The sequence below is a fragment of the Mastigoproctus giganteus genome, chromosome 2 (genome assembly GCF_048544385.1).
Source record: "Mastigoproctus giganteus isolate SK-2022 chromosome 2, ASM4854438v1, whole genome shotgun sequence".
NCBI lineage: Eukaryota > Metazoa > Arthropoda > Arachnida > Uropygi > Thelyphonidae > Mastigoproctus > Mastigoproctus giganteus.
Window position 1 is genome coordinate 191,018,521 of NC_143576.1, and position 144,179 is coordinate 191,162,699.

Here is a 144,179-nt window from a genome sequence, read left to right on the forward strand (position 1 = left end):
AGTACTTTATAATGTCGTGGTGCATTTAGAAGAATTTTTGTATTTCTTACGAAATTCTGGTAGGAGAAATGCTGCGTTTCCATACAACACCGCCAACCTCCTCTTTTGGACATTTCCGCTTTGTTCTGAAGATTATCGTGCATGAGTAGGACAGCCGGCATGATCGACAGCAAAAAGAGAATGAAGAAATCATAGAGGTCGTTCACGATCAACAAGTCGGTGGCAGTGAAAACAGACCACCCCGAAGAGGACAACTCAAACCCCGTAATCAAGTGGTCGGAGGCTGGCAGGTATTATATACTCGGGCATAACTGCCGTCAGCGACCGCGACCCGGGGTGATTTTTGAAAGTTCCCTGGTCCAGTGGCGGATCCCAGCGTAGGAGAAATAGGCGGCTGCCTAGAGTCCCTTAAATTGGTACGGTTCTCAAAATCTGTTTTCAATGAAAATTCAGCGCATATTACTTCCCCTCATTGTAAATGCTAATAAAAAGCAAATAATTAATATACTCAATATTATTTTGCGTTGTAATCAAAGAAATGCTATGTCGATTAACCGCATTATTCGTATTTCTGCACTTGGTGTGATGGATTGAAGCCTGCTGATTCCATAACTTCTTTGTTCTGATTTCACCTTGAATAAATAGCGGGATGCGTTTTTCTACTACCACCTGATTTATTATTAATTATATTTTAATATTATTATTTGTTCAACTACCCATTTTCCTAAGTATCAGTTATATTTTAAATAACATATTTAATTTGATTGGATCAAATTAAATATGTAATCAAAGGAAAAAATTATCAATTCAAAATGGAACCGTGGATCGCGAAGTTGACTCCTCCCAAACTTAATCTGGATCCCAGCCAAAAAAAAAAATATTAAAAGCCTCTGGTTTAGGATTGAGATACTGCTATGCTTTTATTTTATTTTCATTGAGATACTTCTGTTTTGTTTTTATGTATATATATATATTTTTTTTTGTCATTAACTGAGTCTACTAGTTTTGCTAACTGTCATATTCCTTGTGAAATTAGAATGGAGAAGCTTTTTCCGTGTTCTGATGATAAAAGAATGTTTCATGGTAAGCCAGTATCTTAACAAGTTTTAATAGTAACTTTTCTAATGCATAACGAACATTATATAATTCTACTGTATTATTATTATATATTATTTTATGGTTATTACAGTCCATCCGATATTGTGACTGGAATTTGTGATCCATCTCTAATTCGGATTCTAACTAAGAATCTAGGAGTCAGCAAAGCATCGCAGCAATATATGGAATGTTCCCAGTAATATCACTTTTTGTAATTGCCAAGCTGTTATCTTGCCTATATCGATTTAGTTCAGATGCATCCAAACCTCTTTGAATGACACACATATTCCAATCACTCCTGGGGATAACAGATGCTTTGTTCTTCTAGAGACGTTGGATTTCAATTTATTCATCCCAATATTTCATGATTTTTTTCTTCAATCCTGGTGCCTCCTGGGATTGCCACATCGATCACTGTTTCTTTCTGGTTTTCAACCACAGTGGTGTCTGGTGTGTTATGTTGCAATTGCCTGTCAGTTTGTATTTTAAAATCGCACAATTAATCATAGTGTGCCTTTGAAATAAGTCAAAGGTAGGCTATGAATATTATTAATAATTTGTTAATTAATTTATATCGTGAAACCCTTTAAAACTTAGAAATCTTTTGCACTTTCATGGTTTAATGTATAAACCATAAAATACATCTTAATAACATAAATGAGTATTTGTTATTAAGATGTAGTTTGCGGTCGATACGTAATACAAAGTTGGTTAAAAAGCAGATTAAAATTAACAAATTTTAATCATATATAGTTTAAAGCTTGTGTTATTATTTATTTTTTTCCTTATGGCATTTTTCCACCCCTTGATGGGTACTGGTATATGAAGTACATGGAGTAATTGGTTGTGTCCGGTGTTCAGGATCACTGCTTTTTGGAGTTCCATGTAAGTTCTCTGGTAAGTCTATTGCTGCTGATACTAATTTGTATTTCAAAGAATACAAATTATTTATAGAAAGAACTTATAGTACTGATTATTTTCATCATTACGTTTTAGCAAAATTTGTTTTAATTTTTGCAAAAAAAAATTAGCTAAAAATTTTAACAAACTTTTTCAGGAATTTGATGTGGTAGAATGGAAAAATATATACAAAAGAAGACTTATTTTATTGAAAAATAAGATTTTACTACCTGATCAAATGTTAAGAATGAACTTATTTGTTAAAAATCTATCACATCACTGATTAAAGAAATTAATAAGTCAGTAACAGATCTTAGATATAACTTAAGAATCCTAAATACTGTTTCTTGGATCATCCTAAACCACTAAACAAACGTGGCCAGAGAGATAGAATTTTTATTTTATTATTATAAAGAAAATGTTGCTAAATTTGGACTTTAAAATCAGGTAAAATTATTTTGTGTCACAGTTGAAATTATTATTCGGAAAATAACGATGGTTGTATTTCTTTTCATTCTTCTTTATTGTTAGTGAAAAAAGTACTGTATGTAATTTTGTGTACTGATATAATAACAGTGTAATGTGATGTACTATAATTGAAAATAAAAAACAAACCAACTTGTTGACAAGTATAGATGTTCTTAAAAAGTTATAGTGATATAAAAGTGATGGGTAATTAAAATTAAAATCTGGACCTGGGATTATTACGAAACTTATTACCAAGATTAATTTCCAAATTACAATTTTCTTGGAAGATATCTTTTAATGCAAAAGTATTACGCCTTCCTGGTTTAAACAATAATGGATCATGTCTTATGCAATTAATCCATTACTTATTTGATATTTGATTATTTGTTTATGTACACATAGATAACCCAATTTGCAATAGAAATGGTACTTATAGGCTTTACCACAATATATTATGGGAAAGGCGAAATCGTTGATGAAACTCGATTGAACTGATCTCATATCCATTCAAGTAGGACTACATTACAGATGGTTTATTAAAGAGGACTTTGATGATATCCAGACTCAGTAAATTAAATCTCGATATGTCACTGATTTTATAATATTTATATATTATAAAATTATAAATTAAATTATATTATTTATGTCATAAGATAGAAACTGATACAGAAATTTCTTATAAAATAATAAGTCTGTGAAACTCTCTCTCTCTTGCACACATACACACATGCGTTTTTCCATCTGTGCATCATCTCGCTACCTGACAATCGAAAACTTACATCTGCCACTCAAGCTGATAAGATCACCATTAACCGCCAGTCTGTCCCAGGCGCGTGAACTCCGGTCTGTACATTAGTCTTCCCTAATAGCGCAACGTGTGTGGTCTGCGCACGTTCTGCAGTTAATGAAGAATCGCCCCCCTCCTCCCGCCAACCTCACGCCCAAACTCCAAAACAAACAGATCCGAACAGAATGAGGATTTAAGCTTCGCAGTGGGAGGAGCGATGCCACAGGAATATCTTCTAACTTCGGATTCATCAAACGGGCCTACTTGTATAAATAGTGATCTCGAGGCATCTCAATTACATCGATAGACATGCATTGTCATTAATACAGTGCTGTGCAGCGCTTTCTAAACTTTTTAGGTCACGGAACCCTTTTACGGATCTAAATCTTCTGCGGAACTCTCTTAATATTCTGAACGTTAATCCTCTGAGATCCCTTTGAGGAAACCAGGATTTCCCAGAAAATATTTTAAAACCAATGCTCTAGACAGTTCCGAATCTTGGAAATTTCTTAACCCATATTAAAATATTACGCATTAAGAAAGATTAAGGATATATACCTCAAAAATCGTCATCCTATATTATCTGCCCTCTCCTTCATTAAAAAATAAGAACAAACATTATGAATATCGTCAAATTATCTCTCTCTGTGATCTCACGAAACCCTGGAGTCCCGCGAAACTCAATTTTAAAATCTATGTCACACTGTACGCATAGAGATGACAATTATTAGGACCAATAATCTCCCGCCACCCAACAAATTTTAATTTTTATCTATTATGGTCTAATTTTTTTATATAAAAAATCGTATTTTAAAGTGTATGGTATTCATTTCAAACCTCTTGGCAACTACACTACTTAACACTCACATTGGAAATTGTATCATCACAAAAACGTTACGAAGAAAACATATCGATCACAATAATGCAATATTTTGATGTAAGATTAATAAATCACAAACATGCTCACTGTCTATGATGATGCAGTTTGTCCAGTGAATGTTAAGTTTATCAGAGAAATTTTTGTAGAATCTCAATATTCACTTGGCTTTAACGGATAATTTGTAACTATTGCAATTTTTGATATTTATCCGAAAATGTCTTACAGTTCCTGAAAGTAGTCGCCATTTTTATAACCTAATTCTACTTTAAACCGGTTACTGCACTGGGTGGAATGGTTCACAATTTGGCACGAATCCAAGATCGCAACAGCAATAATTGTTTCAATTCTTAATGAAATAACACTGGCTTATCACCAGATACCTAGTTTTTGACACAGCAAATAAAGACTACTAATGAATTAAAAAAAAAAATGTCTTCGTCTTTCTGCCGACGTAGCCTACTCACTTTAGTTCAAGCGGGCAGTTTATTGATGCACGTATAAAAGGGCTTGAAGATTGCAAAGTTTAACACCTAGAATTTAAAGGGAGATCTGATTGGTATCTTCTTATACAGGGAACCTCCTCTGGCCCATCAATTTTTGTTTCAGGCAGAACTTTACTAAAATGAATCTCAGTAATCATATCTGCATTCAGCCATATCATAGGAACGTTTAATAGGAATGATCACATCAACTATTGAGAGAGAGAGAGAGAGAGAGAGAGAGAGCCTTCATCGGTAGGACAAGAACTAGGGAACATAAATGTAAAGTCTCAGGGGAATAACGGAATGTTGGCTCTTATGAAGTTCGCTTTTTTTTGACAGCGAGTTGTCAAACGGTGGAATGTTGCCTCCCAACGTGGCAGAGGCAGTGAGTTTGGTTAAATACAAAGCCCTAGCTTCTCTAATCCCCTCCTAATTTGTTCAATCTTAAATAATGAACCCATTGTATTTGTCACTTGATCTAAGCGCAATGTACCGCAAACGTCAAACCTCATGCCAAATAAATTAACACCAATCAACTAGATATACACTAAGTGATCACTGAATTATGACCACTGCTATGAAAACTGAATGCGACCCGTTGACAACGTGAGGTACGAGAGTGCGGAGTTAGTCGACCTACGTAGCATAGATAAGGTGTCAGTGGTTCAGCTGGTAGTAAAATTCCGAGCGTGGTGGGTAAAAGGAAGGATTTATCGGACTTTGATAAAGGACAGATTGTGGGTGCTCGACGAGCTGGTGCCTCGATTTCCCAAACAGTTGAACTGGTGTGGTGTTCGAGAGCCGCCTTAGTTAAAGTGTACCAGGACTGGCGTCAAAATGGTCAAACAACGACCCGACGGCAAAACTGCAAAGGAAAGCGAAAGGTTGATGTTCGAGGTGAGCGCCGGGTCCGACGACTCGTACAGGCGAACAGGCGCAGCACTGTTGAAGAGCTGACTACCCAATACAACATGGACCAACCCAGAACAATATCAGGCATGACCATGCGTCGCACGCTCGCACGTATGGGCTATACCAGCAGATGACCTCTACGGCATCTTCTCCTAAGTAAGGTTCATCGGCGTAAAAGACTCGCCTGATGCAAAGGGCATGCAGGTTGGACGTTAGAAGACTGGAAGAAGGTGTGCTGGTCGGATGAGTCACGTTATTTACTCCACACCGTGGATGGTCGTGTAGGAATTTGGCGTCAACAACATGAGGCTCTTGATCCGTCATGCATGGTATCAAAAGTGCAGGCCAGTGTAGGCGTGGGGCTTGTTTCCCTGGCAGGAACTTGTACCCTGGTGCATGTGGAACAACGTATCAGTGGTCTCCGCTATCGTCAACTGCTTGCTGACTGTGTACATCCCGCTAGGTTACACTTTTTTCCGAATGGCGATGATGTCTTCCAAGGTGACAATGCGCCTAGCCATCGGGCACTTGTTGTGCAGGAATGGTTTGAGAAACGCAGTTCTGACTTCCAGCATATCAATTGGTCTCCGAACTCCGCCGATATCAATCCCAAAGAGCACTTGTGGGACACTATGGAAAGGCATATCAGGCGTCTGGATACACCATTCACCTCCATACCTGCATTGTATTGCTCACCGCATTACACACAGCTTGGTTAGCCATACCTCCCGAACGCTTCCGACATCTTGTTGAATCAATGCCATGTCGGATAGTTGCTGTACCTACGAAGTATTAGGTAGGTGGTCATAATTCAGTGATCACTCAGTGTATATTTCGTACTTTTTCAGTGAATTATGACACGACATTTATACTGATTTTTAAAAAGTATTTATTATTATTTTTGCTATACTTTTTAATTTTTCACAAATTTATTAGTTGCCCCTTTTGTTATTGGGGAAATCTAACAACTACACCTGTTATGAGTGTTCGATAGTTTTTTTACCGCAAGTAAATCTAAATCACTTGATTTTTCTGTGTTTATTATATTTTGCTTGTTATGCTTGGATTTTCTTATTAAAATTTATTTTTTTACAAGTTATTTTAACTGGTATTTTTGTTCAATTGATAGAATAAACCACAGATCATTCTTTGGTTATTGAAGACTATTTTGATGCCCCTGAGAGCTGTCACATGGATGAGGCTTCCATAATCACATCGGCCTATTAACTACTGTTGGAAACAACAATTTCTACCCCATGGGCAGAATGTGCAATTTAGCTAAATTGTATTTATATCTGATACAATCTTTTACTATACCCATGTATTAAGATTCTAATTCTGTAGAACATTTGCTCAAATAAAAATAAATAAATTTCTTGTGTTGTGATACACCGGAAAAGGGCTCTTCTAATACAAGGGACCACCTCTGGCTCGTCGAGTTTTGTTTTAGGCAGAACTTTATTAAACTGAATCGCATCTGGATCAGCCATATCATAGGCATAGCCACGTCTTTTACTTCTTGATGTCACTTGTTGATGATAGCTCACTAAGAAATAATGAACAGCTTCTAACATTAATAACTGCTTCACAGTGATCGCTACCTGTCTGTTGTATACTCTTTCAAAAATGGCCTTTACTTTCCGTTCCAATTTTCACCCGCTAAAATCCGTCGAAGACACCGCTCCCAGCGAGTAAAGGTCATGTGAAGAAAGTGAAGAGTATTGGAGTGGTGATTTATATAGAAATGGACGGCAAATAATGCATTGATAAAAAGGTCAAGATAAGTAGGAATGGTTATGTGAGAATCCTACTATTCTGTTAGCATTCATTGTAAAACTTAAATATTTATAGGCTGTACAGTGGTCGGTAAGAATAAAATGAAGTCAAGTGAAGTGATTCATGACTTCTACGGGTATGTTTGGGACAACGGAATAAGTAACATGATATGAAGTATAAATGGACAATGACCTTAGCCATGAGAGCGATTCTCCAGACCTCAGCTCAAATTAAAAATGTCCTACCACGTGTCAGGTACGTTGTCAGTTGAAGACGGAAAACGTTATTGAATTTGAAATACTTATTGCGTTACACCTGCATTCCCAAAATGCGTTGTCGAAACTGCTAGACGGCCTCCACCAATATTAAGAGTGCTTGTCCTCGAACAGTGCGCCCGCAACCCCTATAAAACTCTGCAGTCATCGACAGTCCTTTTGGATTGAGAGAAAAAGCAGCACGGCGCACTTTGCATCAGTTGGGCAACAGAGCGAAGGATGAATTATTATAGGTTGTTATTAGATGGTAAACAACAAACCATATTAGTGTGTGCTGGGCAAAACAGTAGTAATTTTGGTGGTCGGTAGTTTGAACTGAGGAGTGTTTTTAGCAGTAAGCCCACAAGTGGCACACGTGGATCTGGAGAAAGTCAAGAACTGGAACCTACTTAGTGACAGCCATTTTTTTTTTAATACAATAAAAGAGCATATTTTATTTGAAGACAGATTTGTTCTATGGTCTGTCAGCCACATCTAGCACTGAAAGCTGTAAGTGAAACTGATAAAACTGTGTAAGTGCATAATTTTGCATTAACTTTGTTACTGCAAAATTTTAAAATGTAATAATCAAAATAAAATTTTTAAATTTTCAGTTTAATAATAAAATTTTAATTTTCAAATTATAACTTTGTTACTGTATAATTTTGCAGTAGACAAGTAAAAGCTGCAATGGACATGTGTTGCATCCCAGCACATGTCCAAACCTGTCCATCCGAAATACTAAAATAAATATTGTTGTATTTTTCATAATTACTGGTATTAGTTTGCAGCATATTTGTAACAGAAAAGTTGTAATACTTATTTCATAAACAGAACAGACAGGTTTCGCCGTAGTTGAGTGGTCAATCAACCACAAGGGTATATTAGTACACGCATTTGAGCTAACCGTGGTTCAAACTCCCGTAACTGCAACATACGGTGATATTCTTGTGTTCTTTTTATTTCGTAAACTCCTATGTGGCCGTCGTGGAGCGCGAACAGACAATAAAATTTTATTTTTATATGATCCCCAGAGAGACATTTTCATTATCGGTTTCATATGAGATGCATGAAACGGAAAATATAAACTTTGTATCGAATACTATAATACTATAGAACTGGCAGTGATGATTCACAATATTTTGTTCGTAGTGAACTACAAAGTAGTATAATGGATGGTATCGATTTAACTGTATTTCATATTGTGACTACCGTCACAACGAGTTACCATGATATTGCACTACCTCGAATAAGTAACTCTTCAACTAATAGAGAAGACCATTGTTACTTATTCTCGGCGCAACACCAGGGTACCTACCCGCCCACCGATGGTAGGCCAATAAGCCTTGAAACGGCGCCGTCTGGGTGGTGGTATCCGCCGAGAATAAGTAACAATAGTCTTCTCTATTAGTGAAGAATTACTTATTCGAGGTAGTGCAATATCATGATAACTCGTTGTGAAGGTAGTCGCAATATGAGACACAATTAAATTGATGCCATCCGTTATATTACTTTGTAGTTCACTACGACAAAATATTGTGAATCATCACTGTCAGTTCTATAGTGAATTGCAACTGTAGTCATATATACCTTGCGCGATTATTTTCTGAATATTATAATATACAGGTTAAGAAAGTAAGCTCATACTCCGACCTGGGAGTGACATGGGACGAGGGCCTCACCTCTCAAAAGCACTTTCAGAAAGCCAGAACAAAAACTCTAGCTGCCATTTGGGCTGGAAGACAGGAGATAACTGGGATTCGAAACCAGCAACTAGTGACCCAATACATCCAAAGATATACCGTTCCTGTTTCCCTTTATGCTTCAGTAATTTGGTCCTCTGCCCAAACACCGGAGCACCCAGTGTTCCAGGCTGAGAAACTTCCTATATAAGGAAGTTTCTCAGCCTGGAACACTGGGTGCTCCGGTGGTTGAATAGGATTTATGGGAATCCCTTTACAATACCAAAAGCCATACTATATGCAAACTTGAACCTTGCTCCGTGGATTCAGATAGTCAATTTACGTAATATCTACACTCTAACACAACTTCTGACTGAGAATTTAGATACCTCTCAAATTGAAAGTTGAAAATCTTGTAGTCAGGTCCCTCCCGGAACCTCCGTTCCACTACCCTCATTGTCCCCATAGCACTCTCCATCACATGGAGGGATTAAGGCGCCTGTTTCCTGTTACTACTCTGGAGCTCTTTAGAGACTTCAAAGTCGACCCGAACTGGTACTGCCATGGCAAAATCTACAGGAAGCCCATTGCAGCAGAATTGTATACTAGACTACAAATTTAATGAAGGATGTAATCCAGGAAGGAAGAGTTTTCATAACAAAAGACTTTAAGCGCATATGAACTCTTAATAATTTGTAATGAACGCTGGATAATGTCTTCATAAGATTCTTCAAGGAATGAGGAAATAACCATTCTAATAAATAAAGTGATTTATTCTACGAGAATATTAATAGAACGAAGCATCAAACCCATTAATAAAATGGGCAATTTTCTAAAAAAAATCCATAATAGAAGACATGAAATTTATAAAAGGACATGCGATTGTGTGGGAAGTTATAAGTAAGGCAAATTCGAAACTGGAATCAAAGAACATCTCAAACAGGTAGAAGATTAATAAAAATCTCAAAATCTCGAGATCTCAAAGATTAAAAACAAGAACCTCGAAGCTTAAAATATAATCTCAAAAATATCTGAACATGCGTATTCGTGCGAAAGCTGTTTAGTCTAATAATTTCAATAAATAAGTTTCCATTTGTACTCTGGACGGCCAAAGCGAGAAGAGTTTACAACCCTGGATCGCAGTGATTTGCCGAAAATACATTGGCGTTACGTCTTTATTTTTTATTTTGAAATAAATTTTAAAATGTCTGTTTGTTTTTTTTGGTTTTTCTGTAATTTCTTTGAACTTGAGAGTAGAGTCGTGTTCTCGTATGTAATCACCTCCATTGATGATCTCTAAAATGGCCCTAATCATTAGCACCTATAAAATAACTGCTGTTCTTCAAAACGAAATATGTAAAATCAAAATTAAAATCAAGCTGTCAGACCATAATCTACAAAGTACCTTACGAATGATCCCAACAAAGCAATTCGCCAAATATTGAGCTTTTTACAAAAATTGTCCAGGTCTAAAAATCACATTAATGCGATAATAATAATAATAATTGAAAAAAAACGTGTATTTAAACGTGTAAAAAACGTGTACCTATACATTAACAGTCGGTGGCGTATCATCATGAGCTGGGATCATTTTTTAAAGTAATTTTCTCATTTTTCTCTTTCCTTTTGGACCTTTCTGTAATCAGGGATCCCCATAAAACAATACCATTTGCGCCATAGGATGATACGTCATTGATAACAAGGATACAGCTGCAGGAGCTACCGTTGTACTATAAATTCTTGGGACAGCTCAGCATCCTGGGAATTTTGCTAATAATTTGCAAAATTCTTTCAGGCATTTCAGAAATCAAGTAAGTTATATGTCATTAAAAGGTACTTAATAAACGTGAAGCCTGAGAAAGGACTGTAGTCATATCACTTTACCAGGTCTATTTGAATCCTCCATGGAAAAAAAAAAGTCTGAACAATCAATTTCTCCTGAGAAAAGGCAACCATAAGGATCAAGATTCTCAATTCGATACCTTTCAGTCATAACAGTTCCTCGCTGGAACATATGGAGATCTGTACAGTCAAACAGCGATTCCAGTCCACACCGAGTTGAACAACCACATCCAAATGAACTCTTTCTGTGATGTTAGGGAATCGAATCCAGTTCTCCATTTCTCTATATGAAAGTGCGTTGAGAATTCGACTGAAGGCCGTATCGCAACTCGTTAGTGAAGAACGGTGTGGTTCATGTTGCCGCCGCCGCGATTAAAACTGCTGGCTCTTGTTTACAGGGATAAGGGAAATAAATAGCTAGTCATGAATACAGATCCCCCGTCCCCATGAAGTCTTCTATGAAAAGTATGTCTGGGCACTCTGTAGATCCCACATGCTCTGAAGCACGTGGACATGTAGACATGTTTTTGTAAAAGGTGGCTCTTTAAATAGTAATTAATGCGTGTTGTTTTGTTGTGTTGTTCTGGCCGCTTGGCTACTCAGAAGCATCAATCACCTAGAGAGATGGTTCTGAGTACTCGTCCACACCACGGGAAGGTGGGCCAGTCCCAATAGAACACGTACTGTCTCAATTCGAGTCTCAGTCCCACCTGATGTTGCCAAAAGGTGAGGCAGATTCCTCCGCAGTTCACTCAAGCAAGATAGGGAAAAACAAAACAAAACTGGGAGCCCTCCCAGCGAAAAAAACAAACTGGGTGCCCTCCACAAGGGAAAAAATTGTTGATATGTAGATTTCTCTGTTACGCATCTGAAATAACCTCTAAAAAGACAAAGTTTTTAAGGACATTTTGCTGTGCGAACACATTCAAGGGCTCTCTCCCACCACCAAGTGTCGAATGCACTCTCAAAGTCAATAAATATAAATAACATATGTTTAGATGTATATAGGAAAAAGATATACAGTATAGGAAACTATATATAAGAAAGGAAAAAAAAACTCCGCCAGGGCATCCGAGTAGGATTTACCCACACTGATTAGGAGATATTGAGTTATTTTGTAACAAAATATCACTTAAATGCAGTGCCATTAACTTCTCCAACAACTTACCCAAATTTGATAAGAGGGTAATAGGCCTGTATGATCTTGATTCCGTTGCCGGTCTGTCGGGCTCTTTAATCAATTTTAGTAACTCAATTTTCCAGGTAGGAGGAAAAATTCCAACCCGCAACCATTTATTACATGAATTTAATAAAGGCAAAGGCCTTATTTTAATAAATCTCAAGAAGTGAACGTTTTCCACCAGACCAAACCCCGGACACTTCTTAATACTAATATTCTTTACCACAGAGTTAATTCTTCATAAGCAAAAAGAGAAGCCTGCAAATTAGTGTAGTATTCCTTATTAGCGGCTTGAGTATGTTCTGTTGTTATTGTTGTAGTAGTAGGATTTTAGGAGCATCAGCACTGATGAGACAATACCACTGTGCTACCCGCGCAGACCATGCTGTAAAGAAGTCTTTCTGATGCCTTAAAGTTAGAGTGAGATAATGGTCACCTTGTGTGGGCATGCATGGAAATCGCCTTGCAAGGGTCTTCGAAAGGCAGTTTGCTTATTTTGGAACTGGTTGCACAGTCTGCTTGCAAAAGACGCGAGTCGCATTCAGCCATCCGTCGATATCTGCTTAACTTTTATTATCTCCTTCATCCATTTTAACCTGAAGGAATCATCAAAACAGTGTTTTTGTGATATTTTCACGATGATAGTTGTCATAAAATCGAAAGCGCAGGAGATAAATGTACAATTTAGTGTTGTAGGATTTCGTTTTTTTAGGAGCATCGCGACTAAGGCCATATTGCTCTGTGTATGTTGTTTGTAAACAGCGTGTGTTCTGAGGCCGATTTTCTGTTTGCTGGATGAAAAACCCGAGTTTGCCGAAGGAAAAACCATGCTACCCCAGCCTGAGACCGACTAACTCAGCCACATTGTCAAAAAGGCCCATACGAATTCCTCCCTTCATCGACGGGACTCGAACCCAGGTCTTTTCCACCCGGTGTGGGGAGGCCGGCGATCCTACCAACTGTGCTTCTCGCGAGGGCTTAATAAATGCGAAATACACAGATAAAAATGCGAACTGTTTTAATGCGCTTATTGGATTTTCATGTAACTTTGTGTGCGACTTTGTTTAGTAGTCACACTACTATTTTTTTTTCACAAACGACGATTATTCTATTTTATATTTATTTGTGTTTAAAAATGTTGTTGTTGTAATAGGGTTTTAGGCGCATCAACAACCAAGGCCATAAAATTGAGTGTGCTCTCCTGGTCGACTTTTTTGTTTGCTGGACGAAAAACGCGAGTTTCCGATGGAAAAACTATGATACCCTCGCCTGATACCGGCTAACTCACCAACATTATGAAAAGGCCCATAAAACTGTTTACGTCATCGACGGGATTTGAACTCAGGTCTTTTCCACCCGGTGTGAGGAGACCGGCGATTCTATCAACTGTGCAACACACGAGGACTTTAAAAATGTAGTCGCATTTTTGTTTGGTTATTAGATGTTGGATATGAAGGTAGTTGTCTCTTCCCCTTTATATCTCATGATATAGAATCCATCTGACGCTGTTATTAGCAATTAAACGAGAATAATTAAGTGTGGACATTATGTAGTCTACGCTAAGCGCGAGATGGGAAACCACAGGTTGTTTCAAAGTATTTTATTCCTTGGTAAAACAATGAGTTTTTATTTTTAGCTTATCTTTTCAATCTGTCCAAATATCTGTTTTTGTCAGTTTTAGGGTAAGGTTGGGAAATTTGCCCGGATTCATTCCCAACTTACAACGTATATGTTGGTGAAACAGTTTTTTATGGATGATATCAGGACACATTAAAATGTTTCCAAGCAGTTCTGGGAGTAACTTCAACAAATAAAATGCGTATCAAAACGATTAACTGAGTGGCGAATGATTGCAAAAGTGGCCAATGAGCCACTATCAGAAAAGTGGTCGGGCGACAGAGCCAGGGAACAACATTTGGCCTAAAAGACTACAGAGTCTGAGCAAGTAGCACAGTGGTATCGTCACCGTCTTCCACACACCGGCCGGAAAAGGCCCTGGTTCAAATCCCATCGATAACGAGGAATTTTAATGGGCTTTTTTCACTCCTTGGCGGAGTCGGTCTCAGGCGTAGATAGCAAGGTTCTCTCCCCCGGCAACTCGGGTTTTTCGTTTATCAAAACAGGCAAATCGACCATAGAACACACGCAATTTACGGGCATAATACACAATGAATGGCAGATGAATTTAATTATTCGGGTGGCCTAAAAATAGTGGTTTGGTAAAGGGCTACAGAGCGCAATCTCCATATCTTGTGTACTGATAAAAGTTTTTGAAAAAACGATCCAGCCCATCTTAACCGAACACTGTTTCAGCGGACGATCACAGCATCTCCATACTGTTATTCCTAGAAGGTCTTCGTTGTCTAATCTATTAATGCCCAGGAATAATATTTCAACGCATACGAGCAGCATTTGACACACTTTGCACAACGGAGCTGGTTAAATTTTTGAAACATTATTTCAGAATCGAAGGAAAACGACTTGCCATTTTCAATAAACTTCTCAACAACAGGCAAATTTTTATCAAATATGAATGAAATGTGGTAGTCTCCAACCACAGATTGGAGAGCACCACAACGAACTCTGTCGGTATTCCACAAGGAGGAATTTTTACTTCGTCATTTTTTTCCACAGCTTTAGAGCCCTTCCTTGCGAAACACCAAACTTCCTCTCATACGCTGATAATCTCAACCTGCTCATCACATCGGATGACCCAGAAAAGTAGAAGCAGTCGCCTTTGAAACACAGAACGTCCTTGTTGAACTCCAGGATTATTATTATTATTATTATTATTATTATTATTATTATTATTATTATTATTAGCTGTATGGTGCAAGGAAGCCTGAAGTTTATGCTGTACCAGCCAAAAAAAAATATTCCCGAGTTACCCTGAGAGAGAGAGAGAGAGAGAGAGAGAGAGAGAGAGAGAGAGAGAGAGAGAGAGAGAGAGAGAGAGAGAGAGTCAAAAGTAGAAGGGAATCACTTTTCCTTCTACTTTTGAAGAAAGAGAAGAATGGTGGTATCCAGCTCAGAATCCTGGGTGTGATCTGGGCTAAAGTTGAATCCTCAGAAAGCAGCTCAGATGACCTTCACAAAAAGGAGGGCAAAGAATGAAATCACACTCAAAATCAACGGGACCGTCATTGAAAAAGTTCACTCACACTGATTTGGGATTGAAGTGGGATAACAGACTCACCTTCAAAGACCACCTCAACATCACCAGGCTTAAAACGCTCGCGGTTCTCTGGGCAATTCGACAGGAGCTGATCGGTCTTTGGCCTCGAGGTTCCTATTGGATTACGTCCAAAGAAATTTGACCCCGTACCACTCTAAGCTTCTCTGCTTTGGTCAGGAACGTCCTCTGCTCAACTCAAGAGATCTCTTAGGGTCGAGTAGTGGCTTTTGAGATGGCTAAACAGGGCGATGGACCACCCTTTTACCATTTTTCTGAGCGTGCTCTACGCAAACCTGGGCATGAAACCATGAGAAACCATCATCAAGGAGAAAAGAATCTGCACACTTGGCACAACTCCTTCGTGGCCAAATGGATTCACCTGACATATGGGAAGTGATGACAAACCTTCGGACCACCGAACCTGCAAGAACCTGCAATACCTAGGATCAGTGTTTCCGGCGAATACGTTCGTATCGTATAACTCCCTTGGAATTGATGCCTCAGCTTTCTGCAGCTCGAAGCGCTACACCCTGAAAGAAGCGTATAAACCAGAACTATTAGTCTACGCGGGTAGCATAGTGGTATCGTCACCGTCCTCCCCACACCGGGTTGAAAAGGCCCGGGTTCGAATCCCGTCGATGACGAGAGGAACTTTAGTGGGCTTTTTTCACTCCGTGGCTGAGTTAGTCGGTCTTAGGCGTAGACAGCAAGGTTTTTCTCCAAAAACTGGGATTTTTTCGTCCAGCAAAACAGGCAAATCGACCAGAGAATATACGCAATTTACAACCATAATACATATATGGGTATATGTAAGAGATTACGGGTGGCTCTAATATAATAATTTGAATTGAACTGAAACCAGAACTATTGACCGTTCCACTGTCACAGTTTTGAAACTTCAGTGTCTATTGTTAGCATACTTGTAAATGCTATGTGTTTTCCTATCTTTTAAATTCAATCAATGTAATTGCCTTGAATATTTATAATGTACACCCTTCTAGCTGAACTAGGCTGTTCTGGGGGGGGGGCTCATTGAGGTGGAAATAAAAAGACGTTTATAATAATAATAATAAACAAATTACCTGCGCACAAGGCTGAGTTTTCTAGTCTGTCATTTATTTATCTTATGACAGTTCATACTCCCTATAGAACTTATCTTGTGTATTGACATAGCTAATAATCAAAATTATCAAACATAATATCACCTGTCGTCTTATTATAGCGGTTTCCAAACTTTATGATGTGGCACCCCCTATAGTTATAAGAAAGCTTTATAGCCATCTTGCCCCCTAGTTTGACCACGCTTTGATTTCGTCCCCTTTCTTCACAGTATATAATCTTTCCGAACAATACAGCATGTTCATTACTTTATTTAATAATTTTAAATATCTGTTCATGGCCAAACGTACAAGCTACTAAATGTCGGAAAATATGAAAATAAAAATATGAAGAATATGAAGCCATATTTAAGTTTTAAAGAGTGTAATGTCTTATTTCGTTCAAAGATTGGTTGTTTAGTTCATTCCATTCAATTATTTAACCTTTAAAATAGATTTAGAAGTGATTTTTCTCAAAATATTCCCCGATCCCCAAAGGAGTTGTGCCACACAGTTCGGAAACCACTACCTCAGTAAATTAAAACTGTCACTAGTGCAGAATGATTTTTTTATTGATGCCATTTAATGAAAAGTGACATAATCAATGACGCCGGGACATCCAGAGAAAAAGATATCACATGATGTCCGACGGATATAAACAATTCGAATGGAATTAATGTTTCATATGTAGTTTACACCACGTTCCAGCTTCTGTCCGTAGTTTCTGAATACGATAACACAAACGTTCTCAGCGATTGGTAGACTTGGTCAATTTACAATTTACACTGACTATTTGTGCTCAGCACGAATATAATCGCAACAAGATCGTGATCACCACTACACAGTGTTGCTGTTTCTTTCAACTTAAACTCCTTTCGCCATTCCAATATTCTACGTCCTATTCTCGCCTAAGATGGAGTGGGTGGTGTGGTTGTAGAGTCCTTGTGCCATTAACTGCAGAGCTAACGGATTCCGCTGTCCGCTTGCCTTTTTCAACTTTGCCCGTTTGTTCTGGAACCAAATCTTGATTTGAGATTCGTTGAGTCCAAGTTCGTACGCCAATTCCTGTCGGCGTTGTTCTGTCAGATATCGGCTCATTTGGAATTCCTGCTTTAAACGACTCAGTTGCTCTCCTGTGAACGCAGTTCGGGGTCGCTTATCATCAACTGTCTTCTCCCTTTTCTTCGAGCGCCGTGATCTAGGACCTTAAAAGAAGAAACAACAAATAGTTTAGAATTTTAGCTCCTTGAACTTACGAAAGTTTCTTTTAATCTTCATATTAATGCTATGAATGAATGTTACAAATCTTTTAAAAGAAAAAAAAAAAAAAAAATAAGATAGTGTTGTTATAAAGTCCTTTACTTTCTATTTAATTTCAAAAAAAATAAATAATGCTATTTTGGCATTTTTAAAATAAAAAATAGGACTTTCTCGTCCTTCTTTGTGTTTCTGTGGCCACCAGGATTTAAGCCGCCTGGTTAATCTAATGGTCATAATACTCACAACAAAATTAACTAGGCCTTTACCACGAGTCGCCGTGGAATAGTACTACCTTTAAACAAATACGGAAGGTTAACCTGCCATTTAGTTTTGGCTGAGACACTGTTATTTATTTATTTATTGTACTGTGCGGTCCTAGCCAACTTTCCTGGTAACCCCGTAACCTATTTACAATGCTGTACTGCTGAACAATGTTGATGTAAAATTATCTCAGATTCCCTCATAGAGGGTCAGTTCGTTCTCAATGTAATGTCCATGTCACAATGCAGTACCATGACGGTATCTGACACTATTAAGTCCCAACATAAGGTTGTAATGAAATCCAAGGATCCAATTGACACCTGGAGGTCCACCATGCAGATTCAAAATCATGAGTGGAAGTCCAATCTAGGAAGTAGAAATCTAAACCAGGAATTGTGGTCACAATGAAGAAGTCAACTTTCCCTCAAACCTGAACAGTCCAAAACAGTACAGCAGTTAACAGTAGAGTAATACTTCAATCAGTCACCACGTATACAGTCCCTGAAACCATAATAACACCACAGAAACATTGTCATCCATCGAGGAAGCAACCACAACGCAATCTAACAGGCTCATCGTGGTGGTCTAACCGTCCACTGGAGACCCCAATTTCTCCGATACAAGCCCGCCCGAAAAGCGTCAGCGGTATGACAGCATGTTTTAGGTCTTACTGGTCCCTCATTAGATAGCTGATGGCTCCTAGTGACAATTCCCTGACAAAGATGTCTGACACGACAGAGTAGTCAGGAGTGAGAATGCAGTAGCACGCGGTCTTTGAGTGGACTGTGGTTCAAGTTCGCATGACTGTCAAATGCTTCTAACAATTATATTCAATTATTATTGTAAACTCCCAGTTTATTATAAAGTCCTGGTCATGCTGTAGTACAAAAAAGGAAAAACGAGGTAATGATGTCAATTATAAAGGTATGCTAATGATAAAATAACATTAGCTATTTATTCGCAATTATAATTTCGAATAGACTTTAAAATGAGCAGAATAACTTAAAATGAGGGAATTTTTGTCAAAAGATGTAAGGGAAAAGAAAGTAAAAGAAGAAGTGGAACGTTGCATAATTTGGTAAACAGCTGGTGGGTGTGGACTGAAGGAGAGGACTAGAGACAGGTTGAGATGGGGATGAGATTGAGTTTTGACTGTCATGGACCAGTCATGTGTCAGAGAGCGTATGAAAGGATGATAATGATTAGCAATATTATAATTTTGAAGTTCTAACTAGAATCACATGTCTCCTGATGAAAAACCAATAAATCTCAGAGCAGGCAGTAACAGCAATGGCTCAATCACTTAAATTAGAGCTTTCAGAAATGGGTATCACTACACCCTGGGACACAGTGCTACACCCTGCGAGTGTTGCGTTGTGTCCAAAAGAGTATGGCCAAACTTTGGAATTATTTCTCTCAAAACAAAGGAAGTTATGTACCGTTGCATTTACCATTAACTTAAAGATAAAAAAAACAAAACAAAATGGGTGGTGTATCGGATAATTACAAAATTCTGGGTGGGATGCCAAATTATTTTCAGCATGTATTTAACGTGTCGACGTCAAAAATGTCTGGTTTAAATAAATAGCAAACTAACTTTTCAGCGATTACTTTCAAACTAGTTCAACATCAAGGCAATTTGTGGTAAAGGCTACGTCTGTTCTGCTATGAGCAATAAGCCCGTTCCACTAACTTAGCAGTTTAAATTCTGGTCACAGAGACAAGAAAGGACGAGCAACTCCTTGTAATTTTTGTAATTCATCGTTGTTTTCCTTCTTCAAAATATTCCGTTCCTTGCATATAAAGAAAGAAATTTCGCTTTACAATATGTTCTTCGTTGCTAAAAAGAATTAATTATATCCGCAAATATATTTTAGAATTATTCCGAATAATCATTTATATATTCAAAGTTTGCCAAAGCGTGTGTAATGATTAAGAAAGCGGAGAACGTAATCGCACTTCCATTAATGTTAATGGATCTCGGCATGTATAAAATGCCTGGAAAAACTTACTAAAAACAGAATTGCTGTTGCTCTCCTGGTTACTTGATGTCTTATCTTTCTTTACCTTCATACAAATGTCACTATATTTTTATTTGATTGCTAGGCGCGTTCTGTAATCTTTAGTGATCAACGTGCTTATCATGAATTTGTTCGCAGGTATTCACTTTCAATTTAAATTCTTCAGTCCGTTCGAGGGTGGTTTTGTCTTTAACAATGGTTGTTCGAGGGGTCATAAATGCTGCTTATCTATAAATGACCTCACATGTACCTCATAAATAGAGGCCACTACCTTTCGCATACTAACAGTGTGTAAACATAACCGGTTTAAACTAAAGAATGATATCATACGGACATGATTTAAAATAACATGTGCGTAGAAGGTGACAAAGGGGAGGTTAAACTGTTAGGCACCTTAGGGTGCCAAGAGGATGACTATTAAGGTTTCACATTCAGTCTCGTGATAAAAGGAGAAAGCTTACTTTGACAACATCATTTCTATAGGGCATTGAAGTAACCAATCAAAAGCGGATTCTTTTTATGTGCTGATAATCCTAAAATTTATGACAAATTTCAGATTTATTTTAAATACCAGAATTTATTGGAGGAGTCAAGACCTTTCTCATAAGATTCGGGGAGGTATTAAAGCGCTTTTTCCCTAAACTGATTTGGGGGGGGGGGAATATTTTCATTCCTATGATGGATAAATCTTAAAACAGACAAATCACTACACCGAACAACAGAAATGCCAGTTTCTCTTTTTCTTATATTTCTCTCTATCTTAACAACTTATTTTGAGATTATTGACACTACGGGAGTTATTTCAAGGTAAGAACTAAGCTGTTCTTTTTGACGAGCCCATCCATAAAACTAAATAAGTAAAACTGGGAAAAGGTCAAATAAAACCGCGGTCTCGTTCATATTAATGAACTGCACCTCGCCCCAGCTATCTGATATCGAGCAGTAGCAGCAAGTGACGTATACAAATTTCCTGTGTAATTTTCCGTTGCAATGCTCGCACGCACCTAGACGAATGCACGCATGCACCCACATAAGACAGGACTATAGATGTATTGATGAGCGTGTGTGGTCTGAGAAACAGCAGGAAGAATAGCTGATGTGGAACCATCTGTCCGTCTCGAGCCGCTCTGTCTCCCCAGCAATAAGCATCAGAGACGTAATTGGCTGTTTCCTTAAGGGTTGGGTCAATTTAATGCGCAAGATTAATTGATGGAGAATTGAGAGATTTGGTTCAGAACAGCTTCAGGACTTCCATAATCGGGAGAATCAGAATAATCCTGGCAACCAAAATCTCCTTTCGCATTCACTTTCCTCCTCCACGAACGTTGATTAAGTGGGATATAAGAGGAATCAACTTGCATTAAATTAATGTTAATGACATCATTAATGTAAGGACATTAAAGATATCCTTAAATTATTAAGAAATCATCTTTTTCCCCTGGATTTTGAGCAGCTTTAATTTTCATACATTTTTATAATACTGTTAAACGGATAGACTCAAGGTTTCATTATGTACTTCTCCCACCCCATACACACGACAAACATTTCAATGATATGATATTAATTAGTATTTTAAATTTGTAATTTTCCATTCCTGCCAGAAAAATCTTAACCCATATAAGTATGAATCGATAATAAACTTTCTTCAAAATTAAATTCAGCGATATCTCCGAGGGATCACAAATAATTCTTTAGTAATTAAATAAAATCGTTTATTCTCAGGCAATAAATATAGGGTAAAGGGATCCAACAACACACAATTCTCATTTAGCAGTTATTTTTAAGGAGAACGAACACATTTTTTTAAAAATCTTTATATATATATATATAGTTAAACCCCTCATGTTTAACAAGTTCTGTTTACTTATTGAAAAGACTTCGTTTTTATTCTGTCGAAAGCATCAAAAAATAATGTACTGAAAAGTGTAAAATGGCGTTATTATGCCCATACGGATACAATGACGCCACTTTTCGAAAAGTATGCTGAAATAAAAAAAAGGAAGTAGAAAGTAATTAATTTTCATAAAATTATAAAGAATAATTTTATGAAAATTAAGAAAAGAAAAGAATATAAACAGATGCATCCTCTTGAGTCCGCATTCAGTATCGTAATCAGTGCAAATGGCACACATTATACTGTTTTAATGTTTTAGCACACACATTCAAGTTTGAATGCATATGTAAATCTCACATATTATGTTATTCAACCAATTTTCAGTCACATGAGAGGGAAAACCCGAGTTTAAAAGTTCTTTCATATTGTCCGTTACTGCTTCAACCGCATTTTTTTCCAGAGAAACATCTGTTGGTGATACCAACATCCTATGTATACACTAGCATCCATAGCAGTTCAGACACCTAGTGAATAAATATTGTGCTGTACCTCCCAGCACAAAAAATTTTCTGTATTGTAAATTCTCCATTCCCATGGTTATCCTAAATTCACTCGGATACCACAATTTTGGTCGCATTCCTCAAGATTTAATTAAATTGACAATTAACACACATATTAACCAGACTATTTCACGGCCTTGTCTTGCAATAGATTAAATAATCTATTATTCATACCCAAATACTCTCTAATAATGATCTATCGTATTATGAAGGGCACCTGAGGCGTGCGTATTATTCAAGGGCTCCAAGGAGTGAAGGGGCACATCAATAGAGGAAGCACTGAGAAGACCGTTCGTGGTGTGCCCACTGTCTGTACTCACGATACAACAGATGTAGCGACATTCATTTTTTCTTTTTCTTTTTTTGAAGTACCACCTTTTCCCCAGTGCCCATCTTGTATTGCTTTGTAGAGGACGCTCAACTTCCTCTTTGTGCTCTGCATACCATTCGGTTGCTACTACCTACCTACCTTGAATCATTCCACGCTGACTTATAAAAGTTTTTATACTTAGACGATACCTTCCGTTTTATTTTCCATTCATCACACTCCCCTCTGCTATGACTCAAAGTATAAGCAGAAAATCTGGCCTTAGAAAACACACAAACTGGAGACACAACACTGACGTTTCATGGCTTAAGTTGCTATGGTGCTAATAAACATACTGTACATCATGTTTATAACGTGGCTGTGATGTGAAGATACCTTTGGACCCTAGACCTGATCAGTCGCTATAGAAAAACTACAGTCATGAAGCATTCTGGAATGAATATCTACAGAGGACCTTTAGAGCTCCAAGTGTAACCTGAGATTACGTTCTTAGATCATCCTTGTCGAATTCAAAGTCAGCTCCTAGACTTATTAGTTCGAATAAGCAGTTTTTCGAAGTCGTTGAAGTGTCTATTCATATGGGCTAAGTTCTCTATAGCTATGGAACAGCTGGTCTTCATATGCAGAATTGTTTAAGCGGTAGGACCAACTGAATTGAAACTTTCATAATAACAGTATTGCGATAATCCAAAGAACCCCTTCAAATAAGAAATATAAACGGTATAGTGGGAGGAAGGACATAAAAAATTTTATCCGCTAACGCTGGACGCAAATGATACTAAACGTGGAGTAGGTGGAAAGTGTACCTAGCTTACAGACAGGGCCGTGAAAATGGGGTGTGCACAGGATGCCACGCACCCTGGACCGAACAAAGAAGGGAGATCCAAAAAACTTTTTTAATGGTCATAATATAGCTATAACAAAAGAAAGAGGGGCCCAAAACCAGCTACGCACCTGGGCCCCGGATACCATTGCACAGTCCCACCCTTAGGTAGAGAAAAATTAATGGATAAGTCAAAAAATTTAACATAATTAGCAAATGGCTCTGATAAGTCACTCATAAAAATTCTAGTTATAATGAATATTGGAGTTTGTGGGAAAACAGAACAGCACAAAAATATTATCATTCATCACCACAGGTTGTAAAAAAAAGTGGCTTATATAAGGAAACAAAAATTAAAGGGAAAAAAACATGATTAAGCAACCACCTTGATAGATCCCAACTGAAGAGATGAGATTTGATTACTAATAGCGAAGTATGTTAAGGAAAAACAAGCAGGTATATTTTCATCTGTACTTCAATGCATAGTGAATGTGAATAGCCTGTCTAGAAACATTTTCTGCGTACGAATATTAAATACGCACATATTTTACACTCAACAAAAGTGTTCACATACACTCAACAAAAGTGTTCTTGAAATAGCGAGTTGTTACTATCTCCACGAGTTATTTTAATTTAATATAACTCGTGGAGATAGTAACAACTCGCTATTTCAAGAACACTTTTGTTGAGTCTAACAAAAGTATTCTTCAACAATGTGAAGTTGAACTTCTCGTTGACTAATTTTTAAAATGAGACGTCAAAACTTTATTTGATAATGCTATTTTAAAAACAACAAAAATAAAGAAAAATTAAATCTGTGCTCCCAAAAGCAGAAAGAAAACTTGGTATTCTGTATGTTTCCATATATCAACAGGAACATATTTATAAAATACTTCAATTTTCTGTCAAGTGTTGGTGCTTTGAAATTGTTTATTGTTTCGGATGATCTTAAACAGGTACCCGTAGTGAATGAGAGTTCTGCAAAGCAAATGCTAATCCTTGAAAATTAACTAGACCTCGGGTTGGAACTAAACTAGCAAAAAAGTCTTTCAAAAATAAGGATTAAAAATGAAATCAAGATAACTCTCGAGAGGTCGCTGGTGCGAAATGTCAGATCATGCAATAGCCTGTACCTCACCAGATAGGACTTACAATTTTAGAGGGGGGGGGAACAAAAAATAAATTTTCACAGATATGTCGGCCATCCGACTGGAACTGGTGGAAATGCGTCAACCAAAGCTTACATTTCTTACATTGCAATATGCCCAAATGCGTCATATCCATCTATGTCTCAGTGCTGTGGTCAACAACCACATCTTCATTCACTTAAAGAAATTCCTGGCGTTGGAATAATGAATCTCGAGGTTGTTAAATAATCGCAGGAAAACTTCCCCTCATCGCCACCTCTAAAGGAATTATTTGCACCAACATTTTCTCAAACTTTTTTTTTTGCCGATACACTATACACGTGCCCAAAAATTATTCGACGTCCTCTCCAGAATTTTATAATTATTCAACATCCCACCTTTTTTGTTCGTTATCTTTAAAATGGTGGAGAACACAATGCAGTAGCGAAACTGCAAATTCTGGGCTCCCACCCCTCGATATTTACAAGCACAAGGGTTCTCTTCCCCGTGCTCATTGACCCCTCCACGGGGAAGTGGCGAAACCACAGTTGTATCAGTGGTTTCGCTATTGATGCAACGGTATACAACTTCCTTTTTTTCATTTCGGGCTATGAACATGTGATGAGCAAGAGAAAGAAAAGATTGCAATCTGTGTGCAGTACCAAGCACAAGTTTAACCAAGGCTTTCTGAAATCGATGCCAGCTATCAGTTTTCAAAGAAAAAAAAGTGTGTTCAGAACTCATCGGCCGCCGAGAAATCACGTAAAGAAATAAATGTCTTAAATGTTTATTGTAGTATCGATAAAGTGTATTTTGATTAATCAATAACATCAATAAATGCAGTGAAAGCAAATTAAGAGTGAAAACTGATGACATGATGCCAAAATTTGGCGACACCCTTTGGAATACGACGCGACACCCACTTTGAAGAGCTGTTCTAGGGCAGCACATCTCAAACTGTAGTGTGCGGACCCCTGTTGGTCGGTAAAGATGTTCAGGGGGTCCTCAAATAATGTCCGAAATTTCTTATTAACATTTTAAAACTGAAAACATTTATAGCATAGAAAGCATTTTGTTGAGTGTGGGGTTCGCGAAGAACTTTTCGAGCTAAAAGCGGTTTGAGAAATGTTTTCCATACTAAAAGGGGGAGGTCCTTATGTCACTAATGTTTTAGAAACACCGCTCTGAAGGGTCTGCAGAAAAAAACTGCACCTTTTTTAACTCCTTGTTTATCATTATTTTAGTTTATCAGTATTATCATTATTTTAGTATCCTTCCAACCTCTGGAGACTATATTCTTTCTTCTTTTCAACCGAACTTTAAAGTGCCATGTTCATCAAAAAGAAGCTTGGAAGTCTTGACACTTTTTATTTAAATTTTTTGTTATTTCAAGAATTACATTTTAACATCAATATGTATCCGACGACAATAGCAGAGATTCGGATTCCAATCAAAATACTATATGTTACAAAAGCGTTATTTTTACTTGCAAGGAGTTCTTTTATTTCAAAATGTTATTAACTTTTAAAGTGGGGTTCACTGCAAAAACTGGGCGCCTCCGTAGCCAGGTGGGAAGGAGCAGCAGTGCGTAGCACATGCTTCTTGATTAGACCGGGGTTCGAGCCCGTCACCACCAAATACGGAGTATGCGGAAAGGTCAAGGAATGACCACCGCATATCCCGGAGCAATATGGCCTTAGTTGCTAATGCTCCTAAAAACCAAAATAACGAACGAACTGCAAAAACTACTTAGGAGAATTTTTAACAATTATTAAATTTCAGTAATAATATTGTCGAATAATAATTATTAAACAATTATTACTCAAAGGGTTCACCAAGATAAGAAAGGGTAGGGCCATTGTTCTAACCACTAGGCACTAAACCCTAGACACAGCTTATTGCAGATAGGAACACGTGCACTTTCGCGCAACTCGCTATAGGGGCACGAATGGACGCACCCCAAATATAGATCATGATCCCAGAACCAAAGGTAACTGCATCTCCCGTTGGGCAAGAATCTAAGCAAGTTCGCCAGCTTCAGAAACATGTTCCCCATGAATACACTCATTCTCTTCAATACATCAGGAGTTATGCGAATAAATATCGCTTTAGGTTGCATCCGTTGATGCAATTTGAAAATTCACGTGCCTATTATGGAGTGGTGTGAGAAGCAACCAAGCGTAGTTACCCCTCGACCCCCAGGCTATTCCTCATCGGCCCAGAGATGATCTTCGGTATCCTGGCTTTCATTAGCTGGGCAGTGATCAGCAACTGCAGAAATCGCCATTAGCAGAAACAGGTCGATGTCGCCCGTAGTGCGAATTTCATCTCGAGAACTATTCCTGCTCCTACTGGAATTTATGGAGAACTCTGCAAATATCGGAAGCCTATGGAGATTACATCAGCCACCTGCCTGGAGATTCGCCAAATAAAAAGCCCTATGTTTGAACTTATTTTAAACGTGACTCTGATTTTCCCTTCAGTTTGTATTTTGACTTCAGAGGTATAAAGTGATTATGAGTCGTTTAAGTAATGGATTGTGATTGTCTTCTTCCTTCATTTTCTGCTTCATGGTTTTTGTTATACATTATTTTTCATGAAAAGAAAATAGTAATTAATGTACGTATGCATCCACACACACCATCCTAGTGGTCTGGCTTTATGATAACCAATGCTTAGAAAATATAAATTTGCGAGCTGTATATAAAATATTCGTATACAGTCATGCAAAAAGGAGGTAGTCGGGAGAAAAAAATTGAATAATATGCAGCTCTCAAACTTAGTTTTGATTATCCCATTGCCTAAATTAAACACAACCATTAACAATAAAAGATGCGCAATGTGTTAAGAAGCCTTTCATGCATTACATTCTGTCAGAGAATTATACAACTCCAGAAATTGCGAATTACAGAAAGCGTGCAAAAAAAAGGATAAAATGTAAAATTAAAGCATCATAAATCACGTGCAAGCTCGTGGCTGTAAAGCAGATCCTCCTATCCAAATATTCCCATCATTCCCGGACAACGTTATTTGTCTTTCAAGATTGTTTTACGGATTATCAGCATCTTGGCCACATTGCGCTGAGTGTATTATATCTGTACAGAGCGGATTTTCATGCTGTGAGGGCGAAAACCCCAGAATAACTCGCAGAAGGAACAGTTTTCTCCTTCTGCGTGAGATCAGCTAACTATAACCTTTCGACAGTCCTTTAAGGACTGCTCCAGTTTCCGATGTGATCCAGGTCACGCAAGAAATAATTACGCTACAAACGGAAAAAAGTCCGCCAGTCAGTTGAACAGCGCAACAGTGTGAAATCTGTAATTCATTTGGTATGCACTTCAGTAGCATTTCACGATCCCTCCTTAGAATTAAGTCCGTTGTTTCACTGCTTCTTGAACCTGTCACAGATATACTTTAAGATATGTGAAGCTGGGTTTGCTACCTGGGAATTCAAAACGCTGATGCAACTGATATTCGAGTGGCACACAAGTCAAGTGGACCTAATTTCGGCAGAGTCCGGTCTGTCTGTAACAGCCAAATCTTCTGCTTCACGATGGTGGGACTGTTAGTATGGGTATAAAATAGCAAGAATGTTCAAATCCCATGTTCAAATCCTGAAATACGTCACCTAGTATACTGAAGGTAAGCGCCATGGCGCGAACCAACGTAAGCAGGGGTCGAGGTGTGGAGCCTACACCACATGGAGGAATGTCACCCACCTTTGTTACCAGGCAATACTAGGTGCTACATGACTCTCATCAACCGGTGCAATACTACCATTTTGCTTATTGGAGGCTTGAAGTGGTGGAATCCATGTTTAGTCTCCAGAGAAAAGCTCTGGCAACCCCACCATCTCTTCCATATGCAGTATGATTGATGTCTTTTGAGGTTATGGTAGACATCGTGTCGAGATCCAATTTTCCTTCGAGGGTACAGCTCTAAAACGATGTTGTAAGCAGACAGCTAGATATTCTACCTATTGGTAACCCTCTAGATGGATTCCGGATTAGTTAGTGTATAATCTCGCTGCCTCTACTCTGCCAGATAGTCACTGGAGGGAATCATACTGTGTAAGTAGGGGGGCATTGTCGAGGCCACGGGATATCAAGGGGCTGAGTAAATTCTTGCCATGTGTATGCCATATTCAAAAATTTTATTACTTCATACAGTATGTCCCCCCACCTTTTCTTACTACTCAATACAGCACGATTTGTCACAATAATAGAACAAACTTATCTGCGAAAAGATCTAAACCTCCCAAACACTTCCTCCTTCATTTCACAAATATACCTGATCTCAGCTTGATATGCAAGAATTTCCTTGATCGCACTACTGTTTCAAATCTTCTGTCAACGTTTGCTCAGATCGTGTCAGTGAAATTATTCTTGTAGGGTTATTCCACACTGCACCTTAAAATCTCGTCCTTTATCTAAACCTCGTTTTTCTAATAAATGTGCTAAGGCTGTTCAAGAGAAGAATGTTGCATATCATAATTGGCTTGTTTCCAAATCTCCAGGTTCAATTTCTGCCTGCGCCAAAACTCTCAACAATTGTAAAGCAGTTATTAATCAATCCAAACTATATCTCGAACAGGCTAAGAGTAGAAAACTTGTTTCTTGTTCAAATGATAGTCGAGAATTCTGGTCTCTTGCCAAAGTTATTGGACGCAATTGCCCGTCTTTATTCCCACCTCTGTCAAAACCAGATGATTTTATTGCTACTTCAGCCAAAGATAAAGCTGATCTACTATCATCCTACTTTTTTTTTTTCTAACTTATGTATTGATTATCTTGGTAACTCACCTCCTACCATTCCCAATACACTCCATGCAATGCCTCCTGGGGTCTTCCGTCAAAAGGAAGTCAGAAGGATTTTGAACAGTCTTGATGCTAATAAAGCTCCCGGTCCTGATGGTATTTCTCCACTTGTTATCAAAACCTGTGCTACTAAACTTCCTCCTGTTCTGTGTCGCCTTTTTTTCACTTTCTTCCAATGTTGTTTCCCCTTCTGCTTGGAAATTTGCTCATGTCCAGCCAGTTCCTAAAAGGGGCGACAAATCCCTCCCACCCAACTATCGTTCCATTGCACCTACTTCTACTATTTCTAAAGTAATGGAGAAATCAATTAACCACCAATTCCTTAAACTATCTAGAAACCTTCCATCTAATCAATGATCGCCAATATGGATTCTGTCAGTGCCGATCGACTGGTAATATTATTCTAGCCTATGTTATCCATCTATGGACAAATTCAGTGGGAAAATTTGGGGCAATTCAAGCAGTTGCTCTGGACATTTCAAAGGCTTTTAAAAGGATCGTGTTTGGCATAAAGGACTTCTAAATAAGCGTCCATCTTATGATTTACCAATTGTTTTTTGTAATTTTGATACCCAGTTTTTTCTCTGACCGCTCGCCGTGGGCAATGGTAGACGCTCAGCTCTCTCTTTTCTAACTTCTCCACTAATGCTGGCATTCCTCAAGGTTCGATTATTTTTTTTCCACTCTTTTCCTTTTATATTAATGACCTTCTTCCAATAACAAGATCTTGTATATTAATGACCTGCGTCCACGAAAATCGTAGTGGATGATAAACTATAATATTCCATAATAATGGACTAAAGGCAATACAAAAACTTTATACTGGAAGCGAAAACAATAACTCTCTCGAGGTTTTAATTATATTCTCTTAATGCTTCCAAGTGCCATTTGAATACACATTCTTGTCAAAAAAAAAAAAGCGGCTTTAATTTCTCTGCGGTGCGCGAATCTTGCACACAGAGAAATTAGTGTTTGAATCGTTGATCTCAAATTTGGAAATAGTTTTTCATTTTATCTTCAAAATGTATTTAACTACTTCCTCAAACAATGAAGAAGTGTTTCACTTGTCTATCAATCATTAAATCCTGAAGTTCTTCAGCATAAAATGGGTTAGCCACTTTCTATTCATTCAGAGAGATCTTGATTCTAATCCCTTCTGGAAACTGGTGAAATCCTTGAATACCTCTTCAATAGGAGTCGAGATCAGACAGTCTTAGGTGGGGAGAGACTTATTCCCCGTGAATTATTCCGGGTTTTTCAACACTCAATACATTGCACCATTTTGTTTGTTTATTCAAAAATAAAGAAATAAATATGATATTTAGCGAAAATCTGTTTTTGGGGGGGGGGAAGGGAATTTATGTCATTTGTGAACTCGGTGCGCAAAAATTACTGTACTATACATGCAGTTAGCTAGATCTAAATTCGATGTACCTAGAAGTCACTGTAGGCCTGTGTAATCAGGAATCAAACCTCGTAAAAATAAGAACTGCGATCTTGAAAAAGATTCTTTTTTTAATACATCGGCCATGGGTGTCTCTAGCATAAACAGCAAACCTTTGCAACCACTCTGGTTGTAGATAAACACATCTGTGCGTGGAATACATTTGTTGCTCTTTTGATCCTGTGTAGCGATTCCCGAACATAAACAAAATTTTAGGCGTAAGCAGGAGAAAAAAGGGCAATAAATGCTAAATCCCCTCCAACCAGAGATATTTTTCCGGCAACTCTTGGCTTCTTTCTCTCTTAGTGTTATCACTTTCCATAATATTCGAATACCTTTTGTTTACCCCGTCTTCTCCACCAATACCAAAAATATCCTGTAACTGTTCTAACAAATGTTCCATTTTTCTATTATCGCCAGTTCACATTCAATTCATTACCAGTGGAAACAATATTGAGCGCAGAAACTATGCTTAGATTGATTTCATAAATTTTAATAAATCTAATAAGCTTTTTCCGCCCATTACCAATGATATAGTGAGATACCAATGATTATTAATCAACTAAAATAATTATTTATAATGATCTCTATTAGCATATCTGTAAATTACTGTTACATTTTCTCCCATTTTTACTGTCTGCCCTGTTATACACATATTGTACAATATTTGTAAAATAATAAGAGAAGTTTACCTCAATATAGTACATAGAACACTTCCATGTGATACTCTCCAGAAATTAAAACGAAAAAATCGAAAAACTTACATTAGAGTAACAAAACATTTTAAAAATAATTAAAAATCAATTTAACGCAATTAAAAATAAGAAAATTAATTAAAAGAATTTAACGAAAAAAATTGTAAAACGATTTTCCTTCCTGAAGCTGACAATGATTTTCGACTGTATGTTGTGATCACAGGAATGAAAATTACCGAATAGGGGATAGTATGAAACTTAAATAGGGATTATTTGTCTTCGCAGATGCCCGTAAAACCCCGCGAATCGGAGATGAGATATGGCCGGCGAACATTAATAGAATTTTCGTGTAATTTAATTTCCACGGTTTCTACAATTAATAGTCGCGTATAATTACGTTGGACATTAAGTATTTTGGCCTCGTTAAATAAAAAAGTATGTTTTTCGTTAAAGGCATGAAAGGCTAATTCTGACGCTGCTGAACGAGAAGCACGAACTGAGGCCGCATGTTGATTAACACGAATATTCGAAGGAAAACGCGTCGAACCCTGGTAAGACGAGTCGCAATCACCGCAATAAATATTGTATACCAGGTCATTAATTTGTGCTGCGAACGAGGAAAGGACTGAGCGATTGTTCAGTATAGTGTGTAACTTCCGTTTTGGCCAGGACACAATTTTAAATTTGGTATCTTTAAAGAATCTGTTTTTTTTTTTTTTTTTTTTTAATTTCTGTCCCAACATAAGGGACAGAAATAAAGTATTTTTTGATATTACTATTGTTGGTTGGTGTAGTATATCCTATCCTTAGCCTGTACCCTAATTCGGTTTATTGTAGCAAGGGGATAACCCTGTTTAAGAATCTGCTGGTTAATATTTGTATTTCTGAGCTAAAAGCAGATTCCGTTGTTCAATATTTGTAGGCATTTAGAAATTAATTAAAGATAATCGATCTTTTGTAGGTGAAAGCTGTTATAATGCAGAAGCCTCCCGGTGTTTGTAGGTTTTCGATAGATGCTAAATTGGATTTTATTCAAGTCCCGAGTAAGCGTGAAATTTAGAAAATTTAATGACTTTGTATCCGTATCCTCCCTTTCCAATGTAAATTTGAGTCTAGAATGAATATTATTAAACGAATGTAAAATGTCTTGGATAATACTACTATCAGTAATAACTAGAACATCGTCTAAATACCTCCCATAGTATGTGATACGGGGTCGAAAAGGCGACAAATGTATATGCTCAATCGCATTTATATTGCATTTACAATGTTTTTCTGTAAATGCAAATCAATGTACACCCTTCTAGCCATCTGGCTCCAGTGGTAACTACTAGTTGGCAATAAGGTGACATTATTATTTTAATTAAGATAGACACGAAGAATACCTTGCCCCTGTAGTGTAGCGACCAGCAGATCTTTCCACTTTTAGCAAAAAAGGTGAATTTAGTTCTGCTGGAGAGGGGCCAGTGTAACACGGTAAGCCTGATAAGCAGGGAATAGGGGGTAACGTCTGGGGGCACCAAACCCCTAGGGCCTCGTCTGGCTGTAGAAGAAGACCATCCCAACAGGTACGATTGTTACTTTCACCCTCCAGAGATTGAGTAAATTGGAGCATATACTGTGGGTTTTATGATATTAACTTAGAGTATCGTAATTGCTCATGTTGTATGTAAATGGACGATTAAAAATTTTAAACAAATTCAAGCTTAACTTTCAATTACTGTCAATCACATATCATCATTATCATAACGGCGTTCCCTAGAAATATATCATCATCGGTATATCATCTCCAATACCGCTAGTGTTTACCAGACAGTAACAAGTTCGGCTGGCCACCAAACATTAAACTGGAAAAAATAGCCCTCCCCTGACGTTGTGATAATTTTTAAGTCAAATAACGCAAGATTTAATATTTCGAAGCTGTAGCTAATTAAATTTTGTATATTTTCTACATTTGATGTCACAAATGCATACCCTCTTCACACATCGAAATTAGTGACCTTCAGCTTTTTTTTTTTTTTTAGCTATTCCCCCACCCCACACTTCCAAAATATGGGCTGACGATCCATTTGATTTAAAATCATTGAGACAGTTATTGTACTTATAATTTTAAGGCTGCCTTTCTATAAAATTTGATTTGAGAAATAATTTATGAATAATACCATACACAATCCCATATTCGAACCTTCTCAAAAATCAGGTGATCTTCCGGTACTCTTCGATACTGGTCGCGGGTTCCTTACCCAAATTATGATAACTGAGATTTGTTAGTTTCTATAAAGAGAAGCCAAAGAAATGAACTCTTTCTAAAGGATGTTCTGCTGCTGAGCCTTCTTCAGTACAACTTAACATAAACATATTCACAGAGAGTAAACCTTTTGATCTCTACCAAAACTTCCTTGAGGTGCGCGATCCAACAGGGGAGAACCACTAATGTGACCTGATTATTCAACCATTAATTCAAAGAGACCTTTCCCGGTTTATTGCACCACTGCGCACATAACATTTGGAATCACTCCCATGTGTTTAGATAACACATCCATCTTCCTCCAAGCCAACGACACATTTCATGTAGAACTGCTTCGATGTCGGAGGCTGGAATGATAGGAATTATCATGCAACACACACTCACCGATGGACAGTTTCAGGGCGAAGTTTCTGAAGGGCTACGTCGCTTGTTCGACCACGTTCAAGGAAGTCCAACAGTCGGAAACTACGCATGGCAAGGAATACCCTGAACATGACCTTGTCTGTGTGGACGTAATCTTAAAATGCTGCGGGTGTGGCAGCCAGTCGTCACCTCTGTCCCAGTGACGCTGCAAATGCTGTGCTCAAAATGCCATTCGTGGGGTGACTCTCTCTTTCTCTCTCTCGCTCTCCCTCTTAACTGGAGTTTAAGCTAACTAATACTGTGCATAAATTTAAATCCAGAACAAGGGATAGAATGGCCACTGAGACATCTATTTGGGGGTAATTTTATTTACTAATTTTTCATGTATAACTTATGATGAAAGCTATTTTCACTTAGAATTCTATCATATCTTATTTTCTTAGTAAACAGAATTTGGTTACACCCTGTATATGTATATCAATTGGATATCTACAAAAAGAATACCTGGAATGCATTTGGAAATTGAGATAATAAAACAATAACGTGAAGTTCATGCAGTTTTACAGACTACCGGAATTTGTTGTTGTAGTTTTCTTTCGATCATAAGAAGAGAAAGGATTTGCAGTTTTATTTTTCATGACATGAAAAGCTGTCCTCGTTAATAAAGAGTTTCTCTTGTAAATGCATTTGTCATTTCAAGATTATGAGGTTGGTGCGTAAATCTTTAGTTACTAATAATAAGAAGCGGCTGCATTGGTAGGGAACTTTTTTTTAGAATACGATGGTCTTAAAAATTATTTTACTTATTGGCAGCCTAATTATGCCATAACTACAATCATATTTGCATTCATACCTTGTTGAATGCAAAGCCTTAAAGCGATAAAAAGTTACATTTTAGAATATAAATGTTAAAAAGAAAGTTGTTAAAAAGAAAAATAAATGTTAAAAAGATAAAATAAAGCACACGTCTTTGATAGCGTGACATTCTCTCGCAATGAATTTTATATCAGTTATATTATGTGCAAGGAAATGCATAAAACATACCTTATAATCAACGTATAAGTTGATTATAAGGTATGTTTTACCAATTAACGATTTCCTATAGATTTATACCAGTTAGCGATTTCCCATAGATAAAGAATTTAATAGCATTTTGACTCCAAACAGGGACCAAAGAGCGTCCCTTAGAATCAGGATTGTGCTAAGCATTTTAAAGATGCAAATAGGGAAGTGCCCCTCCTTACTACATAAAAAAGTTCCAGTGATACTACTTTTTGCCGCTCCCTAAGAACTGGCGCCTGGATGGAGTGGCTTCCGGGCTTCCACATTAATATAGTCCTGCCTGTACATGCTCGACTAAGCCTTCAAATGCTTCAGATTTCTTCTCAACTTCTGAAGCATCGTATCCGCAGCAAACTGTCATAATCGATTCTATTGCAGCTGCGCACTTTCCTGTTTAGATGCACTGGCAACATCGCATACAGAATGCCAAGAGTCTCACTGATACTACTATTATTTTGCAGCTCTTTGATAACTGGAGCATGTATATTATCGTTGTGTCTAGAATGTAATTTTCCATTTTGAACACCGTTCATAAATATGCATGCGCACCTCATCCTCAAAAAAGATGAGAAATTATTCATTTCTTGAAATATCGATAATTACATTGCTTAACAAAATACAAAGGCAATCGCATTACGGGTATTCTTATCGGTGATTCTCCCTCCCAGTGAGTTATGATTTGATTTTTATTTTTCATTACGTAGTGTCATCCCCTTTATTCCCAGCCGGAGACCCAAGGGAGCCGCCATTTTTTATTTCGATTAAAGTGAACCATCTCTGGCAACGGTTAACTGAAGTTCCAAATGAACATTTGGTAGATTGACAAGCCGTGAACGGGGTGAAGACCTCAAAGAATATGAATTTCATTTGATAATACGTTGCTCTCTTCGTCTCTTGGACTGCTGAATAGCACTGTTTAGGTCACGAGACCCGGGGTAATTTCTAATTGTTACCGCTTCGAAGCCCTCAGTTGAGGTATGCTCTCTCCTTGACATCCATTTATAATTGACGGCCAGTCCTTGTTCGTTAGTTTTCCAATACTGGTGAAGGAAATAAGTCACGTTAGGTCATTGCGATTCGATACAGCAGCAGACGATTTCGTACCCAGCATTTCGGAATGCTCGGATCCAAGACGATGTTAGTGACCTTTAGAGACACCGAAGACACGTAAATGGTACTCTCAGAGACAGTCATGCGGCAGCAGTTCGGCCTACGAAATGACAGCCAGTTGTGCTCTTAGATAGAAGCGGTTACCTGACATACTCCATTTCGACTGCACCGACCTTGTGGGTGGTCTAACGGCCGCGAGACACATGGCTGGGAACTTCCTCTACCTATCGGACCGTTTCCTCACGCTACCGATAAGGTTTTATCTGCTCTTTCCTCAATATTCTATCTCGTTTTTAAACTTTTTTTTTTTATCGGAAGCGGCTCTTTTTGGGACTTTAATTACAAAAAATCTTCAGCGCTTCCCGCATTTTATCCGCATGTCTTCTTCCTTGAATTTCTTGCAGTTCACGTATCCTCCTCTACTTTTAGTACTTTTTTTACGTTCGGTTTGAAATTCTTGCTTGTGTTCTCTTTACATGCTGTATTTAATTTATTTCCCTCCATCTCCATTGTTTCTTTCATATTATTCTGTCTACATTGAATAGACCTTTCTGTCTACTCAATGTACACAGAAAGGAAGTTCAAGCAAACAGTGGACTACGTTATCAAATACAAGGCAGCCTAACTAGCCTTACTGCTGGGTGAGATTTAAGATACTAACTTCCATATGTTTTTTATTTAAGAATACTGAAATTATAATTGATCCAGAAACCCGTGGCGAATATTTCGGCAAAACTGTTTCTGAGAAGAATATCGCAGAAACCTGTCCTTCGACTCCCTTCGTCAGTGAGATGGACTCGGGTAATAAAATGGCTAAAATCGCAGTTTGATAATTTTTTACATGATAACTATATCGTCCTTTAAAAAATTACAAATATTGCAAAATTAACAGGACACCTGGAAACTGCGACATAAAGTTGTCCACGAACGAAAACGCCAACTTTGTTGAAAGTCTGACCTTGAGATTTGTTGATTGTGATGACAAAAGCTAAGAAATTATTTTCTCTTCCAAGTAAATGGCAAGTTAGTTTCACTGGGAACTAAATCAATTCTCGAGATTTGAAAATCGGCTCGGAAAATTTTTGGAATTTATTTGTAAAATTTTAATTTTGCTGTTAAATAAAACCTATTGCAAAATATTTCAATTTTATTGCTAGAAGCCTATTGCAAAAGGAATCAGATCAAAAGCTCGTTTAGTCTTTGAGTTAATCAAGTTCAAAGAGCGTCACGGACAGAGGGACACAAGCAAATTATGTACATAATTACTAAGGCCTAAAATTACCATTCCAGCACCCATTTTTAAATATCTTAAAATATTTTATTACCGTATAAATTAAATATATGAATAATACAATGGTTTAAAATAAGATTCTAATATTCAGTGATTACTTTATTTAATCAGTAAATCCCCTTCCTTTTATAAATGTTTATCTCTCTCTCTCTCTCTCTCTCTCTCTCTCTCTCTCTCTCTCTCTCTCATTTATATCACTTCGTTTGATTCTTCTGTCCAATAGTCAGGGTGGGGGAGAAAAAACAAACGCCTCCGTCTGGATTTGATCACGTAAACCCGAAATAATAAAGGGCCTCCGTAACCGAGTGGTCATGAGCGGGAGTGCAGTAGCACGCGCTCCTTGAGTAGACCGGGGTTCAAGTCCCTGACTGCTAAATACCGTCGATCTGCCAACCCGCACTGGACCAGCGTGGCAGATTATGGTCCATTTCTCTCAACACGAATTGTTGAGGAGGCTTCCATCCCGCAGTGGGTTGATAATGGCTGCACTTTACCTTTCTATTCACCCGAAATAATAAAAAGTCCTAAACTATTTCAACCTCTGTCATTGTGGTAACACCCTGATTTACAATGTGGGTTAGTCATTTGCACAAACGTATTGATTACAAATTAATTAATTAATAAATACTTAATTTCCTATTTAAAAATTAACTTATTAAATTCTGGTTAATGTCATAAATTCGATTCTTGGTTGAAGATTTTTCAAATAATATATAGTTTATCTTTGTAGATGCAAAACTCAAACCAATATCGTGAACAAGCATATATTCAAGAACGGTTTTGATAAAATACAATAGAAAATCAGCAGTTCAAGTGATCTTGTTTGGATTCTGCTCTGTCCACCTGACTTTTACAACGATAACGACCAGCAAAAACAATAGTTATAAGTGACTCGCGATTTTAACGATAATAAGATATAGTTATTTATTTCTTATAGTGAAAAGCAAGCCAGCGTGCTCCATTTGTTTGGAAATAGCTTCACTTAAAATTAAAACTAGAGTTCCAGTTCTCCACTAAGCATAAAAAACAACAACATGGATTAAGTACTATTAAGAAGCCAACCAGAGAACTTTGAGAACAAGCAGGCTATAAAGTGAATGTTTAAGCTTATTTGAACTTATGTAGCTGAGAGCTGGGTAAGAAATAAACGAATTAGAATCTTCAGAAGTGGGTGTTTTAAGAAAAATAAAAATGAGATAACAAATATCCAGCTAAAGGCAAGTTCGGCAAACTTAAGATGGTTTCGGTATGTAGAAAGTATGGGAGACAAGAGATTAGCTGAACAGATATTCAAAACAAACATGAATGAATGAAGGAAAAAGAGGAAAGTGTCAAATGGTGTCAAGCAAGCATTATAAGAAAGAGGGCTTGCTCCAGCTAGGGATGAATGACCAGGATGGTCGTAGCATAGACGAAAATAGTGAATGGAAGGTTATAGTCTGAAACACTGATTTTTCTACCATTATTACCTGTTTACGTACTGAGAGATTTGGATGGCGACGTAATTTTTAGGAAATACACAGGACGATGGAAAATTGTTGCAAATAACAGAAGTAGAAGGGATAATTGAAGAAGAAGAAACGCTGGCTCAGCGAGTTTGGAATCGATATGTGAATAGGTGTTGGCTATATAATGCGAACGTTCAGATTGGTTTCGGACACGTTCGGAAGAACTATAACCATATCTATAGAAGGGCATACGCAAGAAACTGAACGCGTGTGTGATATGGAGTGGAGTTTGAAAGAGAGGGATCGTCAATTAACCTGACCGTTATCTTTTGGATAGAGTATGAGTTTAAGAAAAACTTTGCATGTGAGAATAATGTTCCACAGTAGAGCGTTTTATCTTTTGTGCAGGGTGGGCAGCTGCTTAGAAGAAAAGTAATGACAGTAATCGGTTCCTTCATCGACTGACGATCCTATGATTTCGTCCACCAAGAAGAGCAATTTGCCGGATGTATTAGCCTCTTGGATTCCAACTATTCGACCAAGTTCAAACTATTTCAATTGGATATATGCTGCTTGCCCAAGTGGTCTGAGCACCTTAAAAGCCTTCCAACCAACTGGCTCATTCACCAATATTCGGTCTTCTTTTGTAACTGATAATAGCATAAATCACACTGACTGCTCCAACAGTTCTGTATCCTGGCCAGTTTCACTTCCAACTTATTTTCAAACAAACTATTACTCGGAAGCGAAATTTATTTACGTGAAAATTTTCAGATAAATACATTAAATCTTTTAGGACGAAGCATTTTTTCTAACACTGAATGTATAAAATCGTCCAACTATCAGATACCCTGTGTTACTACATGTATCTATATTGAATCTGTTCTGTTGGAATTTAACGCAGAGACAAAGGCCGGATTACCGCGGTGTGGTGACGCAGTTGATCTAGAACCCTCTCCCCTTACTTTATTTTTAGGAACTGTAAAAACAATCTTGGATATCAACGAACGTCGTAAGTGGACCTGCTTCAACCTGCATCTTTGTCAGAATGTCCTCTTATGTGATTCTATGATTCTGATTCCTCCATACTTTGGAGTATGCCCTTGCCATCTGCCCGCTTCATTATATTCCAATTATTTGCGTGAATCTTCATATAAAGTGGTCCCCTTTCTTCCCATCCAACGTAATCCTTCTGAATCCATTGTAATTATCGAATCTATTGTATTTTTCACCATTAAAATATACGGCAGTTACAGTACAATTTCTGTTCAAGAGGACAGAAAAGTAAAAAGAGGAAAGGGAGGAAATCATTTCGGGAGAGGGGACACTAAAGCTACAATTACATACTTCTTAATACCAGTGAGTACTGTCATACACCACGTTTTGTGTGAAGTATTTTCCGCAGTACCAAAATTGCCTGCTATGGTACTACAGAAGAATGGCAGTCTCGGAAAACGATAGAGATGTGTTCAGTTTAGAATTGTAAACTGTAAAGAATTGTCTATTTTGATTAAACTATTTTATTAGGTTCACCTGGAAAGTAGCTTTCAATTACCCGTGTGTATTGTGTCTGTAAATTGCGTATATTCTCTGGTCGATTTTCCTGCTTTGCTGAAAGAAAAACCTCAGTTTTATCATGGAGAAAACCTTGCTGTCTACGCCTGAGACCGACTTTCATGGAGTGGGAAAAAAAAGCCCATATGAATTCCTCGCGTCATCGACGAGATTCTATTTTGATTAGCAGTTAAAGTTGTGAGAATCTATAAATCATTATGATTGCCAATTTGGCCGCCGTACAGTATATTTAGTGCAAGATAATCTCACAACTGATGATTATAGTGGGAGGCATTGCAAATGAATCCGAAAATGTAGACGGCGTTTGTAATTCTTCCATCTGCTGATAGGTGGGTGCGATGAACACTACCTTCAGAAAATTCCTGATGGTAGTGTTCATCTTGATTAGTAATTCTGGCTGCAATATTCACAACCCCAAGATTAGATCGCCATCGCCAATTGACAATTAATGCTTACAAGGCAATCCACCTTAAATGCTGGTATTACTTGAACCATTCTATTTGATCAATGATCGCCAATAAGGATTCCATCAGTATCTATCCGCTAGCTATATCATGACTTATATTACTCCTTTTTGGAAAAAAAATCGATAGAAAAGTTCGGTGAAATTCAAGTTGCTATTGATATTTCCAAGACTTTTGAAAGTTTACCATAAATGTCTTCTAAACAAGCTGTCATGGTGTAGTTGGCCATTTGTTTTTTGAGAAAATGAGTAATTATTATTCTCTCCCACCGTTCGCTTTCCTCTGAATTTTCAACTAACGCTTCCGATCTGCGCGGCAGCACAGTAGTTACAATTTCCGTCTCCGCCACACTGAGGAGGAAAATACTCGAGTTCGAATCCCGTCAATCACGCGAGGAACCTTTATGGCCCTTTTTCACTACGTGGTTGAGTTAGTCGGTCTCGGGAGTGGATAGCAAGATTTTTTTCAAGGAAACTCGGGTTTTTCGACCAGCAAAACAGGCAAATCGACCAGAGAACACACGCAATTTACGAACATAATACACATGGGCAGATGAATTAGTTTCCGAATTGTCCTAATATGACACTTTACTTTTTTTTCGTTTTTTAATTTTGCTGGTGTTCCCCAATGTTCTGTTCTCTCTACCACTCTTTTCCTCTCAGAGGAAATAAAAATGAAATAGCTGCAAATCTTATCCATCATTTTTCTGATGACAGCACACATTACATTCCACCATTCAGTTTGAGACACTTTGCCCTTCAGCTTCTCGAATAGCCGCTACCAGGTCCTTAAATGCCAATCTCCAGGTAATTTTTCAATGGGACGAAGAAATCTTAGTTAATTTTAAACAGTTAATTTTTTAATTTTGAAACTCAGTCCTGTATTATTTCTCGCCAAAAAAAAAAAAAAAACTCTACCGCTCTTATGCTCATCTATGATGACATCAAGATTTCTAGACAAGATCTTGTATCGCGAATATTGTTAATTTTGCATAAAAAAATTGGTTAAACTGCTTAAGTGGTTAAAACTAAATAAATAAATAAATACTCACTCTGTAAAAATTTTAAATCCGCCCTATCCATGGATGTTGTTCTCACATCTGGAAAGGTGCCGCCAAGAACTCTCTCAGGCTTCTAGAATCCATTCAAAAGGGAGCAGTCAGGTTAATTAAATACCTGTCTTTTACAAAATCTTTATGTCTCATAAAACGTTCTGGTTCTGCTGCATGCCTTTTCTATAGATACTTCCATGGGCACTGAATTGGCATCTATATTTCCCCTCCCTCAAAATGCGTACCTCGGCCAGTCGACATTCATGCAGTGTCCAACTCCAAACTCACAGAACCAACTTTTCTTATCCACATTTGTCCCTTCTACTTCTATTTCTGGAAAAACCTTTAACCTTCCTTTGCATATATTCCCCGAAAATTACAATTTACAGAAATTCAAGTCTCATTTCATACTGACTTTGCATAAATTTCAAATCACAAGTATCTTCTGTCTTCTCGGCCTTCAACCCATGCACGGTACTAAGAACTATAGGTTCCAATTCTTTTCGTGTGTGTGTGTGTGTGTCGGGTTATCATAAAAAAAAAGAAATGAATACTACCAAGGCATTTTTAGGAAACTGGCGTCTATTAATTTAAGATATCAAATGAGACGGCGAAACTTAGAGCGTTGTTAATGATTTGTAATGAGACATGTGGCAGTCATAAATCTTTTAATATTATTTTGTTTCGTTCTTCTCATTTTTTAACTTGCCTTAAATCGGTTCCAGTACTTCTTGAGAATATGTATTGATGCTGTTTGTAAATTTGGCGTTAAATTTTAATACTCAAGAAATTAGTCTGAATTTTAAACGAAATATGGCAACAATATTTGCTGTTATAGTAGACCGACAGAGAGAGAGAGAGAGAGAGGGAGAGAGAATTTCCAAAGGCAGGTCAAGGTCATTCGCCAGCTATCCTGTGACATTCACGGTGCTATTCCACCCCTTGTCATCAAGAAACCTGTTGGTCTAAGAAACGCGCTGTTTACGTAAGCAGTCAATACTACGAATTATGCGGGTGAAAGGTATACTGAATGAGAGAGGAGAGTTCAAAGTAATTCGCAATTTTCGAAATTGAGGGAAAGCCACCTCGGTTTTATACCAACTTTGTTAAATCTCAAATCTAATCTAATCTAGCGAGGACTACTGTTTCCACGTCTAAATTTCGGTCCTCAAAAACTCTAAATATTCCTGAACTCTGTTCAGAAGAGTAATCAGGTTAATCAAAGGAGTTTCCTTTAGCAACTTCTTCGCACTAGCTGATAACACGGTGGATAGTATCGCTGTTCTGTCATACCTAGTGGAAAAGACTTGGATCCAATTCCCATTGCTCGCCAAAGTTGAGAAATATGGAACTCTGATGGGACTTTTAGAACTGTAACACAGTTGGTTTCTGGAGAGGATTTCATAGATTTTTCCTCCAGGAAACTTGAGCATTTCATCCCTCAAAACAGTCTCAGTCATATCTTTGACATAATGTTTCGCAACCCTTAATGTACTGGCTTCCCTGTATATTCTATCAGTTCCCCAGGCTTCCAATTTCTCTGTATGTTTTTTCTACAGATATTTCAACTTTTAGAATAAATAATTTCGTGTTTTCCATAAGAAAACTAATAATCTGCTCAAATGATTACCATTGTTTGTTAATTATCGTAGTTAGCTATTGTAAAAACGAGAAAGCAATGAAACCAGCGAGGAGGAAAGGGAGCTGACATAGAAAAAATTCTACAACAGAGCAAGTTTCTTCAACTGAGATGAATGTGAATTTTATTTTTCTTTTATGTAATTCTTTTCGCACAAAACCTATTGTTCTGCAGCTGAGTTGTCTACTTATGAGTTTGTTTTTACTTAGTTCAACTAATGTGCTTTTTATTAGCATACTGGCTGATATAAGTATTATTAAGCGCTGTCCCCTTTAGTTTTAAACATATTCCTGTCCAGAATGCGCTCCCATAGAAAAATTAATTGGGGAAAATCAAATCTTACGTTATTAGAGGAGGTTTTCTGATATGAAAATGCAATTGCAAAAATATTTTCTGTGCAACATGTATGGCAGCTATATGATCGAAATGGCCGCTGTGTTTCCAAAACATATTAATCTAATATGTATTGGAAACCTATTAAATTTTGAAGTAATGGTGGTTAAAAAAAAGAAGGTTACAGTTTTGCACTGTTTCTAATAGTCCTATTGGGACAGACTATAGACTAGTATACAGTTCAGAAATTCTCTAAGGCATCGAATGAAGCAGCTAATGAAGAGGCATCCAATATTTTGTCTAATCAGCGAATACTGGAACTGGCTTTTATGGCCATGGGACTGTGGGAACGTAATGGGCAACTATTCAGCAGTTGTACAAAGAGCGCTAAACTAACCTATTATCCGGTCCTCGGAGGTAGCACAGTGGCTATAATCACCATCCTTCCTACAGCTGGTGGAAAAGGTCCGGGTTGAATCCCATCAATGACGACAGGAACTTTCAAGGGATTTTTTCACTCCTTAGCTGAGTCGTTTCAGGCGAGGACACTAAGTGTTTTCTCCTGGAAACTCGGGCTTTTCGACCAATAAAAAAGGCAAACCAACCAGATAATCTAGGCAAACTCAAGTGATTTATGGACATAATACACATGAGTGAATGATGTTGTTCTCGGTTAACCTTAATATGACATTTTTTTTTTTAAACCTATTATCTAATTGTAAATCCTTGAAGAAAGCTGTGCTTTAAGAAACTTTGTGTTACAGTCGCAATGAACATAAAAAAAAAAAAAAAACATAGACCAGAACATGTTTAGATACTAATGCTATGATTGTAGTTAATGAGTTTGATGAATTCGAGGTAGGGGTTAAGTAAACAAATGAGAATTTGATGGGAATATTAGAAACATGGTATCATTCTGATATTGGAAATGCAGAATTTGAATTTGGAAAATACAATGCATACAGGAAGAAGAAACGTTGCAGAAGGAGAGGAGGGTATGCTTTTAATTGCCAGACTTATAGATTGAATATGATTAAATCCAACACATAACTATATTCATTAAATCTGGTATGATATAAACATTGGGAAAGCGAAATGAAAATAGGATTGTGACAGAACAGTCGACTGTGGTGAATATAATGAACACCTTTGCAGACAAAGAGAATGGGAACAAATCAGAATATATTATCACAGGGGATTTTAATTTTCCAGAGGCTTGTACTTATGGGTTGGTCACTCACCTAAAAAAAAAAAAAAAAAAAAAAAAGGTAAAGTGCAGCCATTATCAACCCACTGCAGAATGGAAGCCTCCTCAACAATTCATGCTGAGGGAAATGGACCATAATCTGCCACGCTGGTCGGCAGATCGACCGTATTCAGCAGTCAGGGGCTCCAACCCCGGTCTACTCAAAGAGCATGTGCTACTGCACTCCCGCTCCTGACCACTCGGCTACCTAGTAGTCGGGAATTTATGGATTTGTTGGGCGGCAGCTTTTTATACCAGCATATTGGAGATGCAAAAAGGAATTAAATATTCTCGATGTGGTTATCAGAAAGAATTCTTTTAGTATTAAGAATCTTCGAATAAAGAAGCCACAGACAAGAAGTTATCACAAAGCAGTATATTGTAGTGGAATCTATTTAAAAAAGAAACTACTGTCAAAGGAAATTAGTACAAGATCTTAGACGTCTCTTAAGTTCTTTTCAGTGAGACCAAGCGGTAACTGTATCAAATATGAATGCTAGATGTTCAAAGAACCAACTAAGATTTTAACACCAGTGTAAATATATTCTTCAAGGTATAAACGAAAATTGATCTGAAACGAATGCATGACCTTAGTAGCAGAAAAGAAGGATGAGTGAGATGAATGCAGATTATCAGGAAACCTTGAAACCTACAAGAAATATACCAATTAGTTTGTAATAAAGTTACTCAGGAGATGAGGTTTGCTATTTTCTAAGACATACTACGAGAACTTTTATGAGGAACTATTATGAAGAACGGAAGAAGAAGCAAGGGATTCTTTGCACATGCTAGCAATAAAACGAAAGGAACCGAGCATATTGGTTGACACATTTCCTTTCCTTACCGTCATGATATCTGTTGCAAAAGTATCGATGATCCTGAACTGATAAACTGAATAAAGAAATATTCTGCATCTGCAATGTGAGTGAAAAAATTTATTTATTCAGCTTATCATGAATTATTTATTCCTGAATGATTTTATGATAGCCGAAAAGGGACTAGAGGCAAAGTTAAAAGTGAACGAGGTACCAAAAGCTGACGGAATATATCCAATTATGTTGAAGAAAACCGCAAAAGAGGTCACCACACCTTTAGCTATGATAATGAGAGACTCCTTGGATTCTGAAGAAGTCCCTATAGATTGGAAATGCGCATACGTCCGTTCTACTCCCAAAATTGATTGAAAGGGTGAAATGGACAACAACAACAGACCTTTAGTTTGACTTTTGTGCCGGGGAAGAATTTGGAATCAATGGTCAAGAATGTATACAAGATCATTTGTACATAAATTTAATTATAAGAAAATCTAACTTTCTTAATGACAGTAATCTGTGCATGCTATTTCAACAAGATATAGATAAATTAATTTGGATGGATTGAGAAATGGCAGCTGAGATATAACATTCGAAAATGCAAGGTTCTTACAGCTAGGTAAGAACAACCCATGAATAATTTTCGTCGAGTAGCTTCAAATTCAAGATAATTGCGGCCAATAGCTTGAGTAAGAGAAGATGACAACGCTCTAAATGGATTTGAAAAGAACAGGGGTGAACTGGCCACGAAATACCGGTAAATTTCCTGGTGGACCACCCCTGTCCGGGACTCTTTGTAACTACTAGTCGGTTTCAAGACAAGAAGCAAGTTTTCTCACTTACCCCTTTCAGCATATAGTTTGAATTGATTAGTAATTTGTTCGCAAATGTTGCGAGCTTTATCATAGGCAGGAAAATGAAACAAAAGCACCGGTTAATGATTTCAAGCACACTGAAGGAAATCTAACATTAACTATGTACTTTGATGGGTTGTTTGTAGAAAAGGTCAAGTGTTTAAATGTAACGTAAAGATTGTCTGGTACTCTCTTAGGTAAATTAAAAAGATTGCAATGTAATTTCTCCAGGAAACAACGATTTTTGTTTTTCCACTTGAAACAGGCAACCCGACCAAGGAATACACCAGAACTTTCCAAAGCGGGTGTCGCTAAGTTTAACATAATATCAACATTGTTTTCATTTTAATTTCCTATCACTACATATGTTGATTGATCGATTAAAATACAATTATGTGTTAATATAATTAATAGTTTACGACATTTATTTCTTCAAGTGCTTCATATTCAGCGGCCGGTGTTCTTAATACTGTGCATGTCCGTTTTCTCTTATTCCAGTCTACATGTTACTTTTGGAGGGGGGGGGGGGTAATTCAGATAGCACAACATGGCCCGTAAACATGCACTTATACAGACATAAAACACAATGGAGCAATATTGTGTGTGCCTAAAATCCAACAACTACCATTTTGGTTTCATGGTTGCATTCCACGGCATCTGTGGTTTCATGCCGTGGAATGCACCATGGAACCAAACCATTTACCATCAATTCAATAAGTAAAAAAAAAAAAAAAGGATGGAGTGATGATTAATAACAAAATTCTGGATGGGCATCGAATTATTTTTCATACCTGCATAGTTTGTGGACATCAAACCTGTTTAGAAAGCACTGGAATACGCCAAATTTCTTTAACTTCTATCAATTGAAACGTTGCAAATTTTACAATGCATCATCCATACTTTTACAACTGGAATTTAACTAATTTAACCACCTACAGAGCAATTAGTTTTTCATATCGCTAAGTTTTCTAACTGTCTTTAAATTTCTTATTTGCGGGCAATTTGTCCTACCACGGCTCGAATCAAACAAATTCGCAAATTGAAAGGCAAGAAAAAGAAACTTTCAGAACTACCTCTAAAGCGAGACAGCGACCCCATTGGATTCTTCCAGCGAATGGCCCGTTCATTTGGCAACAACTTCGTTTGCAACGTGCGTCAACATCAACTCTACAAGAAACTGTCGATCCTTGGGCAGTAAATTTTCTCACCATTAACACGCCGCATTCAAAGCGAGTGGTCGCATCGCAAAATTTCAGAATTTTTATTGGGCAAGAAGAATCAGTGAGAATTTCTTTAATTCTTCTCGAGTCGTTCTTCCGAGGTAACCAACTCAAAATTTCACAACTTTGAGTTATGATCTCAGAAAAATTTATTTACTTTACAAATTAAAACAGAAAGATGTTCTTATAAAACTAAACCATGAAAAATCTGGCTAACAAATTGTTCTTTTTGTCAATAAAAGAGGCGAATAAAATGAATTGAATGCTGTGCATGTTACGGAGGACGAATTCATCGTTTGCTAATGTTAATGATAAATCTACAGCGATACAGACACAGTGAGGGCCTCTGTTCAAGTTTAATATTAAATAACAATGTGGACGACACAAAACAAAACAAACAGCTCAACATTTTGAAATACTCGTAAGTACAAAAATCTACCATAAATGAACAATTTATGAAAATAGCGTTTACTTCAAATTATCGACCTTTTTAACAGTAAAAGATCAGTCTTTCAACTCGATTCAATGTCTGACCTGAATCTTGTCAGTGTTGGTCATGGACACGCTGAACAGTTTCTTTAACGACTAAAATTGTACATATAAGGCTGTGGCAACTACGGTTGCCAACTGCCCTTAACTTTACGGACAATCCGCAATATAGAACTAAAACTGGTCAGGGCTGGAAAGTCCGTAAAATGTCTAGATCCATAAAAGCATAGCACTAAGAAATTTCCAGGGGAGCTTTAATGGATATATACACTGAGTGGAAAAAAAAATCATGGGATACCTACCTACCTAGTAACGGGTAGGCCCACCTTTTGCCCGGATAAGGGCAGTCACATGGAGAGGCATTGCGTCCACTAGTTCAGCAAGCACATTGGATGAAATTACTAAAAAAAAAAAAAGAAAAAAAAAAAAAAAGAAAAAAAAGAATTTTTATAGTATTTTCTCCATCATTCGCATTTTTCGATGCTTTTTTCATATGTGGAGATTGCCAACACGAAAGGTTGTTGAAACCATAATATTTTATTATGGTGAATGAGTTAAGAGGAAACTTGTTCACGCTGATTGATTTCTTAAAGTATTCTCTTTCTTTTTGGGACGTACGTTTGGGGTGAAAACAGATGAGGTGTGAATTTTTTTTATTTTGTTTTTGTTCGTGCTTCAATACAGCTCACGAGGAGTCAGTTTATTATATCTATAAGTTGAGTGTATTCTACAGTTGGGTTGTTTGTTTTGTTGGATGAAAAACGACATTTTTTGCAGGGCTGGAGTTGGACCGTTTAACTGGGGAATAACTCAGCCGCGGTGTGAAAAAGCCCATAAAAATTTCTCTTATCTTAACGGGATTCGAATCCGAGCCTTTTCGTGTGGAAGGATTACAATTAAAACCACTGTAGTAGTACCGTGGACTTGTGATCTCTAAGTGTCCTTCAAAGAAAGAAAAATTCTCATAAAAAATCTAGAATTAATAGAAATATCAGAAAGCTTCAAGAACACACTGTGACATATTATAATTGTTGATATCGCCATACCTGTTGGCTTGACAACGAAACGCCCATTGGCTGGACACGCGAACCGACATACTCTCCCTGTCTGATTTGGTTGATTAGCCCATTACACATATGACAACTCCATTTTTAGCTGGAAAAGCTCCATGACGACTTCTGTCACGGCACACTCTGGATGATGGCAAGCTAATTGCAACGACGGTATGTAAAGAACACAAGAGGTTTGGCTTTTTAAAAAAATATATATCCTGTCGATATATTCTTAGAATGATTGTGTAAGCAGGTTTTTCTCTGGGTGACACGTCTATGACCTCTATTCCAAATCAGCACAATCTGAGTGGTGAACGAATTGACGCTCACTGCATGTCCAGTGCTGCAGCTCCAATTCAGCCGCAATGTTCGATTTATATAGGTCAACCGTGTATAAAATTATATCGAAAAATAAGTTAAATATTTTATTTCTAAATGGACAATTTTCTTTTTTTTTAATAACATGCTCTGGAAAATATTGCATGACATGAGTCGTTACAAAAACTTCCATTTCTTGAGTTCCAAGCATGGTCGTTAATTTTTCTCCGAGATGATTGTATTAATAGTGAGAGTTTATGTTAAATACTTTTAAGTAATGGTATTTGACAAAAAAAACTCATTATCATAAGCTGAAAAGTACTTTTTTGAAATCGAGTTCTTTCCGAATACTGATAAGTCAGTAATGTCCTTTGGGAGTACTTTTGAACGAAAACTACGTTTTTTGAGCACATTCGACAAACTTAAAATCACGTCATTCCTACGCTGGGTGGAGACGAAAAAGTTTACGAACGTCTTTAATAAAATACCTTATTTGTAATAATTAAGTGTGGGCATGACATTACCGACCCGTATAACAAAAAAGGACCGGCGTTTCGGTCTATTCCGACTGCTCCTAGGATGCTATCTTTTTCATTGACGAAGGTTAAGAGTTGTCAGGAGAGAAAAGTCCTTTAATTTTATCAGCCCTTCTCAGAAGTCACTCAAGAAAATGTGACTCTATTATCAAAGAAGGGAAATATCTCAAAAACCTTTATCTGACACTAGGATTTCGTGGAACAACCCAGTTTTAAAACTATAATTTAGACTGCCGAAAATTGACTGTGTACCCACTTTCGGGTGCTTCGGCTAAAATTAACAAGAGAACTATCATCCAACTTTCTGAAATAATAATATTCACCAGTCTTCATACATTCTTTTAAACGTTAGGCAATTATAATCATCATATTTATCATCACCCCATAAGTAAAAGTGGTTTTTTATTGATTTTCTAACGAGCAGTTGCACAGGATGGTTTATCTCAACCACACTTTTGGCAGCTTAAAACACAACCGCAGCTTAAAACATAACCGCATATTTCCTCGCGTCATTGATGGGATTCGAACCCGAGCTTTTTCCACCAGGAAGGAAGATGATTATATCAACTGTCCTACCTACAAGGGCAATGTAAAGTAGTGTCAATTTTAATCAAGTAAATAATGCATATATGTAGATGAAGTCTCTATGTACGTGGTGTATGAAATGCTTGAAAATACTCGCTTTGTTATTTACAGCTGTGCGAAACCATCGAAATATTTAAGAACTTAAAATAAATTTAGAATCGTAAAAGATTGACCAAATATTTTTGATGAACTGTATTTGTGTTAAAGTAAGAATGTTATTCAAGCAGACATCTCTACAAGTTTCGAATGAGTTTTGCAAAAGGTCAGAGATTACTTTAAGAGATCGACCCGGTATTTTTGATGAAAATATAAGCAAATATAGTATATATATATATAACTTATAAGCATCAAATATTTGTAAATAAGCTCATTTTTGTAACTGACAATCGTCCATTACTTTTTAAACATTTTGAGCAGCTCTTGTGTTTAAAATTATTCTCTATGTTCCGGTGTCGTCACTGAGAAAAATTGACTTTTTCAAAATATTATCTATAAAAGTTAAGGTAACAATCGATATTATATTAAAAGGAGGCAGTTTCCCCCGACTTTTTTATGGCCAACTGAGAGAATTAACGATCCGTTCAGAGATGTCCCGCTTCAAAGACTAGATGCATTGAAAAGTAATGATTTCCACGATGTGCTGCTTCAGAATTAGAAAACAAACCATAAAAGCTTAATTGATTCAGTTAAAGCAATGAGTTCCACTTGGTGGCTGTGGATAGGACATCTAATAAATGTAGGGTCTACCCTAGCTTCGAGCACTTTTGAAGAAAAATTCAGGTATTATTTCACTTCCAACAGCGAAGCAGATGGCTTACGTTGGCATAAAATTTAATCAAGTTGTCCTTCGGTGTTATTTTGGCGTATGAGACCACAATTTTTATTCCTGTTGAAGCACATACAAACAATGAGGCAATAAAGCTTTCATGGTGTTGTTTTATGCAGCATCGTACGTGCTGTGTCTGAATAATGTGTGATAGTTTTTTCCTTTTTAAATAAAGGAAATACAAATGAAGAGACAAGCACGGTATCATTAATTTTGCGAGAAAGAGATAGGATCAAAAGGAAGAGGTGCACGCATGTAAGCTGCGGGTATCGCATTAGTCATGGTCCGCAAAACGTCAGACAACAGGAAAACAGGGATGAAATATTGACTCGAATCCAGGGGACTCGTATACAGTATCTTCCACACAGTGCGGAGCAAATATCAGGTTTTTTTTTAATCAAAGAGGGGAATAATAATCCTGCATATCTTAATTCCATTCGTGATTTGAAATTACAAATCCCGGCTGCTGCAGATGATAACGTTTGTTTTTCATTCTACCAAGCAGCAGATTATATCGTCAAGTAACCTTAATTGCGAGGTTTTCAGGAAACTTGCCGGCATACCGTTTTGGGCACTTCATTTTACTATCAACGAATTTCTCGTTAAATAACTGTGGACGAGGAACTGTTTTAGTTTGAAAGTATCAAGTGTATACTTAAATGAGAGAATTTTATCTTAATAGGCTTCCAGCTTGTAGATACACAATTGTATTGGAACCCTTCCCCGCTCTCTTCCGTTGAGGGTACAAATTTGATTTGTACTTCTTCAGACACAGAACAACAAAACAATGGAATGTTTTTATTTCCGTATGCAGTCAGGTGTCAAAAATCTTAATCACCTTAAAGAAAATTATAAAAGGTAAACTGACACTGATGTTTTAATATTCCAAGAATCTTTGCCTTATTATTTATAAGTTTTGATTGAAATGACCGGACTTTTATCCATTTGCAACTTTGAACTCGGCAGAGGAAGTTTGCAAAGGCAAATGTTTTTTTGCTGAAAAGGCATTGACCCCTCATGTGCAGTGTCATTAAATGACTAACTTAAGTTAAAAAAATAAATAAAATAAAAATAAAAATAAAAAATATTTCACCGCCAGAATAATATATGTTCCAAAAGTACGTATAAAACTTTGATATTTGAAACTTGGAGCTAAGAACAGTGACATTTAAGTTATCAATATTCTAAAAATCTGATATATAACTGGAAGGCAGATGACTATTCCAAAGCTCTAGGTGATAGATGATTCTCATCAACCGGTGCAATACCAGCACTTTGCTTATTGGAGACTTGAAGTGGTGGAACCCGTGTTTAGTAAACTTATAAAAAAGTTGAATCTCTATGAGGGAAACCGTCTATTTTGACAAAACATCTCCAAATATTTAGTAGTGTATTGTCCAGAAAAACTGGGCCAAAATTTCCAAAGAATTACCAAGAGGTGCAAGAACATAAATCAGTGCATATACTGGATGTGGATGAATCCCTGTACTCCTTATTGCATCAAAGGGTATAGGGGATTGGGGGTTCTGCAAGGCTTCTAGTCTTACAAGTGTTATTTTTTATATACGAGAGAAAAGGGAAGACATATTAATATCATTATTATTATTATATACAGTATATACACTTTTATATTGAATCATACAGGAAGGATTAGATTAAAGTAAAAGTAAACAATCAAATAAATAAAACGGGAAGCAGCGTGTTTAAACTTTAGAAATATATTGGATTAAATAGATAACAAATCAGAACTGTTAGAATCACTTTAAATAGCATTTAGGACAACGGTGGACGTCTCATACGTATAGTGGGGCAGCTGAGCTCGGCGATCAAGCAACCGGCTTTTCAGGAAAGATCAAAGAGTACTCAGCTTGGAAAGCTGGCCGACAAGGATGGACAATAGAGATGTAGTTTTGAAAATGCGCCGTAAACAAATAGATTTGGATTGTAAACGATTAGGTCCAGTAAGAACAGTCACTCAAAAGTAAGAACAGTGACAATGACTGTTCTTACTGGACAATTTTTAATCGATAAGGAGGAGCCAAAATATTCGAAAGAGATGTGCAGATTTTCCAGAAAAAAAATCGATATGGAACAGAGTTGGCAGTTTGATTTCGAAGAGCGACGAGAGAGGTGGTTTTAAAGTGTGCGTATTGTGCCTAGAGAGGATCCATCCTACCTTGTCAGGTAAAAATGAAAGAAAGCGAAAGGTTAACAGTGAAAAGCAAGTTTTTAACAGTTAATAAAAAAATTACTGTGTTGTGTGTGATACATTGAGAAAAAAAAGAAAACATTGAAGCGGAAGAGATTGGAAAAAGAAAAGATGGCAAGAGGTAATCGAGATTTAGCATTCCATTGGTGGACTGCGAACTATTGTTTATTATAGACCAAGTGTATTGAAACTGCCTGGTCGAGCTCAAAATTGAGAACTAGAAAGGCAAAGTCTGCGGAGTGAATGAAGTATTCTATGTCAAGGGAATGGCCTGGAAGATGCAAATAAAGGCGGCAAGTTAAAAACAAAAGTGGTCCAAAAGAACAAGAGAATTTTGAGAATAAAAATTGTGGTTGTATTAGATTAATCGAAGTTGCACTGTAGAGTTAATTAAGAGAATTTTAAATAAAAGAAAAAAAAGTGAAAATATAACAAATCGGAAAATTAAATGAAGAAGAAAGTAATCATTTATTAGTAATGGTTCCTTCTATGCTTGTGTGTCTATATACGTAAATAATTTAGTTATATCATAAATGTTTTTTTTAATTCTGTTTTGTGTGTCAGCTTCAATTGCTCATGAGATATATACAATTCTGCCCAACATACATATTTGAAATTAAAAAAAAAACACAAACTCTCAGCTCTTAAATCTTCCGGTCACAGTGAGAATTATAAAGCAGCAGTCGGGTTGCATTGTGGGTCTAATTTTTTGAGGGGGGGGCTGTTGTCACAAAGGATGACAATATTTGTCTGACAACAATAATAAAATAACGGATGTATGGAGAGAGAGAGAGAGATACTAAACGAAATGTAGAGAAAAAACTGTTTTTTTTTTCTGGAAGAATGGATTAATATTTCCATCACGAGTGTCATCAATTTAAGGAAAGTATTCCACTTTGTTTCAACCTTTGTTGTCTTTTCTCTTAATGTTACTGAAAGGAGCTAGTATCATTAAATATAACTGAATTTACCTGTCCTATCCTATTGCCCATCTTCCAGTTATTTTTAAGACTTTTATGCAGTGGTATTTGTACTTGCCAGTCATTAATCATAACGAATATAGTCTCTTATAACTTATAAATGGATTTAAATGGCATTTCTAGAAAATGCTTTTCAAGAAATTTCAACTCACGGTATGGTATATTTTCAGTTTTATTTCAATTATTATTATAAATATAATTATAATAGGGGTCACGATACGTTTTATTTCAATTATTATTACAGACATAGTTATAACAGATTGCAATAAATGTTTAAAGTGTCTTCTTTCCCGAATATAAGCACAGACCCTTTTCGCCATGTTTCATAAGACGTGACATAATATTTGGAAAACTACCTTTGAAATTTCTGAATCGATTTAATTCTTTCAATATCTGAAGGGTCGTATATAATACCACGCCTTATATACAGTAGTATTATATACCACATAAACGTACAAAAGATAAACATCCGAAGATCGTGGAAGATTGTTGCCTATTATAAATTATTGAAATAGTATAAATTACCTCTCAAAGTAAATAATGATAGAGGATATTATATTAGGACTTCTTTTTTGTAGAAAAAAGAGAACTTTTTAAAATAGAATTTTAAACTATATTTTTAAAAATGAAGGTTAGTTCACGTCCCCTATATCTTATGAACAGGAGAAGAAGGACCTGCATACTTCCTACAGTTTTTTTGAGGAATTTTGACAGCTACATATGCTGTCGAAAATAATCTTAAGGGTGCACAAATTTCATTTTAGAATACAAATATTTTCAACCTTACATTTTGGGTAGAACTACACAATATCAGCAAACGAGCTGACGCCAGCATTTTACCCAGTAGCTATTCCATGTATATTTAGCACAAATTCGCGAGTGAAATGTGCAGAATTCTCCAGCTGCATGCCATTGAGTACAGCAAATAACCCATAATGTATTTAATATGTAAAGACATAGCGCGACGGCTTTCATTTTCAAATCCGTTGCCTCCAAAACCAGGCTTATTTTAAAACACTTTCAATTTCTGCATAAATGCCAAATAATCCTCATTCATCATCTTTTCACGGAGTAGGCATTCTGTTCTGTTCTGACTTGATACGATCGCTTTGCTTGGCACGCCTCTGATTATTTTTCCTATTAAGCTCTAATTAATATTCGTTATGCTACTCTGTCATGAGTCATTCTTTCATAGTGTTGAAATCACTTACTTTAATATTTATAAACTTTTCCATTTTCTTTGATGTATCTGTTAGCTTTATATTTCGTTGTTATGCCAAAAAGTGAAAAAAATAAGCAAAATTAAGCTTTTTTGACTTTTTGCGATTAATTTGGTATATTATATAAAGTTTAAACGACAAATTTATCTAAAAACTCAGGATGGAATGAAGATTGCAATTACAGTTGGAAGTGTCTTGATAATAGCTTCTGCTCTGGAATTCAGAAATAACACGGAATATCAGAAATAAAACTTTTATTTACAAATATTAAATACATATTTAAAAAAATGGTTATGGAGTTTTGAATGTTAAAATATAATAATAATATATAGAATTACGTAAATACGTACATAGTATGAATAAACTGTTTATGACGTACGCGTCTCATTTATTTTTTTTCATTATTTTTTGCCGTTGAAACTCCATAATCATTTTTTATTTTTAAAATTCAAACAGCTGTATTCGTAACTGTTGAAAATAGACACACGTTAATATGAACTTTTTTCATTAACTTAAGTCCTGAATAAAACCCAAAAAGTACGGCCCACATGACATATTACTAAACACCCTATATACGCAAATCCTAAAATCCAAAATAAATATCGGTATCCATAGATATTGGATCAGGTATGAACTATTGAGTATAGTTGAAGCAATTTGGTTTAAATATGGCATTCCTTGTCAACACGAAAGAACATTCAGCAGCAGAATTGAGAAAAGGTCCAAAATCATAGTTTAAAACGTTTCACAATAGTATTTTAAATTATGCTTCGATTATTTTAAGCTATAAATCATTGAAAGTAAATGGAACTCGACAGAACAATTCAAAAGAAAAACTGCTGAAGAATTTATGCAAATGGCATAATCGCGTTTCCCATCATTGTAACTATAAGGTCATCTGCAAATCACACTTCATTTTAATGATGTTCAGTACAGGATTTTCTTTTCTTGTATAAATTAGTCAGTGGAAAAATAGATGCATCTGAGCTTGTCCGAAAAGGTTTCTGTGCCCTTTGTAGTCAAAATAAATTATATAAATCACACTAAAGTCAAATAAAAAAAACTGACTCGACTTAATACGGGGATTAAACTCGTTTGCGATTTGATCGTTTGATAAAAACAGAAAAACTCCTCGAAGTAGGAAGAAAAGAAACTGTGCGACATCTCATTTATATAAATTTTATATTCCACTCGATTTGGCGTGGATTTGTCATTTTCACTCACGGGCAGCACAATCCTCCCCACACCGGATGGAAAAGATCTGAGCTCGAATTCCATCAATGACGCGAAGAATTTTTATGGGTTTTTTTCGAAATGTGAATGAGTTAGTCTGTCTCATGGGAAGGTAGAATGGTTTTTCCTCCAGGAAACTCGGATTTTTTCGTCCACCAAACAGGTAAATCGACCACAAAACACATTTTCAATTTACAGACAATATATACGGCACAATTTGACTTAAATTGCTGATAAACATAAAATCCTACAAAAACAACACAACACAATTTCTCATTTTTCGATTTAAATTGCTACTGGGCTATCAGCTACTGAAATGAAGAGGTGCTGGGTCATCTACAAATTTCAGAGCGTGAAACTGTAATACAGGTATATTCTGTTTATACTTCAGCAAGATCACCTTAAGTCAGCAAAGTTTACAAGCAATAAACTCTGCAAATGATGTTAAATACAGTGATGTTAAAATGTAAACATCACTGTATTTAACAGTCACCTGAGTTTCAACCACAAACAACTGAAACGAGTCTTCTATTGCACGCTCGTACTGACCACTTGGCTTCATAAATTTCAATTTATATTCTTCACCTGATACACCTCGAATCGCAATAATAATTCTCAACTACTTTAATTATTAAAAATTGGCAATTTCTCAAATGAATATACACTTGTTTTTGTTGAGCCATTGACGCATGCGTGGTAATATCTCTAAAGAAGCAAACAGCTTCGAACAGGGTTAGAATATTAGGCCACTCTGAAGTTTGATTCGAAGGAGTTGCTAGAGAAGGGTAACTTCGTATTCGAATGGAAAACTGGAGCAATCATTCGAGCAATGGTAGACTTCATGATAAAAATAATTAGAAAAATTCCTTCGACAAAAACAAAAAAAAGTAAATTTATAGAAATAATAATTGCAACAATAAATGATTTTACTGTGACAATAATATAAAAAAGAGTTTAACTTAATATGAGTCTAATTAGGCATTTTCTGTTATTTACTGAAAGAGAATTTACAAAGTTATATTTCCCCAAGAAACCATGAATCTGTTGTACGATCGACTTAGTATTAATTGCCAAAGATTCTTTATAATTAAGTATATTATTACATTTATTGCCTACAAAATAATTTTTATCCGAAACAGAGAACCAATTGGTAGCTACAAACTTTCTTCGTATATGTTCCAAAGTCGAATTTTTTTAAATCCTTCATAAATCCTCTGGTTAAACCAGGACGGGGTCGAGGAATTTTAGTATTAATAACAGCGTATATTAACATCACATTCAATTATTATTAATACATGCAGTAGTATCATCAACAGATCCAGTTTACCTTAAGTGAACAAATTTTTCGCGCTGTCTTTCTTACATATTCGGTAACTTACGGTAGAGATCGTTTAAGAGTCAGTGCACCCATAATCACCATCGCAGCTTTTTCAAATACGAATTGCAAGCCTTGTCCCACCTATCAGGGGATACATGGAAATGAATTTTTCAATTTTCAAGTTAGTTCCAATGCCTGGTTCACACTACCATTGTTCGATAAAGACAATTACTCATGTATGAATCAAAAACGTTCGTAAGTTGGTGGCATGATCTGTTATAAAGCTACTTACAAACTTTTCGACAAAAGTACAATCATCACCTTATTAAGTAGCACCAAGCAGCAGAAGGACAAAAATGGGTTTGAATATCTGATATCTGGAAAGATTGGGACCGATACAAGACTCGAAAATACTTAAACAGAATTATGCGCAGTGGTATAAAATAATATCTGAAATACAGAGCGTTTTTGAATGATCGTTAGTCAATGTGGAAAAGCTTCCATCATAGATTGTTAGAAATCAAAGAGTTCTATTCCTTGTCCCTCTTGCCACTGGTGATCATCAATATCAGTCTCCAGGAAATTGTTCATGAAATCGGAATGAGTTAAAAAAAAAAAGAGGCAAACTTGAAACTATGAAACAATATCGTTCGCTGAGACTGATTTATCATCGTGGGGTTCGTAAAAATGAACGAAGCAGTATTTTGTTGCTCGGGAGTCTGCGTGTAAGATGTCGTCTTTATCTGAATTTTACAGTTGCTTCGAGCAAAAGGTTCAATACCTAGTATGCACCGCGGTCCATCGCAGTGAAAGATGATGCGTCTGCAGCAGCCTCCAGGTGACTTGCAGTCGCGCGTGTCGGCGGCTTCTCTAGTTGTGATGCCGTATAAAACGGAATATTTAGCGGTCTGTGGGTGGGCTTGTCACATCTCGCAGTCACGGGCGGACGTCCTGTGCGCTACATTCTTAATCTCGAGCTAGCCGGCCACCCACATTGTATGTCTTTAACAGGACCAAAGGGGCGTCCTGCACACCCTTCCCATATACTGGCAGTCGAAGGGTGGAGTGGAAAGGCGCGATGTTCTTGATGTGACAGTTTAAGGAGCACACATATCATTGCAGTCCTCAGATAATGTCTCCGATGTAAAGTAAGACAGCATACCAGACGCATGACTTGAGGAGATTACCACTGGAATGGTCGGGAATAGAAATTCATAGAGAGCATCAACAACCACCACGATTGTTCATATAGTTCAAAGCACGTTTGATGTTTTTTCCTCGCCCTCTTCCTGAAGATGCAACACCGAACATAAACTACCTTGTCCTTCCTAGAAGCACATTCTTGCTCCCAACTGTCGTTCTGCTGTTATTTAGTACACGCGTGAGTTCTTGCTTATCGCTGAATTTCTTTCACACTTTTTTTTTCAAGTCGATGAAGTTCTGACAATTGGAATTTTGATGTTTTGTCCTGGTGCAGGTGTGCCATGAAAGTGGTTGCAAAAAGTGATTTTGCATAGGGCAGGACAGCACGTTAGAAATGACTGCTCGGTTGGAATAAGAACGGTACTATTATATAAGTTCATGTCAGAATGTTCATACATCACTTAGTTAACATGAGGGGGGACACTATTACTCTACAAAATATTGCCACCAGTCAACGGCATAGTCCATTTGTTTCAACGCCAGCCTGCATTGCAGTGGGTGGTTGATGAACGGCTTGCAGTCCCCACTTTAAAAAAAAAATTACTTTTTTTAATGAAGGCTTCAAACCGTTGTGCTTTTGTTTGATAATATTTACCACTGCATAGCTTGTGGGAATTTAATGGCCGATCGGTTTGAATAGCTCTTCTAGTTCAAACACTTTTCTCCATATCAGACTGTTCCATTGAGGTCCCAAGCTCGGTTACGTAAGTTGAAGTCTATGCAGCTAACACAGTAGTACAATCGCTATCATTTCATACCATATAGTAAAGGCCAGGATTTGAACCTGTGGAAGGAACTTTCAAGCACTTTTTTCATATCGTGATCGGCTTACTTTGTTCTCTGAGAAGAACTGATTGCATGGCTGTTCTCCCGGAAACTTGGGATACTTTATTTAATGAAACTGGCAAACCGACCACACATTATATTAATAAACTACGCCACAAAAGCTCGTACACTACCTCACCAAATGTATTTGGACACCACCAAGTTTGGAAAAACATGAATTTTAATGAATAAACTAATAAAGTGCAGGCCTACCTTTCGTATCAATTACAAAAAAAAAAAAAAAAAGGTCATATTGGGTTACCCAAGAACAACCTCATCCATCTACGTTCCATAAATTGTGAGTTCTCTGGTCGGTTTGCCTGTTTTACTGTAGAAAAACCATGATGTCGAAAAAAAAAAAAAAAAAACGATTTCAGGGAGAGGAAAACCTTGCTATCCGCTCTTGAGACCCACCAACTTAACCATGGAGTAAAAAATTCGATAAAAATTTCTCGCGTCATTGATGGGATTCGAACCTGGACTTTTTCCACCCGATGTTAAAAGGAGTGTGATTATAATCGTTGTGCTGCTCGCGAAGACCTGCACCAATAATAGTATCGATCCCTTGTGGAACAATTTTGAACAGTTCCTTGCGGCAAGCAATATGAATTTGTGTCCATTCTTCTTTCAGTGCAGTCGCCAGTTTAACGGTAGAAGAGGAGAGTATTGGGTATCCTCATCAAGCGTTCCAATTCATCTGAAAGGTGTTCGAATGAATTCAGGTCTGCACTCTGGACTGGTAAAGACAGTTGCTTCATTTATTTACTTATTTATTTCGAAATTTATTTATTGCAGAATTTTTACACCACTCGCTGCATGGGGCGAACCTTTATGGTGCTGGAAAATGGCGGGCCCATTTCCATATAAATTCCAAATTGCAGGTACCATACATCCAAGATGTGTCAATTTTGGAATTACAACCAATGGTCCAGGGCAGAAACAAAAGATGCAGCCCTACTATCCCGCCTTCTTCTATCTTAATTTTTCCACAACCGCACTCGACAGTCTAATCTGAAAACTGTAGGTGTGGCGCAAAGAAGGATGGGCTGAGCATTCCCTGCAAACGATGTTTTCCATTCGTTAGTGTGATATAGCACTTATGAGCAGCAACTCTATCATGAAAATCCACGTCATGAATCTCTGTATGGAGCAGTGGACATTCTTAGCAACACTCCTGTGGAGTGTTGCTAAGTATGTCGACGTTTTCCAATTTGATAATTATTCCGAGCAGAAAAATTCTCAGACTCCAGTTTCTGGTCCGACGACAGAACTCAATGAGAAATTCAGAAATGTCGCTATTTTTATAAATAAAATAAATTTAATTTTCTGTTTATACTCAGGATGAACATACGGTCAGCGGAGTTATTTAGTTATTAGGACCAATTAGGTTAAAATTTGTAAAAATCTGATACCAATAAATATTATATAAAACTAATCACGTAGAAAGGTTTTTCTTCAAACTTTCTTAATAGTCTTACACGCAATGCCCTTCCAAAATCAAATTATTACATAAAAGAAAGGGATCAACTCGTTATATTATATTAAAAATCTAGATTGTGTTATGCACGAAAGAAACGCTGAAGACTACGTTGTGATTTTTTAAGACGCTGAATAAAATCAATTTGGTCAAAGTTTCGCATTATCGTTCGTCAGAACGGAATAATCAGATTTCTGGTAAACGGAATGAGTGCTACCCCACACTTACTGATCTTTGAGCCTGGGTCATGTACAGATGTTTGAATCGAAGCTCAAACATCTTTAAATTACAAACACCAAACAACATTGTGAGTCTCAAAATCGATTAAAACTTGATTGAACTAGTAATTTTCTAACAGAAAATTGCTAAATTATCCCTTTCTCACTCTGCCGACGCTGATGATCGAAAATAACTTAATTCGTACCTTCTGAAAAGCAACGGTTAAAACACGCAGAGAACTACACTCTCCTAGTCAAGATGGATGTGTGTATTTTTTTTATTACAAAACTCAAAACATTTTTTACTAAAAGTTATGCTTTAAAGATTTAGCTATTCATACAACAAGAAAAACGGAGAAAAAATCGTGACTCTTTTTCACTTTGATTTTTAACTTTTTGTGTATCTCGCGTGGATTACATGGTAATCGGCTAAGCATAGAGAGAGAGAGAGAAAGAGAACCAGTCCTGTGATACTTTCGTTCGTTCGTTCGCAAAAAAAACAAACAAACAAGTAAAAAAATTTGGATAATATCGCACTGTACACCAAGCCTCCGTAGCCGAGTGGTCAGGAGCGGGAGTGCAGTAGCACACGCTCTTTGAGTAGACCGGGGTTCAAGCCCCTAACTGCTGAATACGGTCGATCTGCCAACCCGCACTGGACCAGCGTGGCAGATTATGGTCCATTTCCCTCAGCATGAATTGTTGAGGAGGCTTCCATCCTGCAGTGGGTTGATAATGGCTGCACTTTATTTTTTTTTTTATTTACACCAAACCGTGATACTTTTTCCACTCCAGCTTTCAACATTGCACATCGAATTTCATCCACACCTGCCGCTTTACCATACTTGATATTTTCCAAGGTCTTTTCTACCTCAGTAATGGAAATAGTAATCAAAATTTCCTCTCAAATATTGAATACTATATACAGATTGCAAAAAGATCGCAGGATGCTCTCTTAATATTTCAAAATTGCAAAATGAGGTTGTTTTTTTTTTTTTTTTGCATTGCAAAATGTATCGGATTTTAAAGAATTGAAAAATATCAGATCTAACAGTTTCCTGAAAATAACATATATGCTTACTTTTGTTAAATATTTAATATTACTAAAGATCGGGAACTTATTATTTCATTTTTTGGGGTGCCTCCAACTTTTTAAAATATGAAAAAATTGTCCAGTTAGATAAAAAGATTGGATAGCGCTGGTGTGTCTATTTCTGTATTAGTTATTAGTTTAGTGTAGTAATTTTAAGTACTGCATATTGAATTTGAACGAAAATCATGCTTCAGACCAGGGCAGCAAAGCAAACGGCTCAAGGTAGTAGTGGGAGTGCCGTGGCTCGTGGGAGAACTGAGGGGGAGGGGGGGTCAGTTGTCCTCCAAATCACGGCCTTATGAAATATACTGCTTTCTTAACGTTTGCAAACTATCTCGAGCGAGACATGATATTGCCAAGGGGTACGTACGTCTTTGTGTATGTTCGATTTAAGGAGTGTGAGGTTATTAGGCGCCAACTCAGTATTGTTATGGGCCTTTATGGGAGTTTGAAGAATAGGAAGGATGCCCTCGAAAGATTTTAACTGTGGGGGCCACTAAGCACTCAGCTGTACACATCAACGCCAGAACTTGCACTTGATCATCAGACACCACAGCAGCAATCCCCAATGCCGAATGCGCTGGTCCCACAGGAGCTAGTTGTTGTCGGTGACATAGTTGTTAGCTATACAGAGCTAGTTGGTGTCGGGAAATATATTGTGTAAAAAGGATAGGTGGAATAGGACCAGGTCTCCCAGGGCAAAAGTTGATGATGTTGTAGAGCAGATATCATATTTTAACGGAGCAAAAAGATGAAAAGATGATAATATTGTTGTACACGTTGCCAATAATGATATTAAGAGTAGTAGATCTGCACACCTACTTAACAAATAGAGGACAATGTTGAATAAAAAGTCGCAATTTGGGATTAAATTTGAATATGGAGAGTACACTGTGTACAGAAAGGATACTACACTTTGATCTTAGCCAAAAGGCCGAGGACAGAGAGAATAGGAAAGAGGAAGAAGTTATTCTCTTAGTTCAAAAGCACATAAACGGTAAGACAGTGCATCCAGATGACATGGGTGGCCGGAGCAATGTTGGGTCAGTTTGGTGTGACATAAGCACTGAAAGTAAAAATGAGAGTAGGAGTGTGTTATAGGCCTAATAATCCTGATGGTAAAAGGAACTGTACAGAGAAATAGAATGGGCCAGCAAATCAGAGTATCTTATAATGGGGAAATTTAACTTTCTAGATATTGACTGAAACTTTTGAGTTCGAAGCGCGCGCACTAGCAAGTCTTTTGTGAATTTACTGCATGATTATTTTCTACATCAGCATGTTAGAGAAGCAACAAGAGGGAGTAATACTATTGATCTGATTATCAGCAGTGATTATTCATGCTTTAGGAATATGAAGAAGCAAAAACCATTAGGTGGCAGTGACCACAGTGTATCGATCTCGGATTTACTTAAATATGTAAATACCATCAATGAAAAAGGAAAGGGTTTTTGCTTTCGTAAAGATAACTACAGTGGTCTAAGACAGTTTTCAAAATCTATGCAGTGAGACCAAATGATGTTACCATCAGCAAATTCTAAATAGGAAGCATTCAAGGAATTAACCATAGAAGCTACTAGGCTTTTCGTAGCAACTAAGATATACTCTTCAAGGCATAGGGCTAAATGGATGCTCAGGTTGCTGACACTCTGAATGAGCATTTTGCATCTACATTCACAGATGAGGGATTCTTTAAGGAAGTGGATACAAGAAGTTAATCAAACTCTAACAGGGAGTTAAATGATTTTGTAATAACTTAGAGGAAAGTGGAAGAGAAATTGTTGAAGTTAAATATAAGAACTGCACCTGGGTAAATGGGACCTATCTATTTTTATTAAGGGAGGAAGCGAAGGAAGTAAATAAACCCTTAACCTTATGAGAGCATCCTTGGATTCAAGGAAGATCCTCAGCGACTGTAGAAGTGCAAATGTGTCCCCAATTTACAAAGGGGGATCAAAGGGTGACACGAATAATTACAGACCTGTTCGTTGAACTTCTGTTCCTGGATTACTTATTTAACCAATTCACTGGTTAAATAAGTAATCCAGGATCATCTAGACAAGGCTGCAATTGTACATCAGACAGAGCATGGATTTGCTAAGGGAAAATCTTGTTTGACTAATTTGATTCGATATTGCGATTTGGTCACAAAGGAAATGGATGCAAAAAATTATTTTGATATCATATACTTAAAGCTTTGATCTTTTGCACATAAAACACTGCTGTACTAACTGAAGCAGTGTGGCATGAAGGATAAGTTACTTCTATGGATAAAGGGATGGCTGAGTGGAAGAAAACAGAGAATGGTAATAATTGGACACTGCTCTTCGTGGTATAAATGTTATTAGTGGAATCCTCCAGGGTTCGGTGTTGTGCCCATTATTGTTATCTATATTTATCAATGATGTTTATGAAGGCATATCAGGCTTAATGTTAGTTTGCAGATGATACGAAGGTTGGCAGGATGATTAACGACAGTCATCTTTGCCGACCGGGCTAGCCGGGTGGATAAAGTGCCTGCCTGGCAACCCAAAGGTCGCGGGTTCGAATCCCGCCTCGGGCTTGGATCAAAGTACTGCAAAAACCTTGGGAGATGCATTATGGCCACAGAAGCCGATGCGCCAACAACTACGAAAAAAAAAAAAAAAAAAAAACAGTCATCAGAGTGAGCTACTGCAAAAATGTCTAGGAAAATTGGTTCGATGGGCTGAGAAGTGACAGTTCAAGTTTAACATTGGCAAATGCAAGGTACTGCACATGAGTAGCAGTAATCCAGCTGTGTGATACTACGCTCAGGATCGTGGAAAATGAAAAGGATCTGGGGGTAATTGTGGTCACATATGAAGTTCTCTGAGCTGTTGTTGTTGGGTTCTGGAGCATCGGCGACTAAGGCTGAGCAGTGCAGACAGCCTGCTAGGACAGCTCATGGGCTTTTATCAATGATATAGAGGGATTTTCTAGCAGATATAAGGAGCTGATTATCCCTTTGTGTAAGGCAACGATCAAGCCACATCTTGACTCGATACTACAGGTCTGGAGGCCTCATTTTAGGAGGGAGGTAGAACTGTTGGAACGAGTACAGAGAAGGGCAACAAGATTGGTGAATTAAACAAAGGGATCCTCTTACCAAGAAAGCTTCAGTTCTGTAAATCGCAGCGTCTCTGGGACTAGGCACCTGCGAAGTAATCTGATTGAGGTGTTTAAGGCTTTGAATAGATTGAGCAAGCTTAATACTGATGGGTTTCTTCCTCTTGCTCAGACTACTCATATAAGTGGACACAATTGCAAATTGAGAAGACGGTTGCTTCTGACTGATGCTGCATAAGCTTGCTTTCTTGCATCTATTGCCACTACTAATACTAATACTAATGCTAATAAAGCGATCACTCAGTGTATACTGTTAATATTATATTGTAAGAACATTTTTTATTATTATTACAGTTAATTTTAATTATAAATCGCCTGTTCCTATGTTGGTTGGTTGTCAGTAGCGCCGAGGAAGCTTAGGTCGTGTATAAGGCTTGTGGATATAATATTTGTAATTCGGGTTTCGGATAGGAAAAGGCCATGCATTCGTCGATAATTCCTAAAACGCAGAAAAGGAAAGTCTAAAGATTAATCATGTTCGTAAAGCAATGGGCATCCACAATGATAACGGAATGCAAAGGATACAAAAAGAAAGATAGTTAAGTAAAACAGAAAAGAAGGGGGAAAAAAGCTGCCACACTCACAGAAATAGAGAAAAAGTATCGGTGTCCTAAATTCTTTGTTTCCATAAACTTTGCATAAAAACAAATTTATTTTTGTCCCGTTGCAATACTTTATAATTATATTCAAAAAAAGTTCTGCGTCTGTTGCAGGATGTACTTCTTGATTATCGGTCCAATTTATAGCTAAAATCCGCTGTTACCATCTGTCAGTGTACGAGAAATATTGTGTAGATAACGTACTTTATACTCAGAAACGTTGATACATTTAATAGGAAAGATCAGTCGAACTGGCAATTAGGGGAGCACTTAGTGAGAGAGAAAAAGACATTAAAAAATCATTATTCAATATAATGATTTGGTCATGCTAAAAACGAGAATCTCGTGCCTGTAATTAGGTTCATGTAATTCGTTAGCACCCTTAGAAACCACAAAATATCTGGCAGAATAGCAGAGAGAGAGAGAGAGAGAGAGAGAGAGAGAGAGAGAGAGATATTTGGAAGAAATTAAAGTGATCTTCTGAAGAATGAAAAAGGAATTTAAACACCTTGGTTAAAGCAAAAAACAGAAGTTCCAGGAAACGAGATCGGATATAAGAAAATACTAAAAAGACATGGAATCAAAAAATATCGCATTTTTTGTTGTAATCCGTCAAGTGTTATCACGCCGGATCTTGCTGCTTCTGCTCTACTGCCATATAATCATTGCCCTACCCTCATTAGCAGTGCTACAGGCGATATTAAGACACGATGGCAATAGTAAGTCAATTCCGGGAAATAAAATCAAGACAGCCAACCTCGTTCTTTAATCACCAAGGGATGGAAAGGCCATCAGATTGAAGAAAATGTGACATAAATATGCCTTTAAGCGACATAAGTTTAGCTACACAATTAATATCTTTCCCTATTAATCGATAACCTTGAGCAGACTGTCATCAATGTGCACCTTAATGTGTCCTCTTTCCTCAGAGCAACAACGCCCAGAAAATTAGTAATTGCACTGCATACTAGTTTCCAAAATTGAGGAAACAGATAATTAAATCCGAATAATTTAAATAATAGACGGTATCGGCAAAAGAAAACGTTTTTATTATGTGTATTGTAAGTGAAAAACAACACGCAAAATTTAAAAAGAAAATTTTAATTTGAGTTAATGAGAGGGGTGAAATTTGATACAGCTTCAAGATGAGTTATTCCGGAAACACGGGAATACATTATTTTTAGTGCAATTATCTTCTTCTTGTATACATTTATTCTAACGACTGCTAAGTTTTTTGATTCCATCAGAGAAAAGAGTTTGGTAAAGAGTGGGTGATTATTATTCGTCATATTTTGAACTTCTGCATCGTTTTAGAACTGCGGCCCCCAAAGTGCATAATTGGCCAAACCAGAGGAACGTGAAAATCAGGTATTCCTTCCCATTTACCAGGAATAAGCCAACTTTGAAGCTTCATCGCAATTCATCTTAATTATTGACTTACCCTTGCCTTTTACTGACACGTGTGAAAAAAATAACAACAAAAAAGAAAAACCTTTAACGGATTGATCTAAATACAAGAAAAAGAAAATGTGGGGTTTGGTACCTCCTCATTGTTCTGCAAGGCCATTGCAACAAGAACCATTCTTGTAGTGCGGCACTCCCTTGTTTGTGGAGCAGCCTGAAGAGCTGCAAGCCTATAAAAATATGCAAACGATTCCTTGCTCTGACAAATGTTCTTCAACCAAGCCAAATCTGTGTAAACAAGCAACACCTCCGTCCAAGAAAAAAGAAAGCTATTTCTACAACATCTGCAAAGGAGGCATCATATAGGGTTCAAGCCTCATGTTTCCTGTACCTTAGTCTTTCAAGACCTCTCATTCGATACATTGAGCTTGGTGGAGCCTTCCACAGAAATTCCTATCCACACAGTGAGATTTTGGTTTATGAAAGTGGCCGTTCGACAAAATCTCGGAGAGAAGCTCCTATCACCACTCCAAAACATTATATCGTGTATAATATTATCCTGCGAAGAGTATTCGGTTCTAATACGAGGAGAATTTTTATGGCCTTTAGGCAACGTGGCAGAATTAGTCGGTCTCAGACGAGGGTGGAGAGTTTTTTTTTTTTTTTAATTTCTCCCAGAAACTCCGTTTTCACCCCAGCAAACAGGCAAATCGACCACAAAACACACGCAATTTACAGATATAATATATACGGTTCAATAAAGTCTAAGTCTCTGATGCGTTTAAAAATTCTATAACAACAACAACCCCCTTTGATCATCCAAACTCCTGAGTAAATAAAATAAATAAATTTTCTGTATATACTCCGGGACGACCAAACGGTAAGAGGAGTTCGCAAGATAGACAGAATACAAGAAACAGCACTATATTTAGCAGTCACGGGCTTGAACTCCAGTCACTCAAGGCACATGCACTTATGCACCCACGCAGCCTATCCACCAACGAATGATAGACTGTAGAGGGAATAGTTGCTGATATATCGGTTGTGGTTTCCTCTTGAAGAACAGTGACCACTTGAGCAACCAATGGAGAAAATATCGATCTGACCTTCACTCGGCGTTCCAGTTCTTCCCTAGGTATTCTAGGATTCAACTCGCCAACACACCCATCTTCTAGATCGACACTGGTGACTGCACTTAAGAAGAAATGGATAAAAATTCTTGCTACCTCCTACAAGGAACTACTTCGAGAGCGTTCCACGATGGGTCGATGACATGGTTGGGGCCGAAGGAAAATTCATTTTTCCCAAAACACGAATTTTAATTGATGCCGTCCGAATATTGAGGGTAGTAGTATATTGCTTATAAATTATAACATGCGCTTAAAATACACTTTCGTTTAAATTGTACAATATATTTAAAACTCAAATCTTTCCTAATCTTAGTGCAAAAAATTCGTGGGATATAAAACAATAGTATGGGTGAGTTGGCAAAAGCCTCAATTGCGTAAGTAGCAAAGAACGAAGTAAGGTCGATACATTTTGCAGCAACCCATGACAAAAACCATGGATTGCTGCAAAAGAAGCCGTATGATGGATTTTTTATCCACCATACTGCTTCTTTTCTTTGTAGTTTCGCAAGCTTTAAATTTATTGTACCAACAACATTATTACTCTACAGAGAAAGGTTTGGAGATTTGGTTGGCAACATTTGAATACGCTTCAGCTGACGTGAAGAAAATGGCGGCGTACAGCCTTGAGTGGAAAAGAAGGTTGTTGGGAAATACTGCAGAAGCGGAACTTTAATTATTTCTGCTCAAAAGAGATACTGACAAAGCTTCGGTGTGCGTGATGGACCAACAACCCAAACAATATTGAGGTTAGTGGATCAATTTGAGAGAAAAGGCAGCTTTCAAACGAAAGGAAAAGTCATGCAGGCCGACCGTCATTAAGAATGCCAGAGAAGATTAATGAAACTAGGGGAATTTTGATACGAAGCTCAAGGAAGGACTTGCATAAACTTTCACAACAGATGAGATGTCGTACAGCACACAATAAGGAAGGTTTATAAAGTGATTCGTAAGCGTATCCTTACAAAATTCAGCTCAGCCACCGAAAGAACGGCGTGTTCAATTTGTTAGGGAACTCAGTACACTCTTAGAGTGAGAACCAGACATTGTACACAAAGTTATTGTGGGTTTATTTTTGACGAAGCGCACTTTCATTTAGACAGGTACGTGAATAAGCAAATTCAAGATTTTGGGCTCTGAGGAACCTACACGTTATTGTTGACAATCCATTACATGCACCAAGGATCACTGTGTGGAGTGCATTCTTTGCATTTGGCATTTTTGAGCCAGTGTTTATCAATGGACACATCACAAATGACATCTACCTCAGTGTCATTAGGGACAATGTGTGCCTCTTTTGTGTGGCTATGCCAATGATGGATGACAAATAGTTTCAAGAGGACTGTGAGGCCTCACACTACAGGGGATGTCCTGGAGTTTCCGGATGAAATTTTTGACAACAGAGTAATTTTTAACCGCTAACCCTGAAGTGTATGGCAAAGGACTGGCGTGGCCTTCAATGTCTCTGATTTAAACCCATGTGATTTTTATCTCAAAACTTATCACAAAGACAAAGTGTTTTATGAAGAATGCATGAACTACTTCTGCTCTGAAAGAAAAAGATTGAAGATGAATTTTTGTCTGAGTCGGAGGAAACGTTCGAGCACGTTCTTCGCTGCTTCACAGTACTGATAAACGTGAGGGACACATTGAACGTTGTGCCATGAATTTCCCAAAATTGCTAAGTATAAATTAAAATGTTAATTTTTGTTTCTAAACAATATATGATGTTCTTCGGGTGAATAAAATGGCAACACGATAAAAAAGAACCAAGTACATAGGATTATTATACCAGATCTGCTAGGAATTATTACGTTCGAACTTGTACTCAAGAAATAAATCCGGTTTGGTATTCAACTTACGTGAAACTAAATACGTTAATTAAGAATAAAGAGTGTAAAACAATTTTGAAGCCTTAATTATTTTCGCTGTTGCAAGTTGAGCTAGAAGTTGCGCGCCTGAGGAAAGCTCGCCCTAAAATATCAAGTTTCAAAAATAGCGTGCATTAAGGGATTCGAGGGGGTTGAATTCAATCACCAAGAAAATAGAAATCATTCTCTAAGGTGGAGCCCGGCCAACGCGATCTCAGAAACGCCCTCCTCTCATCACTTAACTCTGGTGTGACGTGTTCATCCACTCGAGTGTTTCCGTGTTCAGCCGCTCGTATTCGATTACAGCGGTTTCTGATGTGCCATTCAAAACAAAAACAAAAAAACTATCGTTTCCATACTGAGCGTTCTCAGACTTTTCCCCCTTTGCTTTCGGATCTTTGACAAACCCTTCCTTTACCCACCTGCACGGAAGAGTGATGGAAATGTCATTCTACTCACGGAAACATTCATAACAATCGACTGTCCGACAGTGCCTTAATCTGCTTTAAAACATGGGTGTTCCATCCACTCGCTCCTGTCTGACTACGAGATTAGCCAAAAACTTTCGTTTAAGTTTATGAATCGTCAACGGTCCTCAGCGCAAAAAAATTAAATAAATAAAACGATCGCCGAGCCGCAAATATCATTAGTTTCGGACAAGCTACCGCATATGTTTATCCAGAGTCGTTGTCACCTGTCGTGGCTCCGTGGCGGAAAACAAGGTGATATCTTATTTGGAGTCCGAATCGAAATCTGGGCGTGACCAATATGCTAACGGCGTCTTTGTTCTCGCTGCCTATTGGATATCGGCTCCATTCGGGGTCGCGTACGGCGTCATTTTCAATGATGCGAACATCGAAGTTTAAGTGACAACCGTACCGCGTCGGGCTATTGTCACAATGCCGTCACGCACGAAGAGATTTGATGGGAAACTTATCCAATCTAAATGAAACATCGGCGAGGACATCTGCGAGCATTACGAGAGCACCAACGAGTCAGTTCGACTCGCGAAAAAAGAGTAATTTCAGGCTGTTGATCTGCTACCTATTTAAACAACTGTTTATTTTCAATGCGAATAACCGTATTAAAGTTAAGCACACTTTTACCATTCATTTTCATTTTTTAAAATAAGCAATTAAAAAAAAGCGCTGCCACCCGTCGGTAGCCAGTAGTACACATTTCAATTCTTAATGGATTGAAATAATTCAACGAATAAAAAACGAATCTCAACCTACGACTGTTTAAATTTTGTAAATAACTGTAAGCCTTTCTCACAAATCAGGCCACTTTCCCATGTCATCTATCCTTGGGTACTGTTCTGCAAGCACGGAATACTGGATCTTAATACGGTTGGATAGGGCAGTAACCACCCCTATCTTGTGATCTGACAATAATGCCATGGGCTACAAACATGGACTTCAAAGATGCGCATTAAACCTGGCTAAGCTAACGGCCAAAATAATTGACACGACACATATTAATAAGCCAATCGAACCCCCTCAAAGACTAACCCAAGCAGTATAACAGAAGAATACGTTCAGGTAAAAAAAGCAACACAAGAACGTGAAATGCCCAAGGGTTATATTTCCAGCATGTTTAACATACTAAAAAGTTGCTGAGAGCTATGCGGGTAACATTGAAAAGAGAGAGGATGAAAATTTTTTACAAAATAACGGGGTGACAACAGATCACCAATAAAAAACGAATTTCAATGATCATGCGACAAAACTAATTGGAAAGAAACGATAGATTAACAAAAAAAAAAACAATAACTTGAAAGTTACGTCTCTATTCAAAACGCCTGATTTAAGAAAATATATTAACTCAACTGTATACTCAACTCAACTCAATATATACACTCAACTGGTCTCCAATTCAGCAAACTAAATCAGCTCAAATTACATTTACGAAGAGAAAACAGAATAATGATGTAACTATTCAAATCAATAACGCTAAATTCAAAGATTTGAATCCCGTAAAGACAGCCTCATCTGGGATGAGAATCTTACATTTCTCAAACAAAAGCCAAAATATTAGCAGCACTATGGAAACAGGAACTACGCATTATCAACAACGCTAAAATGATCGTACAGTATACTCAGCCGCGCACTACCTCAGTATTCATATATGAATCTCTAATCTGGCCATCTGTCCCCATCTAGTCACCTGGCGAAATTCAGAGTTACTCGGAACCAACCAACCATCTCGAAGTCTGTGATGCTTGCTAACTTGAAGTACACACCACTTACCTCCTGACGGGTCACAGACCTTTCAATGAAAAACTCGCAGCCTTTGGGCTACTGGAGGATCCCCACTGTCCATGCGGGGAACGCGAGAGCTGAAAACATTTGATGCACCAATGCCCCCCTGTACGACGACCTACGTGGAATCCTAATCACCAGACTAACTTACTTACCTCAGAACCGGGAACACCATCTCCTGGACAGCTTCGACGAGTATAGTGCGCTCACCAAATTTGCACAAGTCTTATTTTCAAGAAGGAGAACACAAATTGCAATCAATGATGCGCGCCGTTAGCCCAGGGCTCCCTGCACATAACTGAGCCTCCAAACTGGGCCAGACTATGACCGTTATGGTGAGACCGCTCTCCCAGGATTGAACTTCAACCGCAAAGGATGGACAACCCATCACCATCTATGCGGACTCTACTAGACAACAATCTCTCTGGACGGGACTTTTTCGCCCATGTGCGACGCGACGACTGGACATGACCAGAGCAGCTCTACTGCAGCACGCCGCCTGACGTTCTGAAACCACGCCGCCTGACGTTCTGACACTTTTAAAACCCTATCCCTAGGCAGGGAGGGGGAGGATATAGACCTCTGTCTCCCCCCTGCCCCCTTCTTCCCCTGGTGGGGCTTGCCCCACTGACACTCCTGGGATCGCCTTCTCTTTCGTCCCCATGTTTCTACCTGTTCCCCCAATCTTCAGTCGCCCACTCCACTCTACCTTTACCGACCGTGAACGTCCCAACTGCAAGCTGCTAAACTCCAATGTCAAAAATTAACATAACCTTCATTTAAAACCCATCTCGGCCTTATCTAAACCTCTAGTGTCTACCTCATTTTTTTTTTTTTTTTAACATAGATCCTAGCCACTGAAATCTCAGGAAATTAGTCTGGCAGGCCCTGGCCTGCTAGAGTAAATAACTATAATACTGGTGTACCTGGTCTGCCTCCACGGGGCCAAGTGTAGGTAACGCTGGGCCCCCAATTGGGATCCAATGGCTAAATGACCAGATGAACAACGGTACACGACACTACACCCCACAATATCCATACACTTTTAAATCTCTGGCCCCAACAGTGTTCTGTTTCACATGGCAATGTATACTGCGCAGAAATGGGGGAAACCCCTGATGCCGTTTGACACGAATACACTTTACACTTAACTTGAAAGTCAGCCTGCGCGAGTAGCACAGTGGTATCGTCACCGTCCTTCCCACGCCGGGTGGAAAAGGCCAGGGTTCGAATCCTGTCGATGACGCGAGGAACTTTAATGGGCTTTTTTCACTCCCTGACTGAGTTAGTCGGTCTCAGGCGTAAATAGCAAGTTCCCCCTCCCCCAGAAACTGGGGTTTTTTGTCCAGCAAAACTGACAAATCGACCATAGAACACACGCAATTAACAGACATAAGACACAGATGAATTTAATTATTCGGGTGGCGTTGAAAGTCATCCCATCTAAAGAAATTATAACTGGAGAAAGAAACATTACTCTGTCGCAACTCATAACGATGGAGATTGACACCTCGACATCGTTAGAGCTCTGACAGACCCTCAAGCAGAAGGAACAAAACACTGCATTCGTAACACCCAATGGTGCTCTAAGTTCTATAACCTCAACTGCTTCAAGCACTTCTTCCCAGCCAATACAGTTCCTCTATGCAACATGCGCTGTCTGGATGTCAACAAGATGTGCAACTCCAAGAAATACAGAGCCTCAGCCTTGTCATAAACATTCCAGCTCATCAGTTCTAATTAAAACCTTCCATTGAGATTTTTTTCCTAACAGCTAACCGTAATGCCATTCTATGTGATCTAATGTACACAATCTATACAATTTAATTTATTAATTCTATATATTAATGTTAGTCAAAATAAATGACACCTGTAACCCTAGTAGCGAATTCCTGTACATGGGTTAATACTGAATAAATAATAATAATAATAATTTGGTATGGTGCCAAAGACCCCACATAACAGCCTAGCAGCAATAGGTCTCCCAGCGAATATATAAAAGGAACTCCAGAACACCTGTAGGATAATCAGAGAGTTCCTCGACCAACAGTTACACCAAACGTAACAAAAACCACCCTGTGTACTCGGTAGCAATACCCGTCGCGAAGTGGAACCCCCAATCAGGGAGAAATAATATAAGAGCTATAATAATAATAATAATTTGAACAAGGATTACTTCCAGGAAAACACAGCACCAATCTACCAAGCCATAAGAAAGATAGACCAACAGCACACAACATTCAACCTCAACAAAGGAATTACATTCACACAGACAGAAGAAACAAAGATAGAAAGATGGGCGAAGAAGACACTCCATGGCAGACACTACAACGACCTCCATCATGAGTACATAGATAAGATGGCGTCGAACGCCTGGCTCACAAAATGAAGGCTCTTCCTCGAGACCGAAGGATTCATATTCACCATCCAAGGCTAGGTAATCAACTACAGGAAATACGTGCATTGCCAAGAACCCCGAAGTAACAGATGACACATGTCGTCAATGCCATCTGGCCCCAGAAATAATCCATCACATCACCGCAGGTGGCAGGTGATCATCCAGACGGAGTACACTTACAGACACGACCAGGTGGCCAGGATAATACATCCGAAACAAGTGCAAAAATACCAGCTGATCCAAGAAAAAAATAAAGTGTACAGTATTACAAGTATGGTACACTTTCTGTTTCTCAGGCCATACCAGAGACCTCTATTTACAGACTATACTGAGAACGTGCCATAATAACGGACAAGACGATCCTGCACAATAGACCAGACATAACCCTCATCGACAAGATGTAAATAGCTACTTACCTGATCGACACAGCGGTGCCCAACCTCCAGAAAACATACGAGCAAAATTTCAGGAAGCACTCAGACCTAAGACAGGAAATCAAAGATATGTGGCATATGAAACAAGTAATGACCGTTTCAATCACCGCATGGTGCTGTTTTGTTCTCGAAGTAACCGCATGGTTACTTCGAGAACAAAACAGCACCACTCCACCAGGCCATAAGGAAGATAGATAACTGGTATACCTCCATAAGAACTTAGCAGCAACAGGCTTCCCAGAGAACACTTACATGGAACTCAAGAAAGCTGCGATCTTCAATATCCGTGGGATAATAAGAGAGTTCATTGATCAACAGTAATAATAATAGTAACCGTACGCAACCAAACACCTCATGACTTGGTACCAGTACCTGTCACGGGACAGGAAAAAAAACTCATAAAGGAGAAAAAGTTTTATAATAATAATAATAATAAGCCATACCACCTATGCAGCTCCAGTACTAATATACTCATTTAGGGTAAAAAATTGGACTAACACCGAGCTAGAAGATATCATGCGAAGGACAAGGACAACGACGACCAAGAGCCGCCAACACCACTCAAAGTCAGCAGTGGAGAGATTGACAATAGCTCGGAAAGAGGGAAGAAGTGGCCTGATAGAGCAACAGAAAACAGCGATAGTTAACCTGAAGGATTACTTCGAGAACAAAACAGCACCACTCCACCAGGCCATAAGGAAGATAGATAACTGGTATACCCCACTCAACCTAAGCGAGGAGCTCCCTCCCACACAGACGGCACAAGAAAAAAAGCTAGAAAGACGGGCAAAGAAGAAACTCCATGGCAGACACTACAATGACCTCCATCAAGATCACATCGATAATATTGCTTCCAATGCATGGCTCACAAACGGGATGCTCTTCCCCGAGACTGAAGGATTCATGCTGGCCATCCAAGCCCAGGTAATCAACACCAGAAACTATAGAAAATACATCGCAAAGTAGCCCGGAATGTCAGATGACACATGTCGAAGACGGCCTCAGAAACGATCCAACACATCACCGCGGGGTGCAAGGTGATCACCCAGACTGACTACGCTCGTAGACACGACTACGTAGCCAGGATAATACATCAGAAGCCTGCAAGGAAATACCAGTTGGTCGAAGAAAGTGTACCGTACTACATGTACGAACCCCAGGCAGAACTAGAGACCCCAACCCATAAGCTGTACTGGGATCGCGCCATAATAACGGATAAGACCATCCCGCACAACAGACAGGACATAACCCTTGTGGACAAGATGGAAAAGGCTACCTACTGATTGACATAGCGGTGCCGAACACTAGCAATGTCCAGAAAACCCATGAGGAAAAAATTAGGAAGTACACGAACCTGAGACATGAGATCAAGGAGATGTGGCATATGCAAGAAGTATCAACCATCCCAATCATCGTGTCAACCACTGGTATGATACCAAAGACCCTACATAGTAGCCTGGCAGCAATAAGTCTCCCAGAGAACACCTACAAGGAACTCCAGAAAGTCGCAATCCTGAACACCTGTAGTATAGTCAGAGATTTCCTCGACCAACAGTAACACAAGACATTACAACCACCCTGTGTACTTGGTAGCAGTACCCGTCACGGAGTGGAATCCCCCAATTAGGGAGAAATAATTTAAGAGCAACAATAATAATAATAATAATAATAATAATGTAATGGTTAAAAACTACAATCGTAAACAGAATAATAAACCTATGTCTAAAAAAAATAAATGTCAAAATAAACAAGTGTTATTAATTAATTAAACAGCTTCTATAAATAATAACCAAACAATAAAAACAGATATTAATAATAACCATCGTTCTGCCTAGCGTGCCGTTAAGGGGGAAAATTTATAACTTTAAACTAAATAATAAATAACAAACTAAAAAATGATTTTAGTGTTAAACATTTAATCGGAGGAATGGCAGCACCACAGTGCAACCATTCACGTTTCGGCGAAAACGTGTGGGTTTGTACGTACATTCTCCTGTCATCTAAGAGTCAGTTAGATGGCAGGAGAGTGTACGCTCCAGATCATGCGGACAGAGTTGCAAGCTGTGGAATATTGTTTGGTAGTTGCAAAATGGACCACACACGGTGTGAACTGCATAATGGAAGATGCAAAGAATAAGCAACGTTTTGTTATACGCTATTGTGTTTTATATCTTCCATTATGCAACCCACAAAGCAGTTCGCACTAACAGCTGTAACTTAGCATCACTTTGCAACTACCAGACAATATGTCAAAACTTGTATCAATATAATCTTGACGTACCCTGTCACACTATCTACTGGCATTTCTCCAAAACTAGAGTGGTTGCACGGTGACGCTGACATTCGACAGATAAAATTGTCACCCTGTATTTCTGTTGAAGCTTATTTTAGGCATGCAGGCTAAAAAAGGTACATCATTGTTGGTCGAGATTGCATAAGTAGGCATAAATAAACTTTCTGTTTTTACTGCAGGACGACCATGTATGGTCAGGTTGTGTTACAGATTACAAATTACACAAAAGCGGCATTAGTGAAAAAAAAAAATTATATCTCCTTATGAAAAATGTACATACGATCATATAAATTCTCTGAACACGTTAATTAATGTTACTAATTAATATCTTAATTAATTATATATAAATTTTTATGAAACTATTTAATGATTAAATAAATCAATTTCACTTATCTACTGAGGATACGTTAAGACGAAATACAAAGTATGGGTGGACACCTAAGTGATACTTTCATTAGGCCTGCATCTAATAAACCTAATACTTATTCAAGTAGTTAAGCAGGGCCAAAAATTCGAACTCCATCAAGGAAAACACTACAGGCCGATCTCAAACGCATCCTGCCTGCCTGTTGAAGCTACTAGAAAAAATACTGCTGCCAATCCTCACCAAGTAGATCCTACCAAATAACCCCACACAAATTCATTATGCACTTTCGCACAAATCAACTGTGACTAATCTTCTAGAAACTACCAACAGAATCATCACAACCTTTGAGAATAGAGAACTAGCAGCCACCTATGTAGACATCGAATCTGCATTCGATGCCGTGAGCTTCCCATCTCTTCTAAAACTACTAGAGAATCACCATCAAATAGGTGGTGACATCTTAGCTTTCCTCACATCTCTACTGCATAACCGTATAGTGAAACTGTCTGTAGATAACTTCCAATACTGCAAAGTAATCTCGGTTGGAGTCCCGGCCTCCTCTTCACCGCTCTCATTGCTCCGTTAGCCCAATACCCTAATATATGCCGACGACCTAAAAATACTCACACCATTTAAGGCAAACCAAAACCCTCACCAAATCTCAGATGAGCTAATATCCACTCTCTCAGTAATATCTACCTACCTCAAGCAATTTGGTATACACATCAATCCAGAGAAATCAGAAACCGTGGTTTTCTCGCTAAAACAAAACCCAGTAAAAAATCTATCCAGCCCTCAATAGAGCTTCCATCCCGCTTGTCGAAAATCAGATTGACGTAGGGATCAGATTCGACCCAAATCTTATGTTCAGTCAAAATGTAGACATGCTTCTCACAAAAGCCGCTAGACTGAGATGGCTATGCAAGCAGCATCTTCAACATGTAACAGAGAAATCCACCATTGTCAGATACATTTCAACAATTGTTTATACCCCACTTCTCTATGCTGCAGAGATCTGGGCATCTGCATCTCCCTCTACCACCAAACCAGTGTTCTCCTCCTAGTATTGGCTCCTCAAATAGGCTTGCCACAAGCTCAGCCTACCTCCGAACCACCGCTATGGCCAACGCACTCGACATCCCAATGCTTCCAATGCTTACGTGGCTCGTTGATGAAGGAAGAATCGTCATTACAGTCAAACTCATGACTGGTCTCATCTCCTCTCCCTCCTTCTGGGATAACTGTGCATGAAGGATCCCGGTGGGGCATCTCCGAGCAAATCCACAGCTATTCCCTTTTCAAACCCGCCTTCACCTGTCGGACTGGTTCCTTCCTCAGCAAATGTTATCATGCGTCCAAGATCTAGATGTCGACTTCAACAAGTTTAGTCAGGATCAACAATATAGGAAAAGAATACTCCGTAGTGGGTGGCCCAAAGCCATCACTATTATAACCTGAGTCCCAATCAATGTATTCTCTTACTCAATTCATTGTACAGTATATAATTATGCTATTCAATGTATAGTGTATTCTTATGTTATGTATTATGCAACTAATGTTCTGTACACTCACTTAAATGTATAGTACACCCAATTAATTTCTCCATTTTTCTAATAATGTATTTAACATATTCATCATTACTGTACTCTTATTTTTTTTTTTTTTTTTTTTTTTGATTCAGGCAATTTTGTCTGTACATTACATTGTTAAACCCTGGTCACTGTGCCGTGATGGGGCAGTTGCAACTGCACTACTATATACATCACTATCTCTGTGTTGCAATAAAGATCTCTCTCTCTCTCTCTCTCTCTCTAATAATAATAATAACCAGGGATAATGATGACTTAATTTACTACCATAGCCGCCAATTTCGATTGATTTCAAAGAAGTGAACTCAAAATTATTCGACGAGGATTGCATTTTTTTATTATTATTAGCGATTCCACGTGCTTGATGTTCTAAATTCAAAAATAACACAAGTGGGCCACGGTCGTAGCCAATAAATTTGAAGGTTGACTCCACCTCGAAACAAACAAACCATAGTCCGCTAGCAATACTAACTACCAGAAGGGTGTATCCGCATACCTCACTACCCTGTATTCTAAAATTCTTGATGCAGAGAATTTGAAAACATTTTACAGCAGCATGAAAAGTGACAGATATAAGGAAATGGAAAATGCATTGACAGAGCTCATTGGTTGATTGGTTTTGCTTGAACGCTATCTTTGTACATAACGGAATAAATGGCCAAATCAGAAATTTTGAACTGTTGACTGGATGAAAGACATTCAGTCATTGATATCACGACTTGTCGTGTGACAACCTGCACCTTGTGCGGTCCAAATAGCTGAAGAAGTGGACCGCGTATTTGTGGTGGAGCGTGGAAACGTGTACAAACGAAATTTGACATCACGAGAAAACAAAATTTAGTAATGTGCAGCGTTGTGTGTTGTGTCTTATGTATGGCGGCACCTATGTTAGTTATATAAATTTTTCCAGTTCCACGGTGTTTAGAAGGGAAAGGTAACAGTCTTGGGAGCACCTGCTCTCCACGACTGGAAACAGCACCCCCTGGGGAGTTGTGTATCGCATTGTTACGAACAAGCTCCCCAGGGGTGAGGTCATCTCCTCTACAGTCACCCCGCAGGGCGCCACAACACTCACATGGGAAGAGTCAGTAAATAACATCTTGGACACCCTGTTCCCGCTAAACACAGATCCTCAATCCAGCCAGCAACAAGAAATCTGTACTGAAAACGCATCCTACAGCACCACTTCTATAGAACAGCCTTTCAACATAGATGAATTAAAACTTGCCATTGGCAAAACAAAAAACAAAAAAAAGCCCAGGGTTAGACTACATTGAAGCAGAAGTAATTAAGAAGCTTGCAGAGACGCAATCAAATCTCCTTCTCAGCTTGTACAACCATTGTCTGGAAGTTGAACTCTTCCTGGTATGACTGGAAAGAGGCCAATCTATGCCTCATTTTGAAGATCCCAAGTAAACCACCAGAGCAGCCAAGGTCATACAGACCCATAGCACTCCTTCCCGTTTTAAGCAAAATATTTGAATGTCTTCTCTTATACAGATTGGGAAAACACTATAAAAATGCAAATCTCCAGTCCCCAAACCAGTTCGGCTTTCGGGCAGGCCGTTCAGCAGAAGATGCTCTACGACAGCTCATGGATTCTGTCAAAAATGCAGCCACCAAATACTTCTTAGTAGTAATATCAGTGGATTTCACCGGGCCTTTGACTTGCTCTGGTGGCCAAGTATACTACAAAGACTCAGAGAAGCTAGCGTTCCAGCAAATCTTTACAGCTGCATACAGGACTATCTTCACAACAGAAGTGTTACAGTCAGAAATGCCTATCGACAAGTCTCCAGAAATGTCTACAGATGATGCCCCCAGGGCTCTGTCCTTGGCCCTTTCCAATGGAATGTGGTCATGGACGAGTTCCTGAACCTAGACCTGGGGGATGTTTCCACCCAAGCCTTCGCAGACGACTTGATACTGACAGTCACTGGAAACTCCAGAGCTTCCCTGGAAACAACAGCCAACGGAGCCTTTACAAAGCTAGAAGAATGAGCCAGCCTCCATAAACTCCATATATCCCCTGAGAAAACTACTTCAATTCTACTCAGAGGAACCCTTCAAATAAGCAGGCCGCCGCAGATTAAAATTGCTGGTAGAACCATCAAACTGGAAACTGAGATGAAGTATCTTGGGGTAATTCTCGATCCCAAGCTCACGTTTTACCCGCATATAGACTACCTGACTTTGCGGTGCTGATCTGCTGACCTGCTGATCTTCACTACCGCAACGGTAGTGAGGATCAGCAGGTCTGACTAGGGCCTAAATCGCTGCTCACTGCAAATGCTATACAAAGCTGTATTTATTCCCACTATAACCTACTGTGCACGTGTCTGGTATCATCGTGCACTCATCGTTTGTAACCAAAGGAAGCTCACCTCCATCCAGCGTAATATCCTTCTCACTATCATCCGTACCTGCTGCACAATAAGCAATCTAGCGTTCCAAGTCTTGGCAGGAGTTCTCCTTCTGGACCTGCAGATAATTCGCAAAGGCGTGCACTACCGGCTCGCAAAGGGACTCCCTACCACCATCCTGAATTTCACTACAAATCCAGCAAACACCATCAAATAAGAAAAAAAGCGCCTTGCAGTCTACCTTCTTAACGCCTGGCAAAACAGATGGAACACCACCCCCAAAGGTTCCATCACTAAAAAATTCTTACCTGAAATAGCACAGATCTACCCTAAAGCTCCAACATGGTACAGCCCAGGGTTATATAACACTTTCCTGATTACAGGCCATGGCTCCATAAATCACAAACCTGCCTTTTTGAATATCGTGGATGACCCTCGCTGTCTTTGTGGTGAAAACAAAGACTGGGATCACCTATTCTATATTTGCCCTCTCTACGAGGACCTGCGAACGTTGCTCATATCAAAAATACATGCCTTGCCTCGTGGAAATGAACATTTTCTGATCAATGAGAAAGACCAGTACCACGCTTTCTCTGCCTTCGCCCATGATCTCTTCACCAGAAGAAGATCACTGGTGCAACATCCTGGAACTGATGCACATTGAGCAACACCCTTTTCTCATATATTGAACAACTTAACCTAGATTGTGATCACTTCTAGCTACTAAACTTGACACTCAGGTCGCTTGAATTGTTTCATCCGTGTCTCTCTTGATACGTGACTGTCTTCCCACATTTTCGAGGGCCCTCTTCTTCCACTTCCGCTTAGGTGGAAGAATTCCCACCCAACCTGCGGAGGATGCCTTCCCTTGCATCCTCCGTCGCTTTGTCTATACCTCCTTTCCTTTACCCTCTCCGGTACATCCTGTACTCCCTGTACCCTGTATCTCTATCTTTTTTTTTTTTTTTTTTACTTGGTCTCTTTCCAGGAAGTTCAGGCGACCTGGAGGAGGAGACTAGCCAGAGAATTATGGGCAACCTGGCTACCTCCTAGTGGTGTGTGCGGGCAACGTGGGGTCCCACCAGGGGTCCTGCGGCCAAAAGCCAGGACACCCAACAGAACCCAGCACAATACTTCATTTACAACACAAAAAAAAATTTCTGGCTTTCACAATGATACTGTTTGTCTCCACAGAGTTCATATGGCGTAGATGTGGGAAACCACCAGAGGCGCCTTTCCCCCAACACTATGCACACTACCGCGCCCTTAACGGGAAATTTGCCATAATAAGCAGGTTGAGTTACCTCGGTTAAGAGAAGTGTTATAAAAGTTTTTCTTACTTAAAAAAAATAATAATAATAGCTATTAGTAACTTATCCTTTCAAATTGACTGTTAATTGTTGCCCTGTTAAGTGAAGTACTAGAAGATACTGAGATGTCGAATGGAAACTATTTTTAATAGAAAATGAAAAGCCCAATAGCAAAAAACGTTTTCTTCACTCTCCCCCCCCAAAAAAAGAAAAGAAAATCTACGTCTCGAAATTTCTTTCTTCGCAACAACCAACGATAAATTGCTACTGAAATTTAGTGAATCCCTCATAGAAAACCTGGTGTTCTAAATAAACCTCTCTGTACACAGTTGATGCATGAAACCAAAATAAAAATGCTTTAGCTGAAGTTAAATTCCGAGTATATTTAATGCGAAACTGAAGGGACACCTGAGTAGTCGTAAAATGGGTGGCTTCTTGCACTTCAAACTATTTTAATACAAAATCTTAACAAAGGAGCATTCAGAGGAACGAATCGTGTGAATTCAAACAGACAGCGCGCTTATCGTTTAAATATACAGTCGATTACCCTCATCCATTCAACGTGTGTTATTTTAAAGTGAGCCATGATCCTACCAACTAATTAAGTCAAATGTGAGCCTTAGTTGGGCATCGTCCCTCAGGGTATCTTACAAGAAACTAATTTGAACGAAAATAATTTAATGGCCGTTGAAGTTCCACAAAAAGTCATCTCCGGAAGTCTAAATTTAGAAAATTTCTCAAAGAAATCGCACGTTGTGTGTGGCGATACGTCTCCAATTCTCCTGATAATGAAGAAGTTCGGTCTTGTTGCCTCCAAGTGGAGAATTACGATTTTCAATATGCTTCGGTAACACCGTTAAAACACTGAACCAGCCCGGATACAAGTTAAAATCAGAATCTCTTCGCAATAAGTAACATTCATTTCTTGTGAGCATTTGACAGTTATGGTGGTTTACTTTCCCTAATGAGAGAACACTGCGTTATAGGAGAAAAATTTTATAGAGCAACTATTACGCAAATTGGGAGGAAAAGTAAAATAGGTAGAAGCGGCAGCATTTAAATTTTACAAATGATATGTGCCATGATGCACCCACATTACCGGAATGTAAAATTATCAAAATGTTCTTTGTTAATGGTTGGCCGAATGCTTGGGAAATATTCCAAGAGGTTATCGTGTTTCAATGATAACTCTTCGAAATAAATAACAATTGTTTTTAATTTAAAGCACAACCAATCTTTGTCAATAAATTATCTGTGGCGATTTTCTCTTTTATAATTCCCAAGAAAGTATTCTTAACACAATAAACTCAGCAAACTTTTCATCGAAGTTGCAATCGATGGATATTCCATTTTAATTTAGTTTCTTAATTCAAGTTCTATCGATAAGCAGTTTTCAACATCTTCTGTAGCCACTGTGCTGAAGTTAAATCCTGAGTACTATCTGTCAACAATTTCAACACCCTGCGCTTCAAAAGTTGTCCATGATTAATTAAGCCATCTAGAAACAGACCTGGAAAACGCTATCCATATCAGATAACTCGACGGATCATTCTCAATTCATTTTCTACAATTTGTAGGCATGGAAAACAGTTAATCAAATAACAGGTGGTTAGCATTAAGGTGGCATAATGAAAGGGCGTATGCAGTCAATTCGCAGAGGTAGGCTTCAATAATATTGCTCTTTACTCCAAATCCAATCTATAACATTATAGATTGGATTTATAATTGGCTTAGCTGATAAATTTCTATCCTTGAGGCTGTTGGCGACTCACATTTTTCTGCCGTCATCAATTTGCCAACCTCTGCGCCGTAATGGCAATTCTCGGCATCACTCTTCTTACAACTCCACCCATGAAATTTCGGAAAATGAAGAACAAAATCGAAAAATGTTAATCTGTGAACAATTAAATTATTTTTATTGTAACTAAATAATGTTTAAATTCTTTCTTCTTCTCTTTCCCGTTCGTGTTTTTCTCCTTCATCACTACCTGCTTGAAGGGAGGTTTCTATTCTTCTTATATGCTCCATAATCTTATTTCGCTGATATCTCTCGTAGCCCATCTATTCCCGACGCAGCCCAGTCACGTAATCCCCGACTGGGTTTAATCAAGTAGCCAAAGAACAATGGCATAATTCAATTATTCGGGTCGTTTATGGAAATATTTCTCAACCACGTCCGAGCTGTTAGGAAGCCAGTCGTCTCTTTCACACAAACCAGTTAGAGAGTGTTGTAACACTTCTCTTGACCTTGCAAACGGCACCATCATTCACTTAACTTTTGGGTGTCCTCGTTCCATTGGTTATCTCTTAGTCTGCCTATGGGCAATGTTTTGTGCATAACTAAATCAGAAAAGGAACCTGTCTTCTCTTTTCCTATAAGAATACCGCAGGACCATTTTACGATATTTTTTGTTATCTGATTTAAAAAAATAAGGCATTGCTAAACACTGATGCGTGCACAAAATGAATTGTGTCAATAGTTTTGCTGTGGAAGTGAAAAGGCCTCATTTTATTTCTTCATTTTTTATTTAATTTCTTCACAAATAATAAAAGAAAATTCCAAGCTGCGATAGACTATTTTTCTCAAGATGTACGCAGTAAATCGCTGTAATTGTAATTTAGATTTAACCAGTTATTTTCTTTACATCTTCTTCCGTGGATTACTTCAAGCATAATTCATGTTTGCTTCTGGCAAACTGCCTCAGTTTCAAACTTAAATCTTTGCAGCTTATCGTAATGTTAATAGATTAAAAGTTCTCGGAAACATTGATCTCTTATTTTCAGTCTTAATAAATATGTGCAAAAGGAACTTAGCTTTATGGTAAAGTAATGTCCAGTAATCTGCATCTCATCAAGCTGCAAACACTATTTGATCAACGCAAATTCGAAACCGTATGTTAAAAATAAATTTAATTTAATTTCTATTTCCCTCATTTGTTTATCGATATTTTTAGATCCTACAGATCCTCGCGGACCACAGATTGGGTGCTGTTGGTTTGAGACCCACATCTTGACCTCAAAATTCGTTCAGTACGCGCACACTTTTGTGAGGATTTTAAAAAATATATAATTATTTTTACGATACCAAATGAAATATTTCTTCTATTCGAAATTTTAAACTGAAAAAAAAAAAAGTATTTCAACTTTATTTGTTATTTTTATTTTTTCGATATGTTTTAATAACTTTAAGTAATTTCCCACATTCATATTTACTAAATTACATACAATATAATAATCAATTAATGTTGCGCATTTTAAAATTATACGTGTACTTAATTCAAATATTATTTAATATGTGAATTAGACCATTTAGTAATAAGAAATACAGAAGTCATTATCATTATTTGGTCTTACAAATTCTAAGACAAAACTGAGACAAAAAATTTATGTAATCTTCATTTTTTCCCCCAGAGTGTGAGCAAAGACTTTTCCAGGATTGATTTATCATTTAAAAATTATTCTGGAGAGGAATTTCTAGCAGATGATTAGCACCTGTTTGTATAAATCTCTCCTATTTTATATGTCCCGATATATAGCATCAGGACAACTGAGAGTAGACATCTGTTCCCGTTTGCGATGAACTTTAGCAAAGAATTGTCCATTCTCAGGTGGTATCTGCAGTCTTTCTTGCAAAAAAATAAAAATAATTAAAATCCTCGCTTCTAATTATGCATGCTCCTCATGCGCAATAACCTGTTGACTTCGGTCTTCTTTCTTCGGGCACCGAAATGGTTCGCGCAAAGGAGGCAAACCCCTTTGGCTATCCATAAAGAAACAAGAATCATGACAGAATGAATTTCGTTTCTATTTTATTTTTATTTTTGCCAAGAGAGCAGGCTTTTTTTCTTTTAACGACAACCCTAATTTGGATTACCCTCAGGTATACTCGTACTTCCTGTTCGGATGCTTATGAATCAAGTCTTGTTGGACAAAGGCACACGTTTGCTGCACAGCTTCTTAGGAATTATTTATTCAATAAATCTACACCAATGTTTATCAATATTTCCTTTTTTTTACAACTGAAAATCCCTCGATGGAGTAAAATTTCTTGACTCCCCATCCCACCATAACAGATTATTTAATATGTATAATGCCGCGTGAAGTTTTTCCAACCCTCTGGATACATCTCACGATTTCCCTCAGGGTTTGCCACCCGCAATTTTGAAAATCATGATAAAGTAAGAAGTATAATGAACATCACTTTGGCAGAGTCCTGCGGTGTAAACGAGTATGTTGGCAGTCACAGGAATAATGATGTTACCTAACGTTTTTACAAAGTAATTTATATTGCTATACTTAGTTTTTACAGGGACCCCATTTTCTTCAAATGGATTCTTTAATAGGTGGCATAATAAAGCTCTAGCTGTATAAAAAATAAATAAAAGGCTTCCTCAACCCTTATACTCACGTTGTATTCTCAGAAAAACGGGCGTACAGTGAATCAGAGCAACGTGTTACAAGCTTGAAATACATTCCAATTGGAATTGAAGTTGAAAATTACTTTTCGAAATCAGTTATTTTTTAAATTCGCTTCCCACCTGGATAGAATTCAACTTCCACCGGTACAGAAGCATCGTTTTAAAGAACAAAGTCTCGCCTTCGCTACTTTCCATATTTTTCCACTCTGTTAAAGATGTTTAAAAACGTACCAAATAATAAAACAGTACCAAATCAACTTGTTCAAAATGCGAGTCAAATTTGGGCAAATAAATCGAAACAAAACAACAAATGGCTTTATCGCAGACTGATATTTCTTATGTTCGTATTAAATATAAAAGCATTAATTTTATTATTTTTTTTATGGAGATTTCAGCTCATTTTTAATTAGAGTACATTATAAATTGGCCAAACACAATTTAAAATAGTGAGGAATTTCTTGGTAATAAAATAACAACTCACTGAAACATAAAGAGCGTAATAGCGAAAATGTCATTGCTTGAATGAGCCTAATGTGGGAATTGTTATACTGTAATAGCAAAAGAGCATAACCACGGAAACAGTAATCCGAGTAAATTAATATACGTGTATTATTCAGAATAGTGGCGTTGTCTTGTCGTTCACTCACACACATACATCTGAAGAACACACACCACTTCACTCACACACACACACCTGGACCTTTAGGAAATACAGAAAACAGAATACTCTGATCTGATCTATTGAAAACTGCTATACTCCAATGTATGTTCCAGCGAGCATCTTTATAGCCATCAGCTGTCACCAGTTGACTTTGAAAATCAGCCGACTTTCTCATTTAATAGGAAACATAGCCCGAAGTGGTAGGGGACCCTCCTGATCTACTTTTGATGCGAAATATTTTAATTCGGTTTTCTAAAAAAGTGCAGGGTGCAGGTAGTTACGCCTGTCGGTATTATGTGTGCCCGGCATTCCATAAATTTAAAGCCGTTTCGTGTTGTCCTTCTTTTCGCACGTGACTAGAGAAGTGTATCCATGAAAGTTTCCACTAAGACAGAAGGGGACAGAAGAGTGGGGGGGGGAGATGGCTCTTACGTCCTTGTTCCAAGACATAGGGGCAGGGAAAAGGCTGCCGCAGCCGACAGTTGCCGGGGGCCACCGAACAGAATCTCAAATTAATGACCTCCTGGCCCAACGTGTGGGGCCTGACAAGTAACGGAGGTTAAATTACGTCACAAAAATCTGGGTTTCGAAGAAGAATTATTGTTTTATTTATTTTTTATTTATTTTTTTTTTCCATTTGTGCCGGAGTGTGTTGAAAAATTAATGGGACAACATCTTAGATGGTAGATTACTGTCAGCATCTACAGAATCTCCTATTCGATTCTTTAGCGCTTCGTTGAAATCAGATGAACAGTTGTGTAGCCTTAATAAAAATAGCACCAGGCACTCGTTGAGGGGAAGGTTGAAATTTAAATAAATAAATAAACATCAGTTTATTGGTCAATAATCAAAGAGCATGAATGAAACAGAATACGGTTGTTACATACACGTAATACCAAGGTTGGTGGAACTGCCCTGGAAGCAAATATGCAATAAGGGCTTCCGGAATGTCAAGAAGTAATGTACATGGATATTTGTTACAACTCAATCATATGGATAAACAGACAAATAACATTGGTATAAAATATAGCTTATTTACTTATTCAAATATTTATTAATTAAAATTTAAGATGAATATATCAAAGACAGAGAGAGGGACAACTCGGCCTTTCAAACATAGGATCAAAACCAGTTAGCAGTCAGCAGAGAGAAATTCATTAATTATATCTTTAAAATATTTAGGCTCATAATTTAGTAAACTGGGATCTTGTTTCTCATTTAGAAATTTTAAAACATGGTTAGGGAACCATATGTCAAGCCATTTTATCTGTTGTGAAGCGGTACAAACAGTTGTACCATCCCATGATGCAGGTGGTGATGACACCCACTGGCCACAAACATGAAATTTAACCAGGGCTTGGAATAGACCAGAGCATACCGGAACGGAGTTCCGGTTCTTTACTTTACACATATCGGTAATATCTTGTACACACTTAATTATTAAAAATAAGATATATCATCAACGAACTTTCCGTTTCAAAAAAAAAATTCTATTTTAATTCCTGATTTCTTATATCTTTTGGCTAAATTCTGATTCCAATGTTGTTGAAAAATTGAAGGAGTGGTAATGGTAGAATCATTTTATTAATTCAAATTTCTATACGATGTAGACCGATGTAGGAGAATTCAAAGTAAATTTTGGCGTTTGCCATTTTAAAATTTTGAATCTTACAAATTAAAATAATTTAAACAGCATACGCAATAGCAGCCATATTAATAAACCTATACATCATTACTAACAAAAGAAATTACCTAAGGTAACAATAACTCTTTGGTCAAAGAAATGAAATTAAGTTTTGTTTAAGGAACCAAAATATCTTTAAAGTTTTGGTTTTATAAGTCTACCGATGTTTAAATTGGAATTTGGAATCAAGTAAAACCCCAACATCCTTATGAATCAAACTTTTTAATAACAAAATTTTGAAGAAAAGAGAAAATGAAAAGCGATCTTTCTTCTAGAAAAGAAAGATAGATTTAGAAAGATATTAAACAATCCGAAATAAGTACTAGAAAACTGTATTTAAACCGATGTTAATCTTTAATGTGTATTTAAGGCCTTTCGGTCGACTTTCCATTCACTCGATGAAGCAACTGCAACAAAATGAAAACCAGAGGAGGTATCGGAGAAAGAAAACTATAGAACGAATAAAAAAAGAAAAAGAAAAGTACCTTCTTGAGGTATACCCGTATTCATACTGAAGGTCGCAAAATAAGTTTTTATATTTAGAATGTCGTTACTTTTGGTAACTATACTCTAAATAGTAGAACAGAATTTCTAAACTGCATGTTCCTGGCTGAAAGACTGTCAGAGATTGAATAAAAATTCTTAAGGAGCGAAAGAAGAAAATAAATATTAACAGAATCGTATACAGATGAAGAAAATAAATATTAACAGAATCGTATACAGATGAAACCTCAAGGTAAATCAAGTCCAACTGAGGATTCTGATCAACCGTTTGCATACTCAAGAAGGTGATGGAGCGAACATTTTAGATAGTAGACGCACTTGTTTTCATCAAAATCAAAATTCGAATTATTATTTCAGCAGCATAGGAACTTGTTGCTTATATCCATATCGCGTAGTTGTCTACAGAAGTGTGTGTTCACGGTAAGATCCAATCCAGACATTACCGTTCATCATTCCAGGTGCAGTTTTAGACTGTCAAAGCTACCTACGATGGATGCACAAGATGACCTTCACTATGAGGTAAGTTTTTCATCCGATTTATTAAAGTTGCATTAATCAAGTTCTGTTATTACAGTCATTATATACTGAGGTGTCAGTATATAATGACTGTAAATTGCGAGTATTTTATAGTACATTTGCCTGCTTTCTGGATGAAAAACCTGTTTCCGGGAGAAAAACCATACAACACTCTCTCCTGAGACCAACTAACTCAACCACGTCGTGAAAAAGGGCATAAAAAATTCCTCGCGCCTTTAACAGAATTCGAACCCCAGGCATTCTCCATCCAGTATCGGTGAACGGTGCTTATATCCACTTGCTATCCACGATTGCCTTTTACCGTTACTATACTTTATATAGAAACAGTAAATCCCGCGTATGTTGAACGTTTATCTCACTATTTACCTCCTTTATACTAACTGGACATGGTTTGCTTAATACGAAACTTTACCAGTTACGCTTTTTAGCAATGTCTCCTATCGATGCAGGCTACCTGAAGACTTTCTCATGTCCTTATTGAATGCCATCTTTATGAAACAGTTCCAAACTGACTTCTGGATGTGAAGAGCTACTCATTTCTATCAGTAATTTCCAGGCCTTTCAAACCTTCTGCAATGCTGTTTTCAATCGAAGGAAGACCTTCAACCCCAATGTTATGCAAGCAATCAAATTGAAATCACACATCACAAATGTAAATACAAATTGTTGCCTCGTCCGTCATATTGAACACCTCATGAACAAATTTTTTGCTGGTTTTTCAGATGTTAACAGATGTTGCATTTCTCTGGCTCTTCCTTCATTAAGCATCACCGCAATCTTTCTCTGTACAGTAATGCCACAGTAATACATATTTACATTTTGAACTTGTTCCTGTCTTCCTGGACGCATTTTTGTATAACTCTACTGCGGTTATTTAATTGAAGACTTTTACCATTTTTGGACTACTTTGTGCAGCATTGATAAAGACATTGTCGTGCAGTATCCTTTAACTTATTTCATTCCCCCCTTTATTCTATTTTCTTCTTCCTTTTTTCGTTTTCTGCTATCCTGTATCCTGAGTGAAAGGGAATTAGTGTGTGTGTGTGTGCGCGCGCTCTGGAGCCAGCTTGCCGGTACGGGATTCTTTTGAATGATTCCAAACTCCCTTTGAACATTCAGTACGTGATAGTCGAGGTTGGCTACAGTACATGCGTGGTTGTAGCCATCGGAAGTGGCCAAAAACAACTAAACGCGCGCATATACATCGCACAAACGTAATATTATATACATTACAGGCCTTTTACTGCGTTCTGTATTCAACATAGTGTACGAAAGCCGAATTGAACTGAAGTTCAGGCCGCCCTACATAAGATACTATACTGTACATGTTTCCTATTGAAGCGATTTGAATTTTTCATTCATTTTATTTAAGTTATATATATTAATTATTAATTATTTAACCAATTTCCTTTTACTATATCAGGAGCGAAATTTAACTTGCCTGTTTTGAAAGATTTATTTATTTTTGGGTATAAAACTGACCATTCCTGATGTATAAAGTAGTGCTGTTTAGGGTTTAATTTTGTTGATGCCTGGGTGGCGTGTGCAGTGTGCATGGGAAATGCTAGTATGTATATTTCCTGGCCACTTTATCAGTACCATAAACTAATAACTAATAAGTCAATGGCGGTCCACTAATAAGTGGACCGCCATTGACTCAAATCACAATGGGATGGAGCCAACAAGCGTTGTAAAATGACACGAGGAATACACGACCATTCAGTAACAGAACTGTCAGCAGTTTTTCGGCGTGCAACATTGCTACGTGTGTATAATCCACGGCGATATAAAAGCACGCTCTGGGCTTTTCTGGCGTGCTCCAGCGTAATGAATGGATATGCAGGGTACACCAAGAAAATATGACATCATTATATGCACTCCAGTAGCCTGTAGTTTTGGTACACAACAGTTACATTGCCTCATGTGGCTTCTTCCATAGGTACACTCTTCCATCGGTGCTAACAAGCGTGTAAATCGGACTCACCTGACCATAACTTATGCTTCCAGTCCGCCTGTGTACATACTTTGCACTCCTGATACCAAAGCAGCCGTATTTTATAGCTGGTGTCCGTCTGAGATGAGTTGCTTCCGTGAAGTCTCCTATTCCCATAGTGCATTTTTGTACGGTTTTTTTTTTTTTTTTTGCATGATTTGGCTACTGAATGTGGTGTTCCTGCATTAATATTTTTGCATATAGCACAAAACGGGATCTTCCACAACAATCTGCTTTTCGTAAATTAATGTAAATTTATATTCCCTAAATCATCATTCACTACTGTAAGGATAATTCGTACTCAGGAATGTTATTACAATAACCGTTCAACTTTTTCTATAGCGTGAACTTATTAAACTTATTCTGCAACTTATTAAACGTCTTTTTAAAATATTTTAATATTGCTATTGCTTTGTTCTATTGAATTAGAATTACAGTGCATTCACATATATTTTCTTCACTCCCTTTATAGCTACACAAATTAATCTAATCTCGTTAAGTGTCATAAGATCGAGGAACAAATTTCGATTTCTACCAGCTCAGAACCTCTGTATCTGTTTACCATGGTGGGTGGTTTTACGATAGTGGAAAACTGTCACATCATCTTCACTAGTCACCTTATTAAAATTAAGCAAAATACTAAATCAAATTTCAAAATCAAAATCAAATCAAAAAAATAAAAATTATTTTAGGAAATTTTAGAAAAAAGAAATGAAATGAATTAATTTTCTATTCATACTAGGGGGCGATCACAATTAAGGTCAGAATATTGTAGAAAGCAACAAATATATATATATATATATATATATATATATATATATATATATATATATATATATATATGTATATTTTAATTAATATGATAAATAAAAGTAAAGATGGCAGTTCGAAACTCCGGAAAGCTTAAAAAATTACATCAAAACGTCAAAAGAAAGTTACGATAGCCTACATCAGATAAAGGCGGGAAAAATTTACTAAATACAGAACTCCGAAACGGGGAATAAAATATGAAAAATTAATAAATAATGAAATCTGATGTCAGCAAAATAAATATTGATGCTAAATCAGGTATTTCATCGGGGGACTACACCTGACATAGCATCAACGGACTGCGTTTCCATACTTGCCCATAGTTATGCAAGAGAAAATTTATAAATGTAAATAAACAAATATATATAAAAAAAAAAAAAAAAAACGAAAAGGTATCTCTTACAAAGTATGGACAAGGTAGTCCCTACGCAGTATTATAATGAAAATATAATTAAGAGAAAAGGGTGAATATTATAAAAAGTAGAAGATTAAAAATATTATACCTGAAAATGGCGACGCGAAACTACATGAGGTCAAAACGATAGCTGCAAACAAAATAAATAAAACAGCTACTAACGAAAAAATAGATGACTAGTGACCTCTGTATCAGTTTTTAAGACAGTATTTTAAATATACAGAATAACTGATTACAGAATAACTGATTTCTGTAATCAGAAAAACTGATTACAGAGGTCACTAGTCATCTATTTTTTCGTTAGTAGCTGTTTTATTTATTTTGTTTGCAGCTATCGTTTTGACCTCATGTAGTTTCGCGTCGCCATTTTCAGGTATAATATTTTTAATCTTCTACTTTTTATAATATTCACCCTTTTCTCTTAATTATATTTTCATTATAATACTGCGTAGGGACTACCTTGTCCATACTTTGTAAGAGATACCTTTTCGTTTTTTTTTTTTTTTTTTATATATATTTGTTTATTTACATTTATAAATTTTCTCTTGCATAACTATGGGCAAGTATGGAAACGCAGTCCGTTGATGCTATGTCAGGTGTAGTCCCCCGATGAAATACCTGATTTAGCATCAATATTTATTTTGCTGACATCAGATTTCATTATTTATTAATTTTTCATATTTTATTCCCCGTTTCGGAGTTCTGTATTTAGTAAATTTTTTCCCGCCTTTATCTGATGTAGGCTATCGTAACTTTCTTTTGACGTTTTGATGTAATTTTTTAAGCTTTCCGGAGTTTCGAACTGCCATCTTTACTTTTATTTATCATATTAATTAAAATATACATATATTTACATTTGCATCCGTTGCTGCTGCTTTGCGCGCTTCGGTGCATTTGCCATATCCAGTTTATTTAACTCTCTGATGTTTTCTGCTTTTACTCTTTAATACTATCTTTTATATATTATATTATTATATATATATATATATATATATATATATATATATAGTTATAAATATAAATGTGCGAAATTTTACTAGAATGCTATTCTCCTTAATTTTTTTATACCCAAGTACCATCGACCATTAACTAATACCCTACCATGTGAAAGTGAACCGTGGAATGATATTAAGTACCAATTCTTGTCTATATACGATAGGCACTTTTTACTGACTGATGATACTTGGGTATACAAAATTAAGAACATAAATAGCATTCTAATAAAATTGAGAACCCGTATATACGGAGGAAAGGTAAAATGAAGATGGGGAGGAGACTTATGGACGAGGACGACGGATAGACAGAAAGCACCCAACGGCCATAATGAATATGTGTTATGTATTAATGAAAGTTGAAGAGAAAAGAAAAATGGGTATTATGAAATAAGCGAAAGGAGTTAGTATAGATATAGAAAAAGTAAAAAGTATAGATATTGAAAAAATAAAAAGCATAATCAAAAAATTACATTTTATGTATAAGATATATATAGATATATTAAAGATATATAATACATCTATATATATATAAGAATCAGTAAACAGCCCCTTTATAATCCAACAAAAAGGTTCAATAATGGGTAAAGCTGTCTATCTGGCTACCCTTGCTTCTTAAAAAGTAAATTTAGAGTGCGTCCTGGCGCGACTACCCCTCTGCAGACAGAATAATACAAGAACTGCAGCAGGAAGCTGGAAATAACCCAGTGTAAAACTTTCTTTGAGCTCTTTAAATACCAATAAAAAATTCAAGTACTGTGGACAGTTCAGCTTTCCTGTCGAAAATTATAAGTTTGGTACATAGATACGGTACTGGATGAATAGACGTTAAGCGACAAAAATCAAATTATATCAGTTTGATTCCTTCATAGAATGAAAGAGTAAAGAGAAGCAACAGATGGAGAAACTGTAGGATTATCTAATACTGGGAAAGAAGGATTCTACACTACACAAGCGGTACAAAGTTGCGGTTTACATCAGAGAAGAGATCAAATCTGGGTGCCTGCACATGGGCGTCCTTTGTTTTTTGGCAAGATGTCGAAATGGTATTTGGGCTTACTGACGAGGGTGGCACACGTTTGTGGGAGTCGAAAGAGACTCGCTTTGACAGGCGAGTCTCTTTCGGCGCAACCAGGAAGTGAGGCGTGCACCTGTCCTTGGCACAGTAACGACAGAAATTTGCCTAACTTCCGAAGAAATCACTGGCTTCAGTTCACCCCCTCCCTCTACCGGAAGAATGGAAATAAATTAAACTTCAATTTAAAAATGTATATCTTTATGGTCCTTTTTGGACTCGAGTCTCTTTCTTCGTATAAGAAAGTCGTCCAGGGGCGTTAAGCCAAATAAGCGAGGAGGCTCTGAAATAGGCCACCTTTCCTTCTCCCAGGCCAAAAACCATCTCGTCCAATACTCACGATAACGTAAGCAGTTTAATATTTATTTTAACACAAAGTGTATCAAGATTACACGATGTTCTAAACAAAATTTGTTTTTCGAGATAGTTGCTGAAATGACACCTAGTTTATTATTAATACAGCATTGAGATAAGGTGCGAATATACAGACGTACACCTACCAAAAGAGAAATATCCATTAGCAACATGATGTTTCGCTTATCTTAAGACCCCTGAAATAGCACTTTGTAGGAAAATGTGAAGCAAAATTGTTTTCCGTGGAACTCTGGTATCTGCAGCAAGAAATAAAAAGAAAATTTGAAGAAAGGCGACTCCGTAGTTGAGGGATAATTACCCTTCAGAAGAGAACTGAGAAAAAGGTGCTCACAATGAACCAGTGCCACGGAGATGTTATTTCGCTAAGTAATTAAGGATATGAATGCAGTACCATTTCCTAGGTACGCTAATTATCAATGTTTCCTGTTTAAACTCCCAGATTACAGGGTGTCTGAAACCGCTCTATTGGCAAATACACATTACGTATTTCCAACGGTTAGAAGACGCCTTTGAATTTTGGAAAAGGCGTCTTCTAACTCATTTCTTTTAGAAGGTAAAACACGCCCTAGAATTTTATCTCGAAATATACATTTATTTATTTAAAATAGATGTTGGAATACCATATTTAGTGAGCAGGAGCACTTATATCAATTTACGAGACGAAATATCCTCCCATATACGGTCCTCCGTAAACGAAATCGGGAAGAAAAATTTCTAATAATGACATTTGAAACACCAACTTGAGCTTATTTTGTTATTACGATATAAAGTCTTTCCCATAAACTATGAAATTAGAAACCATGAAACTATTACCATAAACGCGTATGAACCGTTCTTACTCACTGATAGTAAAAACTGTTCATACCCGTCCTTCGAATCAGCTTAAAGAAGTATAAATAAACTTGCAATTTTTCAGGAAATTTTAAACACGTTTGGAACAGATTAAACAAATTATGATTTGGGACGAGATTGGTTTCGTCACTGGAATAATTAAACAAAATCCCATTTTACTAAAGCCGCGCTCAAACTGGCAGTTAAGTCAAGTTTGGTAATTAATATTCGTACCAGGCAACCATACTCACTAAAACGATATAGAGGCAACTACTGGAGGACACGCACGTGCGAGCAGGCTGTAACATTATGTGAACATTTTCTTTGACGTTTTCATGGCATGAGTTGAAAATTTCAACTGCCATGCTAGAAATTTGCACATGTCGATTGTGGTCAGAAAAGAAAATGCTGCGTCTTTCCTCTCAGAGAGCAAGTCCCAAGCCATTGCATTTGGCTTATGCCTAAATCCGGTGTGGCTCCTCTCCACAGAAAAAGTGGAAACTTTTACTTCACGTGTCACGCCACATCTGAGACTTGTTTTCAGTGGTATTGGAGTCTCATTGGGAACAGTGGTGCATTTAGAGCAGCAACACCTGAGCTCAGGGGACCCCAAAAGGAAATGAGAAAATTACATAAAACGAATTACATTGCGTCATGACCAACTCGTGATGATGCACCAAGGATGGTGGGGTATGTAGTAAAAATCCTCCAAATCGTTCTTTTTTAATAACAAAATCCCAATTTGCATACGTTAAACCCCCAGTCTTGAGAAGGTTGAAGTTTACGAAAATGTTTAAACTATTTGTCATAAAATTTTATTAAAAACAATAAACTCGAAGAAATTGAGTATCAGCACAACCGCTCCTATAGAAAGTAACCAGTTAATCAAGACATTCACCTTCCACCTATGAGAATTAACTGTAAACATCGACAGTAGTCGGCAAAGAAAACTCGTAAGGTTTCTTATTTCGTAGTAATTGCAAAAACATATAATTGATAAAGTACTGTAAATTTAGGGAAAAGTAAATAAACATCGAAATCTCCTACAGTGTTATATGAGATGAGAAATAACAGTGCACTAATATTAGTCGCGAATGCCAACAAGCAAAAATATTTCATACGAAATCTCGCGTCATATTCAGTTTTCAGTGTACACGGCATAATATATCCATAACCCCGGGACAGACAAACATAAAGTACAATAAAGTACTTAAACTCACGTGTCATACTGTTTGCTCCTTCGATTTCAGGACAATCAGGAACTTTTCAAGAAGAACAAGTTCTATTGTCAAGGAACTTTTTGTAGACTATATCCGAAAGTTTATGACCGATAATCGTAAGGTAGAGGTAGTTGTTTAATGTTAATGTAATTTCGTATTGCAACGCCATCTAGCGAACCACTGATGCTCCAGATGCTTTAATTCTTTACTTTTAATTTTTTTTCTTGTTTAAATATGAATACCAAGCAAATTTCTTCAAACTTTATACAGGAACGAATGAATAGAATGCACAGTACTACCTAGGATTACAGCCCGCGGGCTTCTACTTTTTCAATGTGCTCATAATAGATAAATTTAGACAGCTTTATTATTAAAATAACTAAAATAATATATAATATCAAAGTTGTCATCTGAAAGGGGTTAAAATAAAAGAGAGGCAACAACCAAGAATGGTTGTGTGTTTTATTTTTAATCCCTTTCCTATATGCAGATTATAGAGGTGAGTCGTTTTAATAAATAAACTTTCTAAATATATATTTTATTAATATAAATATAACTATTAAAAGATGAGTAGTTTCCTTTTGTGCCTAAAGGTACAAAACCTGTTCAAGCAACTCTCGTTTCGGATGGGAGACAAAGCTCATATTTCTTCTAATGCTCATTAGTCAACCAGACGCCATATCTCTTCCGTCCGTGGTGCGCAACAGATACAGATAAACTCATTTTCGCTGCCTTTTTTTTTCTATTAATTTCGTTCTACTGCGTTTTTTTTTTTAATTCATTCATAAACATTCTACCACTCACTAGCTATTTATCAGAAATAGAAGAGCTCGTAATGAGCATTTATAAAATGGACAAAAGCAAAAAAAATCAATGAACATTTATTGTCTGTTGATTGCCTTAACGAGTTTTGCAAAGTATTTGCCTCACACCCCACAACAGTGGCTCTCTTCTCCCTTTCAATTCTTAACTTCTTGCATAATGGTTATATTTTATTTCCCCCGATGTCTTCGATGTGTCTCGTCCTCGCCCCTTCCCCATCCTCTGCTTCGTTTTCCTCGGGGGAAAAATTCTATCGCTTAGGAAACCGTGGGCTCATTATCGGTGCTTCACCCTCTTTGAGTCTGCCACCCAGTTATGAGATAAGTGAAGATATTTATCAATAGCGGAACCTATGACTGATATTTTGTCACTCGCCACCTAATTGAATATCATCGATGAAGCCAGAAACCAATTGAGGCCTTTTCAAGCGGAACTCAACGGTCTCACAGGTGAGATGGAGTTTCATTTCAGTGTCATTATGAAAGTGCGTGTTTCTTCCAATGCAAATTTCGGTTTGTAAGCTATTCTCACAAAAGGACACGGTGTAATATTCTTAACGTATTTGTAGCTATTCTAGGATAATCCCAACGATAGATTTGTATAGCATTGCGTAATAGTGGCTAAAGAAGCGGTTTCGATATGAGAACTATCACTCTATCTACCATCCACTCTCTGTTTCCTTTCTACAGTAGAAAAAATGCTTTCGGCAATATCTCAAACATCCCAAGTATTAGATAAATAGGACTTTACACTGAAGCACTTTAATGTGCAGTAATTACATTTTAAAGAATAAATTTTAGTATTAGTATTAATAATGGCAGGTTAATGCAAGGAAGCCAGGCTTATTTAACAATAACCTTAAAGAAAATCGCGCGGTTTCACCAAAATATCTGACCAGCAATTCCCTAAATTTATATAAGTCCTACAAGATTAGCTGATAATTTATTTCAGCAGTTAATAACATTTTCGCTAAGAGAGAATCCTACCTTATAAGTATGCTTCTTTACATCAATAACTGAACTTGTTAGTCTTTCTTTCATTTTTTTCCAGCAGATCCATATCCTTCCTGAAATGAGGATTCCAAACCTGTATTCAATAGTCCAGATGAATAGCTAACCAAACCTAAACGCTTCTTTTTCTCTACCAGCAAAACCTGTTATGCCTTCGTTAATAAATATTAGAAACAAGAGGGGAAACTCCTAAACCATTTATAACTCCACTAGAGATGCTGGTACAGTCAAAATAATAGCTATTTATAACCACCCTTTTTATGTTTATAGACAGTTAATGATCTCTGTATAAGAATTATAGTTTCTCCTATCAGGGGTAGGAGAAGTAGAAAGGTCAGGGAAAGTACAAACCTTTCTAAGTTCTCCCTCCCGTCCCATCCTGCGTTAATACGAATGCCTTGTTTAATTGAATAGTTCATCAGTATGCTGAGTTCATTCAAGGAGTTAGAAAAGAGAAATGAGAGGTTAATCTATGACGTGTTATTAAGTCAACATGTGAAGCATCACAGGTTAATGGAGCTTAGTTCTGATTACTGCGTATATTCATAAAATTAAGAAGTTGCTAGTTAGTATCATGCTCTCTTTAGTACAAAATAAAGACTCTTGCAGTCACATATAAGTTACGAAGCCAAAAAACAAGTGATGAACAAAGCTTAAATGATGTTAGGTTTAACGGAATTGAAATTGGATTGGCAAAATTCCAAATTATACATTACATTGAAATAATTACAAAGTTAATGATGGTTCTAATGATGTCGATAAATATATTCTCACAACGGTCCAAATTAATCGGGCTTTTATGTAAATAACAAGTTAGGCGTCACAAAAGAAAATGCCAAAGAAAGTTAAAAAATCCCCCTCATTGGGTAAACAACTATCCATGTGTACATTAAGACAAAATGTTCATCAATAGTGATGCGTGAGGCTGAAATAATTCTTTATAGATTCAAATCTCTGCTCAGTCTTTTTATTCGGAAAAATGAAATTCATTTCTCCTATGATAAAAATTTCTGAAAGCGTATGTGTGTGAAACTTGTTTCCCCTGGTGTGTGTGTGTATTATGAAAGAAAAATAAAAACAAAAGGAACTGTGTCCATATCCTTTTGTTCAGAACACCTTTCTCATATTAAATTCGAATTCTTTACAACGATTTAAACGATCAACGTCAGCGTACTTTTCCGGATGCCTTCTTATTGCATGTTCAGACTACCTTAAGTCAAGCGTATGCAATTAAACACGAATTATGATAACCTTTTTCAGAATACGTTGGCAAATCTTCAGCGTGGGCAGAAAGCAACATTTAAAACAACATTTTATTTTAAAAGAATGCTGCATTTAAAAAAAAAACAAAAAACATTTATTAATTTATGAAGTATAAAACAAAAGTGTCAATCGGTATCTGAAACAAGATCCGTTCTAGATCGAGTATTTTTCGATTTTAAATTCTCAATATAAATGCAGTAACTTTAAATGTCTGGAATTTTTAATGATAAAATCCTTGTGCAATAACCTTGAGAAATAGCGCTTGTAAACAGAGAGGACATTTTTTTTAAAGGTTAGGATGCGCGCTTGAATAGCCACGGATGCAAAAATATTTGCTGATGCCATACAGACAACGTTAGATGGTTCAGAAAACTGGATGTTTAATGCTGGGAGGATATAAGACAAAGATGAATGGTTTAATAATAACCATAAGCAGAGTGGAATTGATTCATGCAGTAGCTTGGAAAGCAGTAGGGATTACAAGGTTTTCGGCGGAGGGATCCTCATGGAACATGCAAATGCTGGTGTGATATAAGCAGTGGGAAAACAAAAATGAAAGTAGACAAATGTTACAAGCCAGATGACAAGGATGACTATAATGAACAGATACATAGAAACAGAGTTGGCTAGCAAACAAGAATGTTTTATTATGTAAAATTTAACTTTTCAGATATTGACTGAATTTGTGGGTTATCAGGAGATAATTTAACGCATATTAAGAATTTTAAAATAAAGGAACCACTAGGTGGCAGTGAATATAGTGAATTGATGTTGAATTTATTTAAAGATATTACCTACTACAAAATGCTTTCTCTTTACTAAGAGTAAAGGAAAAGGATTTGTTTTCGGAAAAAAAAAGGTGATTGGCTTTAGGCATTGCTTTAAATTCTTTAAGCGGAATCAACCAAGTGATGTTCTTAATTAATGCAGATACCAAAAATATTCAGGAAGTAATTCAAGAGGCTACTTAGTCTTTTTGTATACGAAGAGATATTTTTTTGAGGTTTAGATCAAAATGGATGTCAGATGGATTAATAAGCGGCAGAGAAGAAAAATGCATAGGAAGAATATAGAGTATCTGGGGAAACGAAAACATGCAGAAGGTATAAGTTAGTGTGCAATTAGTCATTCGTGAGATTAGGCTCGTTAAGCCACACTATGATATTCGTTCAGTTTGTCAGCGACATGGAATCATCAACAGGATGGTAAAAGTACTAATGATCTTCTACTGGTTGCTGACAAACTGAATAAATATTCGGCATTCTAATTCACGGTAACTCCGCGCAAGTAGCACAGTGGTTATTATCACCGTCCTCCCCGCACCGGGTGGAAAAGGCCCGGTTTCAAATCCCTTCAACGATGCGAGGATCGTTTATGGGCTTTTGTCACTCCATTGCTGAGCTAGTCGGTCTCGGGCAGATGAGTTAGTTCTCGGGAGGCCCTAATGTTGCTTTATTACTAATTCACATGGTAAGTTTTTAGAGACGGAGTTAGCAGACGTTGATTGGGAGTTAATGATTTCATGAAAACTGAATGGGAGAGGAATTGTTTCAGCTAAAACTGAACAAAGCCAAATTACATGCTTAAAGCTGAAAGCTTGAGTTATTCCTTTGTTGATTTCCTTTCAATATAATCCTCTTATGGGGAAACTAAACATTTCGCTACTCCTTTAGTTAGAATACTTTTTTTACTTACAATAAATTAATTAAATTATTGTATATCTTGTTATAACAAGATTTTCAATAATTTGATAACATCTGTTTCTGAGATCCTCCAAATTATGTCGTGGTATGAGCGTGATTTTATGAGATAGATAAAAATGCGCTCTTGGACGTGACTACCCTGCGGGTAGAACGTACAACCGCTTTACAGATAAGAGAAGAACATTCCGAAGAAAAGTAATTTGAAATGTCACTCGGTTAGTAATTTTAGTGTTCTGTTAGCATTCAGTTGTGTAACTCAGCGTTTAAACTCTAATAGATTATAATTAGTCTTAGTTCCAAAAGAAGGGGTGTCGTATTTTTTAGTAGGGAGGTAAATGTATTGGAACGTAGACTTATACCTTTCTCGTCCAGTACTGAATATAAACCTATTTTCATTGAGGAGGTTGGTAAATATTAATTTCGGAAGTGGAGACCGAATGCTCTTTCCCGGGTAGACCATTGAATTCAACGCTTTGGAATACAACTCAGTTTTGAAATATTTCATGTTAAATGAAGAAAGTAAGTCGAAAAAATTACCATCATCATTTTACAAGAAGGGTTTTGACAAATGTGTGTTGTTGGTTTTCACCTAGCCAGGTTATAAATAGTCTACGAGAGTTTAAGTTAAACAATCAGAAATAAACCGAAAACAAGAGACTGAGGAAAATTATCCTTAATTTGGCAAGAGTACAAACATGCCAAAATCAAGCTGGTTGTTTTGTATTTAACAAAAGCAAACTAATATTAGTATTAGTAGTGGCAAATAATGCAAAAAAGCAAGCTTGTACAACATTTGCCTTCAGCCTCCCCCAGAAAAACAACTCACCTGAGTTGTCCCTCCTTTCTAATAATATATCTAATTCTTCATTAAATTTGTTCTAACTACCCATTTCCACAACGCCAGATGGGAGTTTGTTCCAACAATCAACTAACTGCTGTAAATTTCCGCACATCTATCCTGCAATCATTCTTCCTTCATTTGAATTTATGCCCCCTCATGTGCATAGTCTGAGCAAGAAGAAGGATGCCATCAACAATGAACTTACTCAATCAATTTAAAGCCTTAAATACCTCAATCAGATCAACTCGCAGGTGTCTTCTCTCCAGACGCTGCAATTTTCAGAACTGAAGCCTTTCCTAGCAAGAGCATCCTTTTGTTTCCCTCACTAATCTCGTTGCTGTTCTCTGCACCCATTCCAACAGATCTATACTGAGCAAGTTAGCCTATGTGTTTCTGGATGTTTGACTCTAGAACAATATGAATGTGAAACTGGAAAAAGAATAGATACTGTTTATACTTAAAATCAGAGTTCGGTATATTTGCTGGTTCATCCCAAGAAAATGTCTTCATCGACTAAAAGCAACAAAAATCAAATTGGAAACTGCAATACCTTTATGCAGGCATTTATTCTTTCTTAAATCTAACAGCTACCGCAATTTTAGAGCAATAATATTGTTTCCCAGTTTTCACCAATGTCTTGTAATATATAAGGGATTACATAAAAATAATTGAATTTATTTATTTTTAATTTGTGCTTCAGAGTGACCATATTGAGTCAAAGAAGTTTACAAAAAGAAAAAGTGTAATATGCCGTATTTAGAAGCCACATGAGCTCGAATCATGGTCAACTCGATCACGTGCACTACTGCATACACGCTTTGGCCACTCGGCTGCGTTAGGCCAGATGAATCTGTGGTTCCCATACCATATGGAATCTTAAGTATTTTAAAGAATTGTTCTCGTAGTAAATATTTCAGTTTTAAAGTGATCAGGCTCTTGAGTCACGATCTAAAAGGCTATTTATAGGAATATAAGTAGTCCAGCCCATTGGCACTGCTCATAGCATTAATAAATCAACGTTGCTTGTAGTTATTGCACTAAATACTCCATCTCGTATTATAACCACACCACTAACAAATCTCTTCTGCCCATATTCGTAATTTATTATTCTTCTCCTTTCAAAGTGATTCGTAGTAGTGCCCATAGAGATTCGAAGTACTTTTTATGATTTTTCATTTATTGGTATCAAGATGCGTGTAAAAATGTAAAATACTTCTGCTCAGTTCTCCTATTATTGCAATGATTCTTTAAAACCAAAAATCTAGAAGAAAGCAAATAACAAGACATTTCTGCTGGCTACTTTTCTTTGTAGCTCAGCTGAAGGATAACAGAATTACTGATTGATCCATTCATATGGAGAGGCATTGCTCTAATGTAATTTTAATATTAACTGTACATAACATACTTCGTTACTGCAGTCCCATATAATCCTTTATAATTTTCAGTCCTTACATAATTTCTTATAACAATAATTTCATGTTTGCTGTTCCGGTAAATCCATGAAACCACATACCATTAAAGAATTAAATCACATAACATTAAAGTCCTGAAAAATATCCAGATTGACTTCAACACATCATAAACACATCTGTATCCGCAATGGATTCATTAAATGCTCGAAAGAATTGTCACCGTAAGCAGTATAATCATACAATTCCTAAAATGAAGGACAGCAAAATCTAATACTAGGATAGAAGTAGGAAGAATACAGTCCGTGAAGCAATTTAACCTGGCTGACGGTGATACTCAGATATCATTAATAATGATTCCATCAGAGTTCGAAACAATTTTAACTATAACATGACATTACCGATGTGTATGATGAAGGGAAAGTTTTTGTCCATTCCGAGCTCAGTCCATGTTCACGTTGACATCTTAGTATTAGTATTATTAGTGTCAAATGATGGAAGAAAGCAAGCTTATACAGCAGCACCCTCCTCCCCCCCAAAAAAACCTTCCCATTTTACCTATCCATCCTCTACTATAGTTTATTTAGTTCTTCCTTGAATTTATTTCAAACTACCCACTTCCACAACACCAAATGGAAGTTTGTTCCAGCAATAAAACCATCCACTGGCTAAAAAGACAAATTTCCGTACATCTATCCTGCAACATTTCTTCCTCAATTTGAATGTATGCTCCCTCATGAGCATAGTCTTACTCAATCCGTTCAATGCCTTAAACGCCTCAATCAGATTCACCTCGCAGGTGCCTAGTATCCGGACGCAGCGATTTGCAGAACGTTATGAAAAAGCCCGTAAGAATTCCTCTCATTATCGATGACTGGATACGAATTCAGCCCTTTTCCAGCCGGTGAAGGAACCGAAGTGTGAAAGTTCCCTTCGTGGAGAGTGTAGTAGCTCTACCACTGTTTTTTCTGATATTTAAGGCTGGCTCCAGAAGATAATATTGTGGTCTGATTTTTTCTGTTTTGAAACAAGCATATTCTGCGTTAGAAAGATAGCTAAAATTATAAAAAAATACTTCATTTCAATTACACTTTAAGCTTAATGAAGTGGTATTCTTTGATTTTTTTTTTAATTCTTAAAAGATGGAGATAATTTTGTTTATGTAATTATAACAAACATAAGGAGCAGGAACAGGTTCTTCGTTAACACGAATGATAGAGTAATATATTCAATAGAAAAACTGAATATTATATGGGATAAAAAAGAGGATTGCGTTGCTGGGTGCTATAGAAAAGCAATCGGTTATTAAGACAATTCGTTGAGTTGCCATTAAATATTCAAAATGCAATAAAGGGGAGAAATCAAGTAGGAACACCCAGAAGAAACATGTGGATACATTACATGGATCAAGAATACAACTGATGAACGTATTATAAACTCGGAAACCTGCAGCAAAAGCCTTCTTAACGCCATCTATTTACTGGGCTGTATTTTCCATGGTTTCTAAATGTCGTTCCAGATACATCAATTCTAAGACTAGATTTAATGCTAATGTAAATAAAAGTGTTCGAAAGGAATAAAGTGTTCGGTGCTGGAATTAGGAACAGCTAACTTCGAAAAATATAAATAAAAAAAGTAGAGCGGAGAGAGCGAGAGAGAGAAAGAGTAAAGGAAATGACGAGCCAAAGATGGGAGAATGTTTCAGATGTGAAAGTCTAATGGGAAGTACCGCTCATCTCCATAAAACTTGAGAAAAAATAGTCAAATTGTTGAAAACCAGTTGGGAAAATCTGAAGAAACGATAGAGATACAGTAAACGGTGGCAAGCAGAATCGTAAAGGACATATCGTGGACATATCCTACGAAAATTATGAGAACTTAATGATAAAAAGAAGGAACACAAATTTGATAAGGCAAAGAAGAAGATTACTTTCAAAATATCAAAAACTCCTGGAAATAAGAAGTACTGTTATTCTTAGTAGCCTAGGAATAGACTATTCTTAATCTATTCCTGGTTTTTGGGAGCGATCATGACAATCTGTTCTTAGAACAGTCTATAATCTAGAACAGGGTTTCCCAAACTGGGGGTCCGTAGACCAGTTCCAGAGGGTCCGCGAAACGTTCAGAAGGTGTATCAAGTAATATGTGTTTATATATATATATATAGGGGTCCGCAAACTTTTTTATTTTTTTATTTTTGAAGAGGTCCGTAGAACTCAGTAGTTGGGAGCAGCTGATCTAGAATATCCCATTTCCTATTCCTATCCCTTTTAGCTAAAAAATTGTTAATTACTGGAATAAGAACCTCTTGTTGAGGTTGACAACCTGGGGACAATTAAAAGTCAACCGGAGAGATATATCCATGAGGAGGAAAACACTTAGGTAGTTTATTATTATTTATTTTTATTTTTATTTATTATTTTTTTTGCTGGTGCAACAAAAGCCTGAGTTTCCTTGCATCACATGGCCAGTAGTAATAAGCAGCACTACAAGTTCATTGCTATTTTCAAAATGATGCGAAGAAACAAGCTCCTATGGCATTAACCAGAACAAAAATATATATATAATAATAACCTTTACCCACTTTATTTGCCCATCTCTTCTAGTAATTTATCCATTGTTTCTTTAATTTTTTCAAGCCTTTTACTTCCAAAATTCTGCGTGGAAGTTTATTCCCCCAAAAAATTCAATTATTCTGGCTTTCGGTAAACTTCCACACATAATTGTTTTTGTTTATAATCACGGATAGTCACATTGAGTCAGAGGAGTTACTGCAATCATTCTGTTTAAATTTATGTGGCAGTGTGTGTTCCTGTATATCAGTGGTTCCCAAACCTTTTCAGCCACCATAAACTTGGGTCCATAAACTCATCCCCAGTGCCCTTACCCTAAAAAAGCATTATCCAGACTAGCGGTTTGCACCAAGAAATATAACAACACAATAAAATTGAAAACAGTAACAATTAATTGCACAATTATTCAAAATCCAATTAAAACTTTTTAGTTTAATTAATTCAACAAAATTTACGAATTTATCCAATGATACCAGCTTTTTAAAGTCTGATAGTCATTTAGGAAGAGTCTTAGATACCATACTTAGTAACTACTTTGCTGTTCAATAATTTCTTAATGTGATGGATGTGCTCGATGAAGTGATGCCAGTTTTCAAAGTATGGTTTAAAGTCACTTTGCAGGAGTCTTAAATCACGTTTAGTAATCTAGAGTCGATTTCTTTGCTTGGAGAGAAATTGGATGACCACACCGAAACCAGCATAAAATATTTTCTACATAACTACTTACCAAACATGCACAATCCTTCACCTACCACAGATGTACTGTAACTAATTTATATTAAAATCAGTAGCTATTACCTATATCAGTTGCTATTACCTATAGTTGGCTATCTTGTGACAACTCTGAATCGTAAATGCAAACAAAGTGACCAAATGAAACAACTTTAAAAGAGATAAAGAGCAGTAAAACGTAAAATACTCAGCGAGGAAGGTGTTTCGCCCTAGGTTCTAGCCTGGTAAATCATAAATAAGCGATCAACGCGCATGGAGAAGTCTCATCTCCTCGAGAGCACCCCGGCCTTCCCCTTGCCTCTTAGCACCCTAGGTAATCCCACCGTCCCCGGGGGGTATCTCCCACTTTGGAAACTACTGCTGTATTACCCCAGGAGCTCACATCTGGTGAGTATGGGCTTGGCACACTCAGGGTCCTGAACTCAACTCGATGTCATCATTCTTTTTTTTCTTGGTGATTCCCTTCTACTTCACTTCAGACTCTTGTTTTCTCTCTCTCTCTCTCTCTCTCTCTCTCTCTCTCTCTCTCTCTCTCTCTCTCTCTCTCTCTCTCAGGGTAATTAAAAAACAAGTTTTTTTTTGGCTGACGCAGCATAAACCTCAAACTTCTTCACCATATAGCTAATAATAAATCATTGACAAAACTATCCTTATGAACTGTGCTATAAATTGATCTGCACTGCTCAAAGGATTTCATGGCAGACTGCAAAATTATCCTTTTTCATAATCCTGATACCCAAATGTAATACTGTACCTGCATTTATCAATATGAAATCTCAATTGCAATTTTTCAACCCATCAGAACATTTTATTTAGATCTTGTCGAAATATCAGACCCTGATTAATATCATTAAACTTGAAATACATCAATATCATTAATTAATATTAAACCCAGTAAGGAGCTCAACACCACCCAGTACAACCGCGCTCATCACATTAGCCCAGAAGAGAGGTAGATATTTATAACTTATCTTTGTCCCCTTCCACTTAACCTCATCCATAGTAGTAATTGTGCCCTGATGTTACACTACCCCAGTTTATACAAAAATCGTTCGTGTGTAACAGAATCAAAGCTTTTGCTGAAATCTAAGCATATGATGTTAAAACTGTTCTTTGCATTAATTATGTAGTGGTAAAATAATAGTAGCTAACTAGTATCAGTGATACATGATCTTCCCTTTAAAAAAAGTCATGCTGTGATTGCATTGTAGCTCCATTATTCAAATATTCTTGTATTATTATTTGTTTAAGTATGGAAGCTGTAATTTTCCTTAGCACAGAAGCCCAATTTATAGGTCTACTGTTACTCACTTTACTCTTCGAACCACCCTTACAAATAGGAGACATTTACACATCTCTAAACTGTGGACACCTCCTGAATCGAAAGCTGCTCTCATTATTATAGCTAGCTAAGGGTTTCGGTACCTCTTTTTGTTGTTATTTTACTATAACTGGATAAAATGCATCGGTTTCAGGTGCTTTGTTTACTTTTAGCTTCAACAATTGGTTTTCCAGCTTGCTTTCATTTATCATAAATTCATTTAACTCCAAATCTGTATTTAGATAAACATCTACTCTCCCCACCCCAAAAAACACCATGTGTGAATGCAGCTAATTAATATTTGTTCAACTTATCGGCAATACTTATATCAATCATATTCAATGGATCATGTGGTCCATCCCTTTGCTTCTAGCGTTAAACATAAGATATTAACTTTTATTTCCATCTCTTATCCAAGACGTCTCATAATCTGCCTTAGCATGTCCATCCCCACTGATTACACACTAATTTATACTTACTGTAGGTTTCTGTGTCCCCTGACAATTTACAATTATGCAAAAGTCTCAGCTTTGCAAGTCCGCAAGGAGTTTTACTCAGCTGTCTGTCTAATTTATAAGTGGTAGAGGTTAGAATTTTGCAGTGATGTTTGTTGTGAATAGGAGACAAATCTTGTGTTTTATTCCATTCACTACATAAAACAATAAAACCGTTCATTACAAATATAACTTCTTCGCAGATAGGTAGCGCAGTGGTTATAATCACCGTCCTTCCCCACATCGGGTAGAAAACGCTCTGGTTCTAATTCCATCAATGACGCGAGGAACTTTTATGGACTTTTTTCACCACGTGGCTGAATTAGTCGGTCTCAGGCAAGAACAGGAAAATTGTTTTTTTCCTGCAACCGGGTTTTGCGTCCAGAAACAGATAAACCGACCAGAGGACAGGTGCAATTCACAGACATAATACATATGGATGAAGCTGTTCTCGGTTTCTATAATATGACAATTCAATTTAATTAGAAATATAAGGATAATTATTTTCCCATGGACCTGTACATTTTCAAACGTGTCGTCACTGAATATGACAATATGTCATAGAGTTTCACAATATATGAGATAATTTGTGTGATTGATATGCTCGAAATTTTTGTAGTAATGGCTGACTTTTTCGAAGATTTAGGATGTATTTAATTTACATTTTGTAATGATAATACAAATTATTTAAACCTCGGAGTTTTTCTTTTTAGCATGTATGTGTTCATAAAGATTCTTTTAGCGAATAAGGATGCAATGGATCAGATTTTAGATATTTTTCAGCTAGAGTGTTTCCTCAGTTCTGCTCAAAAAAAAAAGTTAAAAGATTCAGGAATTTTCTACCTGGCACCTATCAGCAGAACTACATTTATTGAGTTGTGCATAAATTCTCATGTTCTTAACCTAATTTGGATTGGTCTGATAACCAGTATACGATTTCTAGTATCCATATCATCCCTTATTAACTCGCAAAGGTATCACGAATCCAAGTAATCGCCAAGAAAGGTTCATTCCGCGACTTTCATTCAATTCAATCTACCATTCCATTGTTCATTCAATCGACCAGTAGCTGACTTTGGACTTGATACTTCCTTTCAGAACTCAATGATCGTTGGTTGAATTTTATTCGATTCGGAACTGAGACTGCGTAATCCTTTTGTGATCTATTCAAGTGAATCGAGTTCAGTAGGAGTCCAATTCCCTACACTGATGATTACCCTGTTGGGACAGACCTTGCCGAATTGTTTCGTGGATGAAGTCAGAATAAAAATGGTGAAATATCAAATTGGTTAAACGCATCCACACTGTCTGAAATACTCTATTCTGCATAGCTTCATTTAGCTATTTATTTAAATAGTTATTTATGTAACTTTTTTCCCTTTTTGGGCCCCTTTCCGAACTGCATCACAAGTTACGCCACTGTACATATATATATACACACACACACACACACACACACACACGGTCGTTTACAGAAAATCAGGAGCGTACATTACAAGATTCTATCTTAATTATAAATTTGAACAGTTCTGAAAGGAGCTTGGGTATAATTCACCAATGCGTAAACAAATTGGCCAGTTATACCTACTTTTAGTAATAGTTGTTGAAGGGATAGATGTCCAGGTCAGAGCTGTTCAGGTTCTGCCGTGGTTTATTTAGCATCACTGATCAGAAAGAGAGCACGGGCCAGTGGCACTTGTCACCAATCAAATAGCCCATTTAGGTCTTTAATAGTGAGGTTTGCTGGTTGGGCCAGTAATTAAAATCCCGAGATGAATATTTATTGTAGAGCACACGCTGAAACCCACCATGTGTGGAATTTCGCTCTAAGAGGCTAAGACTGGCCCAATTTTATGAAAAAAAAAAAGCGAGTATAAAGTCTTGGCTCACTTCGTTCTTATGAATGCGCACTTTATAATTCTCTGATTGATTTGGATCAGCTCCTGGCTGTACAAATTGCTACAGTGCAATGTCTCGTGAACGACTGTATTCTTGTGAAGTGAAAAATTGGCTAAGCTCCCTCCCTCCTTTCGTATTACAGAAATAAGTTATTGCTAAAACAAGGACGGAGGCGTTTCGTCTCCTTTGTCCAGCTAGACGGCATGAATTTGTCTCCCGCCATGCTCCTAACGATACTCACCGGGTCGTCCGACACACCTGGTAAATTATTTATAGGCCACGGCGCGAAGCACGGGGACTACGCGAGTCGTCCCTTTAAAGTGATAGTTGCGGTGAGTTCGCGTGTGTCAGACCAGTCTCTTCCCCTCCCCCTTCCCCTCTCCCCTTCTCAAACGTACGAAACTGTTTTTACGAAGCGACGAATACTTTATTGCCCGTTTCGCGACACCGTACTAAGACATAATGGGGTGTATCTTACCTGAAGACGGCCGGTCCGAGTACCTGGTGCAGTATACCCAAGCGGGCCACAAAAACGAACCTTTCTCGTCCACACAACGATCAACCTCGGCAGTATCCTGACTTCCGTCCACGCCCTGCTCGCTGCCCTTCGCCGCCCGACCGAAGTCAGGCGACAAGATCCTCTCGATAGAGAACTTTAACCCAGATCCTGTCCTCCGTAAGGGAGACGTAAGTTCTGTGTTAGCTACGAGCGGGCCGTCGCGGGACGCACTGCCGTTTGGGCAGGTGATTGAGATGGGCCCCTGGCGCTTAGGCTGGCGTCTATTGGATGGCGGGAATTCCTCTGTACCCGGGGCCATGGCCGTGTACACCAATGTACAACGGGCGGGAACACTGAGGCTGGCTCACCGTTTTGATGGTGCTCTGCTCCCTCGGTGCCCACACAAAATCACGGTAACTGTGGAATATCGGCGCGTTGTTTACGGCACACCTCTTACGTGCCGCTTCTAATTCTGCGGGTGAGTGAGCTTTATAGATCCGCTCTGGTATCTGCAAAGTGCGAATCCCCGATTTTCAGTTGCGGCGGACAGCGGACTAGCCGTACGACAAAAGGTAACTTCCGTGGGCACATGCGTCGGCAAAGTACAAGGGAATTTTTGCGGTTTTTATTTACTGATTTCGGCGGTATCTAGGGAGTAAACCTCCACCATAACTACATTCGACAATCGTGCCATCCCCGCATTTAAAGGCCAAACACGACCCACCAATCAGAGAGCTGGAAACACGCCACCATAGCAACCACAGTCGCTATATTTCCGTTGGCGGGCAGGCGACAAGTGGACTTCGCGCAGGAGATAAACACGTTCTAGGATGGATTCCCCACATCACTTCGGAGCAAGGTATTGTTGGAATGTCCGCTGGGCGGTCTCCAGCCGTGGGAGGTCTTACATTAATACCATCCCATTTACGGCAGGCTGGTATAATATAGGGTTTAGGACACATACCGTACCGGGAGGTTGCATCGAAGCCGTAAGGCGGTGGGCACCCCTTACTTCCATTACGCGACACACACAGCATGAGAACGTATAATAATTTCGAAGCATTTTTCTCTTCTTTCCCCGGGCTGAAATTAGTGGGGGAGGGGAGAGGGAGAGCCCTAAATGAAGTCTGTCCAAGTCATTTTAGACACGGTTAATAAATACAAATTCGTCCCAATTGTAATGTTGGAAGAAGAAGAAGACAACGAAGATTTACAAATGTTTTACTGATGCTGGAACTTTTGTAAAATTCCTCCTTTGGAACAAAGATCAAGTTGCTCCCACGGAGGTAGAGTTTGATGGTCAAATTTATGTGTACATCGATTACCCATCGAGCTCGTAAAGTGTAGCATATCAGTTACATCAATTCCCTCTCTCATCTGTTTGGGATTTTTCCTCAACATTATTTCTTTAAATCATGGATAGATTTAAAGAAGGTGATGAAGTTCCATGAAACCCCTGGCATTGCTGCTGTGAAGGGTCTATTGTATATACCATGTTTGTATACAATAAAGATTATATATATAAATACTGTTAAATTTTGGCAGCGAATTGGCCAAAATTCGGGGATGAAAAATCGGAGTTTCCAAGAGTTTCTTCGTTTCTAAACTACAATAAAACACTATTAAGAGCACTCCTGATATCGAATTCGGTCACTATATAAAAAAAAAAAAAAAAAGTTCCTAAACGTTCCTCTGGTCAGTTCCGATTGACGATGGAAATCGAATCCAGACTTTACTGCACAGTGTTCGAAAGCAGAGACCACTGTCCATTTGCTACCCTCGAAGACAGTTGGTTTTTTATATATTTGTAGTCCTCGCGGATAGGACTAGTTATAATTATCAGATAAAAGGCCCGGTTCGAATCCTGTCAATGACGCGAGGACCTTTTATGGGCATTTTTTCACTCTGCAGCTGAGTTAGTCTCAGGCGACAATATCGGGGTTTTTTTTCTGCCAAAAACTGGGTTTTTCGCCTAGAAAAATAGACAACCTCTTTTTCATGCTGGATTAGAAAACACACGCACTTTATGGATACAATATACATTGGTGGATAATGAGGTTGTTCTCGGGTGGCCCTAATATGGCAGTTTCTTTTTATTATACAGTTGCAGCTACTGGAATTTACATAAGAGATCTGTGACAATTTTTTTTTTTTTTTTTTTTTGTTTATATTACAGGGCAGTTTAACAGCAAGGAAAGTGTTAACAATTTCATTATTATGGGAGCCGTGTACGATGCACAGTTAACCATAATAAATATACTCTATTAGTTATTAATCTTATAATCTTCTTCCATCTAAATAAGTTAAAAATCGCACCATTCAAACAAAGCACCGAAGAATTATAAACACTGAATCAAAATTATTATTATTTTAAAATTTTAGGATAACTCTATGAAAAAGATAGATAGGCTTTAAAATATATAGGTTCATGACGATATTTTGTTATTATATTACCTTAATTATAAAGAAATAACTAAACATACTCATCCAAGTGATCTGGTAATAGAGCGCACTAATAATGACAGCCGTTATCAGCCATAATTTTAAAAAATACAAGTATCTGGCGATAAAGCATATACTTAGCTGTATGACAGGGAGGACAACTTCAGTTTTAATGCTGTAAAACTCACTAATTGGGAGTCCAATACTGTTTATCTAAAACAAGTACATGGAAACGTGATTAAAACTTTTGAAGCAATCTTACAGGTTGACATTACAGTGCATAAAAATTCAAGAGGCGGTTGAAGGTCATTCATTAGCTGCCCTCTTCTCTCTCTCATTCCGTATACCAATAATTCTGACATAACTCGTAGTACTGAATGCTTGTGTAAACAGTTAGTTTCTTACATCAACAGTTTGTTAACGAGAACGGATGGAAATCGGCATCAATGAGTCTCAGAATAACTAGTAAACTTTCACCCGTCTATAGAAATTCTCTTTTTGTTTGCTTTGTTTTGTTTTGCACTGATGAAAATAGTCAGAGAGTGTGGCGACAACCTCAAGAAACGATGGATCCTGCTTGCCTTGTTAAGATAACCCAAGCATCTGGAGGTGGTATCGTAGTATAGGGAATGTTCTGTTGGCACGGACTGGCTCCATTGATATCGGTGGAAGGTCGAATATCATCCAGGGAGTGCCTGAATTTTGTATCAGATCTACTGCACTCTGCAATGTTGCACTTTTATCCAGAAGGTGACAGCAATACAACAGCGCATCGTGCAAGAATGGTTCGGAGAACATGACACGGATTTCCGTCATCTTCCCTGGCCCCCTCATTCATTTGATCTCAATCCTATTGATAATGTGTAGGGTATGCTGGAGAGAGAGAGAGAGAGAGAGAGAGAGAGAGAGAGAGAGAGAGAGAGAGAGAGAGAGAGAGAGAGAGAAAACTATCTGGCAACAAACTCCTCTTCCTTCAATTTTGTCGCAGCTACGCTTGCTATTATTCAAAACAAAGGTGGCCCGATTCGATGCTGAATAAAGGTTCGTATTTTTTGGTCACTGTATATATATAAGAAGTTCTTGCAAATACGGTTATAAAAAATAATCTTCTCCTACAAGAATGGATAGTTGAATAATAATCTTCATGAAAACATTCATGAAGATTATTATTCAACATTATTATCGATGCAAAGGTCTTCATGACAACATTCATGAAGATTATTATTGAACATTATTATCGATGCAAAGGTCTTCATGACATGACCTTTGCATCGATATTTACCATGTTAGCTTTATTAAAAAAGGTTGAAATCCAAAAAAAAAGGAAAAATTCCGTTACTTTTGTATGTTCACGTGTTATAAATAATTATTTAAATTCCACGAAATGAAATATCTGTACTACTGCAATACGCTTTTCGTATTTCAAAGTAAACCTACATTTTCCAACGCAATGCATCTTTTGAAACTGAATCTATAAGCACGCTATCTGAAAGTTCCCTCGAGTATTGCCGACGTTCTCGCGAGCATAATGATACTAATGACTTTTTGACTTAACCATTTAATTATTGTATTAACAACAAAATCTACTTAAGCTGGGTTATGCCTGTTATTTGCCAATTGTCAGTCGTTGATATTTTCTTTTATCTTTTTTTTTTGATATTGAACAATTTCAAACTCAGTTTGATATTCATCACACATTGACCAATTATGCACGAGAATTAGTCATAGCAAAAGATGTCAACTTTCGAGGTTCAATCGGCCTGTTACAAGTAGTTCGTGTGTCTGCTTGCGGCTACGTTGGATACTTTTCACACTTCATAAACACATCAGACGTTCTGACAAGCGGATGTGCAATTTCTTATGTTGTAGAAGAAAGATATTTATGAGTTGGCAGGATAAAAGGACAGGTCTGTTATACGTTATGTCATTTCAAAATTCTGCACGGAGTTCTTTGTTCATTGTAGGAAGATACGAGAGTGACATCATAGCTGGATGTAGTACTTATAGAATGACATTCTTAGAAAGATAACTGCGGATTAATTCTTATCCGCAGAAGAGGTAATAACGGTTATTTAAGAAAGTGGCATTACAATAGGAGAATTTAGATGAGAAGTTCATCATTACCTGTGTACATGGATTATCGTTTCAATCATCCCATTTACTGAACACGCGTAAATAATCATCGGATTGCTTAAGCAGACTTGTTGTCTGTTAAAGCCCTCAACTGTCTTCGCGCTACTAATGAAATGAGTGATAACTTCACACGGTAGATGAAATGTCATTTCATCGTGGCGCAATTACCATTCTTCTTCTTCACTGTATGGAAGAGCCCTGGATCGAATCCCGTTGAGACGAGATGAATTTTTAAGTGTTCTTTGGGAACCAGGTCTAGTTAATTGTTCTTAGGTCAGGGAGCATGCAAGGACCGACTCAAGATTTGAGTAGAGGAGGACATGCACGTGCGCACCTCTCAGGATGACCTACTGATTTTTCCTGAATATGTTTTTTTGTTTTTTCAGTGTTCAACTATTAGGTTTTTAAGCGTGAAAAATCAAACCTAAACAAACAATAAATTATTCAATTTATTGTTTTGCGCACTCAGTGTTTGGTGTATCGGAATGTACATATCACATTAATTAAAAACGTACAATAAAATCTTAGAACCTCACAAGCTCGGTAATCTGCTGTGTGGAAAATAAAACATGGATGGTTTGTAGAGTGGGTCACATGACACAAACAGATATAGTTGTTTGAAAAATAGATAAAAAACGTACATAGATAAATTTTTGGTTGGCAGAAAACAAAAGATTAATAATAAATAATTTAAAATAAATACGTCACACATTTAGTACTGCGTGATGAAAAAAAGAAAATGCTAAACCACATAACAAATACAGCAAATCCTTGCTGCACTTAAGAATGAATTTGGCAATGTGTGGTTCTACTCCTATGTACCAAGCTATCCCCTAAAAAAATAAAATAGTAATAAGGAATGAAAAGACAAAACAATGCACCTTCAGCAGAGAGTACATTTCGTCCAAAGAGACGCACGCCCACGTCCACCAAAGAATGAGGGCCACTTTGTAATAAATACAGAATAGGAACCGGAAACTCACAAGCACTACCTCTTCAAAGGGACATCTGAGCGTGTGAACTCCAAAGAGGATCGTATTTCAGTCACTGACCTCTATCCGGCAAAGTGTCAATGGATGTACCCATACGATCCGAATCAGACAGAAAATAACGAACAGAACCAAACTTAAAAAGCATTGTCATTACCATCATCCTCTCTATAAGTTAAATAACCGACTAAATGCAAATTTAAACGTTAACCCAACCAACTGACAAGTCTAAACCAAGTGTAAATATGCAAATCAGTACTGAACTAAATCATAATAAACGGACCTAATGTAAATAACTAAACACGATCCTTTTTGTAGTTCAGAATCGCTGATGTCTCTTTGAAAAGGTAGCACTTGTGAGTTCTCAGTTCCTATTTTCTATTTATGATAAAATGGCTCATTCTGTGGTGAGTGTCGACATGCGTCTCCTTGGGCGAAGGAGTCGAACGTCAGCATTTCTGAAGGTGAGTATTGCTTTGTCTTTTCTTTCCATAATTTTTAATTTATTTTATTTTTATAAGATGGTGTTGTACATAAGAGCAGAATCGCACTTTACAAGTTAACCCTTAAAGGCAGCAGGAATTTGTTGTTTTCTTTTTCATTTTCTTTTTTCATAAGTCTTAAATGATATTACCACGTTGGTCTCTAGGATAAAGATCAACTACTTTTTACTATTTCTTTCAAAATAACAAACTAAATTTCGGATTTCACAAAATACAAGAATGAAATGTAGAAGGTATGAATCAAAGGTGGTTAGTTTTAAAGTGAAGCCAGGGTATTCTAAATAAATGCTCTCGAGTAGCATGCGTCTATTAAAACAGATAAAAGATCAGAAAGACAAGACCAACACAAATTCAAATATTGAAACAGCAACTGTCCTGGTACATTTTAAACTGTCGTGATGAAACTTCCGAAGATTGCAATCAACTTTATTGCACGCTGCCTCTCATCCTCAAATAGGGGTATATACCTGGGAATAATGATCAGAGTGGGGATATGGCAATTGACAATTAACATATAACTGAAAATTTTAACTCACAAGCAACTTAGACTATAAGAATATGGATTCATTAGAACATATATTGACAAGATTTAGTGTGGTAAAACAGAATAATGCATCACGTTCATATCCTGACAGAACAGTATTAAACCTATAGTGCAAGTAAGCCACAGGCTTTTGCTACACCAATCAAAAGCAAAAGATAATACATAAATAAATGAAAAATAAAAATAATAATAACAATAAAATATATAAAAAATAAACTACCCTGTATTTGAATCCTCAGTAGGCGACTGTCCAGCTGACCTTCGAATTTATTCAAGCTATCAGCACCAACTGTACACAGGGGTAACGTGTTCCGATAATTAGAAACTCATTGGCTAAAAGAAACTTCTTACAATCCAGTAAGAAGTTTTGCGATAACAAAGTGGATATAAACACCGACCTGCCCACATCGGTTGGAAAACATCTGAGTTCGAATCCCATCAATGACGCGAAGAACTTTAATGGCTTTTTTACAACGTAGCTGAGTTACAGACACGATATCCTGATGCTTCGTCGTCTTAGTTTCTTTGGCGCTTAAGACACACGCACACACACACAACTAGCCTCTAGTCCTTGAATCATTTAAAACAGTAAAAAAAAATTTACTTTCTTTCAATTTATTATTCCCTCTCAGAGATTTATAGGCCCCAATTAGGTCCACTCTAAGGTGCCCTGTGGTTAAACTCTATAGCATACATATTTGAAATCTTTCCTCGTAGGGGTACCCTTTTGCAGATTTCGCCAAGTGGGTTGCCGTCTTTGGACAACGACTACCCAGAATCGAACTGCATAAAATCTAATCTTCTGTTATTCTCTGTGGTTTTATATTTATGCACCCTAGTTCTTGTTCTCACTTAACTAGGAAGAAGAGACCTTCCTCAATCATTTTACTGAACCCCTTCAGCTCCACATGCACCTAAATCAGATTTCCTCTTAAATGTCTGGTTGTTAAATTTTACACTCCATACCTTCTAAGCCGCTCTTCATATGTGCATCGATTTTGCAGTCATCACTAATCTGGTCGTCCTACTTTAAAGCCTCTCCAGAAGTTCTGTGTCTTTTTTTAAGATCCTGTCTCCAAACATGAATGCAAGATTTCAAAAGATACCGCTGCCTTCCTGGCCTCCCGTTTACACTGCATGGAAAATTTCACATCATGTAGAGTCGTAACAACTAAGTCTCCTCCGTCGTGAATCACTTTTAGATCCCTTCTCCCTCAGCTTATACATGTCTCCAGGATTTCTGTTCCCCAACTTTACATTTAGAAGCATTAAACTTCCGTTGCCATTATTGCCATGTATACAACCGATCGAAATCTTTTTTAAGTGGCCTGACCTGGTTCGGGTTGTAAAGCATCCTTCTTACCTTCAGATCAACTGCAAACTTTTAGAGCTTACGTTGGATACCCTGGTCAATATCATTTATGAAAATTAGAAATAGTAGGAGAACAAATACCGAATTCTAAGGGACCGCTGTTCCTAAAAATGTCCACCCTGGAGCTTGACTATTTATGACAACCCTTTATTTCCTCTCTTTCAGCCAGCCCACGATCCAGCTCAGGATCTTACTAGTAACTTCTGCTTCTTCCAGTTTATATAGCAGCCTTCCGTGAGAGACGGTATCTAAAACTTTACTAAAGTCATTTTTAGTACATTTAATAATTGACAAAATTAGTTAGGTGTGGCCTCTCCTTAAAGAAGGAATGCTGGGATCTATTCTAAGAGTTTCTAAGAGTGAAGTGGGAAATTACCGACCGGTCAATCTAACTTCAGTAGTAGGGAAAATCATGGAAACAATGATCAAGGGTCGAATTCAGGATATTTAGATAGAAATGGAATTCTGAAGGATACTCAGAATGGTTTTGTAAAGGGAAAACCATATTTAACTAATCCGGTTAGCTATTTTGATAGGGTCACTCAAGAGCTGGATTTAGGGAATTATTTCTACGTTGTTTATTTGGATTTCAGCAAAGCATTTGACTCAGTCCCACATGAGTGGTTACTTTATAAGCTGGAACAGGTTGGAATCACAGGGAAAATCCTTAGTTGGATAGCAGGATGGCATCAGGCAGAGGGTTGAGATAAATGGTTATTCCTCAGATTGGGTTAATGTAAGAAGTAGGGTTCCCCAAGGATCAGTATTGGGACCAGTGTTGTTTTTGATTTTCATAAATGACATCGATGAAGGGATAGAAGGCGTGATGTCTAAATTTGCAGATGATGTAAAGATTGGTAGAGTAGTTAATGATCACCGCCAAGCATAGCTTCTTCAGAATGATCTAAATAGCCGTCAGGAATGGTCAGAAAAATGGCAGCTATGATTTAATCGAGCAAAGTGTAAGGTATTACACCTGGGGAACAGTAACCCCTAAATAACTTATCCACTTGGTGGAGTTGAATTAAAGTGGATAGTGGAGGAAAGGGACTTGGGTGTTCCGATACGGTCAGACATGAAGTTCTGCGATCAGATTGTAGACTGGTTGCAAGAAAGATCCATGGTGTCCTATCGATGATTTATCTAATAATTGCTAGTAGAGATAAGGACGTCATAATACCATTATATAAGGCTATTGTTAGACCATACTTGGAATACTGTGTTCAAGTATGGAGACCTCACCTAAATAAAGATATCGTGCTTCTTGAAAGGGCAACTCGCCTGCTGAGATCGACAAAAGGGCGTCAGTATGAGGAAAGATTTCGAATGTGTGGGTTGCCCAGCTTGGAGACTAGGCACCCTAGAGGAGACTTGATAGAGGTGTTTAAGGCCCTGAGAGGCATAAATAAAATGAATGAGGATGAAATTTTCACGGTTATAAATGATTCTAGAACTAGGGGCCATTATTTCAATTTACAGGGGTAGTTGTTTAGACTGGATTTCAGGAAGTTTTATTTTAGGCAGTGAGTTTTAAATTACTGGAATAAAGTGTCTACCTGGGTGGTAGAGGCTGACAGTTTGGGGAAATTCAAAGATCAGATGGATAATTACCTACGGGAGGAGGGAACGTCTAGGTTGTTCTATTTCCTTTTCTCTTATTAATTTTTTTTTTAATTTTCTTCTTATTATTATTATTTTATTTTATTTTATTAATTATTTATTTTTTTTTTTTTGGCTGGTGCAGCATAAACACCAGGCTTCCTTGCACCATGTGGCCGTTGCTAATACTAATACTAATAATAATACTAATATTATTCAAGATACCACTCTTCTCGAGATGATTCTCAATCGGATTCTTAATCGTGGACTCCATGATTTCTCTACCTGAAGTCAAGCTCTTTTATATTTACCGAACTCCTCCTTAGCACCAATTTTGTGGAGTGGGAGTAGCTTTTTAGAACAAGGGGGACCTTCTCGGAACCTTATGACGCTCTCATTAAAATTCGAAATTATTGATACACTCATATGCTATCTTTTTAGTTATAACTGAATATATACTATCAACCCCTGCAGCCTTGCCCTCCTTTAATCTCAAAAGCTTTTCTAAAAAAACGGGTTAGAAAAGCTGCTCAGAGATCGGGTTTCCTGATCAGCTTTTCTAATTCATTATATAATGTTATAATGGCTTTTGTAATCCGTCATATAGTGATACAATGATCTCAGAAACCGGGTTTCCCGTTCTCTGAGTTCATTATATCACTTATTTTCCAGTAACCCGACTCTGTGACACTACTTAAACACCCGAGTTTGTTTGCTACTCTAAATATCGATGACAAATATCTTCAACTCATCTCTCTTTCAATCAATTTACTATCATCTTTCAATTTACTCTCTTCATTTTTTAATTCAAATTTGAGAACTCTTTATCCTCGTTCTTAGTTCTGTTTGCTAGCTCTGTCTCGTATTCCGTTTTACCCGTTTTATCCCATTAATGGCTTTTTTACACGTTCACTATAGCACTCATACAAATTCAGAATCCGATGGTCATCTGTAACTGCTCCATGCTTGTTTCTTTGGCTTAATCAAACTCTTAATTCCACCTGCCATCCATTTTAGAATCTTATGTTTAAGGAACTTGACTTTAAGGAAACTGTTTAAAGAAATTGATGCGCCTGTGGTTGCAAGGATAAATTTAATGAATGTTTATCGTAGCGTATTTGTAGTAGCCGGCACCATGCAATAGTCTCCTCAGTTAATTGACCCCAAAAATATGTCAACCCCTTATGGTCTCCTCGCTTGAAACTAGATCTCTACCTTTACCTTGAAAAACACTGCTCTTCAAAATTAACAGAACAAAATGTTTTTCATAAATATTTTATTGTAAATAGTGCCACTGAAGGCGAATATTTGATATAATAGGCATTCTGGCAAGTAAATTCCGAGTAGCCAATGAAATCGATCTACTATCTTACAGAGCCACACATTGTGCAAATTATTCATGCCTATAAAAACACGGGTTGCGACCACATCACTTCGTTCCCGTTTTTGGCTTGCTCAGTGGGATAGCCATATCTTCAGCACTCAGGATGGCAAGTCATTGTCGTTTAAATGATTCTTTGAGATGGCGGCCGTTGGACGACTTGAAGCTGGGCAGTCGCAGGCGGAGGTGGCACTTTGGCTTAATGTATCACGCAGTGTCGTCTCGGCCATACGGAAGCAGTTTCAGGAGACGGGAACCTTTACAAGAAAAGCTGGCCAGGGTCGCCTGAGGGTCCGTCAACAAGAACAGACCACTACCTGGCTCTAATAGCAAGACGGAGCCTATGATGTATTGTCATCAACTGTCTCTTGAGGTTGTTGCGGCCACAGGTGAAAACATTTCCAACCGAACTGTGTTAAAAAGACTCAATTGAAGTGGACGACTCTGCGCAAGGAATTCAGTGGCTTGTATCCCATTAACCTCGTCTGCGCGGGTAGCACAGTGATATCGTCATCGTCCTCCCCACACCGGTTGGAAAAGGCCCACGTTCGAATCCGTCGATGACGCGAGGAATTTTAATGGGCTTTTTTCACTCCGCGGCTGAGTTAGTCGGTCTCAGGCGTAGATAGCAAGGTTTTCCTCCCAGAAATTGGAGATTTTTCGTCCAGCAAAACAGGACGGAAACCGCGGAACTCGTTGAAACGTACCTCATTTGTCAATACTTGGAGTATTGACAAATGAGGTACATTTCTGTTCTCTGATGGGTCCCGTTTTAGTCTCCAAAAAGATTCTAGACATTATTTCATCTGGAGACAACAAGGAATGCTGTACCATCCCTCCATCAGAGAAAGGAACACGTACGGTGAAGGCGGTGTTCTCGTGTGGGGAATAATGATAAACGGCCACACCCCTTTCATGTTTTTGATAGGGGTACCATAACTGCGCAGAGTTACCGAAAACAGATCCTTGAACCCTGTGTGCGACTTTTTAGGGATGCGCTGCGCCCAGATTTTCTTTTCATGCATGACAACGCCACTACACAAAGGGCTCAAGTGGTGCAGGAATATCTTTAAACTGAAGTTATCCGACGACTGCCGTGGCCAACACGATGACAGACTTAAATCCAATCGAACATGTGTGGGACTCCCTTGGGCGTCGCATTTCACGCCGACTACTTGGTCACTTGGTGACCTAGGGTCTGCGCTTCTGGAACAATGGGATTTGTTGCCACAGAGTCTTATAGACACCCATATATCGAGCCTGCTTTACCGCTATCAGGCTTGTTTAGCCATTGGAGGGGATCATACGCCGTATGATCCTCTCCTAATTAGAGTAGCAATTTCAAATATTGCGCCAATTATTATCGGTTATCCAGGCTCATCCTTCTCGTTTGTATTTGTGTTTTGTTTTGTAATTGTTAATTTATTTTATTTTTTTTTAATCTTAGTTGAAGAATGAGAATATGATTTGTTGTTTTTTCTGGATTCAATTAAAATATTAAACAATTATTTTAATGTGTAAATTAAAAGGAAACAACTTTTTTATTCCTTTCTCAGCACTCGAATTAAATTTTCTACTACATAATTCATAAAATACATTTTGCTTCTCTAAAAATCTGGTCATACGACTTCGGGGTTTACATTAAGGGGTCGCGTCAATTTTGTATTTAATAAAGGGGGTTACCAGCGAAATAAGTTTGCGCGCCACTGCCTTATATTACTCCTACCTTTAAAATGAAGTTACGTCCTTATATTTTAGAAACGTAGAAAACACAACGCTTCACTAGAGGAATATAACTTGAATTATAATGTCCAAAAGCGCAATGTAAAATATGTTTAATGGATGTTCACACTAACAACCGAATGTAAATGTAACAATGTTAATGACAGGTTAAAATAATGAACATAGTTTATTGGAATGCAGGGGGATCTACGTGATTGTTCATCATTGTGAGATTATTAATTGATTTAAACTACTATTATATAATGTGCTAGATTTAAGTAACTCATTACTGAAATGCTAAAATTTGAACGATTTAAACATCTCACTCTCAAACACTTAAACAATGTTGGCGACATTTCGGGAACTCACAGTTTCCTGTCTTCGGGCCTGTAAGATTACACATTAATGCGAGGTGCAAATTTCTAGAAAGTTTTACAAAATTCTATTAATTTTAGATGACAGGTTAACCTTCTCCTCTCATATTAATCACCTCGCCTCGAAGATTAAGAAGTTCGCTGCAGCAATTATCCGGATTTCCAAATCGGACTGGGGACTAAATAAGAAGACTCTCTTACTATATTATACAGCAGTATTCGTACCAAAAACAACATATGCTTCGGGAGTCTGGTTTCACAGAGCCGTTGATGTTAAACTCCGTTCCAAGTTCATCTCCATTCAACGGATTATGCTGCTTGCCATGCTCCAAGCCTGCAGGACAGGGTCCTTTGCTGCTCTGCACGTCCTTGCTGGAGTCTTACCACTAGACCTGCATGTCATCTTCAAAGGACTATGTTATCGTCTAAAGCACAGAGTTCCGGCGAGATTCTCGGCATCTCATGCAACTTAACTGCTAACATCAAAGACGATTAACGGAGAATATGGAAAAACTTATCAGCGTGTGGCAATCACGATGGGATTCCAGTACTACTGGTCAAATTACCCGCTCTTTTGTTCTTGCAGTTACCTTCACTCTCAACAAGAACATCCGCCAATGGTTTTCTCCCAGCCTAACAACATCGTATATACTTACTGGGCACGGCTCCAAACTATTTCAATTTGGCTTGTCTGACACCAATCTCTGCTTGTGTGGTGCTGAGAAAACCTGGACGCACATTCTGTATCGCTGCAGCCTGTACCACGACGACAGATCTACACTACAAGCTGCTGTCAGCAACTTCACTGAAGGAAATGAAGTGGCACTGACTGAAAATTCTCAATCGTTCTCAGCTCTACAACAATTCTGCTCTGCTGTTTTCACAAAAAGAGAGCAACTCTTCTCAAGTCTATCAACGTATCAACAACAAGGAACCAACCCAACACCTGCAATGTCTATCGATATCTCTTAAAACTGATATCACCTGCCATCTACTTTTTTTGTTTAGCTGGTACCCCAGTTTGGACAGCTGTGGATACAGGATCAGCCAGCACTACCTCCAGTGGTTGCGGTTTTCGTCCTTCCTAGGACAGAAAAAGATGTGCCACAATTTATACTTCTGATTAATTGCGTGATGTGACGTAATGTGTGGATATGTTAATTTCACTTATGACATTGTAATTAACATGACTCTATGTATATCATTGTATATAATATGCATGAATGTACATAGCGGATTTACCAGTTTCTCGGATAGGGGCCGCTTTTTGTTTTGTTAATAAAGAATAAAGCAACTAAAAAAAAATTCTATTAATAATCAAATTATGTAAAATAATTAATTAGGTTGCGAAAGTTAGTGTTGGGGTTACAGTTGCTTGGTTTTACATTTGGATTACAGAATAATTCTTTATGGGTGATTTAATAACAATCTACATTAGTTTAAATATATGATACCAATTGATAATAATTATTATTACCCATAAAGAATTATTCTCTAATCCAAAGGTAAAACCAAGCAACTGTGACCCCCATCACTAACTTCTTCTACAACTTAATTAACTTCTTCTTCTTCAATTTGTTCAACCATCGTGATATCACCATTCACTGTCACTCTTGGGTCGTCTGTCTTGGAACTCCATATGTCTGAGTGTGCGGCGCATCGTTATATTGAATTTTGTTTTTGCATCTCCCCCCAAAAAACTCTCCTTCCTTCCTTCACATCCCAGGAGTGACAGAACCCACCAACACAGCTCAGCTGCTGCCATTAGGCCTCCCTAGCCACGCTCCCTTGCGTGGACCTTTGCCTCCACTCCCCGGCGGGAGGGGGAGATTACCCCTGGTGTCCCCCCCTCGCCACCCCTCTTTTTCACTCTGGTGGGGCATGGGCCTGCTGCACTGACTTGGGGTCATCTTCTCTATGGACCCCGTATCTCTATCTTTTTCCCCTAGTCTTCAGTCTCCCTCCCCTTCTCTAACTTACAACTAGCGTCCGAATCAACTGCAAATTACTTGGGCCTTACACCCAAAAACTTAATAACATCAAATCGCCCAACTAGTACTCCCTTTGTTTTGGCTGGCCACTATCTATAGCATTTTTTGTTTTTTTTTAGGTCCTTGTCACTGAAATCTCAGGAAATTAGGTGGCAGGACCTGCCAGAGTAAATAACTATAATAGGAGTGTACCTGGTCTACCTCCACGGGGCGGAGTGGGGCAACGTTGGGTCCCATTAAGGGCCCAGCGGCTAAATGACCAGATGAACAACGGTACACGACACTACACAAATACAAAATCCATATACTTTTAAACCTCTGGCATTGACAGTGTTCTGTTTCACACCCACAATGTATAGCACGCGGAGATGGGGGGGAATCCCTGGTGCCGTTTGACATTAAACATACTCTACACTCTACACTCTGCACACTCTTTGCATCCCCCATATTGCACTGCGATGTCAGCTGTCGCATAGTGATCTGTCATCGAGCCGTACAACGTGCTGCATCCTTCGCTCACCACGAACATCCATCTTGCATAATCCTTTACAGTTCTGCTGTTGGATAGCGGTTTGAACCGTTCAACACCATTCTCTGTGCGCCTTAACCACAGTAGGACATGAGAAACAAACAAGACACGCCATTTCTGATGAAAGCACCCAACGCACGAGCCCCTGCAATTATGCCCTTTTGAAACTCAATGATATCTTTACTACCCGACAACTGCTACTTCATTACTTTGACTTGCACGACCAGGTTCAAATTACCGCTGCTTTGGGGTACGAATTATGCAGCATAGTGCATTCCTAAAGGGGTCGTCATAATTCAGTAATCACTGAGCGTATATATATTTTTTTTTCAATATTTATTTCTTATTTTCAGAAGGATGATGTTTCTTTGAAGAACAGTATTGCTGCTGCTGTATATTCTTTTTACAACGTTGTTACGTTACCTAAAACAGAACTGTTTTAATTTTTCAATATTTTTTTCAGTATGCTGGAATTTAGATATTTTAATTTAAATTTTCATAAATTTAATTTAAAAAGTATTAATTTTTTTCTAAATAAAGAACGTTACTTGTGGACCTCCGTCAAGGGCTTTGCGATCCCGTATGGGTTCGAGGACCTCAAGTTAAGAAACGCTGTTCTACGGAATAAAGATGGGAAAAAAAGTCCCCTCCCAATCCCCTATTATTTCCACGAATTGTCTCTTTTCCATCTATAGTTTCTGTTAGCTTTGTGTCAGAGTGCGGGCCCTACATATTTTTTGTACGCTCACTTCGACTGAAAGATTTATTTGAATCGAATAAATATCTGCATAAATGTGAACAAATAATTTATTGCCAGAGATATGGGCAACTACAATAAAACTAATAATAAGAATAATTTTTCACGGTTTAGATTAATAACAATATTTTCTATGCTTTTCTCTTTGTTGAATTAATTTTTGGGACATCACCACAAGAAACTTGGGAGGTGTTTTCCCCGGAACAACCCTCTTATTTGTTGTCCCAACTGGAAATCTTCAGCCTTTGTTGTGCGACGGTTTGCATTCAACCTGAGCGTGTTGGCCATTTCCAATAGCTCTACAGAGGAACTTTCTACTATTTCCTGTAGGGCTATCATTGCAGAACGTTGGAAACGAGGTGCTTCGCCATATTTTCTTGTGTAAATGGTACGCGCCAATCGTTGGAAAGTCGCTTTCGGGATGAGTGGATCCCCAGACATCACGTATCGACGTATTTCTTGAAGTGCAACATTGCCTGGCCTCCATCGGCGTCTACGATGGACACGATGGGGTCTCTGCCTGGCTTCGATTTTTCCTTTCTGTTTTTGAATTAGCTTTGCTCGAGGCATGGTAAGATGGTAAGATCTGCAAATACAGAAATGTAATGACAGTTAGAAAACTCAGTGACACCAGAATGCGAAAAGGTAATTCCACCTTTGACAGATTGGTTAAACACCAGTTGTAAAAGCTACAGCGAAAGGTGTAATGTAAAATGTTTCAAAATAGACGTAGGGCATTGCATTCTGGAAAGAAAAATCTTTCAACGTGAGGAGACAGCGTTAATAATACTAATAGACCCATATTAAGATATAAATTAGTTCAAGCAAGTAAAAGTCAGCCCATTAAAAAAAGACTTTTAATAAAATCTGATTGGTTACATTTGAGAAAACTTACCTGGTTCAAGCAATGTTCTCTCTTCGTAGAAAATTCTTCCCAATTCAGGGAGGCTTCTAAAGGCGAATGACACTGGCTTCATTGTGAACGATTGGCCTAATGAGGAATGTTAACCAACAATAAATTAATTGTTAAATGGCTGGAATTATTTTATTGTTTGTCTGACGTCAAGCTACCAGTGTTGCATTAGTGACATGAACTTGAAGCAAAGTGACGTAGGTGTGCCTCGTTTATAGACGAAATCAATTTTTTTCAACTCCAGAAAGGCAAAAGATTTTGTCTTGCGATACTTTTATTAGGCAATGACCTGAGTATTGATTCAAACCACTAAAGAAAATATAAATGAGTTGAGTTTCCGCCGGTTGCGGTAATTTGCATAGATTTCGAAATGCAGTAGTATTCACAGCCGTTATGTCCAGTAGCCCTCTGATAAGAATTGATATAACGGCGTTTTTATTAGTTCCTTGGGGTTCGTCTTATTTATTTTATCTTTAGTGGAAAGTTCATTAAGTTTCTTTTGTAATATTTCGCATTGTTTTGGCCTCGGCGTTACCGAGTGGTCGCCTGTCTAAATTTACTGTTCATTGGCGTACTAAATGGTTTTATTTGCCCTATATTTAATATTTCAAAATGTTTATACGTACATGGCCACAGCAAACCATAACAAATCACAAATCAAATAACGGTGAGTAAGGAAATCCTCACGACCTCAAGGAACTCTTCAAGAATCCACATCTCGGAGTCTGCAGGAACCAGGTACTTCGCTGAGAAAAGCCAGCCCACAAGTAGCAGGGTAAGACAGAACTGCCAGCACAAGGAGCTGGAGCTCTGTAGCATCATGAACCAGAACAAGGAGCTGCCCGTAACAATCACGACAATGCTGATATACCATGAACTGCCAGGGAATATCAAAAGAAAACCGAAGACGTGTATTATGTGGATGCGGAAGTGGAAGTGAGCTCCCACCCATATTCGGGAACAGAATACTACATCCTTCCCACTCCCACCGAAACGAATTTATTCATTTTGTTCCTTCGTACAGCACAATCCTTCACATGAAAACTATGGGCTGCGTAAGCTAGCCTTGTGACTACAATATTGCGTACATCTTCCATACCTGCATTTCCAGCTGAGTTCCAAAGCATTTCAAGATCCTCACTTGGAATATGACCAAGGTATATCTGCCAGGGGCAAAGAAGATTACGTTGTAGTGCAGATATCTTTTAAGATCACAAAAGTTGCTAACAAAAAAAAATATATATATATATTAGAGCCACACATAATTTCTTATATATGCCCATATATGTATTATGTCTGTAAATTGCGTGTTCTCTGATCGATTTGCCTGTTTTGCTGGAAGAAAAAACTCCAGTTTCTGGGGGAAAAACCTTGCTATCTACGCCTGAGACCGACTATCTCAGCCACGGAGTGACAAAAGCCCACTAAAGTTCCTCGCGTTGTAAAAGGTGATACTGTTGCACTCGTTGGCACTAATGATATTAAGAGCTTGAGATCTGAGCACTTAACAAGTTCAGGGCAGCAATGGCAAAAAGTCGCGAGTTAGAAATGAGTTAGCAATTCTGCCCAGACACGATAGGAGGGAGTAGATGTTGAGAGCCTTGTCAATCAATTCAGCCCTAGAGAGATTGTGCAGGGCTCGTGGTGTAGAATTTTTCGCAGCGTGGCTTGTACTTATTAACAGAAGTTGAATAGAAGGGGGACGAGTTATTTGCTGATGCCATCGGGGCAGTGACGGGCGGGTCGAAGAACTGTTAGCTTGGGGAATACACAGAATAATAGTTTAGCTAGAGCTGTAGGCAAAAGTGAAAGATTCTTGAATTGCTACTATTGGTACATGTGGCATCCTGGAAAGCAAGGTGTCTGGGATTTCTGGCCTTGCTGTGAGTCATCATGGAACAAATGAATACATGGGCTGTGTTATTATTACTAAGAATAAGAGCATATGCACTAAAGCTAGGTGCATTGTAAGTAAATTTGATGAATTTTAAGTACTGATTAAGCCACCAAATGCAGACATTGTAGGAATAGCGGAGTTATGGGGTCACTCAGACATAAGCGATGCTGAATTTGAATATGAGGATTACATCTTATAAGGGAAGGGCAGACAGACAGGAAAGGTGCATGGGTTATTCTTTTAGCTAAGAAGAATATTAAATCTAAGGCAGTGCATCCAGTTGACTTGGGTGACGTGTGTAATGTTGAGTGAATCTGGTGTGATATAAGGGAACTGGGGAAAACAAAATTGAGAGCAGGATTGTATTATAGGCCTAATGACTGTGACAGTACATGAACCAGTTATATAGGAAAATATATTGGGCGAACAAATCTGAATGTCTCATAATGGAGCTTTTAACTTTCCAGATGTTTGGAATTTGTAGGTTGGTCACTCACACGCTAGCAAGACTTTTCTGGATTTCTTAGATGATTGTTTTCTACAGCAGCGTGTTACAGAAGCAACAAGAGGAAGCAATACTCTTGATCCGATTATCAGCAGTGATTCTTCATGCATTAAGAATCTGCAGGTAAAAGAAGACCCACTGGATGGCAGCGACCACAGTGTACTGATGTGGAATTTAATTAATGACATAACTACTGCCAAGGGTAAAGGGAAAGGCTTTAAATTCGTAAGAGTGACTACAGAGGTCTCAGACAGTGTTTAAATTGTGTGCATTGGGACCAACTGATGATGTTACCAACAGCAAATTCTAAATGGGAAGTAATCAAAGAAGTAACTAAGCTTTTCATACCAACAAGGAAATACTGTTCAAAGTTTAGACCTAAATGGATGTCAGATGAACTAGTGAGACACGTGGCAGAGAAGAAAAGTGCATGGGATATATATAAATTATCAGATGATACAGAAGCCTGAGGTAGATGTAAATTAGTCTGTAATGAAGTCACAAAGGAGATTAAGCAAGTTAATGGCAGATTATGAAAAGTCTCTGGCAAAGAATGAGAAGAAAAACAGCAAAGACTTCTATGCTTATATTAACAGTAGAAGGAAGGGCGTTGAATCACATTGAGCTGCTTGATGTTTATGGGTTAATTGTTGATGATCCTGCTCAGGTTGCGAAAAAATTGAATAGACATTTTGCATCTACATTCACACATGAGGATTCTTTAGGGAAGGGGATTCCAGAAGTTTATCAAACGGTAACCAGCAGCTAAATGACATTGTGATAACTGAAAGGAAAGTGGAGAAGAAATTTTTGAGGATGGATATAAAAAGGGCAGCTGGGTCGGAAGGAATCTATCCAATTATATTAAGCGAGGCAGCAAAGGAGGTAAAGAAACCCTTTGCCATGATTATGACAGCATCCTTGGATTCAGGGGAGGTCCCTATGGACTGAAAATATGCGAATATATCCCCAATTCATAAAGCGACATGAGTAATTACAGACCTGTGAGCTTAGCATCTGTTCCAGGGAAAATAATGGAAAACAGATTAAAGAAGTATGGCAGGACCATTTTGATAAGCATGCACTTATACTGCAATCACAGCATGGATTTGTTAAGGAGTGGTCTTCTCTAACCAGTATAGCAGGTTACTATGATGCAATGACCAAGGATTGCAAAAAAATAATTCTGACACTGCACATAAAACGCTGCTGTGAAAACTGGAGTTATGTGGCATTATAACTAGTTACAACGTAGCATTGTAACTTGCAAATGGCAAGTTACTGCTATAAATAAAGTGATGGTTAAGTAGAAGACAGAGAGTAGTTATCACTGGGCACTACTCTTCTTGGACTAATGTTATTAGTGGAGTTCCCCATGGTTCAGTGCTGGGTCCATTGTTGTTTTCAATCTTTATCGTTGATATTGATGAAGGTATATCAGGTGTAATGTCTATGTGAGCAGATGATACAAAGGTTGACACAGTGGTCACAGACAATCATCAGGGTGAGCTACTGCAACAAGATCTAGAAAAATTCCGTCGATGAGCTGAGAAATGGCAATTGAAGTTTTAACATTCACAAATGCAAGATACTTTACATGGGTATCACTAACCCCAGGGTAGCTTATCAATTTTTTCATTCTTCACTACACTCAGGGTAGTGGAGAATGAAAAAGACCACGGGGCATTTGTGCAGTCAGACATAAAATTCTCTGAGCAGTGCAACTCATGGGATTTTGTCAATGACAAAATATAGAAACTCTACTAGCAGGGATAAGGAGTTGATTATCCCTTAGTATAAGGCCATGGTTAGACTGCATCTTGAGTACTGTTTACAGATTTGAAGGCCTCACTTTTGGAAGGATGTAGATCTGCTGGAACTGGTGCAGAGAACGGCAATTAGATTGGTGAAGGGAACAAAAGGATGCTCTTACATAGAAAGGCTTCGGTTCTGAAAATTGCAGTGTTTCGAGACTAGGGCACCTGTGGGTAGATCTGACTGAGGTGTTTAAAGCTTTAATAAATGGTAACAATAGCTTAATTTTTAGTACTCACCTTAATATAAACTGCTGTTGGATTTAGAATAAGTGGAGTAGGAATTGGCTAAAATTGAGGTTAATATGGGTGAGCTTAATTGTTTTGAACAGAATTAAAATGCGCTTAAGGAAATAGAAGTGCACGTCTTCATCCTTGGTTGTAATGAAATAAATTGAAAAAAATGGAACTTGAGAATGTAATCACAGAGACCAATAGCCGTAACGACTGGCTTTCGTATTAACGTCTTCAGTTGGTAATAGTGAAGGAGAGAGAGAGAGAAAAAGCACGTGAATATAAAGAACTCTAAGTTCCCGTGATGCTCTTTGATGCATGCAGGAATCTCAGGTGCGTGAGATTCCAGGCCGGGGAGAGATTATATGGTAGTTTTGCGTTTAATACATTAACTTTAGAATGATGTCGGAACCATTCTATGATTAGGGCTTCATACTGGTAAATTCTGAAACTGGATTTTAATTTAATAATGGGAACTACTGAATCTACTAGAGGGGTGTGGTTATGGGATTGTGCATGTAACGTGAGTTCTGTATTTGATTGTCTGGTTCTAAAACTATTATAATGGTAGTATGCTCGTGTGTTTGATGTTTTTGTAGAGCCGTATTTTGAAGCGGTGCTTCCGATATAACATGCATTACATTTTTTTTTGGCATTTTATTAAATATACTATATTGTTCATATCACTGATTTGGTATTTGTAGGTTTTTTTATAAGAGTTGAACATGGATCCTAATTTATTGTATGTAGAAAATGTGAGTGTAATATCAGTATTTTTTAAAAAATACTGATATTACACTCTTTTTCACTATTACCAACTGAAGACGTTAATACGAAAGCCAATCGTTACGGCTATTGGTCTCTGTGATTACATTCTCAAGTTCCAATTTTTTCAATTTATTTCGTGACAACCAAGGATGAAGACGTGCACTTCTATTACCTTTTTTAATTCCATTCAAAACAATTACGCTCACCCATATTAACCACAATTTTAGCTAATTCCCACTCCACTTATTCTAAATCCAACTGCAGTTTATATTAAGTGAGTACTAAAAAATTAAGCTATTGCTGCCATTTATTAAGTCAATTAAATTGGTACCTTAAGGAATCCTACAATTCATCTAATTGTCAGGTGTTTAAAGCCTTGACTGGATTGAGTAAGCTGAATGTTAATGGAAATCTTCCATTTTTTGAGACTATACACATGAGGAGGGGGGGGGGGAATTCAAGTTGAGGATAGATGCGGAAGTTTCTCTTTAGCCAACGAATGGTTGATTAGCCAACAGATGGAATAGGCTTCCATCTGTTGTTGTGGTTGAATAAATTCAAGGGAGAGCTAAACAAATTCTTGGAGAATACGAATGAGTGAGCTGTGTTATTTATTTTTTTATTTTTTGCTGATGCTATTGTTGTTCTTTTGGGTTTTTTGGCACAAGTGCCTCCTGGGCCATATTGTGCCTTTTCGTTATTAACTTATGACCGTGTTATTAATATAATTGTTGTCAGAGGCCATTATATACATTTATGCTCTTCAAGTATCTAAACAGTGGTTCAAAATTAGCATTATTTTCAAGTATGTGTAGTAAATTTAAAGGTTCCAGCAGATTGGATGCAGAATAAAAACTGGATTTCCGGTTACTTGAATATTTAGGGAAATCTATTAGAATATGTTTGATTGTTAGCTGTGTCTCACAGAATGGACACTGAGATGGGTTTTCTCCCATAAGCAAGAACAAATGAGTTGTATATGAGTGTCCAATTCGGAGTCTTGCCAAAATCACGCTGATGCTATATAAGCTTGCTTTCTTGCATCATTTGTCATTACTACTACTACGCCCTCGTGGGTAGCACAGTTGATAGGACCGCCGTCCTCCCCACATCGGGTGGAAAAGATCTGAGTTCGAATCCCGTCGATGACGGGAGGAATTTTTATGAGTCTTTTCCACAACGTGGCTGAGTTAGTCGGTCTCAGGCGAAGGTAGCATGGTTTTTTCTCCCAGATACTCTGGTTCTTCGTCCAGAACACAGAAAATCGACCTCGGAACACCCGCAATTTACAGACAGTATACACGGAGTAATCTGGTCTTAGTAGCCGATCCTTCTAAAATACTACGACAACAGTAAGTGCTTTTCATCAGGTGATTCTGATGAGTGAAACCAAAAAACGAAGTGAGGGTACCTCTGTAACCAGTGGGCTGAAAAAGAAAGGCCTTTGGACCAAGGGCTCATTTTCACATTTATGCAATGTTATTTGAGAAGAACGAACCATGGCTCAGACAACTGCTGCGACCGACGGGAAGGAAGCAACAAATCTCATGCAGGAGATATAATATCCTTATGACAATGAGAAATATTTTAAAAGCTGGAACCATATCAAATAATCAACTGTTGAAGAAAGCTTAGTCCGTGATTTGTCCATGACTGTGAAGATTTCCAAGAAACGGAAGGAAATGTCGCAAAGGAAATTTTAGAAATGGCGAAACACTAAACTGAAGGTAGATGGTGAAAGTTAAATGAGTTTTTGGAATCTTATGGAGAAGAACTTACGAGCAGCGATTTTATTGGGTTGCTGACACAAACGCAAATTGAAGAAAGGGCTTATAGTGATGATAAATCTCCAGTACTCTTTCAAAGAACCTGAACCTCAAAAGGGTTAATGAAGGTGGAAGAGACAATAGGAGTCATAAAGGATTTCGATCCCAAATTTCGAAAGAAATAGTACCTCTGTAGCCAGAGAAGTCAGAGGTCTTCCTGATGTCATCATTTGCTATAGGATTCTTTATGGTGAAAAGAAGAAGGCAACTTGTCAACTTTCTTTGAACGAATTTTTCAAGCAGGATTAGTTTATCGGGCATGTACAATAATTGTATTTGTTCATATTTATTTTTTAAAAAAATCAAATTATTCTCAAGTTGTCAGGAACGTATCTTGGTTTTTTAAACAGAATAAAGAAAAATATGTAAAAACAGAAGGTTTAAAAACTGATTAGGAATGCGTCACATACGTGTGTTACTTGTGGATTAAAAAAAAAAAAAGTTGTCTTAATTTCCACTCTCCCTCCGTGTTATGTTCATAGTTTCCTTTAATCTGTTTAACTATCTCAAGCATTGCAGGCTTCTAAAGTACCGGTTTGGACCGTTCACGCCAGGAGGAGGTTACACCCACTGATGGAAGAGGGCGATCTGTTAACAATACTCTCGAGATTGATCTCCAAATTATGCGTCAACGACGCTATTATAGTAGTGAGCGGAGAGGTCATCGATCACGTTACAGATCTCGCACGTGCTCTTCGAAAGCGGGACAAGCACGTGAAGAATTTAACTACCCACGTGGGCCAGTTGGTATAATTAAATCTTCTGTCCCGATCGGAAAGATGAATTACAAGTTTTTTAGGGAGACAGCAATAAGGCTTAATAGCTGTCGCTTGGAAAGTGTGGCAACGCGAACGCGGTCTCGGCCTATTGGCAGTGAATAGTGATTGACAAGCTCAACACTTTTAATCTAAACAGCGTGCAAGTATGCGCACATCGAACTAACACGGGAATTATCGGCTTTCTTTTTCCCTCCCGAAAACTGGAAAATCTGATTACTATAACTTTTTGAAATCATTCGTTATTAGCTGATGCACGTGACATTTATGAGCCGATTGTTCCGCATACTCATATTCGCATTCGTGTCCTTGACCACATTGCTGCATGACAATGTGGCACATTGGGCAGAAGTGTTCCCATTTCAGAATAATGGCTGCCCTTACTACTTTAACTGGCCAACATCGCCTGATGATGTTAACCAATAGTCAATGTTAATGAACCATCTGCACACAGTTTGTTGAATAATTAAAGATCATTTATTAATAACAAAACGTGTGCAGATGGTTTATTAACAATGATTCTACAAATTATTATTAGCAACACACATGCATACCACAGTCATACCACAGGAACGTCGAATCCAGACCAAGAGGATATCGACAAATGTTGAGGGTGAGCAAGAAGCTTTTCTTCTAGTTTATGTGGACAAAATTTACCTCCCCATCCCCCAAAAATTCAATATTATGCGCAATAAATTCCAAAACATCACGGCTACTGGTGATTTCAACTGGTAGTGCCAAAATAATTTTCTTTTTTCTTTATTTAGAACATTGCTTTCCACGATATTTAAATCCGAGAGAGGCTGCCCAATTGTTTAATTCAAGTTTGTTATCGCAAGAGCGACCAGAAGTATTCTTTTTAAAAAAATTACTTATCTTATTCATTGCGAAGAAACATAAAAAAAGAAAAGAAAAACACGCAGAACTAGAAACTGGATCCACTGGAAAAGAGCTCCAAAGAGTGTCTTTGTGCATGCGTGGGTCATTTGCTATACATTTAAAATTGCAATGGAGGAACCACATTTAAAATAAGATAGCTTCTTCCTTGTGCTAAGAATACGACAATATAATATTTAATCATTTATAACACCGGTTATAAATACAAAATAAATATAAATCATTAATAAATATATTAATCGTTAAAAAAGTTTTTCCTTTTATATTTTTAATTTACTGTAGAAGTGGCATGGCTAAATTACGCATTATAGCCAGTCGCCATCGATACCAAGTAAGCCTCCCACCACCCAAGACGTAGCTTGTGTGTGGAGTCGCCATCGATAGCCGAATAACAAAAAAATAAATAACAATAAATAAATAAATAAAATTCTGTACCAGGGACATAATGTGTCCTGACGCTAGCATATTTAACGTGTTTTCCATTTAAGAGTCATCGGTAGGCATTAAAAACGTTTTAATTTTCAGATATTAATAAAATTCATGGATAATAATATAACGATGTTTTTATTTTATTTATAATAATTACATATCGGTTACTGAAAGTATTGGTCTGTGATCACTAAAGTGGGATATATAATTTTTAAATTGAAGAGTTCACGACTGAATACACTATCTGTAGTTGTTTCATTACGTGTAGTATTTATCGTAAGATCTGATGACATGTCCAAGTTGAAGAATGTTTTCATAATTGTGCAGAACTAAGTCCAGCCTCACAGTTTAATTGTAAAGAAAAAAATTACATTCAATCTGAAAACACCAGGTCACTTGAAACCAGATGCGTTTTCGAATTAACGCATTTCCGAATGGTTTTTTGTATCTTAAAACCTTAATATTTCTATTTCTAAAATTCCTTAGCTTTCCAACGATATGCCCACATCATCCCGTTTATTAAGTGAGAAAATTTCCTTGATCACATGTTCATATTTTCTACTATCCTGGAAAAAGTACTCCAATTTTCAGAGGTATGAAAGTTTTTCCTCAAGTATAGAGCTAAGATGAAGCTCCGTGCAAAATTTCATTAAATTTGGTCCAGTAGAAGATAAATTATTGTTGCCATCATACAAGGATGATTCCAAGTTACAATAATTAGCTTCTGGCGGAAACTGAATATGACGTCACTTCCGTAACGCTTTTCGCATGACGGTTTGTCGTTACAAATTTTTTGTAATAACGTCAATAAAAACGTTTTTAACATAAAAAAAAAATTAAAATGAGCACAAAAGTTAATGATTCTTGAGTTTTGCTGTGCTTATTAATTGGGTAGTTCGTACTTTGATTCAGTGAAGTGATTCTTGAAATAATGAAGGGAATGACAAAAGTAACATCTGCCCGCACTTGAAGAAGTCAAATGAATATTTAATCATATTAAATAATCTAATTACAGCATAAGACACGGCAAAGTTATTCCATTTTAGCTGATTGGTAAAAAAACTGTACTCGTGCTGTTTCTTTCCCTTAATTTACCTTGAACAAGTACTTTAGTTTAATATTAAACACACTTAAGTGGCAATTTTATCCTCTCTCTCTCTCTCTGATACCCACATCCTAATTTTCTTAACACAGCTGATGATTTTTTTGCACATCCACTTGAAGAAATACAAATGTATATGAGGTCAGAACTTCTTGTTGCCAACTGGACCATCTTATCTATTAACGTTTATGTTGATGATTTATTGTGAGCTCCACTGACCTGGTGGTCGTGAACATTTATTTATTATTTAGTTATTTTCTTTGGATACCACACATTTAAAACTTCAAAAACATGGATATTGAAATAAGGAGTGCCATCACTCCATAGAACAATTGGAGTTGCACTTTCTCTTTCAGTGTTATAGGTTTGCAAAAAAACAGTTTCCATCATATCTAGATAAACATCTTTTTTATCTAATTTTTTTCTTTAAAAATGTCAATCGAGAAATATACGCAGAACAACAAGGATGTAGAGTTCGTTTAGTTAAACAACATTTTTCAAAAAACCACATTACCGTAAGTCTTTTTTTTCATAAGATGTCCTCAACTAACTATATCATATGAACTTAGACCATCATTAAATGCTTTGCCACTCGCGTAACTTTCAGCCTGAGTCAGATGCCTTGGTTCAACTAAGAAGGAAAGAAAAAACCTATTCATCCACTTTCTTAAAGAAAATGCGCACTTACTAGAACAAATTTTGCATTTTATATGCTAAGAAATATATGCAAAACATATACACTGAGTGGACAGAAATCATGAGATATTTACCTACCTAATCACGGTTAGTTCCATCTTTCGCCCGGATAAAGGAGAGGCACCAGTTCACGAAAGCGTTCCACAGGTATTTCCATCCATGGTTGCTGCACCGCTGTCCATAATTCCGTCGCATTCCTGGGTGGAGGATCCAACACTCGAACGGACCTTGCCACAGCATTCCAAAGATGCTCCACAGGGTTCACGTTCAGTAAACGGGGAGACATTCCATGGTGGTCAGATCTGCGGAATACTCTTCCAACCATGTTCTAGTCACCATGGCTCTGTGGGGAGGCGCATTGTCCTGCTGGAACAGTTCATTGCCCTGTGGGTGCACGATGACCATGAAGGAATGCAGATGGTCTGCAAGGATGGACACGTAACTGAACCGTTCAGAGATGAGTCTAGACGTACCAGAGGTCCTAATATGTGCCAGTTGAACACGCTCCAGACCATTACCGACCGTCCACCTGCCTGAACAGTTCCTTGTTGACATGACGGGTGCATGGCTTCGGCAGTTTACGCCAGATACGCACCCGCCCGCCCGCTCGAATGAAATGGAAACGGGATTCAAGGGACCAGGAGACCCGTAATGATGGTCTTGGTGGAGACGTTTCTGGCATCGGCCTCGTTGAAGTTGCGGCGATTTGTGCTACTGTTGGTCTCCGGTTGGCTGAAACAA

The 144,179-nt window shown here is 37.6% G+C and overlaps 1 protein-coding gene across 1 annotated transcript; it reads right to left on the reverse strand.

The window, feature by feature from the left end:
* Nucleotides 1–17,182: 17,182 nt before the first annotated feature.
* LOC150089858 (homeobox protein engrailed-1-B-like) lies at nt 17,183–115,564 on the reverse strand. The gene is made up of 2 exons (XM_090390113.1): nt 115,225–115,564; nt 17,183–17,738 (listed from the first exon to the last, which is right to left on the reverse strand). The coding sequence occupies exons 1-2, from the start codon at nt 115,562–115,564 to the stop codon at nt 17,425–17,427; spliced, it is 654 nt and encodes a 217-aa protein (XP_090246239.1). The 3' UTR covers nt 17,183–17,424.
* Between the last annotated feature and the right edge of the window lie 28,615 nt (nt 115,565–144,179).

Excerpts from the sequence above, each read along its gene's own strand:
- LOC150089858 (XM_090390113.1), bottom strand. The coding sequence starts at position 115,564 with ATGGCCCCGGGTACAGAGGAATTCCCGCCATCCAATAGACGCCAGCCT. Across the intron at positions 17,739-115,224 it reads CTCGGACCGGCCGTCTTCAG|GTCCTAGATCACGGCGCTCG; the intron begins GTAAGATACACC and ends TCTTCTTTTAAG.